Raw genomic sequence first — 143681 nt, 5'->3', positions numbered from 1 at the left:
TGGCAGAGCACTGCTCGTCAGCTCGCTCCACCTGCCCACTCAGCTGAGGTCTACTATATCCCTCAGTCACCAGGGCAGGCACGGCCCTGCCCTCAGTGGGCTGGGACCTCATCACCAGCAAGGAAGATGCCCCACAGGCTGGCCAGACTGGCAGTTCCTCAAAGGAGGCTTTCTCTTCCCAGGTGACGACCCTCACCACGGAAAGGGCCCACATCCCCACCCACAGGAGGCAGAGGGAACCAGCTCTCAGAACTGCAGAGAGGTGGTGGCCTGGCCTGGGTGTTTGGTGTTTCAGTAACAGTCAGTAAAGATGATACCTTGATCTCACTTGGGAGTTGACACAACTAGGTGTACATCTGGTGGCTGCTACAGCTTTGGCGGAAGTTACTCAATTCCCGAGAATCTCATTTTGTAAAATGTAGGTAAAGCACTTCCCTCTCTGAGATATTGAAGTGCTAATCATAAGGCAAGGGGACATAAAAGGACAACAGGAAAAGGCAGTTATTGGGTGTGAATGCCCGAGCTGCCAGGCTCTTGTTCACTAAGGATTATAAGAGGAAACTTTGAAGCTGTCCGTCTGTCCTCATATTGAACAATATGTTCCCCAAGTAGCAAGATTGTTTATCTAATGAAAATTTTCACAAATTTCAAAATAGCAGACCTGGGAATGGAGAGATGGCTCAGTGGTTAGGATCACTGGCTGCTCTTGCAGAGGGCCTACGTTTGGTTCCCAGCACCCATGTGGTGGCTCACACAGTCTGTATGCCCTCTACTGGCCTTGTGGGTACTACATGTATGTGGTGCTCAAACACACACGCACGCACGCATGCTCGCATGTGCACATAGCTGTATGAATATCTTTGCAGATAATTCCAAATACTTTTCTTTGCACAAGGTTACTAAGGATATTCTGCACAACTCAGGTTTTAGCTGTGCAGCCTGGAAAGGGTTAACTTTACTCTCTGCCATTGTTTCAGCGGCATCCATCTTATGGCCCCGTTTTTAATGTTATCTTAAAATGCATCGTGCGTGTGGCCCGTGGATGGATAGCTACCCTGACATCATAAACTTTTCCAAAAGAATGTCGTGGTATCATACATGAATGAGCCACCCATCTCTAATCACCCAGCACTGGAAGTTTCCTTAGCTTATTTGTGCGTGCCTTTGTGCAACAAATGCCTGTGGAATTCCTCCTGTGAGCAGCCATTATAAAAAGGGTTACAGGTAATTTCAAAGATAATTATCACCAGCAACAAAAATAGCCTGCCTGCTGCGGTGAGGGGTAGAAAGGCGTAGGGTAGGGCTGGGGGGTGTGGCTTGTCATGAGGGTGTAGACTTACTCCCCTGCACAACAAATAAACAAACAAACAAAATAAAACAAAACAAAAACAAGGTAGCATGGCAAGAGAATGAGGGAAAGTACGATGAGATGTCAGTGAAGCCCACGGCTTAGAGACAAAGAGAGAAGTCTTTCCTCATCCACAAATGTGTCCTCTTTGCACTGGGCACACTCTACTGTCATTTACTTAGACTCTTAAACAACAACAACAACAACAAAAACAAACAAACAAACAAAACCTTACCCCAGCGCTTTAAGGCTTCTAGGCAGGACATTTGTCTCTGGGTGTTTGAGGGCATGTTGGGGGTCTGAGGACCTCTTTTGCACGGGCAAGTAAATCCCTGGGAAATACTCATGAAAAAGCCAATAAGACAAGAAATATGGAGAAGCCTTTATTTTAAATCTATCCTGAAAAATTATACAAAGAAGATCTCGTTCAGCTTGTAATCTGTTTGACATTTGTTTGTTTCTAACTAGTCTGGTCTTCCTCAGAGAAATCTGGAAGAGGCTGGTTCCTATGTCGGGTCTGGCCTGGTGTCTGCAGCTGGCCGGCCCAACCTTGTTGTCATGCCAACATGGTGCTTTTTGTCCAACTGTTTCTAGATAAGGGTGATCTACTGCCCCCTATTTCAAGCCGCTTGCCGTACCTCTGACCCCGACCCAGTGACCTCCCCAAAGCAAGAACTGGGATGAGCTTTGGCCTGCTGGTTGCAGGCCCCACCCTACAACTGAAGAAGCTGACTGACCTGAAAAACAAATTCTTGTCAAAGCACTTACCTGCCAAGAGTAAATTGGGTTCCATTTGAGACTAGAAAGCAGGAGGGTAACGGATTGTGGAACCAAGCATCCTTATGCCGAGAGTCGGGAAGCCTGGAGCCATGAATTTATTTTCTTTGCCACTCAGGGGAGCCAGAGACTCATGAACACCATACTCAAGCTGCTAAAGAGGCAGGAGCGGAGAAGCAGTATTTCACGTTGGACTTAGTCACGGGCAATAAAAACCTAAGCAAAGACACCGAACAAAAGCAAGACGCAGAGGCAGAGGCAGGGCGGATCTCCGTGAGTTCGAGGCCAGCCTGGTCTACAGAGCGAGTTCCAGGACAGCTAGAGCTGTCTCGAAAAACCGAAACAAACAAACAAAAGCAAAATGCAACAATAATAGCAGCAGCAACAACAACAGCAAAAACAATGCAACAGGAAAGGCAAGGCATTAATACTTGTGCTCGGAGGCTGCAGGGAACACGAGGTTTAGCCTCAGCCTTGTCTGTCTAGGGGCTCAGGGCTCTGTCTCTCTCTGAGCCCATTTCTAGCTTGAGGCGTGCTCTGCTGGTTTCCTAATGCGCTTACAGCCTGGAAGGGAGGAGCAAGCAGGTGTCATCTGCTTCCCCTCGAGTCACTGGCCCATGCAGGAGTGTCACCCGGGGGACGTCAGGACTCAGTGAGGAGTGATGCCACGGACATAGAAAAGAATAAAGCCCAGTGTGGCTGAGGGAGGAACAATAGCATCCCGGGCCACTGCTGGGTACCAAGCCTGAGTTTTCAGATGACCCCTCAAGAGCCTTCATAGATAGATGGAGAGCCACGCCCTGCTGGACTCAAGAGTTTCTCTAAGGAGGACGGATAAGGGGTAGAGTGAAGTTTGAGCCCTGCAGCCCTTGCTTGGTCAAAAGGGGAGGGACAGAACGCTGATGAAGACCGCGCACAGCTGAGTGTGGGAAATGGGAGAAAATGTGTCTCTACTAGGCACATTTAAGCCACAGGTTCTGGACGGGTTAATTCAAGAGGATGTGGCATTTAGGTTCCGTTAGCGGCAGAGACTGGAGGCTGGCGCTGGGCAGCTTGTGGAGTCGAGATAGGACAGAGCTTCATAAGTCTGGGTGGGGTCGCCTCACTCTGGAGACAGCCCCACCATAACCTGGAGGCTTCTCTCAAATGATAAGTTCAGTGCCAGGAGACCAGGAGACTCATTAGCCATGGGGGAGGGGACTGCACGAGGGCGTGGCTACAGTCTAGTTACTCAGTCTCCCTGGTAAAGAGACCAAACTACTAACTTGTGGGGGGGGGGGGGAGGCGGGCGAGAGAGATTACGCAGAGTCCCATAAAGGCTTAGCAGGAGGAGCCAGAGTAGCCTGGAGAAAGTCACTCATTGTTGTTAGTGTTTGATTTCCGAGCTGTGAGCTAAAGGGCTCTGGAAAACCGAGGGACTGTGACAAGAAAGCTGGCGTTCCAGTTTCTCCTTGAGCCGAGGGGAATGTTCCAGGGCACCCGTGCAGTGGAAAATGAGATAACGGCGAGCCCGTGCAACCCAGAGACAGATGAAAGCTGCTGCCGGGGAGTCCTGGCCTCACTCATAAAAATTTAATCAATCTCTGACTTGACTCTGGTTCTTGCAGGACTGCAGCCTGGCTCCATGGTAATCGCTTTTATACTGTTTGTAAGCTTTAGCTTTCTTTTGATTTTTACCCAACAGTTTCGAAACGTCCACTGCTTCAGTTGTCATAGAAAGAACACGAGAAGGGGGGTTTAGTGAGTTTTATAAATTGTATAGAGTTGATGGCTTTGAGATGGCACCAAGTATCAGCCCCCACCCCCACCCTCATCCCCACCCCCCGACTGGCCTTGGCACAGGCACCTCTGTCAGTTTCCATGGAGAACAAAGTCGGTCAACAGTTCCCCGTTTAATGAGACTGTTACTTGAGATTGCAGTACGGATGTCTTGGATGGAGGCAGGAGGCAGGGTGCGGGTTAGGGTGAGCTCCTACCTAGGTTAGCGGCAGATCTGGGGCTTTGCAAGCATTTATCACTCCGCCCGACTGCGTTTCACAGCCACTGAGTGTCCACCAAGTGCCCGCTAAGTGCCAGCCACTGTTCTATGGGGCTGGCTCTCTAGCGGAAAACGGCGCAGACAAAGCACTTGACCTTGTGAATATTATAGAAAAAAAAAAAAGGAATAGCTTAGGATAAGTGCTGTGAAGAAACTCAAGTGGAAAAATAGAGGAGCTTGTGTGCGTGCGTGTGTGTGTGTGTGTGTGTGTGTGTGTGTGTGTGTGTGTGTGTGTGTGATCATCTGTGCACGCTCCTGCTTGAAATAAGTGCCAAATGAGGAAGCCAAGCCACTAGAGGGTCTTGAGCAGAAAGCTGACATGACGTACATGCTTGGCAAAAGCCATCTGATGCTGCATGAGGTATTTCTTTTCTTTTCTTTTCTTTTCTTCTCTCTCTCTTTTTTTTTAATATATATATTTTTTAGTTGTTTTTTGTTTTGAGGCAGGGTCTCTCTATGTAGAGCTGGCTGGTCTGGAACTCACCATGCAAACCAGGCTGGCCTGAAGAGCTTTGCCTCTGCCTCTGCCTCTGCCTCTCAGTGCTAGGATTAAAGGTGTGTGCCACCTGTGTGAGCCACCAGGCCCGGCTTGCTGAAGTCTTGGGGAGCGTGGGCTGATAGAAACACAATCTGATGGCTAGGGGCATGGGCTGGGGGAGTGGCATGAGGTCTTGAGTTCAAATCCTCAGCACTCACATTAAAAACAAACAAACAAACAAACACGTGTAGTGGCACGTGTCTGCAATCCCAGCAGGGGGGCAGGTAGAGGCAGGGGGATCCCTGGGGCTTGCTGATGGTCAAGTCCATCCAAGACCATGAGCTCTAGGTTCAGGGGGAGACCTTGTCTCAAAAGATGAGGCAGGAGCAACGGAGGAAGAGGTCTGCTGTTTGCCTCTGGCCTCCATGTGCATGCATGCACACATGCTTTATCTCACTTACTGTCCCATTGCCATGCTAAGATACTGTGACCAAGGCAACTTCTAGAAGAAACAGCGTGTTGAGGGATTACAGTTTCAGAGGGTTAGAGTCTGTGACCATCAAGGCAGGGAGCATGGTGGTGGTAGTGGGGGGGCCCTGGTGCTGGAGCAGTAGCCGAGGGCTTACTTTCTGATCCATAAGCAGGAAGCAGGGCATGATGGGAGGTGAGAGGAGGAGAAAGAGAACCCACTGAGAATGGTGTAGGCTTCTGAAATGTGAGCCTGCCCCCAGTTACACACTTCCTCGAACAAGGCCACATCTCCTTATCTTACCCAAGTGGTCCACCAACTGAGGACGGAGTATTCAAATGTATAAATCTGTGGGGGCCAGTCTCAAGCAAACACACACACACACACACACACACACACACACACACACACACACACAGGCACACACACACTGAGCTATAAATGTGAATCATATAATTTAAAATTTTTTAACGGCTGGGTGTGATGGTGTTATCACATGTCTTTAATCTCATTACTTGGGAGGCAGAGGGAGGCAGGTTTCTGTGACTTCAAGGCCAGCCTGGTCTACATAGTGAGTTCTAGGCCGGTCAATGCTATGTAGTGAGAGTTTGTCTCAAAAACAAAAACAAACAAAATAAAAATAAAAGTAAACATAAAAAAACATCTACCCTAAGCCCCCCACAAAACCTATTTCCTGTTAGTTACATTAAAAGGTAAAATAAATGTGAGAATAAGTATATTTGAGCTAACTTAGTATAGCTAAGTTGTTAACAGTTCAAAGCAGTATAGGTTATTATAGTGAGAGTTTGTGTCACAATATAAACACATGGCGTCATTGATACCTGTGCATTCTAGCCTTGTAGAGCATCGTAAGTGTCCTGAGTGGCCTTTGTATAGTACAGCTCCATGCTAAAGAGGGCCAGGGTGAAAACGAGGCCATCAGGGAGAATGCTCTGGAAGTACTTAGGGTGGCAAGGCTAGGCTAGGAGCAGAAGCAGTGTGGGGTGGGGAGGGCTGGCCCAGATGCAGGGCTCCTGCTCACATTGAGCGAGCATGGAGACCTCAGCAGGCAGCCACTCCAGCCCCACAGGACAGCCTCTTGGAAGAAAACACTCCCGATGCTGATCTGCTGGCTTAGCCAGTGCTTCAAACTGCCCTTACCACGTCTGCACCTACTGTCCAGGATGTGCCCCCAGCACCCAGGAGCCTCCCCAGCACCCAGTGACCTTTCCAGTACCCAGGAGCCTCTCAGAACCCAGGAGTCTCCCCAGGACCCAGGAGCCTCCCCAGGACCCAGGAGCCTCCCCAGTACTCAGGAACCTCCTCAGTACCCAGGAGTCTCACCAGGACCCAGGAGCCTCCCCAGGACACAGGAGCCTCCCCTGGACTCAGGAGCCTCCCCAGCACCCAGGAGCCTCCCCTGGACTCAGGAGCCTCCCCAGCACCCAGGAGCCTCCCCAGGACCCAGGAGCCTCCCCAGCACCCAGGAGCCTCCCCAGGACCCAGGAGCCTCCCCAGCACCCAGGAGCCTCCCCAGGACCCAGGAGCCTCCCCAGCACCCAGGAGCCTCCCCAGCACCCAGGAGCCTCCCCAGCACCCAGGAGCCTCCCCAAGACCCAGGACCCACCTAACATTTGGGAGACTAGACCCCGAGGTTTCCTTCCATAGGCACTCAGGAAACTACGTGAGCATCCAGAAGCCTCCTTCACTTCTGCACCCCAGTTTCTTACGCAGAACTTGGCTGCCCACCCTTATCAGCCTTCCTGCACGGGGTATCCTTGGTGCCCCACCCCAGGGAGCCCTATCTGTCCCTGGAAATAGAATTTTCTCTGTTCTTGGCTTCATAATGCACCATATTTGGAAAGGAGAGAGAGAAAAAAAAATCAACCAGGGACAGTTAAAGATGAGTCCCAAATGCCCTTTAAAACCACGCAGTAGAAGCCAGGCGGTGGTGGTAAACTCCTTTAATCCCAGCACTCCGGAGGTAGAGGCAGGAGGATTTCTGAGTTCAAGACCAACCTGGTGTACAGAGCAAGTTCCAGGAGCGCTAAGGTTATACGGAGAAACCCTGACTCAACAAACAAACAAACAAACAACAACAAAACAGACAGACACTGACGCAGTGGGACTTTAAGGCCTTAGACACTTTTGCCTCCACAGAACTTTCCTTCCACTACGCAAACAATAGCACCGAGAATAAATGCACACACGCATTCCCACGCGCATGGGCGGTATTGGCAAAAAGATGAATATATGAATAACATTTAAGTATTTCCTCCCCGATTTTAAGGGAACATAAAATAACGTCAGAAGCCGCTAAAAAGTATCGTGAGTCCCCCACCCCCACCCCAAACTGTTGGTTTAGTGGGGAATGTGATCCTCACCCCATCACAGAATTACTGTTCTATCCTTCCCAGTTGCTCCTCTCCCGAAATCAGTAAGGCGGACCCCTAAAGCCTTTATGACCAATAGAGGCATCTCCGTAGGCCTCTAAGACACGGCGGCGCTCATTATAATACGAAATACCATATTCTACAGTAGGCTGTGTGTCACCAGCAATGCCTGAGTCTGGCAAGTTTATATAGAGGCCAGCAGGTATCGCGGTCCGGTTTGAATGAGGAATGTCCCCCAGACGCTCAGGTATTTGGATGTACTGTCTCCAGCTGGTGATACTGTTCGGGAAGTGGCCTTGCCGGAGGAAGTGTGTCTCTGGCAATGGGCTTTGAGGATTTATAGCTTCGCCCCACTTCCATTTCGCTCTCTAATTTGTGCTTGTAGGTGAAGGTGCTCTCAGGGTTTCCTTCGCCAGCTGCCTGCTGTCGCGTGTCTCCCCAGTAATTATAAATCCTCTCTTAGAGATCAAACCCAAAGCCGCTTCCTTCTATAGGTTTCCTGGGCCGTGAGATTTTTATCACAGCAATAGAAAAGTGACTACTTTGCATCGATATGTAAAATCCTGACAATCGCGGGTCCTTTCCTCTTTCCTCTCGTGTACATAGTCCGCGCAGAGCCCTGCCAGGTGCCTGATAGCCTCAGGAGTCTCTGTTTCTTAGAGACCTGTCCCTTCATTTTTCCTAACTCTCTGAAAACCTGCCGACGTTGGAAAGCACACTTCCTTTTAAACTTGTGCATAACTGTGTGGCCTGCTTTCGGCAACGCAGAGCATGAGGGGGCGGGTTCCGTGTTACCTCATGGTGAGAGTCTTGGAGACAGTGTGCACACCGCTTTCTGCACTCTTTCCCTGCTGTGGCGCCAGTAGGTTACTGAGGATAGAGGCAGGAGCCTCTGTGTACGAGGATGGCAGAACAGCGCCTCCTGCTGGCATGAAAGGACAATTACAGGGCGAATGAGCCTGCTTGCGTCTTCTTAACCCTTTCCCTCCCTCCCTCCTTCAGGCCAGTCCGCAGCGGTTCCCATCTTGTGGATCGCGACCCCTGGGGTGGGTGGGGGGAGGTCGCATATCAGATACATGCATTACATAGCAGTAGCAAAATTATAGTTACGCAGTAGCAACGAAAATAATTTTATGGTGGTGGTGGTGGTGGGGATCACCACAACACAGGGAACTGTACTAAAGGGTCGCAGAGCCAGGAAGGTTGGGAACCGCTGCTTTGGAGCGACAGGAAATGATTTGAGCATTGAATGAGCTCAGAGACCGCACCACACGATGGCCTGAGGGAAAAGGTCCCGCAGGCTCCGGTGTCATGTCGGATTTTCAGTCTCTCCTGTGAGATGAATTTAATCTCCCTCTATTAATGAAATCTCAGCAAGAAGACGGAAGCAGCAACCGGGTCTCCTTAGCATAGCTGGTCTTCAGATAGATAAGAGGTCCCGAGAAAGCCTTTCCCTGTGTCTGCTCTCCTTGGGCAAAGTTCCTTTGATGTCCACTTCAGCCGGACTTTAGAGTGCTGCTTTCTGAGCCGCTACACTTTACCCGCATTTAGCCTGCGTGTCAGCCTTCCCCTCACTGGGTTCCCTGGCAAGGCAGCGTCACCCTCGCACCAGCCACGGTCCCCACCCACGTTATATTCAGCAGCTAGGCCTGGCCAGGAAGTCAATGTTGTCCTCCGGAAGAAGTAATCTGAAACCAGCGCAAAGAAGCAAACGCGAGGTCAAGACCCTTCGCAGATCCCACTCAAACTGGTTTTGCTTCCAAATTAAAAAAGGCTACAAGCCGGGCATGGTGGCGCACGCCTGTAATCCCAGCACTCGGGAGGCAGAGGCAGGTGGATCGCTGTGAGTTCGAGGCCAGCCTGGTCTACAAAGTGAGTCCAGGAGAGTCAAGGCTACACAGAGAGACCTTGTCTCGAAAAACCAAAAAAAAAAAAAAAAAAAAAAAAAAAAAAAAAAAAAAGGCTACGTTTGTGGACTCTATGAGGGAGGTGAAAATCAACGAGATCACAAAACTTCACACTGCAGAGTCAACGTACAACAGTTGCACACGAGCAGGCGGCTGTGGCCACCCTGTTGGAAAACGCACCTGGCTAATTATTAACATAACGCATTTGCACCCCTGCAGTTCTGCCTCCAGCCAGGCAACCCCAGCAAGCGCAGGGGACGTTGCAAAGGACCACAGCACGCAGTACTTTTTAAAGATCCTATTTTCTATAGAATTTCACAGCTGGATGATTCTCATAAGGAAAATTACTGAGCCCTGGATGCCCAAACTGAATAGAATCTTCAGAAGTGGGAATTGCGAGCATTTAATGTATGTTTCTCTTGTTCTGCCTGCCCTGACTTGAGGACTGCACACGTAACTGGGCTCCAGGCTTGCTGGGAGACATACTTTCAGGTATACAAGAAAATGTGCCAGTCCTAATTGAGATGGTGATGTTCAACTGTTTTATGTAAAATGCTGTTTCTCTCTATTCTAGTAGCCTTGGGTTATGCGTTGAGTTGTAATTCATTTGCGCCCTCACGAGTCAAACCAAGACTGAGAGAAAGAACGTTTAACTGGCGAGCTTGGAAGAGATCAATGAAGACAAGTCGCTCGCTTGACTTTGAACTGTCATTTCCTCAGATGGGGCAGCCCATAATACCAACTCATGATTCCCTCATTTCTGACAAAAATCACAAGAACTGGAAACTTTATATGTTTAAACCCCTATTCCGACGTTATATAAGCTAATTCTGCAGGCTTATGAAAACACCTTATGAAGCAGTAGAGATGGCTCTGCACGTAAAAGGCATTTGCTGCCCTCCCTAAGGACCCGGGGTTCAGTTCCCAGCACCCACAAGGCAGCTCACAACAGTCTGTAACTGCAGTTCCAGGGGGCCCGACACCCTCTTCTGGCCTCCATGGGCACTGCACTCACAAGGTGCACATACATGCCTGCAGGCAAAACACTCATTTACAAACTTCTGTTAAAGCACCCTGTGTTAGACACGTGCAGACTCGGAGACAAATTACGGCACTGAAACAGGAATACCACAGTGTGTGAGAGACACCTGCGAACACGACAGAGGCATGTACAGAGGGAGTGCACCACAGCCATAGAATTCCTCATACTATTTGCCTCACACTCTTTTTTTATGTCTGTGCTTTTATACAGAGAGGTAATTAATATAACAGCATACATGTGATACATAGCTAGATGTATTTATCGTCCATATCCAACAGTCTGGAGAGTATTGCGGAAAGATACTCAAAATATTAACTCAGTGGCGCCCCCTACTGGTGAGAATATCAATTACCCGAGCTCAAAGGCTCAAACATATCAAATGGAAAAACCCAGAAAAACAATTAATGCTTTGCATTGCATATCACTCTGAGTATACGATGAAATATCTACCACTGTGTCCTGTCCCACCTGGGCACGAATCATCCCTTTGTCCGACGTATGGACACCATATAGGCACACCCATCGTAGTGGCCTTGCACTGCCTGTGTCCAAGTAAAACATATTTTACTGTGAAATGTCCCCCAAAATCTCACAGTTTCCTTTCTCCTTTCCCATTCTTCCCATAACACTTTTCTCTGAGATGGTGTCTCACCATGAAGATCAGAGTTACCAGATAGCCCAGGGTGGCCTTGAACTTAAGACATCCCGACCTCAGACTCTTAGCGGGATTATAAACATATGCAGCCGAACCCAGCACACTAACAATTCTGTTAACAGTATGTCATTACACTCATTTTACTTTATTACTAGTTACGTTAATCTCTTCATTACATATTTTTTCATATATAATAAAATATATGAACAGCATACCACATGGGGTTCGTATTACTCATGGCTTTAGGTGCCTCTTGGGGGGCTTTGGACTGTATCCCCTGTGGATAAAGGACTACATGGCAAAGGACTTAAGCAACTTTATGAAGAAATAATATTTGATCTGGATATTATAAGAAGTCTGGACTTTTGCCAGGATCAAAAAAAAAAAAAAAAAAAGAAAGAAAAAAAGAAAGAAAGAAAGAATGAAAAAGAAAAAAAATCAAAGGTATCAATTTGAAAACCCTGCACTATTTTCTCCCATGGGTGAAAGGAAATGGCAAGTGTGTGGCCAAAGAGTCCTGGGTCCCCGGAGGAGCTTGCCAGGGACAAAAGAGGCAGAGCCGAAGGAGATGAGGAATTCGGCTTGCGATGCACGTCTTTCATCCCACAGGACGGAAAAGGAGGTGCCTCAGGAGAACAGGTGGATTTCTGGCTTATCTGAACTGTCCACAGCCATTTGTCTGATGCTAAGAGGAGCCCTTCAATCTATTAAAGCAAGAAAGATGAAGAAGCAATGCTCTTACCTCAGTGAGACAAGCCCTCACAATTTTAAAGGATTTAAATTTTTTATGTGTGCAGGCATTTTGCCTGCTTGTGTGTGCCACCATGTGGATGCAGTGCTCCAGGAGGCCAGAAGAGGGCAGCAGATATCCTGGAAGTGTAAGTCCAGATGGCTTTGAGCTGTCACATGGGGACTGGAAATAAACCCAGGTCCTCTGTGAGAGCAGCCAGTGCTCTAACCACTGAGCCACCTCTCCAGCTCCAAGCCCTCACCTTTTAAACAATTCATTTGTCGTCTTCCTGAATCTGCTATCAAATCCTTCCCTTTTCCCCTCTTTCCTCCCGGTATAGTATTAATTGTAGACATGTGATTAGATAAGCTTTGGATTTGATTTCCTTTCTACTTCAGGTATGATTTTATTCCAATCACTAGTGCCTAGAGTCACAACGAAGCAAACTGTCCAATCAAATGTTCCATTGAGCAGGATTGCACTTCCCGTGATTGACAGCCTTTTTTAGACCCGTCCTGCGCAGAGGTGGCAGACAATAGAAATCCCTAGCTACTTTATAGAAGAAAGAAAGTGAGAGCCATTCATGGCTTCAGAGAATCTGCGGCAGTAGGCACAGGGGGTTTCCAGGCAATCAAGACTGGGGCTCAGAAAGCCAAGGATTAACTTCAGATCACCCTGGGGAAAGATCCAGGGCCTTTTCTGCCAGCCCTGCAGGCTGTGTGACTACACAGGGGCTGTAGTACACACGGTCGGTCCTGTCACCCAGTGCAGGGTGGGTGCCCTGCAGGCTGTAGTACACACGGGCTGTAGTACACACGGTCGGTCCTGCCACCCAGTGCAGGGTGGGTGCCCTGCAGGCTGTAGTACACACGATTGCAGCGTCTATGCGCCTGCTTCTTGGCTGCCCAAGGGGATGGGTAGGGAACTTCTCAGCCTCTGCCTAAGGAGGAATTCTCTAAAGCAGCGAGGGAGCTCAGATTTTGCAGTGTCCAAAGAGAAAGCTAAATATGTGCTCTTGTGAGCCGCCCCTCTTCCGTTCTCCGGATATTGCTGGGCCTGGCTCCCGTCCCATCCTGAAAGCTTTGCCACGGGCTTCTCTTTCTTGCTAGAATTGTACTTGTGACATCACAGAGTGATGTTCAGGCTGTTTCTAGCACAGAGCTCCTAAAATCTTTGGCAATTCTAGAGTGGTAATTGGTTTTGAGAGCGCATTTGGCTGTAATGAAGCCGTTCTTGGTGGGCTCCTCCCAGCCTCGCGCCCCCCCCAAACCCCCCTCCCTGACAGCTTCAGGGTAAACCAGAACGTCGGAGGCTTGATGAAAGCTTAGGGCTTGCAGCCTCTTTCCATATTCTCTGATGAGGAGAGAGGGATGCAAGATGCTGCCAGCCATCGGTGGCCAATTATTTAATCAGCGACGCCTAAGGAGTGATTAAGGAACGCGCTGTGGAGAGCGTGCGCGTTGGCAAACACATCCACGGGTTGTGTGGACGCTGCTTGGATCAAGACGGAGTTGCCTGTGTCAACATTTATTAAACGAAGAAGGCCAACACATTTTTAAAAGAGGGCTTTTATGTACAGTTGCCTGGTGGTAACGATCACAACAGACCAGCAGCAACACAGGCTTGCATAAAAGCCACAGCATCCTTGCACACAAAAGCCCCCTGAGAGGGCTTCTCCATCTCGTGCCCGTTCGACCCCAGGCTGACATCAACCTTGTATGACGTACTGTGTCTGCAGCTTGTTAGAAAATACACGGCACGGGTGTGACGCCAGTGCGACAGTGGCGAGCACAGCCGCCTCCCAAGGTACCTTGTGTAGTCCTCATTTTTCTCCCTGAAGATTTCCCCTTGTCTCAGTGTCTTTGAATAGATTCCCGGCTCACCACAGCAGCTATATCCTCCGTGCGACGCCCTGTTATTCCCACCGCAGTGCTGTTACCAAATACATCCAGATGTTTTGTTTTTTGTTTTTCCTTTGCTTTGGTTTTAATTTCTTTGCATTTTCCTTGATGGACAGCCCGGAGGACATCATATGCTAACCCCCTGGGGACATTGTTTCTGTGCTCAGGGTCCCGGTGGACCTGGCTCTGTCGCCTCTGGAGGTTCATGATAAAGCAATAAGCGTGAGTGACTGCCTGCCTGAGTCCCCTGAGACACTCCAGCAAACTGTTGAGCCACAGGAGAGGCTCGTGGGAACCCTGGAATTACAGCCACAGCTAGACCCGAGGTGACCTGGGACTTAGGAATGTCATTAATGTAGGACCGAGCTGCCGTATGTATGGGCCCTGGTATTATAGGTCCAGGCAGGTGATGTCAGGGCTGACTGTTAAATACTCAGCTAGTGCCAGAGAGTTGGAGAAATGATGTTGGAATAGATATCAGATGTTTATTGCAAAGAGAAAACAGAACAAAGCAAAATCCTGCCGGGAGTTGCCTGGCCTGATGCTCTGCTCGGGACTTTAATGCTAATTACTGGCCTCCAAGCTCTAGGCTCCTGCTCAGACATTCTCACGTATCCCCGTGCTTCCTGTGTAAATCTTGCTTCACCTAATTTAAAGTGACTGGTTAATAAAAAAAAAATGCTGAAACTTGGGATTTGGCAAAAGAAAAGGAGTTCACAGGCTTGGAGCAGGGATGTGTTGTGGTCAATTTAATGGTGTGGCCTAATAAATGCTTATTATTAGGCTATAATTATCATGGCTGTCTTCTCGAGCCCGCTATCAATCAAATAAAGACACAGGCACCTGTGGTATTCTAGAACCAGCCCTTACGTGGGGCACGGCAGATATTAACCTTCTAAACTAACTTTCCCTCCCAGCTCCATCTCAGGCTACCTCCTACCCATAATCCCCAAATGCTTGGTAATGTTCTCCGTCTCCTCCACGCACGCTGACCCAGCCGCGTGCTCCTTTCCCACACTAACCCATGCCGCCCGTCTCTCTTCCCCTCCCTCCCTCTCCCCCTCGCGGTCTATTGACATCTTGGCATTACCAGCCCCCAACATACTCCCAACTCATTTTTTTTCTATCTGACATTCTCTTTTTACCTACCTGCTTCTCCCCTACCCCCCCCCCCCGGTCTTTTCCCTTAAAATAATTGTTTATTTTTCTTTATGGGCATTTATTTATATTTACTTATGGGTTTATGTGCACCACTTGCATGCAATTACCTGCAGAAGCCAGAAGAGGGCGCCAAATGCTCCGGAGCGGTAGCTACAGGCGGTTGTGAGCCACGGGAGTGGCTGCTGGGGTCTGACCTCAGGTCCTCCGGGAGAGTAGCAAATGCTCTGGACTGCTGGGACACCTCTCCAGCCCCGAACCCTTCTCTGTTCCCATTATCCGTCATAGTTTCTTTTTCTATTCTTTCATGGGTAATGTCAACCCTGCGTTCCATCTAGTCTTCTGCACGCTGCGGTCCAGTGCCGCTCTGATTCTTGAACACTTACACCCAGGTGACCCTCCCTCACTCCAAATGCGACACAGAGAGGCGGGATGTTTGAAGTGCACGAGCCCCTTTTCCTCCCATCTCTAGCCATTCATAGGCCAAGCTTCAGAAACACTCCTGGCTCCTCCTCCGTGACGTCATTGCTCTTTGTTCGGCTCCTTCGCGCTCCTTGTTGGCTCGGGCAGCTTCCAGGGCTGTTAGAATAGCCGTGGAGCATTCTCACGGCCATCTTCTGGACTTGCCCCTGGTGCGCTTTGCACTCTGCCTCTTGACGCCTTTGCTCTGGGATACTCTGATTAGCGTTACACTCTCGAAGCACTCTGTGTCAGTCAGCCTGCCCGACGCCATAACAAAATGCCCAAAAATGATCCACCTATGGAGGGGAAAGTCTTACTTTGGCTCATGGTGTTGGAAATTACAAGCCATGCTCCACCTGGCCTCACTGCTCAGTGCTGAGGCCATACACGACCTCAGGGCGTGGTGAAGCAAAAATCCTCATCCCAGGACCAGGATGCGAAAGTGGGAGGGGTCAGGGTTCCCCAGTCCCATTGGAGGCCATGGCCTCAGTGGTCTAACTTCCTTCCGGTAGGCTTGCACTAAACGTTCCACTTACATCTCTATGGTGCCACAAGCTGGGGACCGTACCTTAAGCACGTGGGTCTTTGGGGGACATTCCAGATCCAAATCACAGGGCTATAGGAGGTGGTAAAACGTTCTAACCTACATCGGAGGCCTCAGTCTCCTTGCTAGTGCCTAGTATGTCAAACGCTCAAACAGAAGGCGGCTGTTCTGTGTGCACTGTAGATACGATGTGTTGATTTCAGTCATTGGAAAATCCTTTAAATCCCACGCCTGGGATCTCTCTCCCTCACAGTCTCATCTCGCCTACAATCGCATCTCTATTTCAGAATTTCTCTTTGTTTTTGTCTTAACATTTCTACGTGTGCGTGTCTATGTATGTGCGTGTAATCGGAAGAGAAACTGCACGTTGGCTGTCTCCTTTCACCATGTAGGTCCAGGAGATCTACCTCAGAAAGCCAGGCTTGGTTGCAAGCACCATTGGGTGCTGACCCATCTCACCAGACCAGTTCCTTCTCTTTTTATTTATTATTGGCCCCCCACAACCTTCAATAAATTCCGGTGGCTTCCCAAAATAGACCTATATCATGTACCCCAAGATTTAGGTCTTTCCCTTTCCTTTTTCCTGTGTTCTTCTGAAGATAGATGTTACTGCCCAAAGCAGTCAAACGGAGGCTAGAAAACTCCGCAAGACCCCAAACGCACAGCAATTTGATTTAAGCAAGAGCCTTCCAGCATCTGCTTGGCTTAACGCTTAGCAAATGCTATTTCTGAAAATGATGTTTTCGCTTGTGTACAACTATTATGCCACAGCTATTTTATTGTTATTGAAGTTGAGAAATTATGAAGAAAATACACTGTTAGAAGGGGGGAAAAAGAAAATGAAGCAAGCTTTGGCTTGAGTTTCTTCAATGAAAATAAATGATGCCTGTGTCCCTCGGCCAAGTGTTTGTCTTGTGGATGAATAAATGGCCGTCATGTCCCTGTGGCCACCATCTCTGTGGGCCGAGTTGCTTGCTTACTGCTTCTCTGGCTGGGATGTAGGATCTCCCCAGGCTTGTTGGTGTCCCCTCACAGTACTGTCACCTCTTAGGACCAGCAGTGCTTTTCAGACATGATTAGTTGCAAGCACACCAATCTGCTAATAAAGCTTAAACATCTCTCTTTCTTCACTGGCATTAATGTCTTGCTCATTTGCCTCTGCCAGTCTAGATGCTCCCCGCATGCTATGACCTCGGTTCTAACTCCACTCTCACCCCAACACTATCCTGGAAGGTCTGGAGGCTTCTTTCTTCTAAGGTCACCCAGAGCTGTTCAAATCACCTGCTCTGCTTTGTTCGACCATCATCTGTGTGGTTACTGGGTAAATAGTTCAGAAACAAGGGACATTGTCTGCTGTTCTATCTTCCTAAGTGTTTTCCAGTCCCTGACAGCTACAGCCCCAATCTTGTTTTATGCCCCTCCCCCCCCCCATTTTATTTAGCCCGGTATCCTCTCAGAGAGAAAATACTCTTAAGCTGTACTGTTAGGTTATTTTTGTTTTTACACCAGGGATGATATCCAGGGCTTAACATGCATCCACTATGCAAGGGCGATCCCTCTGAGCTCTCAATCCAGTCCCTGGACAGTAAACGCCCATATGAGGAAGGCTGGACTCCAGGCTGGTGCTGCTGGAAGGTGGTTTAGTCCTTAGGAGGTAGAAAGAAGTTAGGTAACTCCCTCAGTCTATCAGTCTGCCTGCCTGTCTATCCATCAGTCTGCCTGCCTGCCTGCCTGTTGTCTACCTGGCCTGACTGTCTGTCCGTCTGTCTGTCTGCCTGCCTATCTACCTACCTGTCTGCCTGCCTGTCTGTCCATCAGCCTGCCTGCCTGTTGTCTACCTGGCCTGACTGTCTGTCTATCTGTCTGTCTGCCAGCCTGTCTGTCTATCTATCCCTTTCCTGCCACGGCTCCACCACATGTTCTTTCCATGTGAAACAGGGCCCAGTGAGTTATGGACTGTGGCCGCAACAAACTGAGCCTGGTATATGAGGAGCTCTCAGAGCACCGCCACGTGCCAGCGGATGCTGTGACGTCATCCCTCTCATGTATTCGTGTCCATTATAATCTTTCATTTTTCTCTACCAACTCATCCTTCTGGCAGACACCCATTTTAATTAATTGCTTCATTGGTCCCCTTCTGTGCTCTCTCTCTCTTAGCGCCAGCCAGTATCCACTCACAAGTACAATTGTTCTGACCTTCGTCACACGGTCACAGTGACTCCTTCCCCAGTGGCAACGCTTGCCCCATTAAAGAGCACAGTTGTCATCACAGGCAGTTCTGGCGTCTGGTGTTAGACCCTCCTGAGACTTGTCTTACTGATCTAGAGGGTAAGAGTGTGAGATAGAAAGACTGAAAGTTCCCACCCAGCCTGGGACACATACACAGTAAGACTCCATCTCAAAGGAAAAGTAGAAAAAAAGAATAGTCAGGTATTTTGTTTGCTTGTTTGTTTTTTGAGACAGGGTTTCTCTGTGTAGCCTTGGCTGTCCTGGAACTCACTTTGTAGACCAGGCAGGTCTCGAACTCACAGTGATCCACCTGCCTCTGTCTCCCAAGTGCTGGGATTAAAGGCGTGTGCCACTACAACCTGGCTAAGAATCTCTCTCTCTCCCTCCCTCTCTCTCTCTCTCTCTCTCTCTCTCTCTCTAAGGTTAGATGAAATACTAACTGCCAGAATGCTTATCAACGGCATGTATTTATCATATGAATTAGGTTTTCCCCCCTCATGCATTGTTTTTTCATTCTGTTACTGTGCCACGGGCATCATCTGTGACTTCATCACATTGTGAAGTAGTTATTCATTACTTCTCTGAGACAGGCGGCAATTAGGATGCAAGACAGGCACCGAGAGCTACCATCACCCCACGGTGGGGTGATGGTAGCTGTGTCCTTGCTGGCAGCCAACACAGCATCTCCAATGGCCCCAGGGTCCTTCCCGGAAGGTCGGCCTCCTCGGCGACCTAGCCAGCTTCACTCCGATGTCCCTCATGCGCTCACTCAGCTCCTGTCTCTGAGTGGTTACAGTTTCCAGCTTTCAGGCCACCACGTGCCTGGCCCCCTCTCTTTGGGAGACCTGCCAGAGACTGTGCCTTCCCCACCCTACTCAACGGCTTCCCTTCTCCCTCACTCTTCCCCCTCATTCTGTTCCCAGTTTCTCAGAGGATGTGTGCTCATACACGCTCATGTCCCTCTGTGTGCCTGCGTCAGTCTGATACACCAGGAAGGAGCTCCCCACTTCCACTGTCACGTCACAGGAGAGCATGGCAGGTCCTCCACGGAGGAGAGCCTGGAGCATTCCTTCCTGAGTGTGTTATCTGTGGAAGTGTGAAGACATTTCCCACTAATTTTTGCTTGGCTGACTTAGTCACGATCCTATATCCACGAGGAGCTAATGTAAAATGACATTAGCTACGGCATCAAGTAAATGCATCCAACACCCCAATTCCTCCTGCTGCTCCTGCACGGAGCATGGATCTCTGGTCTTTCTAGCCATGCAGGTAAGGAGGGGGGTCCTGCCTCTGGAAGAGAGAGCATCACGGCCAGGTGGGATCATCTAGTTCTGACGAGAAGTCCGAGGAGGTGGCCTACGTGTGGACAGTCACCTTTACACTTGTGGGGCATCAGGAGAAGAGAAAACCAGGTGTCAAATGTCTTGGGCTTTCCAGGGCTTGCTTGGGATGCTTCTAGAGGTGAGAAGGTGACCGAGCTGTGTTTCGAGGCTCTTGGTTCAGAGTCGGTAGTCTGTGAGAATCCTTTGGTGAAACCTGTCTGGGTGAAGGCCCTGGGTTCCTGTTTGGTTGGCCAGAATGCCTCTGCCTATGGTCTGGGGATAGCGTTGGAAGAGAAGTGGGGTCTTGGCCACGTCCTTTTAGAATGTCCAAGTGCTTCGCATGTGCCCTTGCCATGGTCTGTGCTCCCAGGATGCTTTGCTATGTCTCTTGTCTTTCCTGTCTTTCTTCCTCGTTGCCTAAAGATCCTCTTACAGCCTTGATGGTTAAGGTGTTCAGTGGAACGGTGACTCCTGTTACCCAACCGGAAGTGCAGATTCGGCGCTGAGGGATGGCTCACCAGCGGTTCAGGTATCATATAACGGGCCTGACTTGATACTCTGAAGCCCCAAAGAAATGCTTCTCACCTTCAGGTACCAGGCTGGAGTTGAGTTTGGGAAATCCTTCAGATCTCTCAAATCTCAGAAAGCCACTTCCTGGGGTGGGGCAAGAATGGCGGTCCCGGAAACTGGGGCTTTCTAATTTATACCAGGCCGGAAACGGAAGCCTGGAGGGACAGGCAGGAATCTGAGCCTGTCCAGCGGCCCTTGCCAGACAGGAATAGGAGGCCGGAGGGCCCGTTCGGAGTCGCAGGCAGCAGGCTGGAGGGAGCCTGGCCAGAACCCTTTCCCCCAGTCTGTCACATGGCTTTTGCTGCTACACGGGTGCCACACCTCTGCCTGGGACTAGCTCTCCCCTTTCTCTCAGCACAGACACTTACTAGTTTGCCTTTTTTTCTTTTTCCTTTAAAAAATTTTTTAATTAATTTATTAATATTACATCTCAATGGTTATCCCATCCCTTGTATCCTCCCATTCCTCCCTCCCTCCCATTTTCCCCCTACTCCCCTCCCCTATGACTGTGGGGGACCTCCTCCCCCTGTATATGCTCATAGGGTATCAAGTCTCTTCTTGGTAGCCTGCAATCCTTCCTCTGAGTGCCACCAGGTCTCCCCCTCCAGGGTCCATGGTCAAATATGAGGCATCAGAATATGTGTGAAAGTCATACCCGACTCTCCACTCAACTGTGGAGAATGTCCTGTCCATTGGCTAGATCTGGGTAGGGGTTTGAAGTTTACGGCCTGTATTGTCCTTGGCTGGTGCCATAGTTTGAGCAGGACTCCTGGGCGCTAGTTCGCCTTTGAGACGTTACACAATCAGTCCCAATGGGCTTGATAGATGTCATATATTGCCATGTGTTCTTCCAGAGTGTTCCTGCCATCCTGCCAAAGCATCCATCACATGGTAGGTTATGGACATTCTGTCTCCCTACCTGGGCTAGGGAGTCCTGGGCTCAGTTCTAAGGATTGTCTCAGACCCGTGCGCAAGGCCCAGCAGCCAAAAGTACAGGATCATTTGGACAAAGAGTGTTGCTTTATGAGCCTGGTGTTGCTCTAAGATCGAAAACCACCCACAGAGAAGCTAATTAGGCAGTTGGCTACCGATGACGTTAGGAATATGTGCTTATGTTATTTTCCTCAGGTATTTATACAGATAAATTTTTAAGTTACTTACATTTTTAATTACTTTAAACCCCACCAGCCCGTCCAATCTTGTTTCTATCGGGTCCTTGTCAGGGGATAGCGCGTGCCTCTCACCCTGTCCTCCAACAAGGAAAGTTGGACAACCCTGGAAGCCAGCAGGGGGGTGACAACTCAGGTAAAGGGGACGGAATGCCACAGAACTAGAGCTCTGGCCCACTCTTCCTCTTGTTACTATCTTGGAGTGTCTGAGACTTGTTTGTCCACCGTGAAAAACAGTCCCCTCACAGTGGGTGTTACAGGCAAGCGTCACCGTGTGCCTGTTAGTACCACTGTGAGTGGGCTTGCTCTGAGAGTCTTACTTACTAGGATGGGAAGAGGGCCCTGAGGAAGTCTATCTTTTTTTAAAAAATATTTTATTAATTTATTCATATTACATCTCAATTGTTGTCCCATCCCTTGTATCCTCCCATTCCTCCCTCCCTCCCATTTTCCCCTTACTCCCCTCCCCTATGACTGTGACTGAGGGGGACCTCTTCCCCCTGTATATGCTCATAGGGTACCAAGTCTCTTCTTGGTAGCCTGCTATCCTTCCTCTGAGTGTTGCCGGGCCTCCCCATCCGGGAGACGTGGTCAAATATGGGGCGCCAGAGTTCATGTGAAAGTCAGACCCCAAGGTCTATCTATCTTATGACCGGCTGAAAAGCACGGAGCTGTGTGCTGTGTCCTCTGTCATTGTCCTCTGTGGAGACGGAAAAGGCAGGCAAGTCACCACGTAAAGAATGTGCTATTGTCCTTACGACCCCATTTCCCACACTTGTCCTGGAATACAACAATGTTGTATGTGTCCTGATGAAGAATTTCAATTTAAAAAAAAAACGTGTATTTTAGCTGGGCATGATGGCGCATGCCTTTAGTCCCAGCACTCAGGAGGCAGGGGCAGGTGGATCGCTGTGAGTTCGAGGCTAGCCTGGTCTACAAAGTGAGTCTAGGCTAGCCAAGGCTATACAGAGAAACCCTGTCTCGACAAAATCCCTCCAAAATATGTGTATTTTGTTGATTTTAATTATGCGCACGTGTGAGCCTGTGTGTACATGCAAGTGCCGGTGCCTGGGGAGGCCAGAGGCCTCGGATCCTCCTGGTGTTGGAGTTACAGGTGGGTTTGAAGTAACAGATGTTGGTTTGGGGTACAGAACTTGAGTCCCCCGGGAGAGTAGGGCATGCTCCTAAACACTGAGCTTCCCCTCCAGGCTCTCAGGATCAACTGTGACGAAAAGTCTGATCCATTAAGCTCAGCCAAGGAGAAGCCTCAGCTGAGTCACGTGGCCACTAGACTCTTCTCCCGGCTTTCATTTTGACTGTATTGTGCGATGTCTTAACACAGGAAAGGGGGTATTTTCTGGGGCAAAGCTAGCTGACTTTGGACATGGAAAACCATCTACAGGTTTTGGGGTTTCCCAAGACAGGCCAAGGAATCAAAGCTGCTAACCAAAAATTTGGCGCGGGGGTGGGGTGGGGTGGGGGATGGGATCTAGCCCTGGTCCTCGTTAATCAAGAGACTGGCGTTAGTCAGCAAGCGTTGGGCTGCAGACCCACGGGGACTAAGACACAGTCGAAGACCTTATGAATAGGTCGGCTCTGAGGGTCCTTCTTCTTGTGATTGGGAAAGAATGCCCAGTGAGTCCATTTGTCCTAGGGTCAGCATCACTGACTGGCAACCCTGACTCTCCAGACCGCCACCGGCTAAGCTCAAGCCAGGGGTGTTCACTCGATCCTACTCACGTCTCCTTGGAGACGCAAGAGAAAACCTGTGTTTCTGGGAAAGGACCCTCTAATTCTACTCTTGTAATTGTTTCCCTCTGTAGTCTGGTGCAGTGCAACTGGGTGGGTAAGCTCCTGGGTCCTTCATGGTTCTGTGCTGGAAGGGCCTCTCTGCCTTTGCAGCTTTTCCATACCGCTCTACTCTGTATTTTTAATTGCTCCGTTTTCATCAGGTATCTTGAATAAAAGTATACCCCTATTCCATCATGATGACATTTATATTTCACTCAAAATTACATTTATAAAAAATTAGCTTTACACTAACATCTATAAAGAGAGCAAAACTCCAGGCCCAAGCTGTCGATCAGATTCCATTTAAAAAGAGGATATTAAGTAAATTAGTTGAGCTGATTAAAAACACCTTCATCAAAGTAGAACATCGGTGCCAACGATATTAAGACTTGAATTATCGATTTTGCTTTTTATTAAAAAAAAAAAACCAATATAGTCCATTAGCAGGGAAGGAAAATGATGCCTAACTCTTCACTTTGGGGACAGTAAGTGGAGTGAGTGATCTGCTACTGGGGGTTGGGTTAGGAAGAGCTGGGAAGGGAAGGGAAGGGCACGAGAGTGTCAGGGGGGCAAAGGGGAGATCCTGGGGTCAGCTGCCCAGAGGAGGGCGCGGTCGGTCCGGGCGGGCAGCAGGACCAGCTCGGTCCGCGGCCGCCGCGAGCGCACACCGGGGCGCTCCCGCTCCCAGCCGCCAGAGGGCGCAGCCCGAGCCGGCGCGGCGCCGGGAAGGAGGAGGGGAGCGCGAGAAGGGTCAGGCGCGCAGGGCGTCCGCGCAGCTCGGCTCCGGGAAGGGCGCGCAGCCTCCGCCTCCGGGATGCGGCCGCCCGCGCTGCTGGCGCTGCTCGGCTGCTCTGCGGGTAAGTAGCGAGCGGCCGGGGCGCGGCGCGGGGACGGGAGGGGGCCCGGAGCCGCAGGCCGCCCCCGCGCGGTTCCGGGCTGCCGCCCGTCCCGTCCCGCCCCGTCCCGGCCGCAGCGCCCTCTAGCGGCGCCACCCCCGGCCCGCGCCCTCCCCGTCTCCACCTCCTTCCGCCGGGGCACGCGGGCGGCTGGGGAGGGCGCGGTCGGGTAGGGAGCCGGCGCCGCGCAACTGCTAGAAACTTTGCGAGAGGCCGCGCCGTGCCCGCCCCTCGGGCGCCCTGCCCTGCACACCTCGCGCCCCGCTATGTGCACCCCGCCCCGTGCGTCCCCGGCGCCCCTCCGAGTGCTCCACGCGCCCCTCTGAGTGCGAGCCGCGCTTCGCCGTGTACACCCCGTACCCCACCCTGTCTATCCTGCGCCCCACTACCTGCGAGCTACGGTCCGCCCCGCTCTGCGCCCCGTTATGTTCACTCCGTGCACTCCGCCGTGCGCACCCTCTACTTGTGCACACTCTGTGCCCAGCCGTGTACCCCACTCTCCACCTCGTGGCCCGGTGCCCCACAGCCGTGCACTCATGTGTTCCACAGTGTGCAACCCATTCCCGTAGATGTGCACTCCCTCACCTCACCTTGTGCACCCCCGACACGCCTCACCGTGTGCAGCCGTGTGTGCACCCCTCCCTCCACCTTGTATATCCTCCTACGCCTGGCCCTGATGCTCCTGTTGTGCACAAACTGCGCCTGGCCATGGGCACCCCCTTCCCATAATCCCGCCCAACCCCCATTCACTCTGGATCTCCAGCTGTGCTTGACTCCTGTCCCACTATGTGACCCTTCATGTCCCCAGTAAAGCACACACCATTCTGCCTTGAGTACCTCACGCACCCCACCGTGTGCCCCTTGTGACCCGTCCCAGCCTTACACAACCCTCGTGTAGCCATTAGCATCCATGGTGCCCACTGTGTCCCTTGTGCCACCCCCATTCTGTACCCTCAGCTTGTGCAATATCCCGGTGCCCCTTGTGACCCGTCCCAGCCTTACACAACCCTCGTGTAGCCATTAGCATCCATGGTGCCCACTGTGTCCCTTGTGCCACCCCCATTCTGTACCCTCAGCTTGTGCAATATCCCGGGGATTTCTTCCGTCCCGCACTGTTTCCCGGGAACCTACAAACTTGACCTTCCTTGCATCTCCCTGATGCAGCTGGGTGAGGCGGGGGGGGGGGGGGTGGGGGGGTGGGGGGGGGTGGGGGGGTGGGGGGGTGGGGAGGTGGGGGGGGGCAGGGTAGGGTGGGGGGGCAGGACGGGGGGGGGGACCGTGGACATGGAGTCCTGCTGAAACTTGGGGCCTCAGGGAGGACTCCCTGAGAAAAACCAGAGAACTGGTGGTCTCAGGCAGCCCAGCCGCCCACGCCTTTCTTTCTATTTTCCTGAAGCCGTTTCTTGTCCCTTTCAGCGAAGATGCTGTGAGAAAAAGTTAAAAAGTCATTGATGACTTTTTTTTTTTATGATATTTGTTCAAGTTTGAAAGGATGGTTTAAAAAAGTATGACTCTTTTCAGCTTGTCACAATACTCTCCTCTAACCCTGACTTGCCTGTGTTTCCTGCCTCTGGAAAGGCAGAATTCGGGCGTTTTAGAAATGGCAGAATGGTGCGTGCAGTTCAGGGAAAGACAGTCTCTGAGAGCCTTGGCAGCTCGTTTTTATTTGGATTTATGCTTTCCGAACGGGGACGTTTTTTTGTTTTGCCTCTGTGTATCCCTGGCGTTTCTTCAGGTGCTCACGAAGTGTGAGAAAATCGAGTGAGATTAGCTCATAATTAATTGCTCACTCACATGATTAATTTGGCAACACTGTAATTTAAAATGTTAGGGCACCTTGGACCAGGAAGATGGCAACTGATCATGAGGAATTCGGTCAGAGATCGTGGGTTGAAGAAAGCACTGTGGGGCCCTGCGAGAAAGGCAGGCCAGAGGGCTGGGCCATTGAGGCTGCTTCCCCTCCCTTGCCTTAGCGCCCGGAGGTTTTGCAAATAATCAACTGTGTGGGTGGTGGCTGAAATTGGCATTCTATTTGTAGCACTGCATTTAATAATAATATTTGTATATTATAGAGGCAGCCTATAGGCTGAAAAGCACATTAGTATTTTTGTAGCTACTTTTTAATACCCTACTTTGATTTGATGCTACAGGAAAGGGCGTTCGAGATGAACTAAAATGCTAACACATTTTTAGAGATGTCTCTGAACCAGGCAAAGCTGGTAGATAAGCACGGTACTGAAATCCCTTTAAAGGTCCCTGTGAGAAAGCCGGGCATGATGGCGCATGCCTTTAATCCCAGCACTCGGGAGGCAGAGGCTGGTGGTCACTGTGAGTTCGAGGCCAGCCTGGTCTACAAAGCGGGTCCAGGACAGCCAAGGTTACACAGAGAGACCCTGTCTCGAAAAACCAAAAAAAAAAAAAAAAGTTCCTGTGAGAACCGGCAGAGATGGTTCAGTGGCTAAGAGCGCTGGCTGCTCTTGCAGGGAACCTGGATTCAGGTCCCACCACCCATGTGACAGTTCACAGCCCTCTGTAACTCCTGTTCCAGGGGGATCTGACGCCCTCTCCCGACCGCCACAGGACATACTACATGCAGGCACATTATTCATATATATATGTATATAAAAACAAATCAGCCCTCATAAATCCAAGTCCCTGTGAGACGCTTGGGTCTTGGGAAGCGGCTTCTGTCCGCCGGCCAGGAGCGAGCCGTCTTTCTTTCAAGCCTGTTGTTTACTGTTCTGTACTGGGATATGAGGGGAGGGACGCTGAAGTGTCTGAAGATGTGGCCCCCACTTGGAATTCTGTTGAAAGAGAAAATGTGAACATGAGTCTCGAGTCCCTGACTAATCTTTAAAATGTAGAAGTACCTTACCTATATGTCCCATAAGAGTTTCCTCACAAACCAGCACCCCACCCCCTCTCCTTTGGAAGAAAGTCAGTATAGAAATTTAATTTTAAACCTGTGTGTACGCAGACGGGATTCATGGCAGCTTCAGTTCTAGTGTTGTAAATGAGCTCCGGAGGGAGGTTTACAGCCCCTTGGTTACCTTCCATTAGTTCTGTGGCTTTTAGTGGCTTTCAACCTTATTGTTTTATATAAAGCTCTAGGCACGGCTTTGATAAGACCCCTGAAATTCTGCTCTCTTGTAGAGCTTTAACACACTGACTCCGCCATAGAAGGGAGTGCTCTCTGCCGTGCAGCTTTGCCTTTTTTCCTAACCAGGCTCTTTTGGATTCTATGGGGTTTAAAAGGATAGGTGGTGGGGTAATGGTGACATCATTAGGAGATGTTCCTCGGTGTCCTGCAAGTTGGGGTGGCCAATGGGGACGCTCATTTAAAGTGGCTGGTGCATCTGGGGTACACCTGGGGCTTGTTTCGATGTGTGTGTCTGATGGCTGGAGCCCTGAAGGCCACGTTGTGGCCATGAGAATACCAAGAAAATGGAGAGCAGGAGGGAGGGAGGGAGGGAGGGAGAGAGAGAGAGAGAGAGAGAGAGAGAGAGAGAGAGAGAGAGAGAGAGAGAGCGAGCGCAGCAGCAGCAACCTGGGTGCCAGACGGATGCGGAGTACCACGCCAACCGTGTCTGTCACCTACTTCCAGCCGTGTCTGTGCAGCCAAACCCTGTCTTAATTGATGCCTCTCTGGAGAAGATCATTCGAACCAATGGTAGAATAATAGCTATTAGCTTTTATCTTTCATGTCCACGTCTCTGCTCTAAAAGAGCCGAGACTGTATTTCTTAGCATCTGCCAAATTGGCATGATTTCTTTTCCTCTTCTTCTTCTTCTTCTTCTTCTTCTTCTTCTTCTTCTTCTTCTTCTTCTTCTTCTTCTTCTTCTTCTTCTTCGCCAAGTCTTGCTCAGATTCTTTTCCTTGCCTCGAGTCAGAAGTTTTGAGACAGAAAGAGTCAAACTTCAGCGCTTTGCGTGTGGTTTTTTTTTGTTGTTATTTGTTTGTTTGCTTTGGTTTTGCAGATTCCTTTTTTTTTTTGTTTCCTAAGCCACTTTGGATATTGCTGGCAGTGGTTTTGATTCCAGGTAGGCTTGTTGTCATTTGGCACCTACTCAGCAAGTTGTCGTAAAGTGCTTGGCCATGGACTTGACCCCTGTGGTCTTTGCCTGTGGCCCACAAAGGCCTTCCCCAAGCCACTGCAGAGGAAGCCACATTCAATAGTGGAGGGACCCATTTGAATTGCTAGATAGAGGTGATTTCAAAATCCTTAAGAAGACCATTATGTGGAAAGGCTCACTGGAGTTTCCTCACTCCATAGGTACGTTTTGAGGCCCTACTGTGTGTTGGGTACTGAGGTGGAGATGGCTGCGCAGGAGGGACGGTGACACTGGGTCACCAGAGCCTAACTGCTCCTGATGAGGGTGCACTGCAGGGAGAAGATCTGTGCCTCCCGTCTGGCCTGGTGAGGCAGTCCTCAACAGAATAACGCTCATAAATGGTGGGAGATGTTCTTGGATGCCACCGGGTCACCTGTGTGGCGCCCAGAGCTAACCCTGCCACCTTTTAATATAGTTTAATATGTGGTGACCCCCCCACCATAAAATTAAATTTGCTGCTACTTCATGACTGTGGTTTTGCTGCGGTTAGGAATCGTAGTGTAAGTATCTGTGTTTCCTGATGGTCTTAGGGGACCCCCAAGGGGGTCGTGACCCACATTTGGAGATCTACTGACGGGAAAGCGTCTTAGAAGGAACAGGACAGCTCTGTCCTGCCATCAGACAGTTTAGTGACTAGGCTCCGAACGTCAGCAATGTTGAGATTTGAGAAGCCTCAGGGTGGGTCAGCGAAGGCTTCCTGGAGGAAATGGAAGTGCTGTATACTCAGCCCTGAGAGGAGGGAGAAACCAGGTCATTGGAAGCAAGCCTGCCCGTGGGAAGACAGTGGGGGTGGAGGAGAAAAGGACAGCAGCGGGGGGGGGGGGGGGGGAGTGTGAGAAACAGCTGGCCAGGTGAGGCAGGCGCTGCTTATCAGGTCAGGGATTTGTGGGTGGCCTTGCTGGAGAGCTGTGGAGACTTGCCTGTCACCTTCTGAAGCTTGTTCTGGCTGTCCTGTGAGACAGGGATTAGAGGGGGTCATGCAGACTTGGGGGAAATAATTAGCACAGAAACACATAGTGACATACGGATATGAAGATGCCATAAGGAAACACATTACTTTGTATGGTAATTTTTAAAAAGGTATTTTTTAAAAATGAGAGAAGCTTCTAGGCTCCATGATTGACTGGGGCAGTGGGCTGAGAGAGGATTGGGGTAAGAATGAGCTGTTTTATTCATCTCTCATTTTTTTAACCTGGGCATTAAACTCCAGGGCATTGGGGAGATGGCTCAGTGGTTAGGAACACTTGATGTTCTTCCTGAGGACCAGAGTGTGGTTCTCAGCACCCACACCAGGCAGCTCACTACCGCCTGTAACTCCAGCCACAAGGGATCTGATGCTGTCTTCTGGCTTCTTTGGGCATCTGCACAGACAGGCAGACAGGCAGACAGGCAGACAGGCAGGCAGGTAGACAGACATGCACACATCCACGCGCGCGCACGCACGCACGCACGCACACACACACACACACACACAGATCTTGGTGCAAGCTTGGCACGCATATGCACTCTACTCTGAAATACAGATTTCTTTAGGACGGTGGCCACAGTCTAATGTCTGGGCACTGATGTAGGCATGCAGAGGCGGGCCAAGATTAAGTTAACTTTTAAAAATTATGGTGAAATATGTGCAGTAGAAAATTTACAAATACGAGTTGAGGTATCCAGTTCTGTGGGGTTAAATAAGTTGACCTTTAATCTTGAGGGGTGTAGAGGTGGGGGTGTTCTGGACAAGTTGAGTTTAAGGTACATGTTCAGCCTTTGGGTCAGGAGCTCAGAAGGGCACGCTCAGGGAGGGGGCCTTGAGGAGGAGGAAGAGCTCAGAAGGGCACGCCCACGGAGGGGACCTTGAGGAGGAGGAGGAGGTCAGAAGGGTATGCTTGTTAAGGGGGATCTTGAAGGGGAGGAGCTCAGAAGGGCACGCCCACTGAGGGGGCCTTGAGGAGGAGGAGGAGGAGCTCAGAAGGGCACGCCCACTGAGGGGGCCTTGAGGAGGAGGAGGAGGAGCTCGGAAGGGCACGCCCACTGAGGGGGACCTTGAGGGGGAGGAGCTCAGAAGGGCACGCCCACTGAGGGGGACCTTGAGGGGGAGGAGCTCAGAAGGGCACGCCCACGGAGGGGGGGCCGTGAGGGGGAGGAGCTCAGAAGGACACGCCCACTGACAGGGAACCGGGCAGGGTGGCGGGTGGCGGGGTTTATTTTTGTACGTGGTATGCTCAGTAGGTTTTAATTTTCATTTTGGTTTTTACTTTATTTTTGTTTGTGTTTTTGATTTTTTGTTTTTTACTTTTGAAGGTTTGACAAAATAATTTATACTTTACTAGCAATGTATGCATGCTGGGGACATTATGACATTTGAGGAAGAAAGCAGTCTATGACATTTGAGGAAGAAATCAGTCTTTGTAAATATGAAACTGGGTTTAGGAAGAAAAAGAGTGTAAGTCTCATTAGAGGAGATTTGCATATATCAGGTGTGACAGTGCCTGTTCCTCCCAGGGGTGTGGCTTATCTTTATCTGTAGTAGAATAGCATCTTCTAGGAAAGCGAAAAGGAGATCTATTGCTGCTGCGTTATTGCTTGCTGTGAGAAGCTCAAGGCTACTCGTACGTCATGTTGAATTTATCTTCTGCAGCTCCTCGAGGGTGGTTATGCAGGAGTTTGTATGTCGTTCACGAAATGAACGAAGGACAATGTCATTAGGGGAATAGCCTCGTAGCTCCCCTGTGTTCTTGGGTAGCTGTCCCGCGTGTCATCTCTACACCCCCACATACCTATGCTTGCTAACATGTAGATTCTGGTAACTTACGCTGTGTGACTGCAATGCGCAGTATGCGGCCGGGTTGAAGAAAAGGCATCGTATTCAGCTCCCGGCTCTTGAAGTCGGACAGTGGTGGTGGATGCTGTGGGCTGGCCGCAGGGCATGCAGGCGCCTACGGGAGAAGCAGCACATGGGGTTGGTTGCCTGAAAGAGGAGTCACCATCCTTTTTTAGGCGTGCGCCCGGTGACCTGATCATCTCCCACTACACCCCACCAACCTCCAGCACGTCTGTACAAACCAGAAGTTTTATGTCAACTTGACCCAAACTAGGGTTATTTGGGAAGAGAGAACCACAGTTGAGAAAATGCCTCCACCAGACGGGCTTGTGAGCAAGCCTGTGGTGCATTTGGTTTTTTTGTTTCTTTGTTTGTTTTTGTTTTTTGTTTTTTGATTTTTGTTTTTTGTTTTTTTTGGTATTGAACTCACAGCGATCCGCCTGCCTGGCGCATTTGTTTTTTGATGGGTGACTGATGTGGCAGGGCCCAGATCATTGTGGGTGATGTCACCCTGGGCACGTGGTCCTTAGCGAGCCATGAGGAAGTAGCCAGAGAACAGTGTTCCTCCACAGCCTCCACGTCAGCTCCGGTCCTCAGGTGCCTGGCTTGATTGAGTTCCTTTCTTGGCTTCTGTGGAGGATGGGCCACTAGCTGGACGCTGAAATAAACCCTTTTCTTTTGGTCAGAGCAACAGACACCCCATCAGGACAGCAACTGTGCCTCTAGTGCAGTGACCTTTGGGGCCAACCCTCTAAAATCTCCCTACCAGGCTTCTAACTCTGTGTCAGATGAGGTTTGTGGAGGTGTGTGTTTTTAACAAGGTGCCAGGGCATCTGTGTGCACAGCCAGGTGTGCGGACCTCTTTCTGGCCTATCCTAGGCTCAGTACCAAATGCGACGATTGCCGGGTGGTTTTCACACACATCCGTAAAACGCAAAGATGTCTCCGAACTGCCTTGCCTTTAAGACGAGCCTGTGTGATTGTTTTGGTTGGGTTTTGCTTTTCAAGACAGGGTTTTTTACTTGTCAAGATAGTCCTGGCTGTTCTGGAACTCACACTGTGGAACAGGCTGGCCTCGAACTCACAGAGATCTGCCTGCCTCTGCCTCCCGAGTGCTGGGATTAAGGGAGTGCGCCACTTAGGCAAGGGAGTAGAAACTTCAGAACTCAGACCACACAGTTTTCCCCTGGTTCTAGCATGGCGACTTGTGGAGGAGAAGGTTTGGTTTCCAGGTAACAGTCCATTATGAAGGGAGTCAGGGCAGGATCTGGAGGCAGGAACCGGAGGCAGGAGCTGGTACAGAGGCCATGGGGGTGGGATGGGGGTGGGGTGCAGCTTACCGGTTTGCTCCTCATACAAGCCAGGACCATCTGCCCATGGGAGGCTCCGCTCGCACTGGGCTGGGCCTTCCCCATCCGTCACTAATCAAGCTCATCTGGAGGAGGTGTTTTCTCTCACTTGAGGTTTCCTCTTCCCAGATGACTCCAGCCCGTGTGTCCAGCAGACAGACATGTAACCTGCGTGTGTAATTTGACCGGTTTTCATTTCCGTCTGAAGGGACTCTCATGATAAAAACCAAACTAGAGCAAAAACTTTCAGAGCAAACCCAGGCTGAGTGGGACTGATGCGGGCTTTCAGACTCTGCGTTTTCTTGCAGTGGATAAGCTGCCCAACAGTTAATCGTTTTAAATTTTAATTTTAATTTTAAAAAGTAAGCCCGGCAGTTAATTCAACAATAACGATCACAATGTAAAGGAATTGCACAAAGAGCTGATTTCCTGGTGCTTGCACATTTGCTTTGGGTTTTCCTTCAGTCTGTCTTGGAGAGGGCTGTGTGAGCAGGGGTTTTTTTGACTCGGTTTCCGACCACAGACCATCCTTATAAAGATAGATTTTTGAACCTCTCCTCCAAACTGAGTTGAAATTTTCTGTGTTTTTCCCCCCATCTTGAATGACTTCTTTAGTTACGATGTAAATCCGAGGAGCAAATTCTCTGTCTTTGTAAATGTGTGTGGCTGCTCCTGTTTCTGTCCCATGATTCTCCAGCCCACAGGGTCTCTGGGCCAGGCTGTCTTTCAGCCTTGCCTTATGCTACTTTTTATAATCAGGCCATGCTGGGGCTCAGGTCTGCTCTGTGATGACGCCTTTCTTTTGTCAACCTTAAGGACACCAGTCCTTTACACAACACCTTAAATGATTTCTTGACGGGTGCTGGAGAGGTGGCTCAGTGGTTAACAGCACTTACTGCTCTTGCAGAGGACTCGAGTTCAAGTCTCAGCACCACATCCAGAGTCCCACAATCGCCTGTAACATCAGCTCAACGGGTTCTGATGCCCTCTGCCCTCTTCTGGTCTCCTTGGACAGTGCACTCCTGTGCGTGCGCGCGCGTGTGTGTGTGTGTGTTGTGCACATGTGTGTTGTATGTGTGGTGTGTGTGGTGTGCACGTGTGTGTGGTGTGTGTGTGGCATGTGTGTGTATGGCATGTGTGTGGGGTGCATGTGTGTGTGGTATGTATATGTGTATGTAAGTGTGTGTGTGGTGTGCACATGTGTGTATGTGTGGTACGTGTATGGTGTGCACGTGTGTGTGGTGTGTGTGCGTGTGCATGTGCGTGTGTGTAGAGAGACCCTTGCCATACTCACTATACTTTATATCTGGTGGGCAGGCTTGTGGCTTCGGTCCCCTTGCACTATGGAGACAGACCCCAGCAGTGTCGGGTCTATGACGTCATGCTGTGCTCTTCCACTGTTCCGCAGAGAGAGCAGTTTTTGGAGTCACACTAATTTGTTGAATGTCCAGGGGCTGAGTTACATCCATCACCCCTGCTCGGCCCTTGGACTTCTGTTCTTCCTGCCGGCCATCCAGGGCTCTCCTGTGCATCTGCCTCTAAGGCTGAGGCGTCTGTTCCCTCAGCCTGACAACCTAAGATGCTGGCTTGCGATCCCTCCACCCCAACTGAGGCCCAGATATATTTTTGTACCGGTAACTTCCTAGCTGGCCCGTGTGTGCCCGTTTTTGTCCCCCAATAAGCTGTTTCACACACTGTCTCAAGAAGTCCATCTAGGGAGCCCAGCCCCATTGCAACCTCAAGATCCTCAAAATGCCTTCCTACCCACGGGAGAGCTAGGTTCTTAAGGAATCCCTTCCCCGTAAGTCCTGCCTCCAGGTACCCACCAGCAACTTCACTTGTCCCAGTCACTAACCCCCAGGTGTCCCTGCTCCATCAACTCCACCCTGCCAGGTTTGCCCACCCCAGCCATCCCTCCAGGTGTCCCCATCCCATCAAGCCCCCTGTGGGTTCCCCTCAGGTGCTCCCACGCCACTCTGCAAGTTCCTAAGCAGCTCATTCCCCAGCATAGATGACTTCAGTCCAGTCACCATGTGTCCCCAACAAAGCAACTTACGCCTACCGATTACCCCCCCCTCGCAGTTGTCCCAACTGTTGTCACCCCCCCTCCCTCAGGTGTCCCTGCCCAGCCTCTCTCTTCTGTACTTTATAGCATCCTGTGGGCGTCCACGCCCTGGGCATCCTGGCCTGTACAGTACAGGATGTGGAAAGTCTGTTTCTGGGCCTGCAAGCCCCGTCTGGTGCATGGACTCTAGTGGGGAGAGCCATCTCCGCGTTAGCATAGCGTGGGACAGGCAGACCGAGTGGCTATTGCCTTGGGAACAAGTGAAAGTCTGAGTGAGGAAGATGCCTGCTGACACCTGCAGCAAGCCACGCCCACTGCAGCATCACACTTGACCAGTGGCTCGGTCCTCAGTCACTCCCGGGCTGGCTGCACTGTGGAGTGGTAGGCTTTGGCAGTGCTGGCTGGCGCTGCTTCTCAGTGTGTGGTCAACTGTTGAGGCAGGGGATGGGTCTGTCCAGGGAGGATGAGGGAGAGGCCGGCTCCATGCCTGTGGCCTGTCTCTGGGCAGAGTCCACTGAGCTGGGGCAGTGTGTTTGCCTCTCTCCCCTCAGCTGGAGTGGGTTACCTTCAGAGCATTAGTTAGCACCCAACAGAAACAAACTGGCCTTGAGCTCTGGTCCTGGAGTGGAAGGCCCCCTCCTGGGACCTGCAGTGAAATCCAAAAAGCTCAGGGAAGCGGACAGGGCCACCCCCACTCCCTCCTGAGGGCAGAGCTGCCAGGGGAAAGAAAATGTTTGGTAAGTAGGTCACAGGAAAGAAAAGAAGAAAGCCCAAGTCTATTCTCCCACCGGGCCTTAGAAGGAAAAAAAAAAACCTACTGTGTTGGTGACTGTGAGATTGCATGCTGCCCTCTGATCACCGACAGACTGCTCTGTCCTGGTTAGCAGCAGAAACTCCACTGTTGCCCTAGCTCTTTTGCGTTGTTTTGGAGACAGGGCCTATCCAGCCCAAGCTGGCCTCGAACTCACGATCTCCCTGCCTTCATCTCCCGAGTGCTAGGATTCAGGTGTGTGCCATGTCCAGCATTACACTAGCTTTTCTCTGTGCGGAGCTGGGCCCTGGAGGCTTAACCGGCGGGGGTCTCCTTAATTCTGAGCTCCTTTGGTGCGAGTGCAGAGCATGTTAGTATTTTCTTGTGGTTTTCAACTTCCTTTGGTTTCTCTGATGGATAGGATCGGGAGGGTCTTCTGTCCACTCAGGGTACCGGGGAAGCCAGGCGGTCAGCAGTCATGCGCCGTTCACTCCGTCAGTTTTCTTACATATGAGGGCTTTATCCAGCCATAAATCCGCATCCCAGCCTTCTTGTAAAACTCTCTTTCCGTTGTAGGTGTGCTCACACATTCGCCGGCTTGAATTATTGAAAGTTAGTGTGGAAAAGGCCTGCCGTGTATCGCCTGCCCTGATTTGCACTGTAAATAGAGTTTCTTGTCTCGGTTCACCAGAATTCATGTTGAAAATAGAAAATGCCTTTTAAGCAGCAGTTTGGTGCATCAACGCACGATTTACCTTGGAATATTTCTCCGACTGCACATTAAGGCTCTCAGGCCAGATTTTCAGAATTATTTTCCCCTGCCAAGCCTAGAAAACCAGCATGAGATGAAACAGGAAACACCGAGCCCCAGGTGTTGGTCGCTCCTGGAGCCCCTTTTGCCGGGGAGGGCATGAATTTCCCCCTCTCCTCTCTCCCCTTCCCCTCTCTCTGAAGTTGCCAGACCTTAATATTAAAATCAAAATGAAGTCAACCATGAACATTAAAAATATGGAACGCTCCCGTGGACATGAAGCCTTGCCGGCAATTTAAGGAAACCCATGTAAATACAGCATATTCCACATGCAGTGCCAACCTCATCATCTTATACTGAATTATTCAACCTCTGTTTATATTTGTATTTTATATATTCTGCTTGCTCCTCTGATTAGCATACCCTGAATCTGCAGTGCGTCAAAATACTGGAATTAGGAAAGAAAAAAACAAAAGCAAGCCCACTAAGCTGGCTCCTCCCACCTTGTGAAAATGAAAGTCTTGGTCCTACATAGAGAAACCCTGTCTTGAAAATTTTTTAAAAATTTTAAAAAATTAAATAAAAACAGAAAATAAATCGAGACCTAATTTAAGACAAAAGCTGGAAGTTTTAGATATTGAAAAATTGTCTTTGCTTGATAATAGAAAGTTAACATTTGTTCGAGTTGCTGAAGGAAATGGGCAATCATTTTAAACTTTATTTAAACCCCTTTTCACACTCTTTTAACCCATTTACACCTTTCTTTCATCATCCTTTTCCAGGAAACTTGGGTTCTACTGAGTGTACAAATGACTCATCAATTTATGATTTGATTTATTAGGTGCCTATAAAACACGTTTGGTGCCTTCACGATTCTGTTTGCTCCATTTAGATTATAGAAACCTCATGATAAGAAAGGGTTGGAACGTCACGGACATCCTCGTGGTGTTGCTTTAAATATTATGTCGTTTCTGCTGTGGGAAAAAAAGACTTTGATTTCACAGCAGAGCGACGGAGATGAAGACAGGCTTCTTATTCCTAAAGGAGTTTTAAGAAGTCTAGATCTGTGTATATTATGGGATGAGCTTGAAGCCAGTGAATGTTAAGGCTCGTCTGCATGAAGACATGGAGCCTTAAGCTCATGGTGTGTGTGTGTGTGTGTGTGTGTGTGTGTGTGTGTGTGTGTGTGTCGGTCTGAGGGGCTTGCTTGGTTTCTTGGCAATGCATTCCTTCATGTGTGTCTCTTCTTTAAACATTGGCACTGGCAAATATTAGCTGTCCTTTTAGGAGGCGCTCTGCATCGGTGCCTAATAGAACCAGGGCAGGAAACAAAACAAAACAAAAAAAAGCCTTAAAAATTCCATCGGACCTGCTAAGCTTAGAAAGTTATTTTATTTGATGAAAGGGGAAATTATAACCCAGTGAGTGACCTTTGGTTATCTGGGTCTGAATAAGAACCGACTGGGACGGAGGGATTGTTTTCTTCCAGTGCTGGGGACTGGGCCGAGGCGTACAGTCTGCCACTGAGCTGTGTCCGCAGCGAGATGCGTCACACTGCTAGCCACGCAGCAGAAAACCCAGGAGACAAATTCACAGAAGAAAACAGGTTCATTCAAAGCCCATTCTAAAGAAGAGGGTGGCCACACTTGTTACAGTTATTTTTAGGTAACTGTGCTTGTGTCTCTTAGTTTCTCTCTTAACCTGGCTATCACACAAACAATTGAGACTCTCTTATATTTGTTTATAAGGCTTTACAACACAACCTTGAGCAGTTTAAGTCTGTTCTTAACCCTCTTATGTCATCCTGACTCCGTCTTTGCTAAAATCCCCAAGTCACTTGCTTTATAGTTCTTTCTTTGCTCCAGCTGAATCTTATTCATCTCTCGGCACCTCTGCCTGCGGCTGAGTCCCCTACTTACTCCTCTAACTCTTCCTCCCCAGGCTGCCAGGAAGTCCCGCCCTGTTCTCTCCCCTACTCAGTGATTGGTTGTAGCCTGCTTTATGGACACAACAGGGGGACAATTGAGGAGCAGTGTTCACACGACACCGAGACAGAAATCAGAATGTAAACTACACAGTAACCTAATGCCTACACACTCTCAACCTCAGATCTCCCTCTAGGTGTCCTAGCGGGCAGAGAGCTTTTACGGGACTGAAAGGCGGCGTCATGATTAGACAACGGGCTGGTCAGGACCTTCTGTCTTCTCTCCATTTCTCTGGCAGGGGGAACTTCACCATGGAGACGATTAGGGAGAGGGAAGGTAAAAGAAGAAGAAGGAGAAGAGGATTTTAAAAAAAGATTAGTTTTATTTTATGCATAGGAGTGTTTACTTGCATGTGTGTATGTATGTGCTCTGTGTGCATGCAGTTCCCAAAGTGGCCAGAAGAGGGAGACAGATCCCCTGGAACTGGAGCTACAGAGGCTTATGAATGGCTGGCCATGTGGGTGCTGGGAGCTGAACCTGGGTCCTCTGTCCTCTGCATGAGCAGCCCGTGCTCTTAACTGCTAAGCCATCTTTCTCCTCCTCCCCCTCCTTCTTCTCCTTCTTTTCTTTCTTTCTCTCTTTCCTTCTTTTCTTTCTTGAGACAGGGTCTCACTATGTAGAATTCGCTATATAGATCACATAGACATTTTACAGAGACCCACTCTATTTTTCCTCCCAGAGCTGAGCTTAAAGCTATATGCCACCATACTCCCAGCACAGGACAGTTATAGATAAACTCCTGCTATAGCCCGAGCAGTTTTTATAGTCTGAGTTCTCAGCATGTTTAGTTTTCAGAATCCCGTGGTGCCAAGTGATGTTAATACACGACCACACATGATGTCTGTTTGTTTCTTCGCTGGTGTTAGAGATTAAACCCATAACCCTGTATAGGTGAAGCGTACACACTCCCACTGTAGCCACATTTACTAAATAATTCTGCCTTTGATATCTCCTTGAGAGTTTAATTAATTAATTTGTTAAAATATTTAACCTTTTTAAAATTGTGTGTCTATATGTGGGTTTCTGCATATGCGAGTGTGGGTGCCAGTGGGGACCAGAAGAGGGCGCCAGATACCCTGAAGCTGGAGTTACAGGCGATTAGGAGCCACCTGACATGGGTCTTAGGAGTCACGCTCTTAGGTGCTGAGCCGTCTCTCCAGTTCCCTCCTTGAGTGTGCCAGTCTCTTGAGAAAAAAATGAAATAAAACAAACCCAGAAGATTGAGTGGAAACAGGATTTAAATGGTGTTTGGGTTAAATCTCTGCTTTCTTCTTAGAATATGGTGATTTGGGCCTTGATGTACATACATAATACATAAATACATACATACATACATACATACATACATACGTGTGTGTTTGCTCATGTGCATGCATACGTCTGGTGGCCTGACTGAACTGCCCTCTGTAGTCTCAGGCATTTGAATACTTGGGCCCCTGCTGCTGCCAGTGTTTGAGATGTTTAGGAGGTGTGGCCTTGTTGGGGAAGTGTGTCCCTAGAGGTGGGCTCTAAGCGTCTTTGAACGCCCACCGCTTGAGTTCCCTGCCTGTTCTGCTTGTGGTTCAAGACCTGCGTCCTCAGCTTCCTGCTGCAGCCACGGGGTGGGCCGATTCTCCGGCACGATGAGTCTCACTCCTCGGGGACCACAAGGCCCAAATAAACCCGCCATGGTGTCTATCAGAGCAACAGGGAAGCACCCAATACCACCGTGTGCCGGTGTGTGAGTGTGCACAGGGGCATGCGTGTGTGCGAAGCGTGAAAGCACAGATCGTAGCATGATGAGAATAAGCTGGGAGTGGGCACTGAACTCTCTCCTACAGGATTTGATAGGTGCTGCCTGGTGTGTAGCCTTTCGGGGAGGAGACCCGGTTGCCAGCAGTGAAGACATCATTCATTCATTCATTCATTCATTCATTTGTTCTTGTTGAGCTACTTCTGTGTGCTACTTGTATCTTGTTTAGTCAATAGCACCGTAGTCCTGCCTGTGTAGAGCTTGTAGTAAGAGTCTATTAGTAATGGTCCCAGATGCGCATTTTCAGTCGGTGCTGAGTTCTCTAGTGAGCAGTGGGGATGTAGGGGGACGGGGGTGTGTGTGTGTGTGGGGGGGAGGCCTGAAGTGGCTGTGGGGGCGGATCCCAGGACCGCATACACTGTCCACTCTTGTCTGAGTGTCACAGGCTCAGGTCCCTTTGGCTCATGTTTCGGCCCTGCTTTCTGAAATGCCAGTTCTGGAACCGATCAAACCTCGTTAGCTGTTTACTTTCTAGTGTGACCGTGTCTTAGAGTTCTCCCCCTGAGCAAATGTGAGTGGTCGATGTGAGGTAGTGGGTGTCTGGGGGGCGGGGGGAGGGATCTGAGAGTGGCGGGGTTGTCTCCTGCCTGCACAGTGGTGTTCCCCAAGGACCGTCCCCACGGTGCTGCTTAAGTACGCTATTGTCTTGGTGTTCCAGAACACTCTCTGCCATGTGTCTGCCCTGGCGCAGTGCCCACCTCCTCTGGGAATGAATGCTGCCTGGAGGGCCCGGGACACCCCACTCCCCGCTGCCTGGAGGGCCCGGGACACCCCACTCCCCGCTGCCTGGAGGGCCCGGGACACCCCACTCCCCGCTGCCTGGAGGGCCCGGGACACCCCACTCCCCGCTGCCTGGAGGGCCTGGGACACCCCACTCCCCGCCCGCTCTCCTTTCACTCCTTAGGAGACAGTTAATGGTTTTTTTTTTTTTTGTCGTTCCCCCCCCTCCCCTTCCTGATGTGGGGTTTGCATTTTGCTTCCTATTTTCAGTGTTGGGTTATATTGCTGCTGTTATTATTTTTAATGCTCAGCCTAAGTGTGCCTCTAAGGAGATCTTTGTCAATCCTTCCGACAGGAGGACGATTTTAATTCCCTCAGTCTCCTGCCCTGGCCTTTCTTGCATAGTCTCTCCACTGGCTCGTAAACAGCATCTGCGAGAGACAACCAGCGCCCCCTAGTGTTAGTCCTGTTGCCTGTGGGGCTTTGGCAGGGACAGCAGAGGCGGGAATTTGTGCTGGTCCCCCTGCATGCTCAGGAATGTTCCTATGCTAAGAAAGTGTCTAAATCAAGAATTTGCAGAGGTATTTTTCCTACATTTTTTGGTTGTTTATAGCGATTTAATTGCTGTGCTGAAGTTCTTTTTTTCCGCCTTTTCTGCTTGATATCCCGGGCTAACACAGAAAACCTTTAATATTTGCTTGCAGCAATGCAGCTGTTTAAAAAACGAGCAAAGTGTATCTCTTTAAAATGCCCCATTCTCCTCTTATTGTAAGCAGAATTGCTGAATGTGAGAATGAGTCCAGACTGCTAATTTTAATGTAAATATGTTTCTCTTTTTCCTCCTAGCTTTTGCTTTGGTGTCTGAAGAGATAAAAGAAAAAGTCAAGCCTCCTCAGGTACTGACTGTGACAGTCTAGCCTAACCATTCCCTGACAGGCTTTTAGATTTAGTGGGAAATGTAAACATTTTATCCTTAGCTGTTAACATTTTTCTTTTTTGCTGTTATATGAATTGAGATATTGTTCAATATCTGTTTGTGTATGTGTATATATGTGTGTGTGTGTGTGTGTACTTGTGTAAGTGTTGTGAGTGTGGAGGCCAGAGGTCAGCTTTGTATGTTGTTTGTTACTGTGTGTGTGCGCGCGTGTGCATGTGTATGCATATGGTGTATCTACGTAGTGTATGTGTGGGGACATGCACATGTGTGTGTTTGGGTGTATGTCCCATATCTGCACATGTGGAGGCCAGCAGAGGATGTCAGGTACCCTGCTCTGTCACTCTCTTCCTTATTTCCTTGAGACAGGGTCTCTCACTGAACTTGGGGTGGGCTGGCAGCCAGCAAGCCCCAGCAATCCTCCTGCCTCCACCCCTGACAGCTCTGAGGTTACAGGTGCCCATACCCACACCTGGCGCTTTACATGAGTGCTAGGGATTTGAACTCAGGTCCTCATGCTTGTGCAGCAAGCTTTTTCCCCACCGATCCATCTTCTCCAGCCCTAGCTCGCATTTGAATCAAGATCCTTCATTGGTCTGGGACTTGCTAGTTAGGTTAGGCTGTCTGGCCAACACGCCCCAGGGTTTTTGTTTTTGTTTTGTTTTGTTTTTTTAACATGGGTGCTGGAGATGGATTCAGATCCTCGTGTTTGTATGACAAGCACATTACCAACTGAGCCGTCTCTCTGGCTATCAATATAGGTTTTGAAGCCCAAATTTGGAATAAACTTGGGAATAAATTTGATTGCTTTTGTTGTTTGTAAATATGCGTGTGTGGTGTGTGCACACATGTGTGTGCATGTGTGTGTGTTCCTCTGTCACTCCCCACTGTATATATTCAGGCAGGGGCTCTCACTGGGCCCCATGCTCACCTCTGTAGCTCGTCTGGCTAGCCAGCTAGCCCTAGCACATTTTATCTTCGCCTTCCCACACCGCACCCCAGCTTCTATGAGCTCTGGGGAATCTCCGCTCGAATCTCCATGCTCAGACACAAAGGGCTTTGCCCGCTGAGCCACGTCCAGCCCAGACTTGCTTTGAAAACTATGCTTTCATAGTCCAGGTAGGTGGACTGCTTTCAGTCATGGTGGGAAAGGGCTTGCGTACAGAGATACATCGGTGAGGAGCCTGACTTGGTTAGCTTTGCTTGCTCAAGTCTCAGCGCACCTCACTCTTGGCTTCCTCTTCCAATCGCTGAGAGGATTCTTGTCATGGGGGTGAGAAGAGTCCAAAACCTGATTACTGTTGCTGTGAGGATGGCGCCACGAGGGAAGGCGTCCTGAGGACCAGGTGAGGGCCTCCACAGGCGACAGAGCTCCTGGATCCCTTGCAGACTCAGAACCTGAAGCCAGGCCTCCGGGCCAGGCAGGGGAGGTCATACGTTTCCAAAATCTGTGAGCCTTCCGTTTGCATCACTGTTGATGTTTGAGAATTTCATTCACCTACACCTACATCTATATCTATCTATGTCTGTCCGTCCATCTGTCTGTCCGTCTGTCCGCCTGTCTGTCTGTCTATCTATCTATCTATCTAATTATCTATTTCCACTTGAGCTTTGCAGGGGATCAGTTTAACAGGTGAGCAAGAGAACAATATTTAAAAATGCGACTCATTTTTGTTATGCTAATCGAGGCTCTGGTTGAGCTGACATCTTCCTCCACGATCCCTGTAAAAGTATTTTGAATAGAGTATTTCTTTTCTCAGCAGAGCATTATCTAACGGTGCTAGGAGATCCCTCCGAAGGGAAAATGATGCTAATAATTTCTTGTGAGGTTGAGACTCTTGGGGACTACTAAAAAGCATTTGGACACATTTTATTTAATTTGATCTTCTCAATGACGCTGCTATTGCTAGGGAAAAAAAATAGATATTCCCAGTTAAACAGAGGAGCTTAGCCTGAAAGCAGTTATGTGATTTTTTTTTAGCAAGGACACAGGATTATTGAAAGTTCAAGTTCAAATGTTCTGAATCCTGTGTTTCAGCCTGTGCGCCGTTTTAATTACAACGTGTGTGTTTGACAAGGATGAGGCTTGCTCGCAGAATTTAAAGCACTACACAAGGGTTATTAGCAGAGAATTAAAATTTTGCTCAATGTGTTTAGAAATTACACATACTTAGAAACTATTTTTAAGTTTTATTTTTATGTGTGTGTTTTACCCGTATATATTTTTCACCATGTGTGTGTAAGAACCCGTAGAGGCCAGAAGGTGGCGCCAGATCCCCTGGGCTGGAGTTACAGATGGTTGTGAGCTGCCGTGTGGATGCTGGGAACTGAAGTCCGGTCAGTTCGGACCAGCCTCTCCTGTCATCTTTATGCAAACAATTTACAAATGATGTATTACATTTTGAACCGTAACTGTTCAGCTCTGTGGGGCTTAAGAAAATGAAACCCAGGGAGAAAGGGTGATGCGGTCAGTGTGGGGCTGGATGGGCGTGCTAATGAGAGAGAGAGATTGCTTGTCGGACTAGCGGTCGGCATGCCACCGCGACAGTGAGCATGTTTTGGGTTAATATTGAGAATCCGTGGATCATAAAATAAACCCTGCACTTACCTCCTTCGAAAAACTAAACCTTTTCATGAGGGAAGCAGAAAGTAGGGTTTATAAAAATGTCCTGTCAATTCCTTCGTTTTTGCCCAATTTTCTTTCTCCAAGGGCAAATTCCTCAAGACTATTTCGGTTCTGTTTCAATTCACCCAACTCCACCTCTCCTCAGGAATTGTATGTTTACAGTTTACAAACTGAGCCGTTTGAAAACAGCTCATCGGGTCCTAGCTGTTGCGTCAGCCAGCGCCGCCACAGGGCTTAGTGTGGGACAGGAAGACACGTGATTCCGGTTCGTTTTTTTTCTCTGGTGCCACAAAGCTGTGTGGAGGGAGGTCCGGCGGCTGGCACACTGCTCTGCCCAGAACCCCTGCTGCGCAGTTTCCGCCTTTCACTTCGTTGGCTGTGACCGAGCTTGCACATAAATGTGCGTTTTCCTGACGGCCTCCAGGCTGGCGGCGTGTGGGGAGGAAGGAGCTAGGAAGACCCAAGCTCTAATCCTGGTTTTGTGGCCCATAACCGCTGAGCCCTGGGAAATTCATTTGTGTTTTCTCAGATAAAGGATCGTCTTGTTTGCAAACAGGGGGACATTAGCTGTAGTCGCCTCGGGTGCTGATCTTCCATCTAAACGCTGTTTTCCCACGGGCCACACAGAACAGCCAATGGCTTATTAATGTGGCTGTCAGATCCCCTGGGACTGGAGTTATAGACAGTTGTGAGCTGCCGTGTGGGTGCTGGGAACTGAACCGGGGTCCTTGGGAAGAGCCGCCTGTGCTCCTAACCTTGGAACCATCTTCCCAGCCCCGGTTCTGTGGCTTATTAAGGAGTGGGCACCGCAGACAGGGGACAGGAAGCAGTCACGGTGGCGGCCAGTGGAGTCCTGGTACCTGGCACACCTGCCCTGAGAGTGGGAGGGTCTCCCGGGATGCTAGCCCAGCTTGGAACAACGCCATGCCGGAAGCAGTAGGGTTTCCCAGTCTCACTAGATTCTTCCAAAGTTAATGGCTTCATTAGGATTCAGTGAGTGGCTGTTGGATCCTGGGGTCTGACAGATCAGCATCCGGCTGTGCCATCTTGGCTCCTCTTGAGGCAAGGACAGTTTCACAAAATGCAACCCACCCAGTCGGATCCCCGTCTCTATCTTGTCCCATGGTCCTTTTGACCCTTCCTATAGGATTTTCCTCTTGCGGCCTTTGCCTTAGCTTTTGAGCAGTTCCTAGTTTTGTTGGTAAAGGACCACAGCTCCATTCTGTATTTCAGCCTGTAAGAAAAAAAAATTTGAAGCATAGTGTTAGTATCTAATTGCTGTAATTATACTGTAGACCTGCCAAAGATGAAAAAAGAGCAATCAGGAAGAAAGTTTTTTCTTAGTCTGAAAAGAAGGTGCTAGAAATGGCAAGTTGAGTAGTTGACACTTTGTTCCTTGTCAGAGAATTTGCAAGTTTCCCTTGATTTTCTCAGGGTCAGAATCAACTTACCTACGTGCCTGTCTCTAGTTTTGTCCGACTTGGGCTCACCAGCCCGAGGTGCCCTCTTGTGCCCCAGTGTGCTGGTGACTATGTGTGTTCCCAGAACAGAATGCCTGAGGCTGGGTGATTTATAAAGAGCCGGCACTTATTTTTTACGGTTGTAGAGGAACCGTAGGCTGGGAAGTCTGAGGTTAGAGGCGTGGGGGCCTTTTTGGCTCGAGTCATTCCACAGCAGAAAGCAGAGGGCAAAGTAGTGTGTGACGCAGAGAGAAGGCCAAGCTTATCCATGACAGATCTGCTGTTGGTCATAAGGCCACCCCATTTCCCCCTGAAGCTTCCACGGCAACACTGTAGACTCGGGGTGGCCTCTCTGTCCTTCCTTCCTTCCTTTTCTCTTCTCCTTTCTTCTTTTCTTCCTTCCTTCTCTGTATATCCCTAGCCGTCCTAGAACTCACTCTGAAGACCAGGCTGGCCTCGAACTCGGAGATCCGCCTGCCCCTGCCTCCGAGTGCTGGGATGAAAGGCATGCGCCACCGTGCCCGGCTTGGGATAGTGTTTTCAGCACGTGCTTTGAGAGACATATTCAAGCCACAGCAGTTGCTATTATCTGTCCTCCTCCAAGGCTCTGGGGGACCTTAGAGGGGGCCTCTCAGTCAGAAAGTACTGGGTCAACACTCTTTATGACATAATATCTTAGTTACTTTTCTATTGCGGCAACAAAAACACCAGGATCCAGGCAACCTGTAAAGGAAATAATTTCATTTGGGGCTCACAGTTCCAGAGTTCATGACAATGGAGGCAGGGGTGTGGCAGCGACCAGGCGGGTGTGGTGGTGGAGCAGGGGTGTGCAGCGACCACGCAGGTGTGGTGGCGGAGCAGTCACTGCAAGCATTGGTGTCTGAGAGACACGTGGAAGGATTTTTGAAACCTCAAAGCCCTCTGCGGTGACACAGCTCTTCCAGTAAGGCTATGTCTCATAACCCTTCCCAGGAGTTCCACCAGCTGGCGAAGAAGCACTCACATAGATGAGCCTTTGTGTGTGTGTGTGTGTGTGTGTGTGTGTGTGTGTGTGTGTATGTGTGTGTTTCTCATGGAAACCACCACACTGGGTCTGAGCTCAGTAGCTGGGAGACCTTTTCATGGCGATAAGCCCTGCCAGTGTTCAGACTGCGCTTCAGTGTTGACAAGGTCTTTACAATTAACTTTCCCCAGGATGTAATTTTATATAGGAGGAGTAAGCTTTTAGCCCAAATAAACGGCTCTCCTAAGATCACGCACAGAGGACAAGGCTGGAGAGATGGCTCAGGGGTTGGACATACTATCTTCTCTTTCAGAGGACCTGGCTCTGATTCCCAGCACCCACACAGCAACTCACAACCATCTGTAACTCCAGTTGTAGGTGATCTGCTGCCCTCTTCTGGCCTTAGTGGGTACTGCACACACATGGTACACATACATACATGGAGGCACTCACACACATAAAATAAAAATAAAGCAATCTTAAAAGCACAGCCTTTTTGCAGAACTGCCAGAGCAATGCAGAAAATGCTATCTGAAGCCGGGCACAGTGGCGCACATCTTTCATGGTCTCATCTTCTCCTCCTTCCATTCCAGCCTCCTTACTTCAGGGAAACATTTCGCTCTACCCTTATGCCCTGCCGCCATGTGTTCATCAAGATTGTTCATTGTACGCATAAGGTTACTGTATAATTCAAATGCTGATTTCTGTGTACTCCCCATATCTGGTTGTAATTCTTGTTCTGAAAATTTTCTGTCTCAATGCTGTGTAAACACTGCTCCCCAAGTATGCCAGTAAAGCAGCTTACAGCCAATCACTGAGCAGGGGACAGAATAGGGCGGGACTTCCTACCAGCCATGGGAGGAGGAGTTAGAGGAGGAAGTAGCGTATTCAGCCACAGGCAGAGGTCCAGGAAACATCAGGAGAGAGGAGCTGGAACAGGAAAACTACAAAGTGCAAGTATCTCTGGGATGTAAGCTGGGAGGAAACCAAATTAGCTTAGAGGGCTAAGAATAGAGTAATAACTGCTCAGTTATTGTGCTGTGAAGCTTATTATTAAACAAATATAAAAGATTCTCAATTATTTGTGTGATAGCTGGGATAAGAGAAACTAAGAAACAAACACAGTTTAATAAAAACACCTGTAACAACCGTGTTGTTAGTTCAGTCAGAGGATGGAATTGATCCTTGTCTCTTTCATTTTAAATTCAGGACTTGGAGCAAAGTAGTCTACCAAAGGAACATGACATAGGTAAGTAATGGACTTTTCTTATTTTTACACATGTGTGGTGTGTTTGCATGTGTATGGATGTGTGTTTGTTATGTGTGTGTGAGAGAGAGAGGGGGTGGAGAGGGAGAGGGAGGGAGAGAGAGGGAGGGAGGGAGGGAGAGAGAGAGAGAGAATCTAGTATCTTCCTTGCTTGTTCTTCGTTTTATGTACCCAAGGAGGATATCTCCCTGAACTATTAGCGGACCAATTTGGTAAGCCTAGTTGGCCATCTTGTCCCAGGCTTGAGTCTGGTTTTTATGTGGGTTCCAAGGACCCAAACTCAAGCCCCCAGGCTTACACAGCCAGCCCTGGACCCACTGAAGCGTCTCCCAACAGGGATGGGGTTTTTTTTGTTTTGTTTTGTTTTGTTTTGCTTTTTTGAAACAGGGTTTCTCTGTGTAGCCTTGGCTGTCCTGGACTCACTTTGTAGACCAGGCTGGCCTCGAACTCACAGCGATCCGCCTGCCTCTGCCTCTCGAGTGCTGGGATTAAGGGCGTGCTCCACCACGCCCGGCCCCCAGGGATGTTTTGTTAAAGACAGGATCTCACTATATACTTCTGGTTGGCCTTGAACTCACAAAGATCCAGCCGTTTCTGTCTCCTGAGTGCTGGGATTAAAAGTGTGCGCCGCTACCGCCCAATCCCAGCAAGAAACACAGCCTTAAAACCGTGCTCATGTATGTGTGTTTATGGTGTGTTATAGTCTAGCGAGGCAGATTTTCATTTTGATTGTACTTACGAGATATATTTTGTTGATTTTGTTGTTTTCGGCTAGTCTGAAGCTTGCCGGCGTGAAGACCTTGGGAGAGCACTTCCATATGGCTTCTGATCTGCATTAAGTGCTTTCTGTGCCATGCGTTTATTGCTCATTCCTGGAAGAGAAACCCTGTTGGTCATTTCGAGTCCTGAACATGCTTGCTGAAGGCAAACTGTAGGGAATAGAAAATAGCAGCCAAAGATGTACAGGGTCCGGTGGCTGGATGGCATGCCGAGGAGCTGTGGCGAGCTCTGGGCTCAGCGGCCGTGTGACTCGCATGAGGTGCGCTCAGGTCACATGCAGAACACATACCATAGTTCATACGTAGAGAACGGCAGGGGTGTAAACCTGCGCATGCGCACTCCTACCAGCAACAAACTAGATGAGTCTGGTTCCTTTCCGGGGTGGGTTGGGGGTCAAGGAGCATTTCGGTGATCTGTCATTCATTATCCAACGTCCCTTTTCCCTCAAATCCCAGGTAATTGTTCCATATACGTCCTGTGCCCAGGAGAGGCTCCCTCTTCTGGGAATGCCTTGACGCCTCAGGTTCCGCTTGGCCCTGATGCCCTTTGTAGTTTGGAGGCGGTTTAGCATGCTTGCTCATAATCCCACCTCTGACCTCAGCTGGGTGCCGGAGATCATTTTACACAACGCTTCCTGACTCCTGCGGGAGCGGACATGCTGCAGAGACAGGGCTGACTGTGGGCACCCCGGTGACCCCACTTCTTCCTCTGCGACTGTCCTCTGTGCACAAGCGCGCAGGAAGCTGCAGCCCCTCCGGGGACCTGCGGCAGATCCAGCTGTGACCCGGCCGCGACGCTGGCTCTCTGTAGCCGGTTCCGTGAACCCGGGTGGGCGTGGGCCTGGCTCCGCACTGGGCTCTGATGCTTCCGTGCTGCCCCTGCGCTCCTGGCTGTGAGCCGGTTACTCAAGGTGTTTGCATGCGTAGGTAATTGCGGTCCACGGAGAAGGAGGGCCATTATGATCTCAGCCACGTGAAAAAGCAAAGGACAAACACGTTTCACGTGAAGGAGATGTCTGAAAGGGGAAGATTTTTGCTTTCGCCTTTCTAGAACGATCTTTTCCCTGGAGGGAGGATAACTGGGTGCTTTGCTGAGCTGGCAGAGGCAGCAGGGCTGCTGGTGAGTGAGCGGCCGGGAGAGGCGGACTGTCGTAGCACAGGACCTGCCAGGGAATAATTTAGACTGATGAGCTGCCTTGCGGACTAATGCACAGAATGCATGCGTTCTCCACCCTCCAGCGTCAGAAGCGGAACGTGGCTGAGAGCACTGAAAGCTTTAAAGCCCTTACCCCAGCTATGCTCGCCATTCATGGCGTCGCTCACACTTTTAAGTGACATGCATGTAGGGTATATACTGGATAGTTGTGTTTGTTTGTTTGTGATTTTTGTTTTTGTGTTTTGTTTTGTTTTTTTTTGAGACAAGCGTTTTCTGTGTAGTCGTGGCTGTCCTGGACTGGCTTTGTAGACCAGGCTGGCCTCGAACTCACAGAGATCCACCTGCCTCTGCCTGCTAAGTGCTGGTATTAAAGGCATGAGCCACCACACCTGGCTTTTTTTCATTCCTCTTCCTCTTCCTCTTCCCCTTTCCCTCCTCCTCCCCCCCCCTCCTCCTCTTCTTTTCCTGGGTAGTTTTTATTGCAACATTTTACACAACTAGAGATAGCCAGAGAGAGGAAACATCAGTTGAGAATTGCTTTCATCAGACCAGCCTGGCGGCCATTTTCTTGACTGCCAACTGATGGAGGAGGCGCTGGCCCACTGTGGGCGGTGCCACACCTTGGCAGGTGGGCCTGAGCAAGCCGGAGAGAGCAAACTACCAGCGGCACACTCCTCTGCATCAGTTCCTGCCTCCAGGTTCCCGCCTGGCCTCCTCGGTGATGCACCATGACCCAAATACTCCCTTTCCTCCACAAGTTGGTGTTGGTCGCGTTGTTTATCACAGCAAGGTGACTCAGAATAGTAGTATCTGCATGATGTACACTTCTGCTTACATTTTCCACATTACTGATGTTTACGGTTTTTCCTTCCTTTTTTGTATTTTGGCAGTATTACAGCAGTCTACCTAGGAGATTCATCTAGAGGGTCTGGGTTTATATGTGCAGTCTTAGCTACTGTTTTAATCAATTAGTAGTAGTTAACTAGTCCAGGCTAGTAGGTTGTATTGCTTTTTAGTATATATATATATATATATATATATATATATATATATATATATATATATATATATATATATATATATATAGTCAGGCCACTTCCATTGTTTCTTTCTACATGCTTTCTTAAGGATGACTGAAAGAGTGGGATGTGGGTCTCTAGAAACATCCATCTTCAGAAGCAGGTCTCTAGAAACATGCAGCCTCTTCAATTTAGTTAAAATGTGGAAGCATATCCTTCAAGCTTATTCAATCCATTCCTTTGTCTTCAGTAGTTTAAAATAATTTATTTCATATGTTTTGAGTGTTTTGCCTACACCATGTGTGTGCAGTGCCCACAGAAGCCAGAAGAGGGCATCAGAATCCTTAGAGCTGGAGTTGCCGATGGCCAGGTGGGTGCTGGGTGCTGAACCCATGACCACTGCAAGACTAACAGGCGCTCTTAACCACTGAGCCAATCTCCCCAGCTCCTAGTCCATGCTTAACAAAACTCCATCTTTATACCAGTGGTTCTCAACCTGTGGGTCGTGACCCCTTTGGTTGCAGAACAACCCTGTCACAGGGGTCGCATATCAGATCTCCTGCACATCAGATACTTATGATTCATAACAGTAGCAAAATTACAGTTATGGGGCCAGGCATGGTGGCGCACACCTTTAGTGCCAGCACTCGGGAGGCAGAGGCAGGTGGATCACTGTGAGTTTGAGGCCAGCCTGGTCTACACAGTGAGTCCAGGACATCCAAGGCTACACAGAGAAACCTTGTCTTGAAAAAAACCATAAAAAAATTACAGTTATAAAGTAGCAATGAAATAATTTTGTGGTTGTGGTCACCACAACAGGAGAAACTGTATTAAAGGGTCACAGCATTAGGAAGGTTGAGAAACACTGACTTATATTAATGTTTCAGGTGAAATAGGTCAAAGATAATGTTTGGCCCGAGTCAGAAGACTCTCCTTTAAACCTTACCCCTGTGCTCAATGTATGGAGCCAGGAAGCAAGCTTAAAATAGAATTTATACGTGAAGAGTCCCTATTCCTGTAGCCAAGAAAAGAATTTAGGTCATGTTCACTAAGTTGCTCAGAATTTTCTTTTAAAATTTTTATTGAGTTTTATTTCACCAAAGAGCATTTCTGATTATTTTTAGGCCCTAGGTGGCTCACCGTGACACTATCCATTGTGTGAACATTTGAACAAGTGAATAAAGGAATAGAACACTAGAAACAAATAGAACAGTAAAACAGCAGGATGCGATTAAAGTGTAATTAGCGTCCTAGAGCTGAGATGTTAAAGATGGGGCCTCTGGGTGGAGGAAGGTCGCCATTTCGACTTGCCATGAGCCTGGCTGGAGGCCACCAATGGCTGACATTTCACCGTACCCTTGTGCTGCCATCCTGGCTCTGTGCGCCTCTCTAGATGACAGTTTCAGAGCCTGTGCTTCTCTGACGTGTGACCTGAGCCACAGCCACATTGGTTCCGGGGCGGGGGGGGGGGGGGCCCGTCTTCCCCAGATAGCTGGAGGTTGCCCTTTGCTGGCTGTTGTAAAAGGCTGGCTGTGTTGGGTGGGTCCTGCAGGCAATGTGCTGTGTGACACTCTTCTGTGCAGTGCTTGCAGCCAGCCCCTGCTTCTGTGGAATAGCTGTGGCCGCTCGCCTGGAGATAACACCCAGTCCTGGCTAGGTGCCTTGTGAAGTACCATGAGGATTATAGCCTTGCTTATTTGAAAATCCTGTGACCTCCTGGGAGGTAGACAGTGTCGCTGTAAAAGGTCATTTGGAACATTCTGGAAGCGTTGCCTACTGGTTTGCTAAGGCTGCTGTGGTTTAGACAGAATGTGTTCTCTCAAAATCTACGTATTAAAGGCTTGGCAACCAGCCCGTGGCTCAATTAGGAAATTTATGATGCTTTGAAGAGGGGTGTAAAATTATAGTGTTAGCAGGGGCCTTTTCTAATACCTGCCCTAGACCTATAGATTTATTCAACAAGCTTTAAGCTCTATAACTGGGCAGACGGTCATCTGTTCTAACCCAGTTATGCTATGTCTGGCCGCCTCCCAGCCATGTGCACTTTTGCACCTCAGTCTTGCCTTCGCCTTCTGTTCTCTGTCCTCATGGTGAACTCCTCCTTCTCCTCTCATGGCCACCACTCCCCCGCCCTGTCTCTCTCCCCCTCTCCCTCCCTCTTCCTCCTCTCCCTCCCTCCCTCCCCCTCCCCTTCCCTCCCCCTCCCCTTCCCCTCCTCCTCCCCCTCTCCCTCACTGGGAAGTCCCGCCTTCCTATTTCCTCTGCCCAGTCATTGGCTGTCCAGCTTCTTTATTAACCAATCAGAGATAACTGGGGAGGATTGTTTAAATGACTTCCATGCTTTAACCAGATCTCAGGGCACAGAAACCAGACTCTGCATACACAGTGCACAAGACCATCCCCCCCAACAGAGGGGAGGAGCTAGGGGATGGGGCCACATCCTGGAAAGGAATACTGGGATCCTGGGCTCTTCCTGCCTTGCTTTGTTTCCTAGGCCTCCCTGAGGCCAATAGGCCCTGCCTGCCTTTGTCACCTTTGTGCCACTGTAGCCACAGTCCCTGGCAGGAACAGTTTACAGGAGGGGAGGCTTGTTTATCTGCGCTCCTGGTTTCCGAGCCCTTACGTCAGTCGCGCGGGGAAGGCTGAGGGACCATACAGTCTCCTCACTTCCCAGGTGCAGAATGGGAGGGCGCGGGGGCAGGGATGACTGGCAGAGGCTCCCTGGCATACGTGTTCCACAGCCTCCCACGGGAGCAGTGACAGCCAGGACCAAGCTTTCCGAGTGGCCTGTGAGGTTCAAATTCGAACCACAGTGGGCACCACACCCCACAGAGGATACACTGTGCCACAGTCCTAAAATAAAGGGCAGTCCAAGGAGACTTTCCCTTCAGACAAACTGACTGCGCCTGTCGTCCTTTGTCATCACAAAATGCTTGACTCAGAATCTTGGGGAGCAACATCCACGGTGACAAGCTGTCTTCAGGGTTGGTCCCTGAGGGCTGCGGGAGGCGAGTGGGGGGGGTGGAGGAGGGTGGGGGTGAGGGGGTGGGGAGATGGAGGGGGTGGGAGGGTGGGGGACGGGAGGGGTGAGGGGGTGTGGGTGAGGGGGTACAAGGGTGAGGGGGTGCAAGGGTGAGGGGGTGCAAGGGTGGGGGATGGGGGTGGGGGAGATCTTCTTCAGGCTCTTCCTTTGCTTGCAGATAACCGTTACTGTATTTCCACACCGACTTCGCCCTGCATGTCCAAGTGTCCAGTTAGTTTCCCCTTCTCTATGGGGACACTAGTCATACTGGGTTAGGAGCTCTGTAGTGACCATGATCTACCCTGATGACTCCAGAAGGCCCAGTTCTAAACAGGATTATGTTCTGAGGGTTAGAACTCAGCATATGCCTTTGGGGGGCACAGTTCACCGCACAGCGCAGTGTGGGGTTGTCTTGGGACTATCAGAAGGTCACTGGGTGGTGGGACGAAGGTAGAAGTGTGGTTTGTGATTAAAGCTTTGGTCTAGTGTGGTGAGCTTGTTTGCCGGACACTGCTGGGAGGGAAGTTTTGGCTGTTGCTTTAAAAGTAGAAAAAAAAATTGGCTCTGGAGTTATATAAATGAAAATTTCCAGGGTTGGTGGAATGACTTACTGGTTTAGAGCACGGGCTATTCTTGCCGAGGACCTGGGTTCAGTTCCCAGCACCCACCGAGCAACTCACAGCTGCTGTTAACTCTAGTTCTGGGGGATCTGACGCCCTCTTCTGGCCTCTGTGGGCACTGCATGCACGTGTGCACATACACACATGCAGGCAAAACACCAATACACTTCACTTTTTTTTTTTTAAAGTCAGGGTTTCTCTGTGTAGCCTTGGCTGTTCTGGAGTTCACTCTGTCGACCAGGCTGGCCTCAAACTCACAGAGATCTGCCTGCCTCTGCCTGCCTCTGCCTCCCCAGTGTTGGGGGAAGTACGTTGCCTCTCCTAGCTCACATAAACATTTTAACGGTGTAGAATTTCCCTTCAGCGTCTGTTGCTTGCTTGCCTTACACCTGTGCTCTTATACTGTCGTTCAAGCTTATTTTAATGAGAACTCTTTGTTTGTTTGTTTTAGACTTAAAAGAAATTGTGTTTGTCATCCAGAGTCAAAGTAATTCTTTTCATGCCAGGAGAGCAGAACAGTTGAAAAGAAACATTTTAAAACAGGCTGCAAATCTGACACAGGTACGTAGAGACATAGAGACGGCTGGGGGTATCTAGAGGTATTTATGTTTTCCTGAATCTATAGGAAATCGATTGTATTGAGGTAAGAATAACTTTTGGAACTCACTACTTTTTTAAATGTTGAATATTGCTGAAAATGTTCTTTCATAGTACGTATATATCTAATTATTAGGCTAATGTGATTGTGAGGGACTCCTGTGGCTTTGCCAGAACTATTAGAATAAAATGGAAGAAATAGTGTTTTAAATGAAATAAAGATAATTAACACGCAAACTTTTGGCAACAAGCTCTAAGGCGATTTTCACATTGAAATGACATTTTCATTAATCTTAATATAGTGTGCTCTCTCTGTCTCTCTGTCTCTGTCTCTGTCTCTTTCTCTGTCTCTCTCTGTCTCTTAATCTGTGTTTTTTAAAAGTTGGGTGCCATTAATTGAAACTTTGATCTGATTTATAGTGTACAGAAGGATTATGGAGAGAAAAAATATACACATATAGCTGCATATTAATGCAATTTGAAATTAGCGTGAGCTGAATCTCAAGGTGTCCTGAACAACACAGGTGGTTTGAAGGAGGAAGCTGGGCGTCTTGTAGCTCATTCCCCTTATCGGATGGTGACATAGTTTAAGCCTCCTAATGTACATGCATGTGTGTGTGTGTCTGTATGCCATGTTTTCCCCATACACAAACACCTATATTACATAAGCACAGTTAGAGATTAACAGTATCTAACAGCAAATTAGCTAGGTCAGGACATCGCAATGCAGTTGTCAGCCCGTTGCCGCGATGCTTTGCACGCAAACCAGGGGACCCTGCACGCAGGCACTGTAGTGTGACAGTTGTCAGCCCTGTCTGGTGTGGCTGGTAGTCACCAGTGGGTGAGCTGGAGAAAGGCCTGTTGGGAGTCCTGGCAGGGCACCGACATAGCCCGGCGTTTTACCGTATGTCTCCAAATAGCACACAGTTTTAAAGCCGACACTCATGTGTGATACTTTCCACGTGTTTTCAATCACAGTTGACCTGGGGCAGCTGAGACTGCGGGTAAGGCGGTCCGCTGTTCCGGCCATAGATGCTTTCTTACATTTCCCCCCCTTCCCCCACCTCCTTTGCTCTTTCTTCTCCTCTCCCCTTCCACCTTCTGCCGCCTTCCCTTCTCCTTCCTACTTCCTTCACCTCTCTTCGTTCTTCTCCTCCTCTTTCTATTTCTTCTCCTTTGGAAAAGTGTCTCACTGTGTACCCTGGCTGGCCGCCTCGGCTTGCACCAGGACGGCCTGACACTCACAGAGCTCTGCCTGCCTGTGCCTCCTGAGTGCTGGAATTAAAGGCGTGCACCGACATGGCTGGCAAACATGGTCTTCTTTACGAAGCCCAGAACACACACACACACACACACACCATTTGTCTTGGCCCTCAAGGCTGCCCACTTGGGCCAGTGTTCTCTCTTGCATATCTCCGTCTGTTCCACTAGAGGCGCTCCTGAGATGCAGTGCAGGGTGCCACAGGGAGAAGGGAACACCCTCTCTTGGGTCCAGGCGAACAGGAACTGCACGAACTCCCTCAGTCAGGCTTTGGAATTTCCCCAATCCTGTGTAGTTAGCAATGACCTCAGAGACACCGAGAGGGGATCCCCTAGGCCTGCGGGAGCCCCGGTGCACTTTTCCTTGTGTTCCTGCCTGCGTCCTGCTCTTAGAAATACTGTTTATTTTCTATTCTGTGTGTTTACTCCCACTCTTTTTACTCTTTCTCTTCATGTCCTGGTGTGTGTGTGTGTATGTGTGTATGTGTGTGTGTATGTGTGTGTATGTGTGTGTGTATGTGTGTATGTGTGTGTATGTGTGTGTGTATGTGTGTATGTGTGTGTATGTGTGTATGTGTATGTGTGTGTGTTCGTGTGTGTACGTGTGTGTGTTTGTGTGTGTGTGTTTGTGTATGTGTGTGTATGTGTATGTGTGTGTGTACGTGTGTGTGTGTGTTTGTGTATGTACACATCTGGCAGTCTCCCTGGCACTTTGGTGTAGTCAGTGCTTCTAGGGCGTGGCTTATGTTAATGATGAGACCTCTAGGTATCTGTCGATGGGAGGCTATAGAAATTATGTGTGTATGTGTGTGTGTGTTATATAAAGTGCTACATGCGCACGAACACAGAAGGGACTGCTTGGTCCTGGCTCTGCCTGTTTCTTTTGGGGCTTTGGCTGCTGGATAGTTAACATTGATTTTAGGGTCTGGGGAGGGCAGCCTGGGGCTTCCATAAAGCCAGACCCCACAGCTGTGATCAGGTACGGAGAGCGTGTGCCCCCTTTTGACTCTAGTAGTTTTGTTTTGTTTCTGGGAATTGAAACCTGCACAGTTGATGTGTGTGCTTTACGGCCAAGCTTCACTTCCAGCTCCTCTCATGAGAGGGAGTGGGTAAAGCAGAACCGTGGTGACCTTTCACAGTGCCTGGGTGTGCGTGCCTGGGTGTGTGTGTGCCTGGGTGTGCGTGCCAGGTGTGTGTGCTTGGGTGTGTGTGCCTGGGTGTGTGTGCGGGTGTATGTACTGGGTGTATGTGTCTGGGTGTGTATCCCTGGATGTGTGTGCCTGGGTGTGTGTGTCTGGGTGTGTGTGTCTGGGTGTATGTGTCTGGTGTGTGTGCCTGGATGTGTGTATGTATGTATATATATATATACATGAGCATGTATATATGTAAATGTGCGTGCGCATGTATAGGTAGGTGTGTGTATGCATAGATGTGTGTATGTGTGTGTATGTGTAGATGTGTGCGTATGTGTTTATATGTGTGTAGAGTGTAGGTTTGAGCCTGTGCATGTGTGTAGCCCAGAGGACAACCTTGTTGCAGTTCTTAGGCAATCTGAACCCCTCCTCCTTCCTTCCTTCCTCCCTCCCTCCCTCCCTCTTCTCTCCCTCCTTCTCTTCCTCCTTGTCCTTCTTCCCCCCTCCTTTCCCCCCTTCCCCTCTTTCCCTCCCTCCCTCTCTCTTTTATGAGACAGGCTCTCCACAGGCCTGGACCTCATCCAGTAGGCCCAAGAAGGCTGAATGGCTGTTGAGCCTCAGGATTCAGCCATGCCCGTCTTCCTCCCAGCCCTGGAGTTTTAGAGGCACCTTGCCACGCCCACCCTTCCTTTGGGTGCTATGAATCTGAAGTCAGGGCCTCCTGCCTGAATGACAAGCACTTTTATACAACTCTAGCTCCAGGGGGAATCTGATGCCCTCTTCTGGCCCCTGAGGGTAACTGCACTAGTGTGCACATCTCCACGTAGGCGCGCACATTGGTAGTGTAGCAGCGAGCACAGCTGCCTTTGGAGCCCTGGGATGGCAGGCAGGTGTCACCATGATTGGGTTCCCTGTATCAGCCGCACCCACAGCTGTCTGCTTCCTAGTCCTACTTCTGTCTGTGATGTTACTCGGTACAATTCATCTTTCTCTTCCACAGATGTTGAAGGCAGAGCACAGGTTGAATTTCGCTAAGTTTTAGTAGCTCAGAACCCAGCTGCATTTGTGTGACTTATCTTGAGCCCCCAGATTCATTCTTGCCTCTGAGTTGCTTTCTTTTCTGCTGTAATAGATGTTTCCTTTCTTTTAAAAGGCATTTTAAAAAAAATCATCTATTTTACTTAATGTGTATGAGTATTTTGTCTACACGTATGTCTGCGTACCACAACCACACCCTGCAGAGGCCAGAAACTGGAGTTACAGCCTGCCTGCTCCCCATGTGGGTGCCGGGAACTGAACCCTGTTCCTCTGGAACAGCAGCCAGTGTTTGTACTTGTGAGCCCTCTTTCCAGCCACAAATGAATATCTCCAGGGCACAGCTCAGTCACATCAGCTGGACTCCTGTTGGCAGCGAATCTCCAGAGCCCTTTTATCTCATAAAGCTAATACCGTGAATCTCTAAACAACAGCCCCCGCCACACACCCCTGGCCGCTGCCTTCCTTCTCTGTAGCCCCCAGCAAGCGCCATTTAACTCCTAGTCTCTGAGTGCCCTGCCACAGATGTCCTAGATTGAGGGGCTGGGGGAGGAGTCGTAAAGTAACCCCCGCTTATGGTACTAGCTTGTTTACTTATGTTTGTAAGGTTCTTCTGTTAAAAAAAAAAAAAAGCTGGGGGCTGGAGAGACAGCTCGGCTGAGCAGTTAAGGGCAGCGGCTGCTCTTCCAGAGGACCTGGGTTTTGGTCCCAGGACCCACATAGAGGCTCACAACCATCTGTGACTCCATCCTCAGGGGATCTGAGACCTACTCCTAGGCACTGCATGCATGCCAGTCATGGGTAGACAGACAGGCAAAGCACACATACACCCAAAAATAAAATGAAAAAAGAAAAAAAAGCCATGGCCGTCAGTAATTTTGTTCTGGTACTGTGTTGGACAGCTTGTTCTGGAACTCTGACTGGCATTCCACCAAGGCCTCTTCATGGTGCCTCTAGCCCTGGCGTATGTCTTCTGTCCTGCACCCAGAGTGCATCCAAGTGTGGCAGGACTCACCTGTGCTTTTCCGTGCCCCCCACCTCCACCCCCAGTACCTAGGTGGAATGCCAAATACAATATTAGAGACTGTGTTTCCGTTGGTCTGTTGTCTCCGCTTTTAAAGTTTAGAATTGCCTCCGTGTTTTTTTAAGCTCTTGGCTCTTCTTGCTCTTTGATTCTCCTTAGTTTTTAAAGTTTATATTTAATTTTTATTGTCTCTTCATTTACGTCCTCAGTGTTAGGAGATTCACTGCCACTAGGTGGCGATATTGGTTTTACATTTAGAGAGCCATGGGGTAGTAATGCCGTTAAGTACCCCCCTCCCCCGGGCTGCGTTTAATTTCTGCGTTAATAAATAGAACCCAAAGTGATAAAGAGGACCCTCGCCTCCTTCTAACTATAAGATCAATTGTTACTGTTACCCTCTGGAGCTCAGCTGTGAGTGCTAATGTATGGAGGCCGGATCTGAAGTGTCAGACTTAATTTGCTGGGGAGCGATGGCGTGTGCTGCGTGCCTTCGGCAGGTTCAAAAGTGGATTAGCAAGGAAGGCCTTTGTCCGTCAGGAGATTGCAGAGTTTGCAGCTATGCTTGGTCCTAGACCTTTTTCTTTCTTATTATGTATCCCTCATACCGGACTGAAACTTTGGTTTAATTCCATGAATGGCACTTCAGAGGTTTAAAAATAGTTGACAGCAAGCCCTGGGTCTGCAGTGCCTCGGGACTCTGAGAGCGCGGCTTGTAAAGCAGGAGCGCTCCCTAGTTGTAATCAGACTGGAAACCCGTACAAGGAATTGACATGTTTTGGGGGAAGTGTTGGCATCTCAGCCTGCCTGGGAAGAGGAAAAAGCTGTCAGTCTGGCGGCAACAGTGATGGGCGCTTGCAAGGACCACAGATGAGGGGCCTCAGTGCGACGGGGTGCTCCGGACTGCGACGCATGGGCTGGAGGTGCTCTCCCGGGACCCGAGCGTGAAGCCGTGAGCTCTGGAGATTCGCCTTCTGAGCGTGCTCCTGAAAGTTGCCTTGCCCCGCGAGGGGCAATCCGCAGTTAGCGTTTATCATTTGCATATTTATCTCATAGCTCAAAATATCAGTGCCTCCCACAGCAGCAACCCAGAACGGCTGTTTATTTATTCATCACTCCTGTCAGGTTGCACGCTGTTGTGAAGTGTGCCAAAAAATGAAGGCGCAAAAAATGGAATCGGTTCTGTAATTTGTGTCTGCTTCTGAAAGCCGCTGTCTCAGCGTTGGCGGCGTTACCGGGGCCTGCCTACCCTAACAGTGCTCAAACAGGGTCTTATTAAAACCACAAACTAAATCCGCCGCCTCCCGCCCCCCTTTTACAGCATGAATAAGAAACAGGCGCCTGTACGGTGACTCCGTGTGAATTTACTAGTGTGCCCCGAGTGGCTGCTGTAGGGCGAAACCGCTAGTCTTTCTTTTTTGGTTTTTCGAGACAGGGTTTCTCTGTGTAGCCTTGGCTGTCCTGGACTCACTTTGTAGACCAGGCTGGCCTCAGACTCACAGCAATCCACCTGTCTCTACCTCCCGAGTGCTGGGATTGTAGGTGTGTGCCACCACACCGGGCTGGAGCTACTATTCTTGCATTCTAGAATATTCCTGCTTGTATTGAAGCAGGTTCCCAGGGTCACAGAGAAACCTGGGGAAGCGATCTTCTAGTTCTCTGAGTTACTTTGAAGGCGGACAGTTGTGTGCTGTGCACTGTGGTCATTAGGAGGGGATTGGAAGTGCAGAACGCTCAGGTTACTGTGCCCATGTAGTGTGTGTGTGTGGGGGGGGCGACTGTGGCTTTCTTGGACCAGTGTTTATGTGAAGAGGAGCTTTGAGCCAACCCACAGGCTTATGAAAACCGTGATGTCCATGGAACCCGGTTTAAGAAGCATTGCCCTAGATAGCCAGTGAGCTGGTGGTGTTGGTATTGGAGACCATGCAGGGACAGGCTTCTGTGAAATTAGGTGACAGAGGGAGGCGAAATCACCTGGAGGGTGTGGAGGGAGTTAGAGCATCGTTCTGGAAGGCAACAGTGGGCTGCTTAGCGGGGTCTGGAGTTTGAACCCTTGTGGGGTACGGCAAGCACGTGCCGGGGCAAACTGGGGTCCTTTGAGGTTAGATTGGAGGGAGGAGAGCTCTGCGGCCATGGGTACTGTTGTTGATTGAGGAAGACAGGAGAATGCAGATTTTGAGGGGATGCCACCACTCCCCCCTTTTGCTCCCTGTTCTAGAGATGGAGAAGTGCTGTGAAGTGATACAACACACAGGCGCAGTTGAAGATCTAAGTGAGGGAAGGCCCCCCCCAAAGAAGCGTTTTCAAGCGCTTTCTTAATAAATCATGCTCTTGAGTTGATTTCTTTTAAAATGCCTGTTAGGTCCTCGGCTTCTGGCTGCCGATTGCGATTTGACTTTTGTGTTTTGAAGCCAGCACAGTTCCTTCTCCGAGGGATTGCCTGTGTGAGAATTCTTGTTCCTTACAGCTCTGTTGGGATATAAAGGAAAGCAGCCGTCTGAGCCTTGTTTTTTTGTTTCGCCCTCTGGAATATGGAATCCAGTTACCAGGTGTCCTGCCTACAGTGATGGAAACCGAAGGGGCTTCTGTGAGACGAAGTTGAAAGAACCAAGCAGAGGAGACAGAACAGCTAATGATGTCATGTTAGCACTTCCTGGTCCAGCAAGGGTCCAGGCCCCGTCCCAAAGATGCCACGATGAGAGCGTTGAGGATGTTTAGCACAGTGAAGAGGTTCTGTAGAGGGAAGGAAATTATTGCTGGCGGTCCTGGGAGGGGCCGGGAGGAGCAGGAGGACAAAGCTTAGAATGATGCTGCAGGCTAAAGACTGGGCTGAATGGCGGACGGGTTAGACTCCGTTTCTCAATCTAGCACTAGAGAAAACACTGCTGGCGAGGGAAGCTTCGTTTGCGTCGGGGCAGACTGTTGCACTCGGGCCCCAGCGGAGCTCCACTCCTACCATATACCTTCTAATTGTACCGCCTTCTGTGGTGGGGAGACTCTCCGCCTTATTTAAAACCTGACGGAGCCTTCGCCTTGCCAATAAGTTATTCCCTGTGCTTGGTCACAGGTTTAGAAATCACATTGTGACTCACGGTGGAGGCCCAGCAGCAACGGAGTCTTTGCATGACTGAGAAGCCATGCTGTGGTGCTGGTTGTCCGCTTTTGGCTGGCCAGCACCTGAGGTGTTCGTTGTGTGAGTCTGGAGAAACCCAGGGCTTGCTCAGTGTTCTTATTTGCTTTCTGTTGCTGTCATTAAATACCGTGACCAAAAACAACTTAGAAGACAGGCTTTCTTTGACTTGTGTTTCACAGTCTGTCACTGAGGGAAGTCGAGGCAGGAACTTTCAAGCAGGAACTTGCAGGAGAGCCCACGGAAGAACACAGGCTGCCTCATGCTCTGCCTCACACTCAGCCCGTTTTCTTATGCAGCCCAAGTCCACCTGCCTAGGATTGGTGCCGCCCACAATGGCCTGGGCTCTCCTACACTGATCAGCAATCAAGACCGTCTCTTACAGACAGGACAATAGCACAGTCTGCTCTGGCCAGTCCCTCCGCTGAGACTCCCTCAGAGGTCCCTAGGCTCTGTCACATTGGCAGCTAATGAGAAAGGCCATGAAGGAAACAGGTGGCAGATGTTCTGTTTTCCGGAGTGTGCAAGGCTCCACGTGATGCCCCACGGTCAGTGGGTGTGGAGTCAGGGACCTGAAAAAGTGGGTTGCTTCAGGGCTCTGGTCTCAGACTCAGCATCAGTGTCTGTGTCAGTGGAGCCAAGGGGTGGGGGGCAGGAGGGGGGGAGGGGAGGGGGGAACCAAGGGAAGAGTCAGCACATGCAGGTGAGCCCCTGAGAGCAGTGCCCCATGCAGATGGTGAGGTGATGTCAGCAGGGTTGCATGTCACTCGGGACGATGCCCTGCTCTGTGTCAGGGGCAACACGTGCTTCCAGATGGCTGGATTGCTACGTGGGTCTGTACCAGCATGACACCCCGAGAACGCAAGTAAGGACACTTCTAAGCACGCCTGGAAAGACATAACTGCGAAAGTTACAGTGGCGTTTGCAGCAAGCCTTGATATTGTAGGTTGCCCCAGTACCTGTGGATGTGAGCAGGAGACGAGATTTGACTGGACACGTGAGTGGATGAAGAAAGGAAAGATATGCTACTCTGAGCTAAGAAGCTGAGCTCGTGTTTGGGAAGGTGGTGTGTGATGGGGCCTGGGCTTGGCGGGGAGACAGTTGGCAGGGAGCGCAGTTGGAATCGGCTGATTTTTACTGTGCGTGCTTGGCCGTCCCTTTTGTTCCTAGGCCTTGTCACGCACCGTGTTCTGCCATTTGCAGGCACGAGCTCACTTCACCCCCCAGCCAGTCACGTGTTGCAGGTCTGCATGGCAGGCACATGGCGGTAGTGCGTGTCCGTTAGTAAGCAGCAGCCTCTCAGGCCATCCCTTTACTATGCCCTCGACTATGCCTTCACAGTGTAGGTCCTTGCTGGTCTCCTGAACATTCTGCTATGACATGCGAGCCTCAAGCGGACAGGAACACTGTGGCTCCTTTTGCAGCTCCTGATTATAATCCTCCAGTCATGCCTGGCGTGCGTTCCTTACTGTTCTGTGCTGTGACACGACACCACAAAACCAAAGCAACTTAGGAAAGAAAGAGGTTTTATGGGCGTATTGTCCCAGAGGGTTTGAATGAGTCCACGTTGGTGAGGAGGGCATGGCGGCAGGTGGCAAGCAGCAGGCATGGCGGCTGGAACAGCGAGCTGAGAACTCACATACGAAATACAAGTACAAAAGAGAGAAGGGAGGGAGGGGGAGGGAGAGGTGGGGGGAGGGAGGAAGGGGGAGGGAGGAAGGGAGAGGGAGGGGGAGGGAGGGGTTGGGGGAGGGAGGAAGGGGGAGGGAGGAAGGGGGAGGGAGGAAGGGGGGGCGGGAGACAGGGAGGGAGAGAGAGAGAGCACTGAGAGTGCTATAGAGATTTTGAAGCCTTAAAGCTGGCCTCTAGTGACATACTTCTTCCAGCAAGGCCAATCTAGACCCCCTCCTGCCCCTCCCACCCCCCCAACATCACTACCAACAACCGAGCCACCAAGGTTCGGACACATGAGCTCATGTGGGGACATTCTCAATGTCATTCAGACCGTTGCGCCTGGTGTGCAGACTGTAAAACCAGCAACAATACCTGCTGGTTACTAGGCTCTTGGCAGGCAGTGACTCAGCTGGTCCCCTGACTGTTGTGTTAGCTCATTTCAGGAAAGAACAGCCCACAGCTAGTTCAGGGAGCTTACTGAAAGTCACATGGCTCAGGAGAAAAAAAAAGGAAAAAGAAAAAGAAAAAAAGAAAAGACTAAGATTCAGAGGGAATACTTGGCCTCCAGAAATCAGGTCTTTAAACCAGGGTTTACTGCCTTTATGAGAAAATGATTAGTTAAAATATATATGTGCTATAAAAACATATTTAGTAGTTCGGTTCAAAGTACGTAGCTTATAAATAAAATTTATAATGCTGTAATACATTTTCTTTCTGGGAAAACAGTTAATGATTAAGACATGTATATGGAAAAGACATATATATATATACACACACATAGACATACTTGGGTTCTTGGAAAGGATATTAGCATAGTGTCACTCATAATAGTCTAACCTATAAACGATGCTGTATTTTAAAGGTTATAAATCTGTCTCATGTATGTTCCAAGAAACATATCATATATCCCTGTTATGACAATAAGTAAATACCTTACAGAAGGAGTTATAATAATAAGCAGATGTGATTTTTTAAAACTTTTATTCAAGACAAGGTTTCTCTGTGTAGCCCTGGCTATCCTGGAACTTGCTCTGTAGACCAGGCTGACCTTGAACTCACAGAGCTCTGCCTCTGCTTCCCGAGTGCTGAGATTATAGGCGTGCACCACCACACCCAGTGTGAATTTTTCGTTATAGTTTATTTGTTGGCCTAGCCCGAGGGCTACACGGGAGCTGGGCTTAGATTTCAGGCTCTTAGCATCTTCACCTAATTCCTGCAAGCGTCTAGGCATTTGGGTCTGTAGAGAGGGGCGGTGGGACCACAAAGTCTTGTTCTTCAAAGCTCAGCTCAATGATGTAAGGACAAATGATGTAAGGACAAAATACAATGGCTGAGGAATATCTGCGGATAAAGAGCGAGCGACCAAGGGCTGGGGAGGTGGCTCAGCATTTAGTAGCACTGGCTGCTCTTGCAGAGGACCTGGGTTCAGTTCCTGGCACCTATGTGGGAGCTCACAACCACCTGTAACTGTAGTTCTGGGGATCCAATGCCCTCTTCTGGCTTCTGAGGGCTCCTGTATATGTGTGGTGCACACACACACACACACACACACACACACACACACACCACACACAGGCTCACACATAGACAAATAAAGTATATATTTTGAAAGAAGAGATGAGCAGCAATTGAATTGAATCATTGGATTTTTTTTTCCAGACAGAGGCAGGGAAAGTTAAATTTGTGAAATGATTAAAATTATTTATAGCAATTTTAATATTCATCTGTTTTGATGTATATTCATATGCTAGCCTCTTCATTTGTCCCATTAATATCTCTAGACATAAAATCTTCATAGTTCCCTTCTATGTTAAAATTAGTAGTGTCGGGCTGGTCCCGGGCTCCGTGGGGCAGTGTTTTCTCAGCATATGCAGAGTCCTCACCGCACAAGAAACAGATGGACAAGTCACTTCTCAGCCGTGACTCTGGCATCAATGCCCCTTTCTGAGTGGAGACCACGGCTTGTACATGTCCTGGGACCCATTCACGAATCGGGCTGCCGGCTTTAAATTGCTTTGCTTTCACTACAAGCTGCTTTGACTACAAGCATGTGCCTTGCAAAAAAAAAAAAGGAGTTCAAAGGAAGTGCTGATGCAAAACCCAGGGGCTTCGGTTCAAACACAGGGATCACGGTGACGGGCGGAAAGGACTGTGCTCAGCCTTTGTGGTCCCCTCCCCTTTCATCTCCCCACGTTTGGTCAGCTTCTGCTGTGTCATTACGTCCCTGTGTGCACACAATTGCACAGCCTTTTAGATCTGGCTGTGGCTGGAAGCCAGGCGTCCTTAGGTGGTGGGAGCACCGCTACTGTCCCCAGCATAACTATTCCAAGGCAAAGCTGATGCAGCGTTTTCTTTTTCTTCTTGGCTTTTTATTTCCAGATTTTCTTCTGCTGTAGGCTCTGTTTCTTAACAATTAAACTTTATTATACAACCCAACTAGCTTGCACAAGAGGGAAAAAAGGTTAAAGGGGAAAAAAGAGTGAACCTTCCAGTATCCGTTCCACGGGACGGGTCCTTAGGTGTCACTCTGGCCTGCGTGCTGGTCCAGCCTGTTTGCTGATCCATGTGTGCTCAAGCCCGGTCTAAACCTGCTGCTGCTCTCTCCTCTCCGCTTGTCTGTGTCATGGGTGGAGGGTGGTCTCCTTCTCCCATTGAGGGGCGATTAGAAAAGCAGTAGTCCAGGTGGAGTCCCCAGGTCTGCTTCCTGAATTCCAGGGCCAGGGTGGCTCCACCCATTCTATCTCAAGGTATCCATGGTGTGTCCAAGGGTAAAGCCTGCCAAGATTGCTTTTACCTGTGACAAAGCTTACAGTCTTTCCCACATTCTGCCTCATTCCCCCTCCCTCCTCTTCCTCCTCCTCCCCCTCCACCTTATCTTCTTAGACTTGGTACTCACTCTGTGGCCCAGGCTTGAGTTGGTAGCACCCCTCAGCTTCTTGTAAGCTAGGCTTGCAGGCGTAAGCCGCCAGTGGCTGCCAGCAATGAACTTTCTCTTGTGTGCATGCGCGTGCATGTTTGTGTGTGCATATATGTATGCATGGGCATGTTTGTGGGTGTGTGTGCATGTATAAGTGTGTGCATGTGTTGTGTGAGTCTATGTGTGGGGTGTGCATGTGTGAGTGTGAGTTTGTGTGTGTGAGTCTGTGTGGGTGTGCATGTGTGAGCGTGAGTCTATGTGTGTGTGTGTGCGTGTGTGCGTGTGTGCGTGTGTTGTGTGAGTCTGTGTGGGGTGTGCATGTGTGAGTGTGTGCATGTGTTGTGTGAGTCTGTGAGTGTGCATTTATGGGTACACACAACTATGCGGGCCAGAGGAGGTCGTACTGTGTTCTGCCCCCTCTCTGCTCTACTCCCCTGAGGCAGGCTCTCTCACTGACCCTGGACCTTGCTGTTTCTTCTGCTGGGCTGGCTAGGCAGTGACCGAGATAGCCCTCCTGTCTCTGCCCAGCACATTGCTGGGGTCGGGCATGCACAGCCACTCTCGCTTTTATGTGTATGCGGGGGCTACAAGCTCAGGTCCTTGTGCTCGCTCAGGGAGCACTCTTACCCACTAAGCCATCTCCCAGCGCCTCTTCTTCCTCTTCCTCCTCCTCTTCCTCTTTCTAATTTTACTTTTCAGTGCAGGGGGATCAAGTCCAGGGCCTTGGCTATACTAGGCAAGCATTTTATCCCTCATCCGTATCTCTGGCTTTAACAAAAGCTCATTCCAATGGCTTATTAAAAGCTTTCTTTTAGTGGGTGTGGTGGCATACATGTTTAATCCCAGCACTCGAGAGGAGCTCTGTGAGTTCGAACCCAGCCTGGTCTACAGAGCAAGTTCTAGGTCTGCCACGGCTACAAAAAGAAATGCCCCCCCCCCCCAAAATCCCAAACCAAATCAACCAATCAAACAAACAACCTCCACACACACAAAAACCCCAACCAGCCAAAAAAGCCTTTTTCTTAAACAAATGCCCAATGTTTGTTTTGTATGTGAAGGTGCCATAGTGGTGACATAGCACCTTTAAAGGTGGCCTAAGTCTTGTAGTTATAGGTTAAATATAAACTATTTGATATAGAAAAATCTTATTGTGGCCTTTCAAAATAATTTCTTTTATTTATTATAATTGTGCCTGCCTCGTATGTGTGTGTGCTTGTGCATGTATGAGTGTGTGTGCATGTGTGTATGAGTGTGTGTGTGTGTGTATGAGTGTGAGTGCGTGTACATGTGAAAGTGTGTGTCTGCGTGTGTGGGGGTCAGAGGACAACTCTATGGAGTCAGTTCTCTCCTTCTACCTTTACGTGGGTCCTGGGGATTGAACTCCCGCCCGCCAGGCTTGAGCGGCAGTCACCTTTACCTGCTGAGCCCTTTCGTCAGCCCCTACTGTGACTTTTGATTATTTCAAAGTGGTGTATGTCTGAGGATGTTGCAAGAATAAAAGCACGAGGGCTTGTTGGCTAGATTAGACTAGAATTTCTTTATAATTAGGGTGAGCATGATGTCCTAGTCAGGATAGGTTCCTGAGTGTAACAGTGGAGGCTGCTTGTCTGGAGCACACACAGTCAGGGACTGTAATCCGCAAGACACGTTTGTTAAACACTCCTTAGAGATGCAGAGGCACAAAGCAAAGACAGAAACCTACCCCTTCCCTTAGTCACAGGTGGAAGCAGACAGGACACATGTCAAACAGGGTAGTGAGTGAAAAATCATGACACCAGGAGTAGGCTTAGTCCACTGTTAATCCATAGAATCTAATTCAGGAGAGGGTCCGACTTCTCTTTTTGCACTGATTAAATTCTTGTTGTGGGGGGCTAGAGAGATGGCTCAGTGGTTAAGAGTGCCGCCTGCTCTTCCAAAGGTCCTGAGTTCAATTCCCAGCAACCACGTGGTGGCTCATAACCATCTGTAATGTGATATGGCGCCCCCTTCTGGCTTGCAGGAGTACATGCAAGCAGAGCACTGTATACATAATAATAAATAAATAAATCTTAAGAAAAAATTCTTGTTGTGTTTGTAGTGTGGGGAAGTCATTCATAAGCTGGTGTTCAGCCTCTGCCAGTGAAGTGTTCTCGCTGGTGGCACGGAAGCTGCTGGTGTCATACGTGTCCTGCAACGGGGATGTGGGATACAGATTCACAAGTAAAACCCTGAGGAGCCCCCTGTTTCTCTCGCGGGCTTTGAATGAGGGTGGCTCCCACGGTTGCGTGCTTGGTCCCCAGTTGGTGGAGCTGTTAGGAAAGGATTAGGAGGTGTGGCCTTGTTGGAGGAGGAGTGTCGCTGAGGGTGGCTTTGAGGTTTCAAAAGGCCACTCCGTTCCCAACTCGCCTTTTCTGTGTCATGGTTTTGCCTCACGGTGTGAACTCTCACCTACTGCCTCGCTGTCACGCCTGCTGCCTCCAGTAACTCTCTCACCATGGCTGTGGACCCTCTGAAACTTGTAATCCCAAGTAAATTAAATTCTTCTTCTTCTCCTCTTCTTCCTCCTCCTCCTTCCCCTTCTTTTTTTCTTCTTTTCAAGACAGGGTTTCTCTGTGCAGCCTTGGCTGTCCTGGACTCATTCTGTAGACCAGGCTGGCCTCGAACTCACAGAGATCCAACTGCCTCTGCCTCCAGAGTGCTGGGATTAAAGGCGTGTGCCACCATGCTGGGCCTAAATACTTTCTTCTATAAATTGCCTTGGTCGTGGTGTCTTATCATAGCAATAGAAAAGCCAGAAGTTGGTACCAGGAGTGGGGGTTGAACCCACACAGATATGTCTATTGGGTACCGCAAGCCCAAACTGAGCATTTTCTTTTATAAGTTGCCTTGGTCATGGTATTATTATAGCAATAGAAAACTAAGATACTCCTCCATTAAAAACATGTCAGTAATCCTGTTGTGACTTTACTGAAGGCTTTGGAAGCCAATAGCTCATCATTTGGTCATTGCAAAACAAACATTACTTTCTGGTTACTTCAGTCCTTGCTCACATAGGAAGTTGTTTTATGATATCACACCAGTTTCTCCACTTAACAGAAAGATGTTTCTATTGTTACTGTACTTTAATCATAATATTAATAGCTACTTTGTGATTCATTAGCACTTGCTTCCTATCTCAAGATTTTAAGAGTATTTGCTGTAGTTTTTATGTAGTCCACATTAACATTTAAATATAATTATTTCAGTATTATACAATATTTGCATCATTAGTTTATAGATGTTTTGTCCTCATGTAATCCTTCATGAATATATATACACATATGTGTATTTACATTACAATTCTTCAAATGTGATGAAAGTTGGTGCAGAAGCCACAGCATCAAGGCCCTGAATTATTGATTTTGCTCTATCTTAGATAGCTGTCAGTTCAGCCTTTAGGCTTGCTTTTTTCTCAGCATGTCCACAGTGTTTGTCTGTCCAACTCTTGATTGTGTTTTTCGGATGTGTTCATGCAGAGTGGAACAAATACTACACAGAAGAAGGAAACGAGGGGAATTTGATATCCAGTGGCAACAATTTGTATTAAAAGACTTGGTGGTGTTTCTGTGGTGCAAAACACCTGTAGAGATATTTTTGGGTACTTTAAGCAAAAAGTTGGCCCGTGAGATAGGTGGCATCCTTTTGTCCCAACAGCGGGCTTCCCAGAACATGTTTTGCTTACATGTGTGTAAAGGCTGCTTTATTTTCTGTGCCCCTGAGTTGTTCCTGACGAGCCACCCTGGGGTCTTCTCTCCCTGGATACGTTTGCAGATCTTCAGTTTGCCCCACTGCGTGGGCCACACGCAGCACCCTGGGGGCCTGGGTGGGGGAGACGTCGGTTGAGTTCTGCTGAGAAACTGCGGTAGCCCCTGAAGGAAACTGGGAGCCAGGGATGCTAAGGGTAGCAAGCTGACTCTGAGACTGCAGCACCCTTTGGCGTTTTGGCGAGGGTTTTGTGTTCTTACTCTCCTCTTTGGCCATTGTGTTTTTAGGATCTCCCCCGAGTCCTTCTTCTCCATCAGTTGGCGAGGCAGGAGGGCGCTTGGACCATCCTTCCCTTGTTACCACAGTAAGTACCATTAACTCAGACTGTGTCGATCACTGGCATTGGGGCCTCCACACTCTCGCTCTCCTTAGTGAGGGTTTTCAAATTATTAAGAGGTTGTATGTAAAAAAAAAAAAGTAAAAAAAAAAAAAGAGGTTGTATATTTCCTGAGATGCTAAGTGAAATAAATATGAGTTTTATATTTTGTGGTTACTATATTAACTATATTTTTTTCCATGACAGGTTCTTAATCATAATTAGTTTTTGCTTACTTTCTTAAAAAAAAAAAAGGTTTATTTTAGTTTATGTATATGCGTGTTTGCCTGCTTGTGAGTATGTGCACCACCTGCATGCAGTACTCACAGAGGCCAGAAGAGGGCATTGGATTCCTCGGGAACTGGAATTACAGATGGTTGTGGGCTGCAATGCAGGTGCTAAGAACCGAACCCGGGTCCTCTGAAAGAGCAGCAGTGAGACTGCAGCACAGCCTAGCCACCCTGCCTTCTGTTTACCTGTCCCTATTTCCTAGAGCTGGGGTCAAGTCTTACTGCAAACCCCTCCCCCGCGCTATGCCATATACGTACCGCTAATCTGTGTTATAACCCATCTCTTCCCGCCAGCTTTTCTGTATCGTACAGCAAGAATTCAGCGTGGATTTTCTTCTGTGAAGAAGAGACAAGAATACACATCCCCAGGCTCCTAGAAGCACTCAGACGATACGACTCGTCTAAGGTGCGTGTGACCTCAAAACCATGTTTTGACTTTGGGGATGATAATTTAGAGAAAACGTAATTTTGATGAAGAAATATTTGAAATAATAACTTCACTTGGAAAGCTGTTTTATAAAATTCTCTGAGGTTTGAAGCTTACCGAGAACATGAAGTAAGCCATTTTATATAAAAAAAAGTATTGACAGCGCAAGGAAGTGAAAAACATCAACAGCAAGAACGACACCTTTTTAGAGTTAACAACCAGTTTTCCATAGCAATAAGTCAGTAGGCTGTCTTTCCTTGTTAGAAAAGGCACATATATAACAAACAGAAGTATTTTTATTTCTTTATGTTTTATTTGGTCTTATGTGTAGGAATGTTTTCCCCCAAGTGTATGTGTGTATGTGTGCACGTGTGTATGTGTTCATATGTGCACGTGTGTGCACATGTGTGTGTTATGTGTGACGAATGTCTTGGGGACATAGGCCATGTGTGCTTTTGCAGAAGCAGGAGCTAGGTAATTAATACTCATCAGTGGACTGGTTTTCCAAACACTGCGTAGTCCGTTACTGTAGTAAAAACCGCTGATACTGACGGGTTTTACGGGTTTTACGTGTTGGAAGGATCCACCGCGATTTCTGAGAAGCCACAGATGTAGCTGGACGGGAAGTCCACGAGGTGGGGGAGGGGTAGGAACCGTCCCCCCCCCCCCCCCCCCCCCCCCCCCGTCCTCCCAGAGGATGCTAGCGCGCAGGTGGTGGCCTTGTTGCTATGTTTTGTGTAACCCATTTGTAAGAGGCTTTTATGCTTCTTCTGACTTGTGGCAAACTCCAAAGTCTATTTTTTTTTCTTTTGAGTGTTGGGGTTTCAGCCTTTTTCCGAGCATCCATTTTTCCTGGAGACTATTGTCCCATCACCAATCGTTCTAATTCTGTAGGGGAGACAGTGACTCACAGTGAGTTTTTAATGAAAATTGGCATGACAAACGGAAAAGTTCAAAGCGAGTTCATGAGAAACAAACTCAGAGTGGGGGCAAAAGAAGAGGTTTGCTCTTCTTTTCTGAACTTCCATATGGAGGGGGGGGGCGGGAAGAAAAGCCTAAGATGTTTTATTTCTTTTGAAAGTAGTATGACGGAGTATAGATTACAGAATGTTGAGGTCAGTTCAAACCAGTGGGGCCTTTTCCCTCTACTGTTTGAGAACGGACACAGATAAGCCACATTAAAATAATACCCCCATCTGCCTAGGGGAATAGATCTTTTGATTCTGACAACACCCCCCCCCCCCATCTTCCAGCCATCCCTACAAAGCCAAATGCAGGGTCTTGTTCCGGGTGTTAAATGTGTTCGTTTGGTAGTTACTGGAGAAACTGATCCCGGTTCTAATGCCTCCTTAGCTGGGCTGTGCCCCTCCCCTAGCTTGTTTGGGCTCTTCCTTCCCACTCCTTAGCTTGCCTTTAGTGTCTGTGCGTCTGATGAGGCGTAGTAACTTTGATTTATTTTTTAATGGCAACGAGGCCTGGTGCTGGTTAAAAGTAATCCTAGTAGAATATCATCGGTTATTTTTCCGGTTTTATCTTTTTTATTGTTGTTCTGGTTCGGTATGAGGGAGAGGTGCAGTTCTTTCCCCCAGAGTCTCCGCTGACGCCTTCCTTAAAATAGTCTGGAACCTTGATAACAGTATTGGTAGACAACTAACTGCCTGTGCTTTACCACAGCTGCACGCTGTCGTTAGGAGGTAAGATACGGTGATGTGTTCTGGTTAATTTCCGTCCCCTCCATCGCACAAGCTGTGCCCCTGCTTGTTGTAGGCCTTGCTAAATACTGAGTGAGTGAACAAATGAAGAATGAATGAATGAATGAATGAATACGATTCTGGGAGGAACTTTTTACAGATTTATTTTAAACCTCTGTGGTCGAGGCTGGAGAGATGGCTGAGCGGTTAAGTGGCGGCTCTCGCAGAGGGCCTACATTTGAACCCCAGCCCACACACGTCGGCTCACAATCATCTGTAACTCCAGTTCCAGGAGTCTGACGCCCTCTTCTGGCCTCTGTGGGCACTGCATGCACATCTTGCACAGACAGGCAAAAACTCACTCACATAAAATAGAAATAAATAATGCTTTTATATACATATATATATATCTGCCGTTTCCTTTGCCTTCATATTCGTATGTGGAGTAGTCTATAAAAATACCACTTAGGTTGTCGAAAAGGGTAAAGGCACCTATAACCATGCTTGACTGTCTAAGTTTGAATGCCAGGGCCCACAGTGGTCTGCTGACTACCATATGTGCACACATGTACACACACACGCACACACACACACACACACACACAATCTAATGAAGCAATTTAAAATGAGAAAACTCATATATTTATGGCATACACAAAGATTTAGGCAATCAGACAATTTTTGAAAATTAAAAATATTCTTATATTTATGGTATAATGGTGGCTAGTATTTTCTTTTTTTTTTCTTCCTTTTTAAAATTTGTTTATTCACTTCACCTCCTAGTTGTAAGGTAGTATTTTTTTTAACTATAAGGATTGCGATAGATTTATTATCGTACTCATTAATTACATTTTTGTTTGGATTCTACAGAGATAACTTACGTTAACTTTGTCTTCCAAGATATTTAGTTGACTAATTCTGATGCTACAGCTTTGCTTTTTGCCTCCCATTAAATGGCTTTTCAAAAAATACTTCATCTTTTTCTTTAACAGGAATGGTTTTTAGGAAAGGCACTACATGACGAAGAATCAACGATCATTCACCATTATGCCTTCTCTGAGAACCCTACAGTCTTTAAGTATCCCGACTTTGCAGCTGGCTGGGCCCTCAGCATCCCACTTGTAAACAAGTAAGAATTCACTAGACGTTCTGTGCGTTGTTTTACTGGCTTTTTCCACTTAGGGCTCATTGGTTCTCAGATGAGTTTTTCAGCCAGAGGTGAGAGAGAGCTGGACAGGAGGGTCTTGCTTTCGCTCGGTCCTTTACCAAGCCCTGCAAATAAATCACTCTTCTTCTTCCTACTTCCATAGTTTCTGGCAAAATAAAGTGACTAATAAGTCATGAGACTAAGGGAGGCCACCAAAGGGCCAGGGAACAAGGCGGGCATCATGACCTTGTTTGCAACCTTGTACCTTTGATCACCAGTAAGAAAATAAAACAGTGACCTGCAGGGCTTGGAGAGGGTGCTGATGCAGATGCCTTGTGGGCCAGGTTCAGGTGAGCTCCTGAAGCCAGCCTGGGCAATTGTGCCTGACCGTGTGTGTGTGTGTGTGTGTGTGTGTGTGTGTGCGCGTGTTCATGTGTGCGTGTGTTCATGTGTGTGTGTGTGTGCATGTGTGTGTTCGTTGCTGCAGCAAGGCACCACACAGCTGTAAGGGGAGTGAAGGTGACTGAGTTCAGCTGGGTAGAAATATGGTTGTCTGTGGCTTTAAAGAACAAAAGCCCCAGTCATTTGGTTTTTACCAATAAAAGCTCAGGATCCAAATTCTGGGGTGAGATTCTGCTAGCTCAGAGAGGCAGAGAAAGGACCCAGCTAACCTTCCTACTCAGCTCACGTCCCAGAAGGAAAAAGCCAAAAATTAAAAGGCCCTTCTTCTCCACGCTGTCTAAAATGCCCCTCAATTTAGGCCCCTCCTTTCTGTTTAATCCCTGTCAGCAGCTTGCTTGCTCCGCCTCTTGACCTACCATTGACTTTATTTAGCTCTTGGGTTAAAGGTGTGTGCTAGGGCTGAGCCACTCCACAACTGGAAACTGGTGTTTGCAGTTCCCGATGGGACCAACTATCTAGCAACAGTTGTGCTCAGCTTTAATCCTGTCCCTTTTATCCTCTGGCATCTGGAAGGCTGGGAATCATCTGTGGCCTTTGTAGCATCAGACATGGAAGGGTGTCTCCCAGTTTTTCCCATCGCATGTCCTACTTCTAGGACTTGGGGGTCTTGTTTGTTTGTTTGTTTTTTGTTTTTCAAGACAGGGCTTCTCTGTGCAGCCTTGGCTGTCCTGGACTCCCTTTGTAGACCAGGCTGTCTTCGAACTCACAGAGATCCGCCTGCCTCTGCCTCCCGAGGTCTTGAAAGTGTTTGGGGCCACCACGGAGGAGCAGGTACTGTGTGAATTCACAGCTGTCCTGACACCTGCAGGACTCCATTCACATCTGGCAGTTTTGTACACTGTAACCATCCTCCATCCCAGGATAGACTCCACAGCTGCCCATGTAGGCAGGGGTGTGGCTCCACGGAGGGTGGGGGGGGTAGGAGGGGGTGGGGGTGTGTGAGTCATTAGCCAGCCTGCACAATATTAACTTAATTTTGAGTTTGTTGTCCCACAAGGTCAAGGAGTCCCATAAGAAAATAAAGCCACACACCTGTAACACATGTGCAGGGGCCATGTAGGCTCCCTGGTTGGTTCAGTCTGAGCAGCTGTGGGCCCAGGCTGGTTGGCTCTGTGGGTTTTCTTGTGTTGTCCTTGCCCCCTCTGGCTCCTGTAATCCCTCCTCTCCTGTCTTCCCTGGGATTCCCCAAACTCTGCCTAGTGTTTGACTGTGTGTCTCTGCATCTGTTTCCATCAGTTGCTGGGTGAAGCCTCTCTCATGACAGTTGGGCTAGATGCCAGGCTATGAATGTAGCAGAGTTTCATTGACGTTTTCCCCCATTCGTGTTTGATTCTATGATGGGTTTTTGGGCTGTCTAGGGTGGGCACTGTCAGGGTGGGCTCCCTCTCATGACATGGGCCTCAATTATGTTTTATAAGAAGTTTTGCATGTATGTGTGTTGTGTGTATATGAGTGTGTATGTACATGGTGCATGTGGGTATATGGAACCCATTTATGTGGGGGACAGCCAGGTGCACCTTCCACAGTGTCTGCCATCTTTTCTTCTGGCCAAGCTAAGCACAGCTCCTGCTGAGATAGGAGGGAACAAAGTTTTCATTGTGGGAGCTGGTTATGCAAGCTTCTTAGTCTGGCCTGCTATAACAAAATACCACAAACAAGGTTGTTTATAAGAACTGCGTGTGCTCAATTTTCTTATCAATTATATTTTATTATGAACTTATTAAATGAGCCTACCTCCCTAACAACCCGACTAACCCAAACAATCAGAAAAGGGTATTAAAAAACAGTACAATGAAATCTTAGGGATATCAGTCCCTGGCGTTGTCAGCAGGATTTCAGCAGACCAGCAATTCCACCAAAGTTGCTAGTAGATTCAATAATCTTTTATATATAATCTCCTCCCTTATTCCTCCCTTTTTCTCTAATGCTAGATAGGACAGAAAGATAAGAGAGAAAGAAGGATAGAAGAAAGAAATCCCTAAATAAAACTTTTAGTAACTTATAACTAACTCCTCTAGGCAAAAATGAACATTGATAGCCCACCAAAACCAGCCATTTTACCTATTGGGAATGGGGGCATTGTTCTCTCAAAATTACTTTTTGCTGTTTAGGAAAAAAAATATTTTGGGTACCCTTAGAAAAATAAGATATTGGCCAAACGCTGGAAAAGCTAGCTGCATCTGTTTTTGTCCAGTCTCTCTAGGACCAATCCTTTTGGCTAGCCCTTTTTTTTAAAGTTGAAATGCATGCAGTTTCTTGAGGAAACAGTAACTGAAGCGGTCCTTGATGTTGAATCACCCGGGTTATCTGCTTTGTCTTCATAATTATCTGTTTATTGCTCTGAAAATAAGCAAACTTTTACGTATGTATGTGTGTGTGTAAGATGTACACATTATCTAAAGATAAACATCTGTCCATTTTTGAGCAGCGTAAACCATCAATCATATACATCTGTTTGAGCTGTAATATCCAAGCTGTATGAAAGAATATCATGTTATAAGAACCAGGTATCCCCTAGCTTTCCCTTGCTTATGAATGCATTCATGTTTTAGGTACCAAGAGGTCTTTCCTGGTCAGATCTAATCTTTATAAGTTTTGTCGGCAACCATATTTTTCCACTCCCTGTAGAAAGATAGGCATATCCCCGGCCCCATCTCAAAACAGGTTTCCAGTCCATGGTGGAGAAATCTTTATAGTAAACTGGTTGACCTAATTCCTCAGTTTTTTTTCTATAACCCAATGTCTCTCAGCTGCTGTTGTCCCTTCATCACCAACATCAAGAAAATTTAAAGTCAACAAAGCATTACTTAATCTGTCCCTGGGGGTCTTTGCCTTTCCCTTTTGTTTAATAAGCATCTCTCTTAAGGTATGATTAGCTCTTCCAACAACTGCCTGCCCTGTTGGATTGTGTGGCATACCAATAATGTGCTTAATATTATAAAATGTAAAAAATGTCTTCATCTTAAGGGACACATATGCAGGAGCATTGCCAGTCTTAAGTTGTGCAGGTATTCCCATAATTGCCATTATTTCCAATAAGTGAGTAATTACACAATCAGCCTTTTCAGAACTTAGGGCCGTTGCCCATCTAAATCCTGACTAGGTGTCGATACTATGATGTACATATTTTAGTTTTCCCAATTCTGCAAAATGAAACACACCCATCTGCCAGATTTCATTCTTTTTTGTGCCCCTAGGGTTAACTCCAGCAGGTAATGGGATTTGATTATACAAAGAACACGTAGGACACCTATTAATCATTTCCCTGGCTTGTTGCCAAGTAATAGAGAATCTCTTCTTCAAACCCTTACCATTAACATGACGTTTTCCATGAAATTCTGAGGCTTTGAGCACATTTCCTATTAACAATTGGTCAATTTCCTCATTTCCTTGTGCCAGTGGACCTGGTAAACCTGTATGGAATCGAGTATGAGTAATATACAAGGGACAGTTTCTGCTTTGGATGACCTGTTGCAGTTCTATGAACAATGTAGTTAATTCAGAGTTATCAGGAGTAAATTCAGCAGCTTCTATATGCAGAACAACCCTTTCTGCATACTGAGAGTCAGTAATTATATCAAGAGATTCAGGAAAATCCAACAGTACCATAAGGATTGCATGTAATTCTGATTTTTGAATGGAGGTAAATGGGCTTTTGATCACCTTAGTCGCTTTATCAAACTTCTAACCAGCCACACCCAACTTATTTGCATCAGTATAGAAGGTGGGTGCCCCTGGTATCGGTGGGTGCCCCTGGGTGCCTCTTTACAATGCTTGGAAGGATCCAATCAGTTCTTTTTATAAACTGTGTATGTTTGCTTTTCGGATAGTTGTTATTACTGTCTCCCAAGCAGTTACTACAAGATCTTTGCCAATCTTCATTAATTACCCATAATGACATAATCTCAGAATTAGTAAGGGACACTACAATTTCCACTGGGTCTGTCCCTGACAGTTGACACAATCTTATTCTTCCCTTTGTAATCAATTCAGACATCTTTTTTTCTATGTATGTCTTTACTTTTGTACTTTTTTTTATTTGCTGAGAATATCCATTCCATGATCCTGTCTTCCCTTTGCATAAGGAGCCCAGTAGGCGAATGTTTTGAAGGCAAAATAACCAGAATGCAACCAAGTTTAGGATCAGTTCTATCCACATAGGCCTTTTGCAGTTTTTGTTCTGCCAGAATTAACCCCTCCTCTGCTTCAGCGGTTAGACACCTTGGATTGTTTAAATCCGAATCCCCTTGTAACATTTGAACTAAGTTATTTAACTCATAGGTAGCTAGTCCAATTGTAGGCCTTAACCAGTTAATGTCTCCCATTAATTTTTGAAAGTCATTTAGTGTTTGTAATCGATCTCTACGGATCTGTACCTTTTATGGTCTAATTATTTGTTCAGTTATCTTGTAGCCTAAATAGGTCATTGAATCTCTGTATTTTTTCTACAGCAATCTGTAATCCCCAACATGGCAGAATTCTTTGTATTTCTTTAAACATTTTTTTCTAAAGTCTCTGAATCAGCATCAGCCAACAGAATGTCATCCCTATAATGATAAATGATAGACTGAGGAAACTGCCTGCAAATTATTTCCGATGGTCGTAGCATGAAATTTTGGCATAAAGTGAGGCTATTCAACATTCCCTGTGGAAGTACCTTCCAATGGTATCTCTTCATTGGACCACTACTGTTCAGTGTAGGCATTGAAAAAGCAAACCTTTCCCTATCCTTCTCATGCAAAGGTATTGTAAAAAAAAAAAAAACAATCTTTTAAATAAATTACTATTATGGGCCAAGACTTAGGTAACAGGGAAGGTAAAGGAATTCTAGGCTGCAAATGACCCATTGGTTGGATTACCTTATTTACTGCTCTCAAATCCGTTATCATCCTCCAGCTGCTTTTTTTTTTTTTTTACCACAAACACAGGGGAATTCCAGGGGCTGGTGGACTCTTCTATATGCTGAGCCTCCAGCTGCTCTTACTAAATGATGAAGCGCCTGCAATTTTTCCTTTGTTAAGGGCCACTGCTCTTGCCACACAGGGCTGTTTGAAATCCATTTTAGGGGCAAGGCTGTTGGTACATCAGCAGTGGCCCCTCTTATAAATTTGGAAACTCAATACCTGTCTGATTTTGGGCAATGGGCACAGCTTGCGGTTGCTCCTGATTATTCATTGTAATATCTCCCCCAGAAGCATGTACCATTTTGCCCCTAGCTTCATTGTTTGTCTCTGTAATTGCAGGGATATTAATCTGAGCACCCCATTGTTGTAGGAGTTCCCTTCCCCATAGGTTTATGGGTATGTCAGCCACATAGGGTCTCAGCTTCCCTGTCTGCCCTTCTGGTCCCACACACTTAAACCACCAGACGCTTTGTTGTATTTGGGATAATTTACCAATTCCTATAATTTCTATATTAACTTTCTGAAGTGGCCAGTTTGGATTCCAGTACTTGTTTGAAATAATTGTGATATCGGCACTGATATTGACCAGACCTTGTAATTCCACACCATTCACTTGTATTATTAATTTAGGACTCTGATCATTAACTATTGTTTGCCAGAACACACATTTCTCTGTACTTCCAAATGCACCTATCCATTCTACTGGAGCAGCTTTGCCCTTAACGTAAGGAAACAGCAATAGCTAAGCAATTCTATCCCCTGCGTTAACTTGCATCTTCCTTTTTACACATGCCATGATTTTTATTTCCTCTTTACAATCCCCATCTATAATACCAGGATGCACAATAAGACCCCGAGAAGTCAATCCACTTCTTCCCAGAATTATTCCCACTGTCCCTGGAAGCAAAGGGCCATAAACATCTTTACTTAATTTGTAACACTCAATCTGTGGAGATAATGTAATAGATATATTTGAGGCCAGATCCAAGGCTGCACTGCCTTCAGTATCATGCATTAGATCAGTAATATCTAATTCCCGTTTTCCTGTGATTCCGTTATTTCTGGACTGGCCAGGGAAATCCGGCTAGAATTGTTGGTGGGGCCCCGAGCAGATGGGCCCCTCGATATTACCTTGTACATCACTTTTAGATTGGCAATTCCTAGCCCAATGTTTCCCTTCCCCACATAGGCTACAGCACCCTGGAAGTCTGGGCACCTCACAGCCATCATGGCCAGATGTTGCTTGTTCTGCCCTGTGAGTACCATTTACGCCACATTGAGTGCACCTGTTATTCTGAGGTCTGGAACTTTTAACCTCACAGTTTCTTTGTACATGACCAATTCTACCAGAATTAAAGTCCCGGGTATTATGATATCTGGGACCTCTGGCCATAGCTTGTCCTACAGTATTATTTTGGCGTTCTGGAAAGCTAATATTAACTGTTTCTCTTACCCATTCACCTAATGGAGCTCCTCTTTCCTTTAAGGGTCTAATTGCCCTCTTACATTCCGTGTTAGCGTTCTCATGTGTCATAATGAGTTTCAGTGCCTGTTTGGTGTCAGCGTCTGCTATTGCTCTATCTAGTGCTGATCCCAATCTCTGCAAAAATTCTGTGACGGCTTCCCCAGGCCCTTGAAATATCTTAGTAAAGGGAACTGCTATCTTACCAGGCTCCTCCACCATGTCCCAAGCTCTTAAGGCTGCAACATGACATTGTTCGATCACTGTATCATCATATTGGACTTGTTGTCTTAAGTCAGCACATCGCCCTTCACCAAGTAATTGCTCTTTGCTAATATTTATGTCCCGTCTCCTATTTTCCTGTTCTGTTCTCTCTGCCTCCTGTCGCCACCATGATAACCACTGCAGCTGTTGTGCAGCTTCTAATACCACTGAAACCAAACATTTCCAGTCTTGGGGAACAAGTCCATGTTGTGTGGCCCAGTTACCCAGCGTTGGTTTAACGAAAGTGGGATGTAGCCCACATCTGATGCTAGATTCCTCAAAGTGTTTTAGATCTAGCACATCTATTGAACTACGTGCCATTTCGTCATAACCCTCGGCTCCATTTTGAGCAGGCACACGTTTTACAGTAACTAGAAAAGCTGATGGTGACTGTGTGACCTCGGAGGGTTCCGCTGATGGGAACGTTTTTCTCTGAAGACCGTTTTGGTACCTCCTCCCCAGCCTCGCATTTCTGTCCGCCCCCTTCCACGTGCTGGCGTTCTGACCACAATAATGGCAAACACTCGCTCTCAGTTACCAGGTGTTTCTCTCTCACCAACAGCACCTTTTGTCTTCCAGGTGCTTCAGCCTCTACCTTTACATTTTCCAGTTGTGCTGCCACACAACAAACAAACAAAAATTCTCTCTGGGTATAAAGCAGGAAAGCACTTTGCAACAGCAGCTGAGATTTTGCTGACACCCTGAAAGAGCATTGCTATATCCTGAAAACCCTGCAATGTTAGAAGCTAAGTTGCCCATGATGCCCAAAGCATGTTGGGTGCCACCTGTAGGCTCAATTTTTTAAAATCATTTATATTTTATTATGAACTTATTAAACGAGCCTACCTCCCTAACAACTCAACTAACCCAAACAATCAGAAAAGGATATTAAAAAACACTACAATGAAGCTTTAGGGCTATCAGTCCCTGGCGCTGTCAGCAGGATTTCAGCAGACCAGCAATTCCACTAAAGTTGCTGCTGGAGCCAGGAGCAGCAGCTGGAACCTCAAGCCTCAGCTGGAGTCCAAAGCCTTGAAACTTTCCCTGGAGCAGTGCTCTTTAGGAGCCTCTTGAAGTGCAGGGATGAGCAGCCAAAAACCAAGTCCCAACCAAAAGCCTCCTTTCCTGTTTTGGGCATATATATATATATGTATCTCCTCTTAGTCTGTTCAAAGATGTTTTTCACCAAGCTCTCCCATGAAGTAGTTTGACTTCTTTTGTCACGTTACAAACCCCTTTATGATGGCTACCGGCACCCCCCCCCCGCCCCGCCCAACACACACACAAGACCTCCCGCCTCCTGAGAGGAGTTGTATATACTCAACACAGAATATAAGGGGGCACAGATACTCGTCAGAAGCTGCAGTGAACCCGATCTTTGACCTGGAGTGGCCAGCATGTCCCCTGTAACACTGGAAAGGTAGAGAAGCCCAGCCCAGGTGACCTCGGCATTTGGAGTCCTGCTCCTTAGCACACTGAAGATTGACCAACAAGTGAGAGCTTTAGTTAATACCTTCTTCCTCCTTCCCTCCCTCTCTCCCTCTCCCCCCTCCTTTTATCCCCCTCCTTCTCTCCCTCCCCCCTCCATCCCTCCCTCCCCCTCCATCCCTCCCTCCCCTCTTCCTTCATCCCTCTCTCCTCCCGCCATCCCTCTCACCACACCCCCACCCCCGTCCCTCCCTCTCTTCCTCAATTTCTTCTGCCAGCAAAACCAATCAAGTTTAAAGAAAAAAATAGACTCCAGCACAGTAGCAAATTCAAAATCTGGTCTTTTAGACTATATCTGTCCCCCCTGCCCCTCAAGCAGACAAGGAATAAAAAGTAATAATAAACCTATATATCCCAAACAAGATTTATTAAGTAATAATAATAATAATAATAATTATTATTATTATTATTATAGCTCCCCCCCCGTGTGTGTGTGTGTGTGTGTGTGTGTGTGTGTGTGTGTTGTGATCACTCTCCAAAAGCTGCCAATAGTTTGAAAGCAACCTTAAAGAAAACAATGATTACCATAAATGTTGGAAGGCTGATATATCTCTTTATGATTTTGAATGCTATTCTGTGTCAGTAAATTCTTCCCTTATAAGCCCTGCAAAAATTTTTTGAGAGGATGGAGAGATGGCTCCGCGGTTAAGAGCACTCACTGCTCTTCCAGAGGACCCGGGTTTGGTTCCCTTCCCAGCACCCACATGGCATTTCCTAACCACGTGTGACTCTAGTTCCAAGGGGTTCAGCGCCATCTTCTGGCCCCCACGGGCACTGCATGCAAGTGATTCGCCGACCTTCATGCAGGCAAAGCAGTCACATAAATAAGTTTGCAAATTGGTTAAGACAAGGCGTTCTCCATTCTTCTCCCATACAATGTTGAGTAAATGTAGAGTAAGCCCTTTGTTAGAGACGGACGGAAGGCATAGGGACAGGAGCGGAGAATTCGCTTAGGGTTGCTCTTGGTCTCTGTTAGGCCACGAGGGGGTTTCCTTTGATGTGGTACCCTCCCACTCAGCGACCATGGCTGCGTTTGCTCTGATGGGCCAGGGAAGAGCAGCCGGGAAGGGTCCTTACGCTTAGTCTTGAAACCCAAAAAAGCGTTGCCCCATAAGGCTGGGTGTGGAGGACTGGATGAGGAGGGAGGGGAGCACTCCAGGGAGCACGTGGGGGCTCCAGATGCTGGCAGAACGCAGAGCCTCCCAGGCTAGGTAGGTGTGTGCGCCTCTAGTCTGTGTTCAAACAAACAAACAAAGAACCATGGGAGAATGTTTAAAAAAAAAAAAGTAACTTGAAAGAAAACTGGTATTTTCCTTCCAAACCCACATGCACTTAAAGTTTATGTTTTATTTTCTTCAGCTATTAGAAATGTTTGTGAATCTGTTATTCTTGTATGACAAACAAGCAAACAAATATCTCTGCTTTCTAGGCTCACCAAGAGACTGAAGAGTGAGCCCCTGAAATCTGACTTCACCATAGACTTAAAGCACGAGGTACGTCACAGTCCGGTCCGAGTAAGTCCTAGTGACTGAGACTCACGCCTTGTGTGGGGGTCAAGCTCAGTGGTCGCATGCCCCCACCCCCTGGCTCAAACAGCCATGACTGCTGCCCCCAGCCGTGCCCTCCCTCACGCACCCTCATGTCCTCCCCACTGAGACGACTTCACAGCACGGGGGGAGAAGAAGGGGGGCGGGGGGAGGGGCCGGGGAGGTTGAACGGCATGGTTCTAAGTAGAGGGGTCTGGAGGTGGACATTGGAAACATTGCTGGAGACGTCTCCGCATCGCTCGGTGCCTCCGCTCTTTTGTGTCTTCTGGACCTCGCGTCCGGGTAATTGCACCAGGAGTGTTGCTGATTCTGGAAGCTGATTTATGTCAGCGCGTGCGGCTCTAGCCGATGCTGTGTTATTTTACCAGCATGTTGTCTTTTTCTCTTTAAAATCTTTCTTTCTTTCTTCCTTCCTTCCTTCCTTCCTTCCTTCCTTCCTTCCTTTCCTTCTTTATTATTTTAAGTATTTTTCAATTGCTGATTTGGGAATCTCACATCACGCACCCTGATCATGGCACCTGCCAGTCTTCCTATGTCTGCCCGCCTCCCTCCTACTTCTTGTGTGACCTCCCCCCCCTACACACACACAAAAGGAAAAAAGCATATACTCACTGGAGCATGGTGAAATTCCTAGTGCTCCCCCTCCCCTACCCCAAGGATGAATCTTTCTTTCCTGCATCCACACCAGAAGCCAAGGATTGATTGATTTTTATTTTGTATGAATGTTTGCCTGCGTGTGTGCATGTGTATCATGGATGTGCAGTATCCACAGAGGCCAGTGGGCTGCAGTCCCAGGGCTGGGAGGCAGCCAGGCAGATTCTGGGAGCCTGCCTCCAGCAGGGCCACACCCCTAATCCTTCCCAAGCAGATCCACCAAGTGGTGACTTACCGTCCAAGCCCAGGAGCTGTAGGGAGCAGATGCATTCACAGCCGCACAGGTGTTTCCAGCAGTCACTGGAACCAGAGCCGAGCTCTTGTCCCTGTGTCGGTTTCTGTGCTGGCTTAGAGTGTGTGCTTCCTCAAACCACTCACTGTCATCTTCAGGATGTTTTTTTTATGTGTGACTATTGATTCACGGTTGCTTATTACTTATAAAAGATCAGTCTATGTGCCGTTACCATTTTAGTCCTGTTGAATATTAATATATGGACAGAACATTAATACTATTCTGTTGAATATTAATAAATGAAGATTAATATATTAGAGGTGTGTCCTGCTGTGCCCCCGTGGGACATTTCGTACATTTTATACTTACGGTTTTTGCTTTGCTCTTTCCCCTCTGCCACTCTTTTATCTTGGGATAGATTGCCCTCTACATCTGGGACAAAGGCGGAGGACCTCCCCTCACCCCTGTGCCTGCGTTTTGCACGGACGACGTTGACGCCCGCTGTGCCACCACGTTCCGTTCTTCTCTTCCGCTCTGCGTAAGTAAGAGAGCAACGTCCCGAGAACCACAGGGGCGCGCACGTACTGTGCATACAGCGCTTGCTTGTGGTGGACATAACATGGTCCTGGTAATTTACATATTTAAAAATAAATCAGCCTCTCTCCGAGCCAGGCTGCAGCCGTATGCCATGTGCCTTACAGGAAAGCACTGTTGCTGTTCGCATCTTCTGTGCTGAGATGAGAGATGCCTGGAGAGTCAGTGTCCCTGGACCCAAGGCCACCTGTTCTCTATCCACATCAGGCCACATAAGAGCTGGAGGGAAACAAAGGGGTCATTCAAGGGCAGGTGCAGCACACTGGGAGAAGGAAAGTGTCCCCCAAAGAGACTGGCTTAGAGAGTGCAGAGAGGGGTGCAGGGGTCAGTGGGCAGGGAGAGGAGGGGCAGGGGGCAACAAGCATATGTGTGCTGAGGAGAGCCTTTGTCCTGTCAGGTGTGCCCCATTCTCCCCCTACCTCCCTTTGTCTTTCCCCCTCTCTTATGTTCTTTTCTCCTCTCCCTCCCTCTGTCTGTCCCTCCCTGGCTCTCTTCCTCTCCCTCTTTTCCTTCTTCCCTCCCTCCCTCCTTCCCTCCCTCCCTCCCTCTCTTCCTTCCCTCCCTCCCTCCCTCTTCCTTCCTTCCCTCCCTCCTTTCTTCCCTCCCTCCCTCCTTTCCTCCCTCCCTCCCTCCCTCCCTTCTTTGTGGTGCAGCATTGCTCTCCTGGCTCCTGCTCACAACCATATTAGTCTTTTGCCAGCTTTGTGTTTAAAGAATAAGGAGGTAAGCATCGATGTAGCCTGAGGGTCCCCAGAGGTCCTGGAATGGAAAGGAGGACCCCAATTAACCCTCTAATTGCTCTGCTGTGGCTTGTTCAGATTAGGCAGCCAGGGAAGGGACGCTCTGCCCAGGGCCACTAGACGGGCATCCACCGTGCTCTGGGTGCTTGGAGAGTGAGGAAGGCGAGGCTGGCTTTAGCCTTTCACTGCAGGGCCTCTTCTGTTGCTGAGCCTACTGTCACACCCTGTGCTGATATGTGTGGTGACCAGGATTTTTCTACTTCTTAGAAACATGAGTGCGGGCATTTTCTGTGCCACCCCAAGGCCCGCCCACATGCCTGTCTCCACCACTCTCTCAGCAGGTGACCTTGCTTTTGATCTCACCTGGCACAAGTCAGACTCTTGTGGGATAGACACTTAGTTTCCACAGCACACTTAAGGTCTACTTCCACCATGGCCCTACATACACACACACACACACACACACACACACACACACACACTGTATATACTATACACTCATACACACATACACACATACACTAAACACACATTGCACATACTCATACACATGCACACACACTGCACACACTACATACACACTGCACACATGCTGCACACATACCACACACAGACTGAACAAACTACACACACACACACACACACACACACACACTGCGCACATGCTGCTCATAAACTGAACACAGTACATACACATTGTGCACACACACATTTTTCTAATACTATACACACACATGCACACATACACTAAACACACATTGCACATACTCATACACATGCACACACTGCACACACTACATATACACTGCACACATGCTGCACACATACCACACACAGACTGAACACACTACACACACACACACACACACACACACAACACACTCCACAGTGTGACAATAGAGGGGACCTGTAATGTTAGCAGTTCCCATTGGGCAAGCAGTCTTTCTAGACAAAACCTGTTTGCTGTGTGATGCTCTCAGTACCTTGAGTAATAAGACAGAGCTGGGGTCCGTCACCATGAAGCAACCCCAGCCTCAAAGCGGTGTCATCACCATGACTGTTATTACATGCTGAAGACATGTGAGAAGGGGTGTTACCATGTGTTTATTGTTGCTGTGACAAACTATGACCAGAAGAAAGTTGGGGAGCAGAGGATTTATTTGGCTTACCCATCCTGATAACGGTCCACCCCTGAAAGAAGTCAGGGCACAAACCTGGAGGCAGGAACATGGAGGTAGAAACTTGAGGCAAAAACTTGAAACAGGACCTTGGAGGCAGGACCTTGAGGCAGGAGCTGATGCTGAGGCCGCGGAGGGTGCTGCTTACTGCCTTGCTCCCCATAGCTTGCTCTTTCTTATAGAACCCAGGACCACCTGCCCAGAGATGACACCACCCACGGTGGACTGGACCCTCCCCCATTGATCTTTAATCAAGAGAGTGCACCACAGGCATGCCCACGGGCTGGTGTGATGGAGGCAGCTCCTTAACTAAGGCTCCGTCTTCCCTTGTGACTCTAATTTGTGTTAAGTTGACAAAAACTATAGCCAACAAGGGGATCAGAACACCCGCCTTCCGGCAGCAGCTGCAGGATGCATGGCCATCCAGTTTCCCATGCCTTCTTTCCGCCTGTGTGATCGCCCTCCCTCCAAGGGCTTGAAGCAGTCCTCTCTTTAGCAGAGGACAGAACGTCCATGGCCTAGACCCGAGTGGACAAGAAAGAGGTCATAGGTGACTTTCAGCACCGACTACGGCCAGACCCAGAGGCAGACATCTCTCCTTTGCATAAAAATCACTCTTTATTATTCTCTCTTTGTCAGAATCTCACCAGCTGAGAAAATGAATGGAGAGCAGCTAACATCTCTTAGTCACCTGCCACGTGCTTAGTAAGTTAGCAGTGATGGCAGCCTTCAGGTGCTACCAGTGCTGCCAGTCCTGGTTGCCAAGTGCCCAGATGGAGGTCCAGAGTGGTTAAGGGACTTGTTAATATGGCTCATTGTCTGCAGCTGCTGAGCAGGGATGCAGGCCCAGGGCTGAGCTGGGATGCAGGCTCAGGACTGAGCTGGGATGCAGGCAGGTTCAGGGATGAGCTGGGATGCAGGCCCAAGGCCCATCTGGGGTGCAGATCTAGAGCAGAGCTGGGCTGCAGGTCCAGGGCTGAGCTGGGATGCAGGTCCAGTGCTGGCTGGCTCCAGTGCCTACAGTGTCAGTTTCCCTACACATCTCCTTTCTTTCTAGAAACTACCTTGGAAATAGCTATCTATGGCATTGATTAATTTTACCTATAGATGTAAGATCTACTGTGGCCATGAAGTAATGCACACTCATAAGTGTGTGTAATTTTTTTCTTTCTCCGCTCACCCAACTTTTTAGGGAGCACCAGTGAAGAAGGAGGAGATTTTTGTTGCAGTGAAAACATGCAAGAAGTTTCACACTGAGAGAAGTATGTTTGGGGCTGTTCCTTTTCCTTGAACTCTCACTATTCCCCCATGTCTCTGAAACAGTGGCAGCCAGGAGCAAGTTCAAGATGGGAGAGTGTGGTAGTGGCTGCCGAAGGGAAGGTGGCTTTTCTCTGGGCCAGTCTAATCCCGAGATCACCCAGGGAAGGCGATGCTGAGGTGGGAGTGGTCACAGTTCTCCTAAACACTGTTGAGATCAGCCCCTTCAGCTGAAAGTGGGAAACACAGCTGTAGTCTGGGACATGGTGTGTGGGTGATGAAGGGCTTGCTCTGGGAAGGTCCTCACTGTTCAGAACCTACCAGAGGAGCTTCCAAGGTAACTCAGTCCCAGCAGAGAAAAACCTCTTTAATGCCTATTTCATATACACATATTGATAGTTTTAAAATGAAGATCCACAGGTCAGCTCATCGAGCAATGTATTGGAAAGGGGGGAAAGTGACCTTAGAGACGGTGGCCCGACTCGCAGAAACCCCAGGATACAGATTTCTGGTGTCTCGTTACAGAACATTGCTAATTATAGGGATAATGTTAAAAGAAAAGGCCCGTCCTAAATATAAACTGGCACCCTTCCTCTCCCTATGTCTCATTTGGACGGCACTTCTCGGGGGCTTAGAATCAGACATGGTCTAATTTTAGCACCTTTTTTCCCTTGTGAAGACTGATTGCACAGGGTGTGGCACATACACGGGGAGCTCGCTGGCACTGCTGCCGTGGCCGTGGGATTAGAATGTTGGGAAACGTGTGTATATTTTATGTGGTAATGCCACCCACATAGGCTATATTTAAGGGAGAAGACCTTTGTAAACCAAAAGAATATCCTTATTTGAATTTGTAATGTTACCTATGACATCATCACCAATTAAAACCCAGTAAAAGTGAATTAATCATATGTCTGTAGATTTGCCAGAATTTGTCATGTCAAATCCCAAATCCTGTTATATCTGACTGAGTAAATATATATATTTATTATACAAGGAGACCCACAGTTAAGAATTAATGAAGGGGTCTAAATAAGACTTATTTATCATAAATTTAACCTAAATTTAATATGTGGGAGGGCTTTTGGGGTTGATTTTGAAAAATATCATTGAGGAGCCAGAGAGGTTAAGAGCACTGGCTGCTCTTGCAGAGGACCTGGGTTCAGTTCCCAGCACCCACATGGCAGCCCACAGCTGTCACAGCTCCAGCCCCAGGGGCTCTGATGCCCTCTACTGGCCTCCATGGGCACTGCATGCACACTATGCACAGGCACATAAAAATAAAATTTAAAACATTTGGAAAAGAGTAGTAGAGAAATGCACCAGATTTTTCTTTTTCTTTTCTTTTTTTTCTGCTTTACATCAATTTAGTTGATCTTTAGGGTGCCCTCAGAATGAATAGTAAGAGGTGATAATGAAAGTTTTGCCTTAAAGCATATTTTTCTGATAATAATGGAACGAATGGAAACATTTAAAGTTCCCCTTGCTGCATCTTTCACAATTACAGAAGTAAATAAGTGCTGATTTTCTCTTAGGAATTTTGAATAATTTGCTTTTCTTATTTCTTTAAGTTTGAGATGATTTTTTTCCCCAGATATCCATGAAATGCCTTTATATTTGGATTTAGAGTTTACATTTATTTATTTATTTATTTATTTTTTACATTTTTCAAGACAGAGTTTCTCTGTGTGGCCCTGGCTGTCCTGGACTCGCTTTGTAGACCAGGCTGGCCTCGAACTCACAGAGATCCATCTGCCTCTGCCTCCCAAGTGCTGAGATTAAAGACGCGCGCCACCATTTTTAAAAATTACAAAACCGTAAACATTCGTCTCTGGATCTGAGGGGACTTGACACACGAGATGTAAGAGAAGTCTGAAAGTGTCTCGTGCGGGTTTCCGAAGCTAGTTTCAAACCTCTGTGCGTTGGTTTGTGAGGACAGCTACTTTTTAGAGACCTTGGTCTCCCTTTTTCTGGATGGGAGCAAAGCCTGCCCGGTCACGGGGTTTGCACAGTCCCCGTTGAAAGTCTAGTCTGGCATGGGAGAGATGACACAGAGGGTAAAAGCATGGCCTGCTCTCCCAGAGGGCCCTGCGTTGGCTTCCTAGCACCCACATCAGTCAACTCAGTCGCCTGCAACTCCAGGGGATCTGACACCTCTGGTACTCATGTGCCACCCACATGCCTACAGGCTGTATACATACATACAATTTAAAAAAGTTTTATCTAACCAACAGTGAGCCCAAAGACTGATCGGTTACCCTGTTGGTGGCAGACAGTGTCATAATGGCCAGTGTGTGTGTGTGTGTGTGTGTGTGTGTGTGTGTGTGTGTGTTTATGTATGAGAAAGCCATTCCCTCATCTGATCTTAAACGGACAATACCTGATGCTCTGACAGTAACTGTGGCACCCTTGATTTTGTAGAGAAGGCTGGGTAGAGTGACACACAGCCGACCCACATCACATGGCCTCTTATTACCAGAAGTGGGGAGGGGTCCTGCCTGCTACAGAACAGACTTAAACAGAAACCTCAAGACAATTTAATTAGAGCTTAAAAGAAAAAGCAGCTGGCCCGAACTGGGAGATGGCAAGGAGGCCATGGCATTTGAGTTGAGCCGGCATGGAGGTCAGCCTCATGCTGGGCAAAAAGCTCTGCCAGGGAGGGGGCTTTGGGAAAGCAGGGTGGGAGGGGTGTGGGGGAGGGGAGCCAGAAAGCACACAGGGCTCCATCCAGCATCTGGGAAAAGGAGAACAGTAAAGAAGGGAAAAGTCACACTTTAGGACAGTGGGCAGGCCCTACAGAGGCTTACAGGGAGGCCCGTAGTGACTGTACGGGGGCAGGGGTTCTGGGCAGGAATTACTCCTTATTAAAGGAATAATTATTCCTCCCAGCTTTCTAGCATGGCTGAAGATGACTCCGCCTTCCTGAGGGGTGGGGCCTTACCTGGCCTGTCTCTACCCAGAGGTGGATTCCACGATATATATACTTCTTTTATGTGTAGGAGCATTTGTGTGTGCACCATGCTCGCGCCACCTGCTGCTGGGGGAGGTTCCTGGGAGCTGGGCTGGTTGTGCTGGGCACTGAACCCAGACAAGAGCAGTGGGGCGCTGTGAACAGCTGAGCCAGCCGTCTGTCCAGCCCCAGGTAGACTCACGGCCTGCTGAGATAATAGCTGTCCCTTAGTGAGCCCCCAGCGCGACCAGGAGGCAGGATGGGTCTCTCCTGCTCTAGGCTGGCCACACACCTTGGACAGACTACAGACCTCGCCTGATGGCTTGTCTTCGCTCTTCACGTAGATGCGTGGCCACGCTCAAGGCCGGTTTGGAGTTGGACAGGAGCTGTACAAGCAGCCTTTTCCTTTTCAGTAGCGACGGGGAAGGACAGCGAGGAGCCCGCATGTGACCCACAGCACACCCTGGGTGGGGCCTGGTCAAGGTGATAGTGACAACAGACTCTGTGGACAAGGGAGTGCTGGTCCTTTTTTAAATCCCTGAAGGAACAAAGGCCAAATGACAATGAAGGGGAGGGAAAAAAACGGATAAGAAATCATATTTTTGAGAAAACGACAGTGGGGCCACGGTGTAATGTGCTTCATTCCGTGGAAGAGGATGAGGGCAGATGACTCGGTTATTTTCATGTCATCATGGTGAACTGAGAAGAAGATAAGTCTGAATATTGTAATGATTTCACGTGTATCCCTCACCACAAAAGAGCAGCAATACTACTCAGTTTGCCTGGATTCTGACAGAAATAGAATAGAAAGTTCTTAGAACATAGCAAAAAGTAATTTACTTTTTTTTTTAGCTCCCGGGAGTAGCTCAAGTTGACACCGTTCAAAGCCTGTGGGGAGGGGAAAGACCTCCGCTACTTTTTTTTCACTTTATTTTTTTAAATTAATTTATTTTACATCTCAATGGTTATCCCATCCCTTGTATCCTCCCATTCTTCCCTCCCTCCAGACCTCCGATACTTAATATGCATCTCAATGACTTTCTGTCGGGTTGTGAGGTCTCTGCTGTGTGATGTGAGCTGTCAGAAAGCCTTAAGTGTTTCTTTGCAGTTGGGCGAGTCTCATGGTCCTGGTAGGGTGTGGTGTGTCTTCTCTGGGCTCCCTCGGACTAAGAAGGTTCAGGAGACTTCATCAGCCGTTAGTTCTCTTTCACAGCTTCCCCTGGATCTTAGAAATAAACACTATTGCTTTCAGATTTCAAAACAAAACAAAGACAAAATCTGTCTGCTATCTTTACTGCTGTGGCCTTGTCCAGGGGAGACAAATCTGAGTGGCTGCACTAGTGTCATAGCTGCCATTGCTGATGAAAGACTTGCTTCCTCACAAAGCCAGGCTCTCTCTCCAGTGCCCAGAGATGGAAGGTCACACCAGTCAGCTGAGGTCGTTAAGTATTAACTGGCCGAGGGAAGTGTTGCCTGACTTTTACCTGCCTGTTGAGTGGCTGAGCGAGCCCCAGGTGTTGGTCTTGACAGGCAGGAGGGATGCCTCACAAGCTCAGGGACACTTAAGCACTCACGTGCGGCTCAGACACCACCGGGACTTCCCATTTTTGGTCACTGACTTGAGCTTGGAGAAAAAGGCCTACTCATCAGTCAATAGCAAATCCCTCAGAATTGGAACAGCCCTTCACTCTTGACTTTGTGGCATGTTCGAATTTGCACCTCATAAAATGTCCAAATGTCCCTTGAAACGAGACAGGTTTGCAAGTAAAGTCTCAGGGGTGAAGTGGGTCACTCTACTGTCCCTTACAGCGAGGTGTCTCCCAACGACCAGAAAGCCCTAAGGAAATTTATGCTGCCTGTGCAGCTGGGATTTCTTCTTTTTTATGCATAATAATTTTCGAAGAATAAACTTTTACTCTACTCCAATTTAAAATAATTCTATGGTAAACTTCCTTGAGAGAAGAACTCACTATTATATCCCATGGTGGACAGTTTGGATGTGCAGTGTCCCCCCACTGGCTCATGGTTTTTGAACCTGTGGCCTAGTTGAATAACACGAGCTCTATGCTCAGTGAGGGGCCTTTCCTCAGCAAATGAATAAACAAACAAATAAGTATGTAAGTAAGTAAATAAATAAAGGCAGAGAGTGATGGCTGAAGGCACCAAGCCCTCCTCTCGAGTCTGTGCAAAGGGTTGTACACACACACACATGTATGCACACATACCTCACACACTTGCAAACACACAAAATATGTCTTAAAATTATTTAATTTAACTTTATTTTATCTGTATGAGTGTTTTGCTGCATGTATGCATGTGCACCATATGAGCACCTGGTGTCCAAGGAGAGCAGAAGATGGCATCAGATCCCTTGTACCTAGAGCGACAGACAGTGTGAGCCACCATGTGGGTGCTGGGACCTGAATCCACAAGAGCAGCCTGTGCTCTAGCCACTGAGCCGTCTCTACAGCTTCCAAATAATATTTTTTTTAAATCCATTCATGGGTGAGTTAAAGGAAATACCATATTTTCCGGACCACAAGATTCACTCCCCCCCGCCCCCAAAAGTGGTCCAATTGCTGTTTTTACTGTTTTTCTTGTTTTACTGCTCTAAAAACTGGATGCATCTTATGGTCAGGTGCATCTTATAGTCCGAAAAATACGGTAACCTTTTGCAAGAAGAGAAATGACTCACAGTTCATCTGGGCAAATTATGAGACAGATGTTCGGTTGCACGGAGGTGAAATGGGTTTGCACACAAGGGGCTGTTGCAGTTATTTTACCAATACGGCCTAATAATGTTTATTATCAGGCCTATAATTATTATTGTGGAAGTATTTTCTAACCCACTAGCAGTCAATCAAGACACAGACAACTGCTATATTTTAAAATAGCCTTAGTCAACCTGGGGCAGGGCAGATGTCAATCCCCTGAACTAGCTCCCATAGTGGGAAGGTATCCCATATACTGCCCCAATCCCATGCCGTCTGCTTCTAATAATTTCTATCAAGCTACCTCTCATCCACAATCCCAAATACTTCATAATGTTCTTCATCTGAGCCAAATCTCCATCCACACCGGCCGTGTGCTTCTTCTCCACCTAACCCAAGGCCCAGGCTTCTTCCTCTTCTCCTCTGGTCTCTTTTCCTCCCAAGATTCCCTCTGTCTCCCAAGCCCGGGAACCTTAGCCACACCTATCCCATTTGCCCTGCCCAGTTGGACGGCCTTTTATTGGTCAAACTGGTTACATTCTTAGGCAAGGTACAAGTGAGGCACAGAGACTGCAAGCCCTAACTAGCATCAGAATACATCAGGCCAACCTCCAAGGAGGGGCTCATTGACTTGAAGGGGCGTGCCCAGTCTAATGCTCGCTGCTCCGGACAACACCGGCATCCCCTGGGGTGCAAGCACCAAGTCTTGGGGCACTGGGAAAGAGTGAGTGTTGCTTCTTCGCTGAGTTGAATTTTTTTGTTTCTTTTTGTGACATCCCCGTGATTTGTGCTGTGTTTTCAGTACCCGTTGTAAAAAAGACATGGGCAGCACAGGCGAGCCTCATTGAATACTACAGCGACTTTGCGGAAGATGCCATCCCCACTGTGGACTTGGGGATTCCCAATACAGACAGAGGTGAGTCTTCAGTGCTTACCGTCCCCTTGATTGAAAGTCCCCACCCTGTAACTCCAGCACGTCAGAGCAAGCCAAAGGTTTTTTATGTTAGTGTGTTTTCTCTCTCCTCTTCCACTGAGCCTCTTTACCTGCAGATGGACACTGGCGCTCACATGGGACTTTCAGTTACAGACAGATGCTCTGCATTCTTGCTGGGCCGTGCTGTACCTAGCATTGAGTGTATGGCATTTGAAATGTAGTTGAGTGGTAGGGTTTCCCCAAGTCCACTGTCCATCGTGGCTGCAATGGGAGGTGCCAAGTCATTCTGTCACTTACAGCTTGTGTCCTCCTGAGTGCCTGGCAGTTCTGCAGTGTTCAGATGCACAGCAAGCAATAGCATAGGTGCAGATTTTTATTAGAAAATTGTTGAGTGTTTTGCCGGATTTCTCTCGGAATGGAAGAGTTTACTAGTGGAAAACCTTTTAGTTTGGCTTGCTTTTGCGGATGAATTGATGTAGCCCAGGCTGGCCCTGAAGCTATGATCCTCCTGTCTCCACCTCCTAAGTGCTGGTATTATAGACACTGTCTTACCTAGCCCCTCGGTGGCTGTGACAAAACACCAGGAGCAGAAGCAACACAGAGAGAAGAGGGTTCATTTCAGCCGACACGAGAATTAGGCTAATTGTTAGGAAAATTTCAAGTTGCTTTTGTGCATATCAGCATTCAGGCTGTTCAATCACTCTAAAACTAGAAAAAAAAAATTAAATGAATGCTACATAGCGTAGAGCAAAACATACAGTTTTACAAGCTGACAGTTTTCTTCTTGCCTTCCCTAGGTCATTGTGGGAAAACATTTGCCATTTTGGAAAGATTTCTGAATCGCAGCCATGACAAAATAGCGTGGCTAGTCATTGTGGATGACGACACGTTAATCAGGTAAGAGTCCTTGTCATCCCTGGACCGGCTCTGCCATGCGAAGCCGAGGTGGAGATATGATGCCAGAACAGCAGGGAAGAGACGGTTTTAAGATCCTGAACACCCGGCACGCAAGGCAGGTCACGGCCCCACTGACTGCCATCGCCGAGGAGGAGGCACTGGCTGGAACCTGACACACTTGGTGTGAAAGTCAGGGGCTAAGGGTCTCAGGGGACCGAGGCTGTTGCAGGACATATTACTAGAAAAGAAGCAGGCAAGGCGGACAAGCGGTGGTGGCTCACGCCTATAATCCCTGCACTCTGGGAAGCAGAGACAGGCGGATCTCTGAGTTCGAGGCCAGCCTGGTCTACAGAGACAGTTCTAGGCCAGCCAGGGCTAGCTACACAGAGAAACCCTGTCTCAGAAAACAAACAACTACAAAATAGACAGACTTCTGAAAAACAACCCTGGCGTTACGTGTTCAGCCGAGTAGAAGCTTCTACACGCTAAAACAGAACCAGCTAAAGTGGTCAGCGGGAATGACAGTGGCAGTCATGTGGGGCCTCGCATGGCCTCTGGTCCCACTGGGCAGACTGGGATGCCGTAGCCAATGAGCGAGACCGTCCCAGAATTGATGGAGTTGACATCTTACTGTTAGTCATCGTACTGTTAGTCATTGTACCATTACAAGGTAATCACCACGGGTTCAAAGGGGACACCTGGAAGGAATGCTGAGTCCGAAATAATCGTGTAGATGTGAAAACTCTACATCAGGGATTTTAAAAGCCCTTTGAACCAGATTAACAGCAAATTAGACAGTGGGGAGATAATTTGAAAATTCAAGACGTGGCAATAACTACTAGCCAAAACCAACCAACCGAACAAAACACACAAACAAAAAAACCCCACAAGATAGAGGGGGGAACCTCTGAAACTGACAGTGTTGCATCAGTTCATAAAAATTAGAATTACTGGTCAACTTAGTCATACCATTATTATAATTAAAGCTACTATATATATTTAAAGAGTTATTTATCTTATTTTATATGTTTTGCCTGTATGTGTGTGCCATGTGGGTGCAATGCCCATGAAGAACAGAAGAGGGCGCCAGCTCTCCTAGAAGAAGTATGTATGGAGATGTATGTGAGCTGCCACGTGGGTGCTGGGAACTGAACCCTGGTCCTCTGCAAGAGCAGCCAGTGTTCTTAACTGCTGAGCCACTGCTCCAGCCCCCACTATGTAGACATCTTGCTTTCATGTCTCTTGGTTAAATATGTGGGATCAGAATGGCTGATTTTCAAGCTGAGGACTTTTTCTGCTCTTAGGAAATACATGCCAGAGTGGTTGGGGACGGGTATATTATATGTACTTTCAGGAGAATTAGCACACATTTTTCAGGAGAGTGAAAAAATATCCACATTATGTGTTTATGTTGATATATATATACACACACACACAAAGAGGAGAGACTGACTGAGACACAGGAATAGCTGGTAGGTCTGGGGAAAGGGTGTTTGGGCTTTCATCCTGTGTTTGTAACTCTTCTGTGATTATAAAACGCAATACCATAATAGGCCAGGATACAGCACCCTCTAGCCTTGGCAGGTGTTGGCGTTGCCGTGGTGAGATCTGCCACGCTGCCAGGCTGTCCTCGTCCAACTCAGGCAGTACGTGCTAGAGAGCATGGACGTGCTATTTGTTACATGTCTGAGATTCAGAAGTGCCTGAAATGGGAACGGACTGTTAAGTGAAGTGCTTTTCCTGGGCCAGACTCCCTTGGGTGGAATTGAAATCTATTTTCTTCACCCATGTTCCAACTCCTTAGTTAATGTGAAGGCGAAGGGGGTGATAATTATCAGACTCCATTTGCGGTCTGTGAGCCTCGCAGCAGTGTGTCGAAGATGGGAGCCATCCTGTGGTATAAGGAAAAAACCCAGAGGAATCTTAAATTACTTTAACCTTAAAATACTGAATGTTGTAGGTGGAATTGACAATTTTGCAATACAAGAAATTTTGCAAGAAGAGAAAAACAATTCTCTCTCCCCTTTTTTAATTTTAAGAATTTAAATTTTTAAAATTTTATGTCTGCGTGTCTGTTGCCTGCGTGTATGTATGTGCCCCACATGTGTGCAAGTGTCTGGAGAGGCCAGAAGAGGGCGCTGGATCCCCTGGAACTGGAGACACCAGCGCTTGTGTGGTTCCTGGATGCAGGGACCTGAACCTGGGTCCTTTGCAGGAGCAGCCAGGGCTTGGTTGCAGATCCACCTCTGGTTTTGTTTTTTTGGTTTTTGTTTTTGTTTTAAGCTCAGGTAGACCTGTTTTGCCCTAAACAGTTTGGAGGGTTTTGGTCTTTTCAAACTGTACCCCAGCCTGCAGTTTTTTTAGGTCTTCTATCACGGCCCCTCCACAGCGCACGCAGTCACCCTCCCGGGGCAGATTTATTTCTCAGACTGATTCTAGAAGACAGATTCCAAATTAGGGACTTAGAGTGTTTAACTGTCATGCCAAACAGAGCAGAACGTGGACAGGCAGTGTTTTATGCTCACCCAGAAACTGCCAACCTCAGCAAAGGCCTCCACACATTCTAAACCTATTTACAGCCTTACAATTTTTAACAGTCTTACAGCTTGTGAGCCCCTTGGAGCACAGGCTTATAGGGACCGGTTGCAGCTGCTTTTGCCTTGTCCTTATACAGTAAAGCTGCTTTCCTCACTCTTCCCCCCCACCCCTACCCCCGTCTTGCTAACCTGAGCTCACTGTGTAGACCAGGCTAGCCCCCAACTTTCAGAGCCTATCCCTACCTCACCACTGCTGGGACTAATTAAAAAATGTGCCCTCCCCACCCCCGTACATGGCTAGCTCAAAATGGTAGACTGCTTAAAGACAGGGGGCCCTTGCCTTTGCTACATCGGCCTGCATATTGGCTTTAAAAAGTGAATTTTATATTTTATTTCCCATGATCTGGCTTATTCACTTCTCTGCAGCTTGTGGGCGTTCCCAGTGACGTCTGGAGGCTGCCATTGTTGACACTGTACAGGGCAGGTGTGCCCTAAAGTACTCAGCAGATACATATGTCAACCGTAGCTCATGCCCTGCGGAGCCGTATTTAGAAAAAGACGGCATGATGGGAGGATTTGTGGGGACACCTTTCTCCTCATTTTCTTCCTACTTGCCAGCCCCAGCCTGACAGGAGACCCCCCAAGCCCACTTGTACCTCAGAAGCTCTTTTTGGCTATATAGAGTTAAAACAACCCTAGACCACGTGAGGAAAGGTGAGGTTTGAGTGACATTCACTTAGAAACAGTGTGGTAGAGCAGAGTTGCGGCGACCTGACCACCTTTACCCATTCACCTGCCACCATGCTGCCCCAGCGAGGGCCTGTGCCTGGCCGGCCGGAGTTCCGACACCTCTGACCTCTCACCTTCCCTTCTAATGTACAGCCTTCATATTCTGAAGGTTTTTTTTTTTAAAGCCATGTATTCTACACTTGAATTTCACCTCTTCATGATTTTTCCTGAAGCCCCGTTATAACAAGTCGAGTAAGCCTTGTCTTTACATCTCAGCATCTCCAGGCTCCGACACTTGCTTAGCTGCTATGACTCCGGCGATCCAGTGTTTCTGGGTGAGCGCTATGGCTACGGCCTGGGCACAGGCGGCGGCTACAGTTACGTCACAGGAGGAGGCGGGTAAGTGAGCTGACTGCTTTGTGGATGCTGCCTTCCACCTCTTGTCTCCCTGCAGCTCTGTTTATCCCGTGCAGGTGCTCAGAGCTGTTACAGGTAAAATGTGGCATGGTCACGTGACCTGTGCCCGAGCTCCTGCAAACTTTAAACCGGTTCCTGATCACTTCTAGTACCCATTGCCAGGTAAATGCTATGAGATGGAGCCGCAGCTGGCCTGGAGCTCCTCCCTCTGCCCCCGAGTGACGTGGGATCCAAGGGTGTGCCAGCATGCCTAGCTGGAGGTAGTTTTTATATTGCGTTCCTTCCGGGGCTGAGGTCTGTCTGGCACGGGGCCTCTCTTTAGATGGTGGTTGCTTCTACTATAGAAAAGCAAACTTTATGTTTTAGAAACATGAACAGAACTCATCGTAAAGATGATTTTATTCTATGAAAAAGTAGTACAAAGTTCAGGTCCAAGTACTTGGTTATGAATATCTCTGTAATAATGCTTGATGATAGACAGCCAATGATTTTGACTGCCTTTTTAGATGAAAAAAAATGCTTATAGATTTTAATTTCAGAAAAAAAATAAGTCATTAAAAATTTAAATTATCCAGTGCTTAATAAAGCACATTTGATGAGAGAAGTGCATTGAATCTTAGACTTAGACAATTAAATAATATTTGTGTAGGATTTATAGGTTTTTAAATAATAGCTAAAAATCAATCATTTTAAATGAAGCACCTGCCTGAACTCTACAGGAAAAGGTTTTAATTTGATTTTTTATGGGTAAATCAATCGTGCAGTTAATCTTTCCTGTTATTGCTGCAGTCTTCACTATCAGGTGTTAAGGAGGGTATTAACTGGTTATCAGCCACAGACACGTATGTTTACGGTGTGCCAAGAGGTATTTTATTTATATATATATATATATATATATATATATATATATATATATATATATATATATATATATAAAGTGTATGTGAGAGGCCAGGGTGTTCTGTTCCTGTTTTAGAGCACCTTGGTTCGGAATGGCTTGGGCTTCATCTCCATCTCCGTCGTCTTGGTGACACAATACTTGTGCCTCGGTTACTTTTAACACGGAGAGGTTTCTCTAGCGCGTGGTTTTAGAAGTCCACGAACATGGCCCTGACTTACGCCCAGCCCTGGTGGCAGCCTTCTGGGGACGTCACATGGAGGATGGCTTGGTGACAGGAACACGAGCCTGAGGGAGAAACCGCATTGAGGCAGGAAATGAGAGCGGGCGAGCCGAGGCGTCTGCCTTCCTGGTAACCCAGTAGCTAGCTGGAGTGTAATGCCCCCCGTTTGCCTAGGTCCATAACCCCCACCCACCCTGTGACTTCGGTCCTTCTAGCCTTATCAGTGTGCACCCAGCCTAATGAATCCATGCTGAACTTGTAATTCCTCAGAAACACTGTTCCCTCTCCTCCCTTAGCCTGGTCTCCGCTATGCATTCTGTATCCCCAGCTCCTTTGTCACCAGCTCCTATGTCACCAGCTCTCCTTGTGGACTTGCCATGGCTGCCATTTACCACTCCTTTTTGGCAGCAGCCCCGCCCAGCCCTGCAGTGGAGGCTGGATGGTTTTTTAATGCCCTCGCCCACCTCCCACGACAGGAAGTAGGTTACAGACGGTTCTCACCTCTGTAACAGCACCTGTGTCCTACTTCCTGCCACAGCCCCATGTTGTAGCAAAGCGACTCACTGCCTTTCAAGGTACAGAGCAGGAGCAAATAAAGAAGTGCATAAACACTGGCACTTAATTTCCGCGTAGAGGACACAACTCATGCAAGGCTCGGTTTGTAAAGTTCCTTCACCGGGAGAGATGGCTCAGTGGTTAAGAGCACTGTCTGCTCTTCTGGAGGTCCTGAGTTCAATTCCCGGCATCCACATGGTGGCTCACAACCACCTATACTGTGATCTGATGCCCTCTTCTGGCATGTAGGTGCTCTTATATACATAAAGTAAATAAACAAATGCTTTAAAAATTAAATAAATAAAGTCCCTTCACCGAGATTCAGAAGTAATTTCGTGAAATGAGTCGTTCAGCCTTTGACAGAAGGTCCAGGCAATATGATGTACCTTGTCCAGGGCTACTTAGGATTGTCTAATGATTTGGCTAAAGAATCAATGTTTTTGGTTTTTGGTGAGGCTGTTTGTTTGTTTGTTTTGTGTGTGTGTGTGTGTGTGTGTGTGTGTGTGTGTGTGTGTGTTTTGTTTGGTTTGGTTTTTGAGCCAGGGTTTCTCTGTATAACAGCCCTGCCTGTCCTGGAACTCGCTCTGTAGACCAGGCTGGCCTAGAACTCACAGAGATTCTCCTGCCTCTGCTTCCTGAGTACAGGGATTAAAGGCGTGCGCCACCACCGCCTGGCCTAGAATCATTTTTTTTTTTTTAATACAGCAGGTTAGGGGCTGGAGAGATGGCTCAGAGGTTAAGTGCACTGGCTGCTCTTCCAGAGGACCTAGTTCAGTTCCCAGCACCCACATGATTTCTTCCCAGCTGTTACTCCAGTGCTGGGGCATAAGATGACCTCTTCTGGCCTTATTGCACACTGCGCGCATGTCATACGCATCCGTACACGAGCGCAAGCAGTCACACATGCACATAAAGTAAAAATAACTAAGTTCAGGGAAAAAAAAATCTGTTCATGGACAGCCATTCTTTGATTTGTTTGTTTGTTTGTTTGTTTGTTTTAGTTTTTAGTTTTGCTTGTTTTTCTTTTTTCAAGGCAGGATTTCTCTGTGTAGCCTTGGCTATGCTGGACTCACAACTCACTTTATAGACCAGGCTGGCCCCGGAACTCGCACAGATCCTCCTGCCTCTGCCTCCCTGAGTGCTGGGATTACAGGTGTGCACCACCGAGCCTCTGCTCCTGGCTTATAAGAGCCATTGTTAAGTATTGAGATATAGAGAGACTTGAAAAATAACCTAGGAAGTATTAGAGTACATTGTGTCGTGACCTGAAAATTCTGTTTGCCCACCTACGTGTACACATGCCACAGGCACGCTCTGACAGACAGAACACGTGCAAGCAGTCACCTCGTGAAACACGGCTCTACAGAAACTGCCAAGAGCCACTTCCTGTCCTGTTCCTGGGGCGGGGCCATCAGAAGCATGGCTGTGCGGGCCTTCTGGGTTCCTGGGGAAGTAAAGCCTTTGCCCTGTTTTCGTCAGCTGTCTGTTTTAAACTTTTTTGCCTGAGCCTTCAAAGTTTAGGTGTTTGGAGTAAATGAGACGAGTGGCGTTGTTGTTGTTATTGTTGTTGTTGTTGTTGTTTTCCTTTCTGAGCCTGTTGGTTTATGTGCCTGACGTAGGTAGGAAGCTGTGCTCAGGATCTCACCTCCTCTTTGGCATCCTGGGAAGAACCGACCACCAGAATAGAGCCAGGAACCGCACAGACAGATCCCAAAGAGGCGGTGTGACCGTCTACCAGGCGTGGGTCTGACACACGTCATAGAGGTGGTGTGACCGTCCACCAGGCGTGGGTCTGACACACGTCATAGAGGCGGTGTGACTGTCCACCAGGCGTGAGTCTGACACATGTCATAGAGGCGGTGTGACCGTCCACCAGGCGTGGGTCTGACACATGTCATAGAGGCGGTGTGACCGTCCACCAGGCGTGGGTCTGACACATGTCATAGAGGCAGTGTGACCATCCACCAGGCCTGTGTCTGACACATGTCATAGAGGCGGTATGACCGTCCACCAGGCCTGTGTCTGACACACATCATAGAGGCAGTGTGACCGTCTACCAGGCGTGGGTCTGACACATGCCACGCTCATCTGCTCTGCACCTGTAGGGATCATCTGGGGCAGGGCTCAGCCTATTATTTAACTTTTATATATTATTCATTGAAGGAACTACCTCCTTTTGTCATAGTTTTTTGTTTGTTGGTTTGTTTTGGTTTTTTTTTGCGGGGGTGGTTTCAAGACAGGGTTTCTCTGTGTAGCCCTGGCTGCCTGGACTCACTCTGTAGACCTGGCTGGCCTTGAACTCACAAAGATCCTCAGGCCTCTGCCTCCTGAGTGCCCGGCTCTTGGCATAGATTTTTTAAAATATTAATTTTTATTTTACATGTGAGAGTATTTGTATGTGTACCATTGTATATTGTCTGCCCAAAGAGGCCAGAAGAGGGCATCAGATTCCCCCGGAACTGGAGATATATGTGGCCGTGAGCCCATGTTGGTGCTGGGAACTGAACTCAAGTCCTCTGTAAGAGCAGCAGGTGCTCTTAATTGCCAAGGCACCTCCCCAACCCCAATCCTAGCCCCGCCCCCAGCCCCGCCCCCAGCCCCGCCCCCAGCCCCGCCCCCAGCCTTGTATATTTAGAAGCTGGCGGATAGACAGCTCAGGTGTTCCTTCCCACCTTGTTGGGATTGGTCAGTCTCTCTATGGGTTGTGTTCACTTTATTCAGAAAGAACTTAATTTTACTAAAGCCTTCACGTACTGACGGAACATGAGTAAAGACTGCTCTGTGTGAGTCAGCTAGAGAGTAGTTCTCAACTTTCCTAATCCTGTGACCTTTTAATACAGTTCCTCATGTCATGGTTAACCCCCACCCATAAAGTAAAATTATATTGTTGCTACTTTATAACTGCAATTTTGCTACTGTAATGAATCGCAATGTAAATATCTTATTTTCGACCCCCCCCCCACAGGTTGAGACCCAAAAGTATAAAAGAATGACTGATAATTACCATGCTTGCATTTTATCTTCCCGTGAAGTCAGTCTTGCATTCTGTGAAGCTGGCAAAAGAAAGCAAGAAAGTGTTTTGTGGACACTCCTCCGTCACACAGGCTCCCCCCCACACACACCTCCCCTCCCCCACAACGAGCCGGGAGTCTGAGGGCTACTGCAGCTTGCTGACTGTGCTGGAGTTTGACGGGGACCTGAAAGTATGTGTCCCTGGGGTCTCACTGGTAGAATTCTAAGGACGGTCTTAGCAGGTTTTGAACTTGCAGGGGTGTGTGTGTGTGTGTGTGTGTGTGTGTGTGTGTGTAGTTGACAGGAACCATCCCCTCCCTGCCTTCTTTTTGTATGTTTATCTTTCCCCGGATCAGCTCCTAAAAGAGCTTCCGGTTCTGTCGTCGTTGAGCGGGTCTGGTCTTAGCAAGGCCCAGCAGCTGGTGTCCTGCATTTGGTCTCTGGTGTGTTCTTGTGCTCAGCAGACCCGTGCAGTGCAGAGTCGCCGTTTTTTTGAGTGTCTTCAAGCTCTTCCTCCTGCTCCTGCTAGATGGACTTGAGGAAGGCCTTTGCGAAGAAGCTTTTCATTTTTTTTTTTTTTTTTCTGTTGTGTGCCTACCATGTGTGTCTGTTGGACTGCTGGAAGATGTGCGGATGTTAGTTCAGCTGAGGTTATTTATGATGTAAAAGGGACGTTTGCTACTGTAGGACCAGAAAGGAAGCCAGAAACCCATCTCTTTTAAAAACAATGTATCATGGGAGAGTAGTTTTACCTTGAAGTCGTCAACCATAGAGAGCTGTTATTGCCAGGGATGGGCGCGTTCACTCCACCCACCAGTTCACCCCGCCCACCCATCCACTCCGCCCAACGCTGTCCTGGAGTCTCAATGCTGAGATACAGGCACACCTAGGGACTGGCTCCCTAGCACTCTTGCTTGAACAGACCGCCAGGAGCAGTAGCAGTCTCCGCTCAGACTCGGGCCCCCGATTGTCATAAAAAGCTGGAATTCAGCTGTTAAGGGAAGCTTGGGAAGGTTGACGCTTTGCTGCCTGAGGTGCTGGGGGAAGCATCGGAAGACCAGAGTGGGCAGAAGCTCCACTAGGGAGCACCCACACACGGGGTCAAAGGTGTCACAGCACTGTTCAAGACAAGTCACGGGCTGGGCGGTGGGGAGGCAGAGGCAGGTGGAGTTCCAGGACAGCCTGGTCTACACAGAGAAACCCCCATCCCAAGGGGTTGCAGGGAAGACAAGTGTAGCCACGCCTGCATTACTTCCTTTCTGTTGCTGTGATACAACACCGTGATACAAAGAAACTGGGAGAAAGGGGTTCATTTCATCTGATGGCTCCCCAGGCCACATGAAGGCAGGGCAGGGCAGGAACTGATGCAGAAGAGTGCTGCTTTACTGGCTTGTTCCTGGTGGGTGGCTTTCTTAGCCTGGACCATGTGCTTAGGGAGACACCACGCACAGTGGGCTGGCCTCTCCTGTACCAATTATTACTAGAGACAAGGCCCCACGGACTTGCCTATGGGCCAGATCAATAGAAGCATTTTCCCAAGTGAGGCTTCCTCCCTTCCTGATGATTCTAGTGTGTGTCAGGATGACCAAAAACCAACGCAGTACTATTAGAAAAATAGCATCACACAGTGCTTGTTTATAGGAGATACATATAAAATCGTCTGCTAGGTAGGCAAACATCTGTTAAGGTGATTTCGCTTTCCCACAAAGCACAAAACTATCCCCTCCAGTGTAGCCAGTGGCGGTGTGCCAGCGTCAGGCACGCGTGCCGATCTCAGGAGCACAGCCTCTGAGCCGTAGCCCTCCGTTCAGGTTAACCGGGCTGTGTGGCACCGCTCTCACTCCCACTCCTGTCTGCTTTCCCCAGCATGGTCTTCAGCAGGGAAGCCATCCGGAGGCTTCTCAACAGCAGCTGCCGATGCTACAGCAACGACGCTCCGGACGACATGGTCCTCGGCATGTGTTTCAGCGGGCTGGGGGTCCCCGTGACACACAGCCCCCTCTTCCATCAGGTGAGAGCATGTTTCTCTTCCCACCATGTTTCTTAAAGAACATTCTTAAGGAAGATGCTGGCAGGTTCGATGGGGGCGTGGGGAATGCTATTTTAATGTCTTTACACCATGTGTTGTGCCTGCTTGAATGTATTGTATCACGTGCCTGCCTGGTGCCCATAAGGGTCAGCAGAGAGCACCATATTCTAGGAAACAGGAGTTACAGACAGCTGTGAGCCGCCATGAGGGTGCTGGGAACTGAACTTGGGTCCTCAGGAAGAGCAGCCAGTGCTCTTAACTACTGCACAATCTCTCCAGCCCGTCCCTCTGAGCTTGCTTCCCTCCCTTTGATTCCTTCTCCCTCCCTCCCTCCCTCCCTCTCTCCCTTCTTTCCTTTAACAATAAGCAGCAGTCATAGCACAACAATATAGAAAGTTGAGCATAGCAGAGTTCACTATAGGAAAACAACTTGCACAAAGTGGAGAAAGTGTATAAAATGACGAGACGAAACTTGTGTCTGTGTCCAGGGAGCAGAGAGGCTAAGAATAGGCCTCTGTGTGAGGAAGCTCTGACTCCTGGGCCCCCCATGGGTGCTGTCACTCCTGGGGCCCCCGCTGAGTGCTCTTACTCCTGGGCCCCACTAGAAGCTGTCACTCCTGGTCCCGCTGGGTGCTGGGCACTCCTGGGCCCTACTGGAAGCTGTCACTCCTGGGGTCCCACTGCACTTTCACTCCTGAGCCCCCCGCTGGGCGCTCTCACTCCTGGGCCCCACTGAAGGCACACACGCACCTAGGTCTCTCGAGGTCTTTCCCTTTTAAGCCGCTGTCTTCTGCTATCTTTACGAGAACTCAGGAAGTGAGTTATTCCGTGTGCCTCCATCTCGGACTCTGTGTTATGATGTTTTATGTCACGGCGTTCCACTCGCAGGCAAAATACTTAAAGCTGTTTGTACGTAAGGGAAGTAACTTATCAAGATTAGATTCTTCTATAGCAGCCCCTTCCTCTTAGGATAAAATACATTCGTCCATAAAATGATGCGAGAGACAGAAAAACAGGGTAGTGCTGAAGTGACCGTCCTTTGAAGATAATTCAGAAACGGTTGTTTTTAGAGTTACGTGTTGTTCCTCATGGGTTGAAACTCTCGGTTTCTCTAGTTCCCGTGGTAAATAGGAACTCGTGTGAAGGTGCAGTGTGGCTAGAGCCTGAGCCCCCCACAGACACTGCTGCGTTCGCTGCCCTCGGCATCCTTAGGGCGTGACCTGCGTTTGTCTGAGGCCGGATCTCCGTGCTGTACTCATGCGTAGAGACTCTGAGGCAGCGCCCATGCCCCAGATCCCCAGTGTGAGAGAGAGAGAGATGGAGAGAGGCTGTGGGAGCGTCTGCAGCGGCAGCACTGGCCAGGCCTTCTGTTTCTGTGAGGGCGTACAACTGTGACGTCATAGGAATATGTGGATCACCCCTCCCCACAAGATCACCTTCTACTGATGGAGATGGTGGTACGCAGCGGTCAGCGAACTCGTGCCATAAAACACAAATATTAAACTGGACAGGAATTTGTAAGGATAATGATTCTAGGACTCTGGGCATCAAATAAAAACTAACAATAAAATGAGAAGCATTAATTAAAAAAAAACCACCCACCCGCCTGCTATATATATTTTTGAATATGAATAGTGTATTACAAATTGTTCACGTCCAAAGTCACTGCCGTGCTACCTGCTGCCTACCCTGACTTGCTTCCGGAGGACGTCGTTTTCACCTGTGTGTGTCTCACGGGGATAAGTGAAAGCTGTGGTTCCAGAGGAGATGGCTTGGGCAGGAAGAGACGGAGACGTGATCGTCAGCCTGGATAGTCAGTTGTGATGTGGCCACATCGCCACTGCCATGCCCATAGATCAGTGCGTCACCCACCGGCCGTCAGAGAAGCTAGCCTGCCGTTCCCCAGCAGAGGACTCAGGCTCTTTTCCCAGCACCCACGTGGGGGCTCCCCACCAGCTGTGACCCCAGTCGCAGGGCTCCGGGGATTTCTTCTGACCTCCGTGGGCACCAGGCCGGCATGTGGTGCACATATATACATGCAGGCAAGCACTCATACACACAAAATAAAAGAATCTAAAAGAGCGCATAACATACCATTTTAATTGCTGAGATAATTTTAGTTTTGGAAGCTAAATAAGGAACTATATAAAACAAATAGCTATATAAATTTATAGGCAAATTAAGGACATCGACAGAAACCAAACGTTTTGGTTCATGTGAACAAAATCATGTCTGGTTTCAATTTGCGTTTGAACACTGTAGCTTTTGTCCCTAGCTCTGTCCTTTTAAGGCCTGTCTAATCCTGCCTGGGCCGCGTTTTCTGGAAAGGATCTAAACGGTGACATTAAATAACATTAAGGCTTTTCAGCTCTTCTCAGGTTTAGTCCTTGTTTTCGTTTGCATGTCCAGACCAGAATTACAGCCTTTCCCTACAATAATCTCATGTTTTTTCTTTGAAAGCATCCTCTGGGTACACTGGAGCAGCAGGTAGCCTGGGCCCTGAGAGCGTCTTGTCCTCACTCTTGAACAACCCTATGTCTCAGAGGAGACCTGGGAAATAAGCCTTCTTCCTTTTTTTTTTTTCTTTCCCAGAAGTTATGTTACACACCACACACTGCTGGCTTAAATGAATCACGGAGGAAACCGTTTGTAATTATTACGATGCTTGAACAACCTCCGGGAAGCAAAGTATGAAACAGGCGTAGAGAGAGGTATTTGAGAAATTAAAGTCATTAAGAGAAATTACAGCCAACGAGAGGGGAACTGGAGGAACAGCAGTGGAAAATATATCCCTGCTCGCTTTCAGGTCCGCATAGTCACTATCAAACAATAAAGTGGAGCAATTGCAGTGTGAACCAACATTTGTCTTGGGCCAGTTGTTGGGACATGCATTGTAAATCCCAGCACTTAGGAGGCAGAGGCAGGCAGATCTCTGAGTTTAAGGCCATCCTGGTCTACATAGAAAGTTCCAGGCCAGCCTGGGCTGTGTAGAGAGATCCTGTCTCAAAAGGCAAAACACAACAAAATGTTATTCTGCAATAAAAATTTAAAAGATTTACCTTTATGTGCTGTGTGTAGGGCTGAGGGATGCCCCAGTGTGTGTGTTACCTTTATGTGCTGTGTTTAGGGTTGAGGGATGCCCCAGTGTGTGCGTAGGGGTGAGGGATGCCCCAGTGTGTTTGTAGGGGTGAGGGATACCCCAGTGTGTGTGATGCCCAGATGAGAATGTGCTCTGGCCCACTAGGCTGCGTGCTCTGAAAGCAAGAGTAGATTCCTAGTTGTCTGTGTCCCCAGAGCTTACCAGGAGCCTGACACACGCATGCGTGAACTGCATGAGAGCGTGAGGTTGCAGTTTGCAGTTCAGCGCTGGCGGAGGTTACTCTGTGTGCAAAATGCTGCTCTTTGGGGGTGCTGTGCATGTCCCCCGGCCCCCGGGTAAAGTGGAAAGGATGAGAATGGCTCAGAAAGGAGTCAGACATCTGCGCCCCAACATCTGGGCTCCTAACAGCACCTGATGCCAAAAAGACCTTCATCATGGGGCTCAGACAAGGAGGAAATGGTCTGCGTGGGGTCCCTCTTCCCCCCCCCCCCCCCCCGCCACTTTACAAAGGCTGTCTGAACCCACATGTATACCACAGGTCAGGAGTGAGGCTACTGGCCAGGTACCTTCTGACAAGTGTTTAAAACCACATGGGGCCCAGGGAGGGAAGCCCTCAGGCTAGGTGTGGAGCGCCTTCACCTAATGAGCCAGTCGCTTCTTAAAATTGGAAATAGGTTTTTACCATACAATATATTCCGAGTCCAGTTCCCTCCCTCAGTTCCTCCCAGATCCTCCCCACTGCATGCACCATCTCCACAAACCCACGCCCCTTTTCTATCTCTCATTAGAAATCACAGAGATCTAAAAACAAAAAACCACACACACACACACACACACACACACACACACACACACACACAAAGAAAAAGAAAAAGAAAAAAAAAAAGAAAGAAAGAAAATAAAGTGAAAAAAAAAAAACCAGACTGGGACAAGGTAAAAAAAACTGGAGAAAAAAAAAAAGAAAGAAAGAAAGAAAGAAAGAAACATATAGATGTAGACACATGTGAAATCCCATAAAGCCACAAAATCACAAACCATAGTATATAAGGGGAAAAAAAGATACTGTTAAAAAAAAAAAAGTCCAGACAAAGCCATAAGACAAAAACAAAACAAAAAAGCTGAACTTCTAAAAATGGTTATCTCTTGCTGAGCATGGAGCCTCCTCCCCTTAAGTGTGGTTTGAATCCTTGGTGAGACTCCTTGGGAGAAAACAAATTCTCCCTTTGTGAGCAGTTCAAGTGGACATGACTTCAGGGTGAGGGGTGGGGCTTGTGTCCACTTCCTGTGTCCATTTCCTGTGTCCACTTCCTGTGCTCACTTCCTGTCTTAGTGCGGGACCCAGCTGGCACAGACCTGTGCAGGCCCTGTGCGTGCTGCCTCCATCCCTGTCAGTTCACGTGTGTGTCGGTGCCGCTGTGTGTAGAAGGCCTCTTTTCCTTGGTGTCTTCCATCCCCACAGGATCCTACGATCTTTCTATCTCCTCTTCTACAGAGGTCTGTGACCCTGAGGGGAGGGATTTCATGGAGACATCTCAGTAGGGCTGAGCGTTCCAGCCTCTCTGCCCTGTGCAGTTGTGGGTCTCCATATTTGTTCCCATCTGCTGCAGGCCAGTGGGCACATCATTGGTTTGGGGTTTTGTTTGTTTCTTTGTTTGTTTTTGTTTATTTATTTATTTATTTATTTATTTATTTATTTATTTGAGACTTGGTTTCTCTGTGTAATAGAGCCCTGCCTGTCCTGGACTTGCTTTGTAGACCAGGCTGGCCTTGAACTCACAGAGATCAGCCTGCCACTGCCTCCTGAGTGCTAAGATTAAAGGTGTGCGCCACCACGCCCAGCCCCTAACTGATCATATTTTGGAGGTGGGGTGAGGTTGTGGTTTGAGACAGTGTTTCTCTGTACCTTGGCTGTCCTGGACTGGCTTTGTGGACCAAGAGAGATCCGCCCATCTCTGCCTTCCTGAGCGCTGGGATTACAGGCGTGCGCCACTGTGCCCCCCCCCACAGGCGTGCGCCACTGTGCCCCCCCCACAGGCGTGCGCCACTGTGCCCCGCCCCCCCACAGGCGTGCGCCACAGTGCCCCCCCCCCACAGGCGTGCGCCACTGTGCCCCCCCCACAGGCGTGCGCCACTGTGCCCCCCCCCACAGGCGTGCGCCACTGTGCCCCCCCCCACAGGCGTGCGCCACTGTGCCCCGCCCCCCCACAGGCGTGCGCCACTGTGCCCCGCCCCCCCCCCCAGTCATTCTTAATCACCAAGAAACCTTACGGTTTTTTTGTTTCTTCTTTCTTTGCTCTTCGTGCAGGCTCGGCCAGTAGACTACCCCAAGAGCTACCTCTCCCATCAGACTCCCATATCATTTCACAAACACTGGCACATTGACCCGGTGAAGGTGTATCTCACGTGGCTGGCACCCAGCGAGGGAGACAGAGCCGCACAGAAGACACAGAAAGATCCAAGAGAAGAATTGTAGAACTCAGTCTGGGAAGAGAGGAGCCGAGAGGTCCCCCTGTCCGCTGAGCTGTGGTCCAGCTGTTCGCGTATGCTGTGTGAGGTAGACACTTCCCAGCACACGTGGAAATACGGTCATTTTGGAGTCCCCATGGACTCATAGCGGGAAGTGGGGAAAATCGATTGATGTCGTTATTGTAACACAGTGATTCCTGTGCCTTCCCCCACCCCCAGGCCACGCTCCCCACCCCACACCACACCACTGTGACACCACAGCGTTGTGACTGTCACAGGAAATAAATGGTACCTGAAGTCCTTTTCTGTTTTCTTCATTGTAACAGGGACCCTAATACAGGAATATGGCTGGCTGCCATTCTATGTAAACACTGAGTCTTTTGACACGGATATTGCCAGTGGGGTGAACCGTTAAACCAGCGGTTCTCCACATGTGGGCCTGGACCCCTTTGGGAGTGGCAGGGGTCCCCTCTCGGGTACTTACAGTACCATTTCTAACAGTAGCATCATTACTGTTAGGACGTAGCAAGAAAATAACTTTATAGTGGTGGTGGTGGGGTGTCACCACATGAGGAAACTGTACTAAAGGTTCCCAGTGTTAGATTGAGAGCCACTGCTTTAAGCGGTCCTGTTGATGATGGAAATTAGTTCCCAGGAACTGGGTAGGAATAAGGCTGCTTCTTAAACAGAGCTCGGTAGGACATCCCCGCCTACACAATCACCGTTGCTCTGCTTTGCCCCATCTGCTGGCTGCATCCCTTAAACAGAGACTCACGACCTTCTGGTGACGCTTCTGCCCGTTTGAGGTGTCCATGGGTGCCATTCTCCCCGAAGCACTCGGTGCACAGTGTACACTGTCGCTAGAAGTCGCGGTGGTGGGTTGGCAGCTCTCTTCTGGGTCAGCAAACCCCCGGGGAGTCTGAGGAGTGGAGCTGCCTCTGGAGCTGGTGTGTTGCTCTTGATTTTCTCAAGAGTGTTACAGAGTAACTCAATCCTGGCTCAGGATGGATGCTTCCACTCTGGCAGCGGCAGGGAGGCCCCTCATGAAAGGACAGCACCGGGTCTGGCAATTTCTCTGGGCGTTTGAAGAATGAAATTTGAATCAAGTGTTTTTGAAGCAGCCCTCATTTTCAAATCCTACCTTTTATTATGTAGTAATTTAACAATTCAGTATTAATGTAAAAAAAATACTCTGTGTTAATGTTTAAAACGAGATGATTTTGTTATATAAAGGTGTTGGCACAGGATTTGACGCCAAGCTCTTAAGTTCGGATGTTATAATGCTCTCCCTTTTCTATCTCCACCCCCGCCCCCAATCTGCGGTTTGCTAACCTTGCTTATAGGGGCTTCTGAAACCCTATAGGGTTTAAAGACACCACCAAAAGCTCGCGCGTGGGTGGTTATTTTTGTAACACTGCGTATTCTTGTGGAGCTTACTTTTGACTCATGCTCAAGGTCACGCAATATTGATCATTCTTTGCCCAAATTAGTATCAGGGCTGGTGTATGGCGGTGCTAAGCCTGCTACTTCTGGTCTCTGGTGGGACACACTGGATTCAGTCTGTAAAAATTGATTTTGTGACTCAGAGGAGGACAGTCACACGAACGAAAAGGATCGCGAGGATTTCGGGGAAGTATGCAGATGGCGTCAGCATCGATGCCCCTATAGCCGCAGGTGTGGCTGCCTCTACTGTAGTTCTTACTCCCGGGGGACCTGATGGCTGTGCCTGTACAGCACAGGGGAGTCTTCAGTCCGTCTGTGGGTCCCCCCATCCCCCCACCCCCATCCCGCCCCCTCTGCTCATGAAGTATTTCGGCCAGAGAACAGAGTTTCATTGAGTAGGACTGAAGCCAGCATGCCAGGACTTAAAGACCCCCACCCCCTGCCCCTGCCGTCAACCTAGCTGTGAACAAAACATCTTCAGCTTACTTCTGATTTTGTATTTTATCTATTTGTTGAGGTGGGTGTGGGGAGGAGTACTCGGGGCAAGAACTGAGAAATTGGGGAACCCTGGCGGATCAGTAAAAACAATCAATGCAAACTAAACATCTTAGGAAAAGGTAAAAGAAGCTAACAGCACAGTGTATAAAGGTTTTGTGCTTTGACATGTAGCAAATGGCGGGCCCTATCTGAACACCAACTGAGAACTATATCCAAAACAAAACAAAAAGCAGACCAACCACAAAAAAACCAAAAACAACAACAACAACAACAACAACAAAAAACCCTTAATTTTTGAGCCTGGATTTTTCAGGGCACATACCATCGTTGCCTTCACTGTTCTTTTCCCCTTTAAGTAAGGATTTCTTTCACCAGTGGATATTTTTATCCTAAGGATTTAGCGCCAAGGATTTATGTGTGGAACTACCTGGCAGGTCATTTTTTACTTGTAAGCCATTTCTCAAGACCCAGCACATTGCCTGACTGGGTAGGATTCTTACATCTTACAGCTAAATCAGAAATCGAGACACAAAAATAACCTTTGTCGAATACTTGGGAACACAGTCGCGAGTCAGCCTGAGTGATGGCGCTGGGGGTGGGGGGGGGAGGGGGGGTGCTCTGCTCTGCGTGTCCTGACTGATTGGAGACATTTAGTGCCTGGGCATCCATCACGGTTATCGATGTGCACGGAGAACCTCACAGACTCACAGCACAGTAGGCATTTGTGAGAACTGTTTGCGATGCTTCCATCTGTAGAGGTATCATTTCTATGGAAGAAAATCGATTAACGCATCATTAAGTACAGGATGCCAGACTCACACTCAGGGGGTGGGGTGGGGGGGGAGGCTTCCCCATTCACTCTTTTGTTCCTGCCGTCTTTGACTGGCATGGGATGGTGCTATTACTTATGTCCTCTCGCCCTCTAAACAAGCCACCTGCAAAATGTGTTCTCCTCCTTTCTATAGAATAAAATAAAGGCTTTGTCTCTGGTATTCTTTGGCCTGTGTTGTCTCTTTAAAGGCTTGGATACTCCAAGCAGCGGACGGGATGGGTGGAGAGGTGTTCGGGACTAAGATGCATTGACAAAATGCTGACTCGAGGTATAATCCTGCTGTGAGGACCCAGGAGCCCAGCACTGGTGACAAAGCTGGACAGGGCTGGGGGAGGTTTACCGGTCCCTCTGCAGGGAGGAGTCAGAGGGCCTGTGCGAGAAGGTGATGAGGTTGGGGCAAAGAGCGGAAAGACTAAGGAAGCTGAAGTTTTGCTAGTGCCTAATGGAGGGTGTTATTGGCCAGAGGGACTAGCCACAAGGCTTTAGCATCTCTGCAATGGCTAGGATGACCTGGGGGAGACGGTGAAGGGAAGAGTCAGCCTAGGAAGAGGACTGACTGGTGTGTGTGTGTGTGTGTGTGTGTAGTACGTGCTGGGTGTCAGGGGCATGTGGTAAGGGAAGCTACAGCAGCTATTTCAAGAAGTGAATGTTCCGGCTTACTTAAGCTGCCAAGAGGGCCATTATGAAAGGACAGAAGTGACTGTGATTCCGTGGCTTGGAAGTCATCTGTGACCAGCCACACCCATTCCCACACAGTGAGACCAAATCAGGGGTAAGAACAAGTTGAAGTTGGAGACACCAGTAGTAAACACTCCCCCCCCCCCCACACACAGAGTTCTCTCTCACATAAACAGCCCTCTCTCTCTCTCACACACACACACACACATTTTCTCTCTCATATACACACAGAATTCTCTTTCACACACACACAGAGGGGGTGGGGGGTGGGGAAGGATTCTGAATTTAAGGGGAGGACAGTGGCTCGAGACAGAAGATGGGATTGGGTTTGTGGAGTTTGGCCTTCATGATGGAAGGTTCTGGAGAGTGTCTGTGTGGTGACAGTGTTCTGGTAGAGAGAAAGGTCCACTGCCCTGGCCCTTTCAGTGAGCAGAGCTGGACTTCATGGCTCTGACTGCTTAGGAGAACCTGCTGTAACGGAGGCAGACAGAGAGAGACTTACTGCTGTGAACACAAGCATGATTACTTTTGTCACGCTTGAGACCGGTCTCTGTTGTGTTTAATTGTGTACAGTGTGAGTTTGTGGAAAGCAGCCTCTTGAGTTACCGTAAGGAAAACTCCTTACACCATGCATAGCTTAGCTGAGACGTACAGACATGCGGTCAGCAGCCCGAGGGACCATGTCTGGCAAGTGCTGGAACTAGGTTTTAATTTTCCTTTTATGTGTACGAGTGTTTTGCCTACATGTATAACTGTATAATCACATGTGTGTCTGTGCCTCAGGAGGTCACAAAGAGAGGATCAGATCCCCTGGAACTGGAGTCACAGGTGGCTGTGAGCTGCCGCGTAGGCACTGGGAACAGAACCCGGGTCCTCTGCAAGAGCAGCTGGTGCTCTACCCACCGAGGCATCTCTCCGGGCACAGGGCTACATTTTTAACTCGGGTATCTTGTCTCTAGAGTTTGTGTGTTTAATTCCTCCTGCAGTCTACCAAGAACACGTAGACTGTCCAGACGGTGTCTAGTTCTAAGTGTTAGCTTATGGGGAGACCAGGAAGGGACCACGAGTTAGCCATACAGGAGCCTTGCAGACAAGAGATGACTGAGGAAAGTAGGGGTATTTGTCAAATGAGTTACAGCACTGATACATGCTGGCAGATTGAGATGGTAAGAAACAAGCTACTTTTTTGTTTGTTTGTTTGGTTTTGGTTTTTTGAGACAGGGGTTCTCTGTGTAGCCTTGGCTGTCCTAGACTTGCTTTGTAGACCAGGCTGGCCTCAAACTCACAGCGATCCGCCTGCCTCTGCCTCCCGAGTGCCACCACACTTGGCTAGAATATTAAACATTCATATTGCCACCATGGAAAGGAGGCGGGCAGTGGGGCACGTGCTTGTCCCACTTCTCAGTTTTCCTCAGGTGTATGCCTTAGTGAGCTCACATCGGTACACCTGGAGGCACGCACCTGAGCTCACATCGGTACACCTGGAGGCACGCACCTGAGCTCACATCGGTACACCTGGAGGCATGCACCTGAGCTCACATCGGCACACCAGGAGGGACGCACCTGAGCTCACATCGGTACACCAGGAGGGACGCACCTGAGCTCACATCAGTACACCTGGAGGCATGCACCTGAGCTCACATTGGTATACCAGGAGGCATGCACCTGAGCTCACATCGGCACACCAGGAGGGACGCACCTGAGCTCACATCAGTACACCTGGAGGCATGCACCTGAGCTCACATTGGTACACCTGGAGGCATGCACCTGAGCTCACATCGGCACACCAGGAGGGACGCACCTGAGCTCACATCGGTACACCAGGAGGGACGCACCTGAGCTCACATCAGTACACCTGGAGGCATGCACCTGAGCTCACATTGGTATACCAGGAGGCATGCACCTGAGCTCACATCGGCACACCAGGAGGGACGCACCTGAGCTCACATCAGTACACCTGGAGGCATGCACCTGAGCTCACATTGGTATACCAGGAGGCACGCACCTGAGCTCACATCGGTACACCTGGAGGGACGCACCTGAGCTCACATCAGTACACCTGGAGGCATGCACCTGAGCTCACATTGGTATACCAGGAGGCATGCACCTGAGCTCACATCGGCACACCAGGAGGGACGCACCTGAGCTCACATCAGTATACCTGGAGGCATGCACCTGAGCTCACATTGGTATACCAGGAGGCACGCACCTGAGCTCACATCGGTACACCTGGAGGGACGCACCTGAGCTCACATCAGTACACCTGGAGGCATGCACCTGAGCTCACATTGGTATACCAGGAGGCATGCACCTGAGCTCACATCGGCACACCAGGAGGCATGCACCTGAGCTCACATCAGTACACCTGGAGGCATGCACCTGAGCTCACATTGGTATACCAGGAGGCACACACCTGAGCTCACATCGGTACACCTGGAGGCATGCACCTGAGCTCACATCGGTACACCTGGAGGCATGCACCTGAGCTCACATTGGTATACCAGGAGGCACGCACCTGAGCTCACATCTGTACACCAGGAGGCACGTACCTGGGTGTTTGCAGTAGGCCAGAAGCTGTGTCTAGCTTATGTGTCTGTTTCTTAAAGAGTGGGTAAATAAATTATGGTGTATCTTTATGACATCTGCACCAGCTCATAGGAGTGACCTACAGGTACTGGGGACGTCACAACTAAGTCAAATTAATAAGCCAAAGAGTAAGACTTATATAAGATTTCAGTGATGTAATTTGAAGCCACAAAAATGGAAAAACGAACACAGTGATACAGGTATGTCTTTTTTTTTAAAAATGTAAAACAAAAAGTAGAGAAAATATAAACACAGAATTCAAGAAACTGGCTTCCTGCAGGGGAAAAAGGGGGGAGAAAAGCTAAGTAGGCCCTGAGAGGCATAAAGGGGGCCCAATGGTAATGCCATTTCTGGTTGTTAAATAGGTTGGTATCTACACTAGTTACTTTTCTGTTGCTGTGACTAAAACTCCACCACCAAAAGGGACTTGTAGAAAAAAAGAGTTTCTTTGGGTTTATGGTTCTAAAGGGAGAGCCCATAATGGTGTTTCTCATTTGGAACACCACAGTACATACACAAATGTTTGCCTTACAGATGCCTTCGCTACCGGCTAAGTGGGCATCTGCCAGGGATGCAGATAGGCTAACTGCAGGTCTTCCCCTCCCCCTCTGTCCTGCAAATCCAAATCCCTGGCTCTGTGGCTCTGCGGCACACCTGCCGCAGCTCTCCCTGGCTCTGCAGCACACCTGCCGCAGCTCTTCCCGGCTCTGCATGCAGTACGCCTGCTGCAGCTTTCCCTGTCTCTGCAGCACGCCTGCTGCAGCTCTTCCCAGCTCTGCGTCACATCTGCTGCAGCTCTCTCTGGCTCTGCATGCAGCACACCTGCTGTTGCTCTCCCTGGCTCTGCAGCACGCCTGCTGCAGCTCTCCCTGGCTCTGCTTGCAGCACGCCTGCTGCAGCTCTCCCCGGCTCTGCATGCAGCACACCTGCTACAGCTCTCCCTGGCTCTGCAGCACACCTGCTGCAGCTCTCCCTGGCTCTGCATGCAGCACACCTGCTGCAGCTCTCCCTGGCTCTGCATGCAGCACACCTGCTGCAGCTCTCCCTGGCTCTGCATGCAGCACGCCTGCTGCAGCTCTCCCTGGCTCTGCGGCACACCTCTCCCTTCCTTCCTGTTACCCCTCCCGTGCCCGTCTCCAGTGGATCACACAGATTGTCCCCTTTAGCCATCCTCCACCCCTACTCATGGCTTTAGCTCAGTCCCCAACCCCAGCAGGCGTTCCCTGGGAACCCGCTAGCGAAGCTTCTGTAGCCGGTTAATATCCGACAAAAGAGACTTCAAACCAAAACTAATCGGAAGAGACAGCCATCAGAGGCAAGCTCACCAAGAGGATACTGCAAGTCTTAGCATCTGTGCACCAAACACGAGGACAACACCCACATTCATAAAAGAAGTGGTACCCCTGGGGTGGTGAGGGACAGTGGGAGATTCAGGGCCCCACTCTTGCCAAAAGACAGGTCAACAAGACAAAATGTCAGCGTAAATACCAAGCCAGCCACACAACCCTTTGACCTACAATGATGTCCCACTTGCAAGTGAAGCTGGAGCAACGGGTGACACAAAGCATGCGTGGGTAACCAACCAGTGACCGTTTCGACTCCAAGGTTCACTCCACGGGACGGAACCCAGACCAGGGACCTGGAACTAGAAAGCCCAGGAACCTAGGCCAAAACCAGATACCACTGTTCTAAACAAACAAGTCACAGCAATAAAATGGACTCTTAGTGACACTCGGCTTGCTGTACTCACAGATCAGTGCTTGCTCAGCCACCGTCAGGGAAGCTGCCTCCTGCAGCAGCTGGGAACAAACACAGAGACCCACAGCCAGACATCGTGCAGAGAGCGAGAGGCCTTGAAACACTCAGCCCTAAATGGGGTGTCTCCATCAGAACCCTCCCCTGGGAACCTCGAGGAAGAGGAGGCAGAAAGTGTGCAGGAGCCGAAGGAGGCTGAGGGCAGCACGCACAGGGTCCTTGCGCACGGGTCTGTTCCAGCTGGGACCCTAGAGCTCACCTGAACTCATCTCCAATTGATAACCACTTGCAAATGAAAATGTGGTTTTATCCCAGGGGGTTTTTCCCACTGGGAAGATGCAGGCCGAGACGGCCAACAGGAAATGAACTCAATGGCATCTTCAGAGGCCCCTGCCTTGTCTTTGTCAATGTCAAAGATTTTTCCTTTAAAAAAAAAATTATCAAAAAAATTTTCTTGATTTTTTAATTTTTATTTTACTTTATTTATAATATTTTCCTCTCTTTTTGCTCTACAAGTCCTTTGCTTATATAGTATGGCTTCCAGTTTAGTGTTTCTATGGGATTCCTGGGTGTGGGAATCGGTGGGGCTGTGAGTCCCTGTCTGTTTCTTCTATCTTTTCTTGGACTCTTTTCCTTCTGTCTGTTTTGTCCTATTCCAAAGTGTTCGTGGTTGTCTGACCATATTTACATTATATTATAGAGTTATAACTCCTTCGAGGCCCATTTGTTTTCTGATGAGAGGCAGGAAGGGTGGATCTGGATGCGGGGAGCTGGGAGGAGGAGGAAGAGGAGGAGGAGGAGGAGGAGGAAGAGGAGGAGGAGGAGGAGGAGGAGGAGGAGGAGAGCAGCAATCAGGGTATATTATGTGAAAAGAAAAATCTGCTTTCAATAAGAGGAAAAGTACTGTATCAATGAATGGAAAACTACTTTTTATATCCACACTGAGCCGGTTAACTCATACAAACCAAAGTCATCTGAGAAGAAGACATCTCAACTGAGAACACGTTTCCCTCATAGTGACCCGCAGGCAAGTCTACAGAGCATTATCCTCGTTCACGATTGCTGCGGATGGAGCGACTCCTGGGGGGACGGTCCTGGGATACAGGCTGGGTGTCTCATAGGGGGACAGCCAGCGAGCCACACCCCTCCATGGTTTCTGCCTCAGTTCCCTCCAGTGATGGATGGTGATGTGGAAGTGCAAGCCAAATAAACTCTTCTCCAAGTTGTTTTTGATCTGTGTTTATTTATTAAGGCAACAAAGCCATGTTGGGGAATGTTCACAGGTTCCCAACAGGAATACACGGTTTTGTTGTACCGTGTAAAACCGAGGAGCTAGCATCTGCGTTACTTCCAGGACACGTCCCTGCCTTCACAGTTCCCAGATGCTGTCCTGGATACCCGCAGAAGCTCCTAAGTCTAGAATTTCTCTTAGTCCCACACGAACAGTGGGCAGCTTTTTCCTGCTCCTCTGTGGTGATGTAGAATGAATCCGGCAGGCCTTTGTTCTGATTTCTCCACAGACTCACAGACCAACGGGTACCACATCTGTCCTGCGTTATGAAAGCTTCTCCGCCGCAAGACCTCAAGATCCTCTCTCTAATTAAAATAAATCACCTGCTTTATCACTTTGTAAAAATCTTATCATTTAATTTAATCAGTATGAAATATATTCGCCTTTCAGTCGCAGGCTCAAAAAGCATAAGGAAATGCTGCTGCAGGACAGCTTTAAGACAGCAATATTTTATGGACGCCAAAGTTAACTGTGGCCCAGTTAACTTAATAAATATTTATTAAGTATTTATTACCTCCTTGATCCTAGAGGTGGGATAGTGTGAGTAAAAAAAGGGCACACTTTCTTCTGCTTTTGTTGAATTTATAATCTTGAATATAAATGGTAATTAAAACCTGCTTCATTGTAAAATATGTGATCACAAACTCTAGTGAGTATTGAGGCTTGGTTTGCGACTTAGAGAAACAGGTCAGCATGTGGAATGACCAAGGGAGCGAGTGGTCCAGGGGACAACAATACACACAGGCTCCTTAGTGGAAGATTTATAGCTTTCTTCATCAGCTAAATTCAGCTAGAATGCTCTCAGGCCAAACCTTGCGTGCCCTTTGTAACTTGTTTTCTTCCCTTCATCCATCAAGGACGCCTTGCATGTCGTTAAACAATCTGCAATAAAACCCACAACCCGTATTTCACTGTATGTTTAGAGCAAAGCCTCCTGGGCAGTTCTCTGCTGTTTGGAGTTTGGTTCTCACATGCTTGGTGGCACAGGGGAGGGCTTCTCAGCAAGCCGATCTCAGGTTCACCCGTGCTTCCGGGGCTTTCAGGCCCGATCTTGCTTGCAAATACTACCTTGAGATTCCCGTCTGACGGTAGTCAGAGTGGATATCTTTAAATAAACAAGCAAAACCGTGTGTTGGCACGAGTCGGGGTGGGGGCAGAGGAGCCCTCTTATGCTGCTTGCTGGAATATATAAATTAGTGTAGCCACTGTAGAAATGAGCATGGAGATTTCCCAATTCAAAAAAAAAGGGGAAAATATCCTGAAAATACAACTACCATATCAGGTAGCTATGCAACTCGTTGGGTGTGTATTAGGAGTCTTAGAGAGCACATCCCGAGATAACCACACCCCTGCGTTAATTGTAACACTGTTTACACTTACAATAGCCGAGACATGGAGCCAGTCCAGCTGTTCACCAAAACATAGACGGACACAAACAGTGTATACGCACACGATGGGGTTTTGCTCAGCCACAGAGAATGAGTCAGCGTCGGTTGTTGTGGGAAACGTTTTGCGCTTGACATCATCACGTCAGGCGAAATAAACCAGCGAGACAAATATCGTTTGTTTCCTCCCATATGTGGGGTCTAAAAACGGCGCACATATGCCAGAAAGTAGAAAAGCAGTTGTTTCCGGGGGGAGTGGGAGGTGGGGGACTGATGCGAGGGTGGAGGTGCAGCCAGGGGAAAGTGGAGAGGGAAATGAGAGAAAAATACATTGTTTTCTCTCATAGCGGGATTTCATTTCTTTAAATAAAGTATAAAAGTACAAATTATGAGAGTAGAAGGGGCTTTTTGGGGCCGGGGGGAAGGTGGTCAAGAGAACGTAATGGAAATGGATAGAGTCTGCTCAAAATCTCAACTTCTGCTCTCTTCGTCAGGCCAACCCAGAAAATTTGGGATCACCTTCCCATCTCAAGATTCATTTGCCAAGAAATTGCATCCATTCTTTCATGTGTGCACACAGATACCACAGTGTTCACGTGGAGGTCAGAGGACAGCTTACAGACTTTGTCCTTTTCTCCGGTCACGGGGCCCCCTGGTTTTGAACTCAGCTCCTCAAGCTTGGTTGCAAGCACCCACCTTTCCCTACTGAGCCACCTGGCCAGCCTGCCGACTCAGAATCCTCCATCCCATCTGCAAGTTCCTTTTACTATTTGATGGATTTACAGGTCTGAGAACTGGAGAGCCGGTATTCCGCCTCTCACACTGCATTAGTTCAAGGGTAGAGTCTGTGCGAGCCGAGGCAGCAGGAACTTAAGGCAGCGGGGACACCACTGCATCGTGGCTCACCTTCCCTTGTTCATTCAGTCTGAACCCCGGCCAGTTAAATGGTGACACTCATTTGTAGGGTGTGTCTCCTCAGCACTATTAGCTGAACCTGTAAAGCCAGTTGCCTTCAGTATGATGTCCAGAGGTTTGTCTCCATGGTGGTTCTAATTCCCACTGAGCTGCCATCACATACACACACACACCACAATCCTAGGCCCTTGTTGTTTAAACTTCTCTGGAAGTCAAAATGACTAGCGGGTACTTTTGTTAAACCCTCCCTCGAGCTCTGCCTATGTCATATGCTTATGTTGTAGGTGTGCCCAGTGCCCAGTGCCCAGTGCTTTCTCCCAGTCAGTTCCACATGTTTTACCATTTTTATCTTTTTATTTTTAGATTTATCTTAAGGTGTGTGTGTGTGTGTGTGTGTGTGTGTGTGTGTGTGTGTGTGTGTGTGTATTTATATGTACCTGAGTGTATGTGCCTAAAGAGGCCAGAAGAAGGCATGGGACCAAACTCTGGTCCTCTGGAAGAGCAGCACATGCTCTCAACCATAGAGCCATCTCTCCAGATCGAGTTCCGTGTATCTTACATACACCCTGGATGCTGCTGGCATCTTCCTCCTCCTCCTCCTCCTTCTGACACTGGTGCGTGTTTCCTCTCTTCTTGTCATTGCACAGATTTAAAAGCCACACGATAGAGACCATTACCACGTCTGTCACATCTCGCTTGTCAGCTTGTCTCTTCGCACACCCTCATCGGCTGTTAAGGTTCTCACACTTGGTTGTGGAAGGCAGAGCCACTCATAAGGAGCAGGAGGGGCCTCTTGACAGCGGAGTTTCACCATTCCGGTGCATTCAGACGCTAGGCTGGCTCTTTGGATTCACACTCCAGCCGCTCAGCACCCGCAGACTGGATCTGTTTGCGTGAAGTTCCAGCAGTTTTAAAGCCCTCATAAAAGCCGAGATGGCTTCGAGGAACAAATGCATGGGACTAGAAGTGATCATAATGAGTGATTTAACCCAGAAGCAGAAAGACCCACATGGCATTGCCATTTCTAAGAAGAGCCTCCTGTCTCAATATCATGTAAAAATTACTCCCCAATTATCTCTTGTTAATGAAGAAGCTGATTTAGCCAGTAACTGGGCAGAGGAGACAGAAGGTGGGACTTCAGATCGGGAGGAAGGTTTGGGATGGAGTAATTATTGAGCACCATTGTGTTCTAGGCTAACTAAATAGATACTAGTCTCTCTGTGTGGTTATTTGAGTACAAAGCTGGTTAAGGAGTAACCGCTGATTTATTAGAATGATTCAATATTAAATATTAATAATCATTTGAGTTTTGTTTTGTTTTATTTTTATTTATTTATTTATTTATTTATTTATTTATTTTGTTCAAAAGAACTTGCCAATCTTCTGTGGGCAGCAGAGTGTCCAGTATCAGATTACATAAGCCTGGGTGGATCTGGGGAGGTCTTGGCTTCCGGATGTGGAGGCTCCGGTTGGTGATTGGCTGTCCCATTGCAGGGTTTGCATCAAGGCAGCACGTCATGGAAAGAGCCCACAGGGAGCTAGACTTCTACGTCTGGGAGACACACGGGAGAAAGGGATGAGAGTCCCATGGTCTCCTTTGGAGGCACCCCTTTCCACCCTCCAATGACTTAAGGAAATAGGGTACACCACTTCACAGTGGCACCTCCCCCAACTCTAGGTTTGAAGGTTTCGGAAGACACTCAGACGTCAGCCTCCACACACGTGCCTGCATGTGCACACGCAGGCACACACAGATACACATACAAATGTGTAGGCTTTGATTTCTTTAAACCTAATTTATTTGGGGTTTCTTAATGCCTCTACCTCCCTTCCGACCCACTGACACCAGGTAGGAGAGGGAGGAGGTTAGTGGCGAGAAGGGGAGTAGTTCCTTTGGCTGCTTCCTGCTGTTTAGGGTCATCAGGTGCTTTGGGAGCCATACCAATCTCTGCCATCAGGATATTCAGCCAGCAACAGCAAGCGCAGCAGCAGCAGCCTTCGCTTCCTCCTCCTCTGACAGCCTTCTCCAAGCATTCTTGCAGCCCTCATTCCTCTCTCTCTCTCTCTCTCTCTCTCTCTCTCTCTCTCTCTCTCTCTCTCTCTCTCTCTCTCTCTCTCTCTCTCTCTCTCTCTCTCTCTCTCTCTCTCAGCTCTCATATTTTTCCAACTGTCAAAGACCACAATGCAGTTTCCTGGTGACAAAGATCACACAGCCTCTCCTGAAGCTGTTATCAGCTGTGGACAAACTGGAGCAGCCCCCATACCCAAGACCTGGGATTAAAACAACATGCTTACATAACATAATTAAGTTGTTTTTTTTTTTTAAAGAAACCAGAGCTCCCACAACACAAATATCCTTCAAGTGCTCAAGGGTGAGGATGAGCAATGTCCAAGTGGACCACTCCATAAAGCTCACTCTTGAGGGACAGGGAAGCACAGGGGCCAGAGACACCACTGCGACATCATAATAGGTCTCAGATAATTATCACTGTGACATCATACATAGGTCTCATATGATTTCTGGGGTCTATAGCTCCCCTGATGGGTGTTTCCTACCCTCGTGATAGATAAGCCTATTTGGATTAATTCTGAAGAGAGCTGTGTATCTGCTCTTTGCTGCAAATCCTTCAGCAGGATGGTAATCTCATCACCTTCTGGGCAGTTTGGACATTTACTACCAGAGCGTGTGTGATCACTGCTCCCTCGGCTCAGACTCTGATCACTGCTCCCTAACATCAGTCCCTGATCACGGCTCCCTAGCATCAGTCCCTGATCACAGCTCCCTAGCGTCAGTCCCTGATCACAGCTCCCTAGCATCAGTCCCTGATCACAGCTCCCTAGCATCAATCAGATCCTGATCATGGCTCCCTAGCATCAGTCCCTGATTTTACAGGCTGGTAGTTATGAAGTCTGGGGCCCATCTCCAATGACCTTCAAGCCTTCTAATATCCTGTGGCTACCCAATGCTTCTCCCCTCTGCCCCGCTGTTCCACAGGCACTTCTCCTCAGGGATAAGGGAGACTCCGAGACTGCGGCCTTCATGGAGTTATTGGAGGAACTCTTTATTACATTGGCCAAACATGGCCCGGCCTGGGATGTGTCTGCTCTACTTCCTTCATGACAGCCAACTTCAGGATTCTCCAGATGGCCCCAACACTTCGGCAGGGAGACAGCGGTTATAACCACACTGACTTCATTCTTTCCTGGTCAGCACATCATGTGTGTGCATGTTTCCAGCTCGCCTTTGTATTTAAAGATACAAAATATTTCACTGATTTTAAAGTTGTTTTAGCTGTGAAGTTGGTATCATTTCCACCCTTCTTCTCAAAACAGAGACCTAAGACCTTATATTAAACACAAATGCTAAAATAAATTTCAAAAGAAAAAAAAAAGGAAACGGCTCACATTAAGCCTATAGTTTATTTTGGATCTTTAATGTTGTTTGTGATGAAGTCTTGGGTGGCGGTAAGGTTTGTTGAACGGAGGGCACATTTGCCGTTACAGCCTGTGGTGCTTAGAGCTGGCTGCTCCGTGATAGGAGGATGGCTTGGAGGGTGAAATCACTCAGCATACAAGTGCAAGGACCAGAGTTCGAATCCACAGTACCCACATAAAGCAAGGCCTGGTGTCACTCAGATAAAGTACACTATTTGGGACAAGTGATGGAGTTTGGATGTGGACCACGGATTAACTAATCCAACTTGTTACATCTCCTGAATTTGATTCTGATTTTTTTTAATAGTCTCCTTAGAAAAGTACACAGCAGGCAAAATAACGCGCCAGTTCTTTCACACACAGCTGAGAGTGAACCACACACATACGCCGACAGCGCAATTGTTCGTGCAGACCCTTAAACACTTTAAAAATGTCTTCTTATAAGGTTTACTGAGGAGAATTACTTCAAACTTGTCAGTGTGATAAGGAGAGGACCCTGTGGCCTTCTGCTGTGTGCGCCCTGCTGGGTGAGCTGGGGCTGATCTAACTGGCTTAGGCTTATCTTGAGTCTGATTGCTGCACTGTGACTGAACGTGCCTTTAAATATAGATGCCAGATTGGGGAAAGCGATAGGGTGTGTTGACTTCCCTCCTCTGTTGGAGCAGGGAACCCTGCAGCTCATGGCTTCCTCGCAGTGTGCAATTTAATTTAGCTCCTAGTTCAGCTAGTCTATTTTGGATTCTCTTTTCCTTGGGCCACATCCAACCTCCTTTTTTCACATCTTTTAAACTCTCCTGCCTCCTGTTGAGACCTGTTTTTTAATGGGTTGTCTGAAACCGCTGGCTCATTTATTTGTGTGATATTTAACAACTATTTATATGATAGCCGTATATTTAGCATTTTGCAAGTTATGCTTTGATAGTTCATATAGTCGTAAAACTTACAATGAAAATGAACTAAAATTGCTGAATTACCGCCTTGATCTATCCAGGTGAATTACCATGGTGACCTGATAACCTACTGTCAGTCATTAAAAAACAAGCAAACAAACAAACAAACAAACAAACAGAAAACAGAACAGTACTTTTTACAGCCAGGGACTTTTAACTCATTACCTTTTTGTCTTAAATGCATGCCCCAAGCTCATTTTATCATATGTTGATTTATTTGTATGCATGTGTGTGGGTGCACATATGTGTGCGTGGCCATGAGTGTGCATGCACATGTGTGCGGGAGGCCTGCAGCTCATAGTATGTGTCTTTTATGATTGGACACCCCTTTATTTATTGAGGCAGAGTCTCTCGGAGAATCTCGGACTTGCCAGCGCTGGCTGGTGGGCTAGCCAGCTTGCTTCAGAGCTTGTCTATCTCTGCCTCTTTGGGTTAACCTTCCTCTTCGATTTGACTATAATCTGGAATCAACTTAAACCCAGGCAGCAGGGCAGGCCTTTGAGGGATTTTCTTGATTGGATGTTTGAGCTGGATAGATTTATCCTGACTCTGGGCCATGCTCTCTGGGGGCAGCCCACGTAGAAGGGCATAGCAAAAGGAAGCTTTTGTTCTTTGCCTGTTTGCCCTCACTCATGCTGGCAATCCCATCTGCCCTGCTGCTGAGGCACCCCTTCGTCTGTATTAGAACTACCATCTTTGGGATTCCAATGGAGACTGATGCCCAGCTGAGACGCCGAGCCTCATGGACCGAAGCAGCTTCCAGATTCTTATTTTCTTTAGGAGACAGCCCACATTGGGCTAGTGGGACCGCAGCCTGTGAGCTGCACTAGTAAGTCCATGTTCATGCTGTTGTTCACACTGTCAGCTCTGTTATGCTAGTGAACCCTAGCTAACACACCAGCTCAGCCTTTGTGTGGCTGTTGGGAGCTGCATTCTGTTCCTTGTGCTCAGTCAATTCACTTGTTACCTGCTATATGATCCCCCAGCGTCAGACTCTTAAGAGTTCCTTTCTTCAATAATTTCCTCTTCTTTCCTTTCTACTTTCCTTCCCTTCCTTCCTCCTTCCCTTCCTCCTTTCCTCCCTCCCTCCCTTCCATCCTCCCTTCCTTCTTCCCTCCCTCCCTTCCTTCCATCCTTCCTTCCTCACTCCCTTCCTTCCATCCTCCCTTCCTCCCTCCCTCCCTTCCTTCCATCCTTCCTTCCTCACTCCCTTCCTTCCATCCTTCCTTCCTCACTCCCTTCCTTCCATCCTTCCTTCCTTCCTCACTCCCTTCCTTCCATCCTTCCTTCCTCCCTCCCTCCCTTCCTTCCTTCCTTCCTTCCTCACTCCCTTCCTTCCATCCTCCCTCCCTCCCTCCCTCCCTCCCTCCCTTCCTTCCTTCCTTCCTTCCTTCCATCCTTCCTCACTCCCTTCCTTCCATCCTCCCTTCCTTCCTCCCTCCCTCCCTCCCTTCCTTCCTTCCTTCCTCACTCCCTTCCTTCCATCCTCCCTTCCTTCCTCCCTCCCTCCCTCCCTTCCTTCCTTCCTTCCTCACTCCCTTCCTTCCATCCTCCCTTCCTTCCTCCCTCCCTCCCTCCCTTCCTTCCTTCCTTCCTCACTCCCTTCCTTCCATCCTCCCTCCCTCCCTCCCTCCCTTCCTTCCTTCCTTCCTTCCTTCCATCCTTCCTCACTCCCTTCCTTCCATTCTCCCTCTGTAGAGGACGACCTATATGGCCAATGTTCAGCCATCTTGTCAGAGGATAGGTTCCTATTTCCCCAGCAGTCTGTTGTTACCAGAAACCAGCTGACCCTGTCGTGGTTCGGCAGGTAGACACCTGTTGTGGTTTATTGTCGGAGACGGTCATTCTAAGACCCCCGAGTTACTCCTTTCTGGCTATAAACTAGCGTTTCCAGTAAGACTACTGGTAAGATCAGATTAAAGGCCAGCTGCCTGCGAGCAGCAGTTCCAGGAACTTTTTCCTGACTAACTACATCTTTTACAACTTCCCTTTCTCTCTGGAATTTCTCCCTCTTCTGCGATTATAGCAGCTGTAAAGGTAGACACCTGCTGGAGCCTTGCACAGTTAGGTATCCATAGCAACCATTGCTTACGCAAATACCCATGCCTCTGTGCCTATATAAACTCTGTGAAAATTTTCAATAAACGGGGTTTGATCAGAATCCAGACTTGCCCCCTTATTTGTGTCTTATGTTCTGTCCCTATACAGGAAAATTCTCCTCCCGAGCGTTAGTCAAACCCTGGCGGGCCGAGGCATCCCTCTATCCCTTTCTTCCTTCCTTCCTCCCTTCTTTCTTTCCTTTCGTGTGTGTGTGTGTGTGTGTGTGTGTGTGTGTGTGTGTGTGTGTGTGTGTGACTAGAGCTGAACTTAGCGCTCCATGCAGGCTTGGCAAGTGCCCACCATTTAGCTATATTCTCAGTCTAATGCATAAAATTCTTGAAAACCATTTTATCATACTCTTGGCAAACACACACACACACACACACACACACACACACACACACACACACACACACAAATTAAGGTTTCCTAAAATTTTTACCTGACTTTGAGGCTTTAAATGTACAAATGTGAAAATCCCGAATTGGCTCATCACACTTATTGAATTTTTGAACATTATTGATGTTAAACAAGTATTTTATTGGCAATGCTGTTCAGTGGGTGCATCGAGCGCTATTTTATTCAATCTCACGTCTCCACAGAGGGGTATTATTATCGATCTTTTTGGAAAGGACTTTCTTGGCAACGCTGCTCAGTGGGCTCAGCGGTTTCTATCATTTGGTTTGTACTTAATCACTCACTTTTCCATTGCCAGCAACAAGATTTGGAGCAGATCTGCTGCCTGGCTCCCAGGGGTTTGTCCATGTTAAAGCTGCATAGCCACTCCTCACCATCTGTGAAGTTGGGTCCAGGGACCAAACGCTGCTGGTGCACACGTCCCCAGGAAAATGGACTGTCCACAGTGCTTATATATAGTCTATTCCAACCCTCTCTATGGCTTTAAATCATCTCCAGATTGTAAATAGTTATTCTGAGCTGTGCAGGGGGAGAAAATGACAAGAAGAAAATACATACTCAGTATAGGTGCGGTGTTTTTAATGCCTTTAGCACGGGCTGACACAGCTGAGCAGAGCGATGCTGCAGCACCTGTAGCTTCAGCACCATGTTCAGAAGATGATGCATAGGCAGGCACAGCTCCCTCCGGAGCGGAATCTTCTAAGCATCCTTAAGCCTCTCACAGTTTGAAGCTGCTGCTCTACGAGAGTGCTTCTCAGCCTGTGGGTCGACTGACTCTTACAGGGGTTCCCTAAGACCATCGGAAAACACATATTTACACCACGATTTTTAACAGAAGCAAAATTACAGTTCTGAAGTAGCAATGACAATAATGTTATTGTTGGGGGGTCACCACATTAGAGCTTTAGGGGGGTCCAAAAACCACTGCTCCAGAGGCTCAGAACCATAATCTTGTGGTGCAGGGCATAGATCTCATTTTTATTTTTAAATTTCATATATATACACATATATATTATATTTATTTCATATGTGTACATATATGTATTTATATGTGCATGCACACACAATATCTATCTATCTATCTATCTATCTATCTATCCATCCATCTATCATCTATCTGAATGAGTGTTTTGCCTGCATGTAGGTATACTGTATGTGTGCCTGGTGCCCTTAAGGGCCAGAAAGAGGGCATTGGACGCCCGGAACTGGAGTTACAGATGGTTGTGTCACCTGTGGGTACTGGGAACTGACCCCAGGTTCTCTGAAAGAGCAACAAATGCTCTTAGCCACCGAGCCATCTCTCCAGCCTTCATCACAAGTCTCTTAGCTACTAATGTCGACTAATGTCATCTTCAGAGGGATGACATGACGTCCCAGTGCAGGTGCACGGCTCCACAGCACTTAACCCAAACGTACTTCAAAACGGTGGAAATCCAGCTAGGAAATTTCTATTGGCATTTGGCAAAAACCCCAAAACCAGCCAACCAACCAACCAGCCAGCCAACCAACCAACCAAGCAGAACCCCCAGAAGCTGATTTTGAGGTCAAAGCTCTGTAGAAAGGTTGTGGAATCAGCCCCATCATCGGACGGCGAGACTTGACCCTCCTATAGCAGTTCAGAGATTTGTAGTGTCTTGAGATGCAGAAAGCTGTGGTTCACTGAGTCAAATGAGAAAGGCGTTCAACCAAGGGAGCTAGCTAAGGACACAGCGTCTAAGCCGCCCAGCACAACAGCATCCTCTGTGGGAGAGTAGGTTCAAACACAAGAGGGAGATGATGTTTCCTCTGTCTGCTCCTCCCTCTCCAATGCACTTTTAGGGAATTTATGTTAAAATACCAGTCAGTTTATAATTACTTTTTCAAAAACGTCACGTAAATAGGCTTTATTTCTCTAGTCTCTGTCTGTTTCCTGAACTCTTACTTGGAAGTTTGTCCTAATTGAGTTACCTGGAAAAAATAAAGCAAATGTAAAACTGTGAAGACCGCACGAAGTTCCCTGCTGTTGCCATAAGGCAGGCACGCCGTGGTATCTAACCCTTTAATTTATTTGCTAATGAAACCATACATATATTTTGAGATCTTAGATTATATGTTTTATTTACCCAGTCATTTTATTTTAGTTCTGAGGACTTATGCATGCTAAAAAAAAAAAGTGCTCTGCCCCCGAGCTATGTCCGTAGGCACCAATGCATTCATTTACAGTTATTTGGGGCTGGAGACATGGCTCAACAGTTAAGTGGATGCTCTTGTGGAGGACCCAGCTTTGATTCCCAGCACCCACATGGTGTCTTTCAGCCATTTGTAAATCCAATTCCAGGAGATCCAATTTCTTCTTCCAGCCTCTGCAGGTACTGCATGCACGCGGCACACATGCATGCACTCAGGCACACACACAACACAGTCAGGCATAAAATAAACAAATGAATGAGTCCTTTTCAACATGGTAATTATTTCCTCTAGACCCATAACTTTGGAGATAGTGTGACTTCTGTTTTACACAGACAAGGAACCTTGCTGTGGCTGGAACTCGGCGCCCTGTCAGAACGCAGGTACTGAAAGCCTGGCAGTCAGTGTGCTGTTGCTGTAAGGCAAAGTGTGGATTATAATTACCTTCGGGAGATAATTAGGTCTTGAAGGCAGGTCCTACAGGGACGACACTTAAGCCTTTGTAAGGGGTTCTCTGAGGACTGTGCAGCTGTCGCATCCTCAGGAGCTCAGCAGTGTGCATCCTGAGAGAGCGCTCTGCATGCCCCACTCTGACCTTTCAGATCTGTAATGCTGAGCTGCTTTTGTGTCTAAGCCAGTGGCCTGTGGCGCTTTACCGTAACAATCTGCACTGAGACAAACATCTTTTTTCTTCTGATAATGAAAATACAAGCTCACCATGGGAAAAAAATATATTCTGCTTTTCTGGATACCTTGGACATTTTCATACACACACACTCACGCACACATGCTCTCACATACAAGCACACATAAACATACACAAACAGGTACATATACAGAAATTCACATATGAAAACACACACATACAAACACAGTCACAAACACAAATATACACAAACACACAAACACAAGCACACACACAAACACAAGCACACACACATACAAACACACTCACACCAATATAAATATTTTAAACACTTTTTTAATTAAAAAAAAAGAGAGATCAATGACGAGTAAACACAAGGTCATACCCAGAACTTACAGAAAAATTCCTGCATGCCAAGAAGAAAACTGAGTGAAGGTTTCAAATAATGGCAAAGATATAAACAGGCCGGTTCCCAGAAGACAGAGGCTAAGTGATTGACAACTGCTCAGCCTTGCCAGTCTCCACAAAGATCCAAATCCGAGCAACACAGATACCACCACACCCGCAATAGTGAAACAGACACATCTGGTTTCCACAAGAAACCAGGAAACTGCTCAGTCCTGTGAAATGCAATGAAGCTCATCAAGACCCCTCGACTCTAAATGTTCTTGTAATGTCTGCTCGCTGCAATGTCATCAGATCTGGCTGGCTTCGGGCCTTTAACAGCTAGACAAGTGCGGCTTCCAGATGCGTGGACACAGTTGCTGGAGGAGGGGCCTACGGCCGAGACAGTGTTTCCTGTCTTCTTTCTCCCCCTAGACACCTGGGCAAAGATTGTTGTCATAATTTTAGCAGCTGAACATATTTGTTCAGTTGTCTGCTGAAGTCTCTTTGGAAGGCTGCTGTGTTCGCAGAACGCAGAAGCGACACATACGTGTCAGAAACCGGCCTCTCCCTCGCACACTCCCCTCTGCCCTGCAAACATCTGTTCGGCTCTCAGGTAAGGAGTTTTTAGTTTCTTTGCCATGTTGACTCAGAAGCCAGTAAATTCTGGGTGAATCGAACAGCCTTGTCAGTTCCCGCTACAATTCAGAGTAAACAAACAGAAAACACAAAACTGGCGCTGTCATCTCAGCCGTACTTGTTTGCAGTATGCAGGATTAAGGGGCCAGCGCATTGCAGAAATGCCAGCCTACACTGGTGGATGTAAGTATTTCAGGTGGGATTGTGAAGAAAGCTACTGAGTGTGGTGACCACAGGGAAACTGAATCACTATGGTAAGCCGCTGTGGCAAAGAGCCAATCATAGGATATGCTGAGTTTGGGGATATAATGGTAACGAAACATAAGTTTTTTGTTTTCCCCTCTGTGGTGGCTAATCTTGGTTGTCCCCTTGACACACCTGGAAAGAGGCAAACTTAGTTGAAGGCTTGCCTTGGCCTGTGGCACACCTGCCTCTTGACTGGTGATTGATGGAGGGCGGCTCAGCCCACTGTGGGCAGCACTGTTCCCTAGGCAAGTGGACCTGAGCATGTGTGGCAGGGAGGAGGCTCGTGAACAGTGTCCTCTGTGGCTTCTGCCTCGAGCCCCTACTTTGAGCTTCTGTGCTGGCTTCCCTCATTGACAGACATTTTCAGTGAGATACCACTTCTCCCCCCAAAGTTGCTTTTGGTCGTGGTGTTTATTGCAGCAGCAACAGATGAGTGAAGTGGAACGCCCTCCAAATATGTCAGTGCAAGAAAACGGACATGCGTGATTCTGAGTCTCAAAACTGTTGGAGTGACTGGACTGGGAATAGAATCCAAGTGACAGAAAGTACAGACAGAGCTGTGCAAAGTCAAGACAGACACAGATGAAAGGTAACCACCCGTACACACACACACACACACACACACACAGACACACACACACAGGCACACACACACACACACACACACACAGACACGAATGCATGCATGCCTCAGGAGCACTGATCCCCAGGTTTCTGCTTGGATAGCAAGGGGTGACTGGGCGGGGCTGGCTGGGATCTCTGTAAACTTCCCTCAGTGCCAACTGATGTCTCCTCCTACACCCAGACTTCTTTGCTTTCTACCTTTAAGATGACCTCCCTCCTGTGAAGAGGCTCGGTGTCCTGCTTCTGATGAGAGAAGCAGCTTAGACCAAGTCAAACTCAAGCCCAGAGGGGCAGATACCACATCTTGCAGCTTCAAATCTGGAATCTGGCATCTTGGCCTCATAATGGAAACTTCTAGGCTCCAAAGGGCTAAGGTCTGCCCCACCCCTCCAGGTGTGCCACCTACACAGCGGCTCATTGAGCATTATCATAGAACCACTCTTTGGGACTCAAGTCTATATTTTTCAGACATTTAAGCAGTTTCAAATTCTTACATCTTACCAGCAATACTAAATTAATCTCTCTTTATCTCTCTGTCTCTGTCTCTCTCTGTCTCTTTCTCTGTCTCTCTCTCTCTCTCTGTTTTTTGAGACAGGGTTTTTCTGTTGGGTTTTTTTTTCCAGTTTCTTTCTGCTCTCTCTTCCACAGTGATCCCTACAGTTTATATTCCCTTTCGGGCTGAGCATTGTGCGGTTCTAGGCTATTCTACAGATAGAAGCTTCTCGGACGATGGCTCAATGCTGCACTCATTAATGGGTGCAACCAACAGTCCTCAGGAGCTGGCGGAATACATTGTTCATTTTATGAGGCGTTTTTATGTTTTTAAATTTTTTATTAATTTATTCTTGTTACATCTCAATGGTTATCCCATCCCTTGTATCCTCCCATTCTTCCCTCCCTCCCATTTTCCCCTTATTCCCTTCCCCTATGACTGTTCCTGAGGGGGATTACCTCCCCCTGTATATGCTTATAGGGTATCAAGTCTCTTCTTGGTAACCTGCTGTCCTTCCTCTGAGTGCCACCAGGTCTCCCCCTCCAGGGGACATGGTCAAATATGAGACACCAGAGTTCATGTGAAAGTCATACCCCACTCTCCACTCAACTGTGGAGAATGTTCTGTCCATTGGCTAGATCTGGGTAGGGGTTTAAAGAAACAGAAAGACTCAAATGGTATATACTCACTTATATCTGCATATTAGCCCAAGGGGCATGTCCCATGAAAGCCTTCACTTACCAGGAAACTGGGACAGAGGGGAGGACATCCTATTGGGACTCTAGATGAGAGAAGCATGGGAGAATAGCAAAGTAGAAGGATCCAGAGGGTCCTAGAAACCTACAAGTGGAACATTATGATAGGCAGATTTGGGCACAGGGGTTCTGCTCAAACTAAGGCATCAGCCGAGGAGGCGTTTTTAGAAGCCCAGTTAGCTGCTGTCTTAGTCACGGGTCCACTGCTGTGAGGAGACACCGTGACCAAGGTGTTCAATTGGGGCTGGCTTATGGTTTCAGAGGTTTAGTCATGGCACAGGACTGTGGTGTGCAGGCAGATGTTGATTGGGAGAGAGAGAGAGACAGAGAGAGAGAGAGAGAGAGAGAGAGAGAGAGACAGAGAGAGACAGAGAGACAGAGAGACAGAGGCAGAGACAGAGAGACAGAGACAGAGGCAGAGACAGAGACAGAGACAGAGACAGAGACAGAGACAGAGGCAGAGACAGAGACAGAAACAGAGACAGAGACAGAGATACTGGGCCTGGAACGAAACCTTAAAGCCCAGTCCAGTGATGTAGTTCCTCCAACAAGGCCACACCTCCTAATCCTTCTCAAATAGCACCATTCCCTGGTGACGAAGCATTCAAACATATGAGCTTACGGGGGCATTCTTGTCCAAACCACCATAGCCACTCAACCTATCAAATGCTCCTCCCTTTTTTTTGAAGTTACTGACATTGCTATGTAAGCGCTTGCCTTTATTCCGTGCTGAGGTGATGGCTTAAGTGTGTAACACTCCACCAGCTTTAGGATTCTGGGGTTAAACCCAGTGGCTATGATTTATTATTCTTCCATCCACCATTTTACAATATCGCTGGATTTCATTTTATTTAGTATTTCTGTCATTACATCAGTGAAATAGATCTGTGATTTTAGAGAAATTCTGGCTTTATTAATGAATTTGGAAAATATTTTCTTTTTCCCAACCTCTGGCTATGTGTCTGTAACATCAACTGTTATGCATTTTGCTCTCAGATGCTGTGTGGAATCGCTGTGGAGGTGCCTTGTGCCTTGGGTTTTCTAAGCATGCAGCTCTCTCTTCCTTAAGGAACGGTGTGTTGTGCTTTATGGGTCTTCCTTCTGAAGAGAACTTGTGTTTTGCTATAGTTGAGTCAAGTGTTTTGTAAACTTTACTGAGACTAATGTAGGTAGTAGAGCTTTATTAACCTTTTCTCTGCTGGAACTCAACTCACTGAAATATGCAAACATCTATAAGCTAGAAGTGCCCAGTCTTTCAGTGCTATTCATCTTTATGGACTTTGAATCCATATCAGGGCAGCTGTGTCTCCCAACTGAATTGTTCCTTTTATGGATAACAAAGTCCTCCTCTTTTGAAATGTTTTTTTCCCCCCAGAATTTACTTTGTCAATATTAACATAGCAAAGGAGTTTTTTTCCTTGGTTCTGTTCAGAACGTTGTCCCGTTCCTTGCAAAGGTCTCCTTGCTTCGGTTGTCTTTCACTTAAATATCAAGTTAGCTTAGTTATAATCCTGTGTAACAGGATTGCTTAATTTTAATCTGTATTTTGCTTGGTTGTCTTTTTGATGATGATGATGATGATGGTGATGGTGGTGATGATGGTCATAATGGTGGTGATAATGATGATGGTGGTGATGATGATGGTGGTGGTGGTGGTGGTGATGATGGTGGTGGTGGTGGTGGTGATAATGGTAATGGTGGCGATGTGTATGTGCTATGTGTTGGGGGAAGTGAACACATGCCATGGAGCACATATAGAGATCAGAAGACAACTTTATGGAGTTGGGCCTCTGCTTCCTTTATCACGTGGGCTTTGAGGATCAAGTTCCTATCACCAATCTTGCATGGCAAGCACCCTGACCTGCTGAGCCATCTTGCTGTCCCAGGTTTTGTTGAACATTTTTAGTTGTGTTCCATTTCAGGTTAATTATTGATATTTTTCAGTCTGGGTCTCAGTTCTATTTGTCAGTTCTGATGTTTGCTATTTCTCTTGTGTTAGTAGAGCATTTTAATAGTCTACCTTAGCTTGATTTAATGGCTTTTGTTTGTTTGTCATGATTACTGTATCAGTTACAATATGCATTATTCATTTGTTACCATAGAACAAATTAATGCTTCACCTCTTCATGGCTGAGGTGAGAATCTCAAAAGAGAATAAATCCATTCAATACCTTCCACCCTTTGAGCTTTAGTTGCCACATATTTTATCTTTATACATTTTGACTGCTCTGTTATTGTGGTTGGTTTAAAAAGTCATTGGAGACTGAGCCAGGGAAACCATGAGTTTAAGCCCATCCTGGATTTCATAGTGATTGTCAGGCTAGTCTGAGCAATGTAGTAAGACCCAAAATTGGTCTCAAAATTGTATTTGTATTTGAAAATCATTGGCATCAAATCACAAAGGTTCATATGAGACTGGGAGTGGGGTGTGTGGCACATGGATAAAGTGCTTGTTTTACAAACATGAGCACACATGTAAAAACCAGATAGCTCACGTCTGTAGAGCAAATGATTAGAGGGGTGGATCTCAGGGGACTTGTTGGTTACTTTAATCAAATCAGTTTTACAGGGGAAGATACCTGCTGTGAACCTCTGGCCTCCAAATGCTGTTATAGGTGTGAGCTTCCCCCATCCACACATGGGTATAGAAAACACTCATTCACCAAAGGAAACTAAGTCCTTGTAAGGACAGAGTGAAAATATAGTGTATGTACACTTTTGGTAGGGATGCACAAGAAATAGTATGTTCATCATAAAAATGTCTGTAGTGGCCTTTGACATTTTTAAGAGTAGCCAGGCATGGTGGTGCACGCCTTAATCCCAGCATTCAGGAGGCAGAAGCAGGTGGATTTCTGTGAGTTCGAGGCCAGCCTGGTCTACAAAGCGAGTCCAGGACAGCCAAGGCTACACAGAGAAACACTGTCTTGAAAAAAAAAAGTCCCCTGTGAGAACCGGCAGCGATGGTTCAGTGGCTAAGAGTTGGAGAGAACTTTTTCTTGCGGAGGATCCAGGGTCTGTTCCCAGCACCTACATGGTAGCTCACAACCATCCCTAACTACAACTTGAGGTGCCAGACACACTCTTCTGGCCTCCTTGGGCACTGGGCTGATGTGTGGTGCACATACTTACACACAAGCAATAAATCTTTAAAAAAGAGAAAAATTTAGTGTCTGCTTAAATTGATGGGAAATGTAGACATTAGTTTAGAGGAATCACCCCACGGCATTGCTAAAACATATTATGTAAATTATAGAAATAGACAATTACAAAAACCATTCCCTGGCATGCATGTTACAACATGCACAACTTGACACAGTCTTCCATTTCCCACTGCACTGACAGATTCCCAGACAAACAATCTGTCAGATTCAAAGCCTGTGTCTAGAGTTGTAAGACACCAAGGGAAATCCCTATAGAGCTGAGCTCAAGAGATGTTTCTAAAAGGCTCCTGAGAGCTCATGTGCTGGCTTGGTCCTCTGGAATGAGATGAGACAGCAAATGGATTAAGCTCATGGGTTGAGTAACACTATGGTGGGTTTGCAGCTCAGTGGGGCTTAGAGGCAGAGGCTCAGAGGCTTTGCAAAGATGGACAAAGATGGGCTCTGCGCTTTGCTACTCCCTGTAAGCATCCGTACCTACTAACACTGCACAACACCAAGAGAGGAGGTATTTAATGTATAATTATGTAGCTGTGTGGCAGAATGGATGTGCCACTTGGCTTCATTGCCGTAGCCATTTCAGAGTATACACACTGTGAGTTTATGTAGGTTTTGTTGCGTAAACCTTAATAAAGATGAAAACGTTTAAGTAAAACTTAATTAAGCTTGAAAACCTAGAAATAATTTAATAAAATAATGGCACGACCTCAGGGCTGGAAACTATAGCATGTTGTTCAGGAATATCGGAAAAGAGTAAAAAGCATGAGTCATAATTTCAAATACCAAAGTCATCCTGTTTGGGCTGTAATGATCTCATGTTGGTTTACAGATTTCAGTAGCATCAAACTCCCAGAAGAGGGCCAAGGATGGTGCTGTTTGTTACAGCACTGGTCTAGGATGTACAAGGCTTTGACTTCCAACCCAGAATCATAACAAAACATGTACACACAAAGCCCAACCAAACCAAAGCCAACTATCCTAGAGGAGTGTGTGTGTGTGTGTGTGTGTGTGTGTGTGTGTGTGTGTGTGTGTGTGTTTACCAAGAGGCTGTAATATTCCTCTGCGTGTGACAGTCTTTTCCTTGAGAGACACAATACATGCACACACACACACACACACACACACACACTCACTCATCCCAGGTAGGGAGCCTAGGGCAGACCAAAATAAAAATTCCAACTAAATTCCAACTCAGGGCACCAATGCACTTTATTAGAGTTACTACAGGAGTATGGATGAGGGGTGACAAGAGCAGAAATGACTCAAAAACAGCCACATCACCAAAGCCTTCCCCAGCATGGGTGACAGCTCACAAAAACTGGAGCTTACCTTCAGCCTGCAGGGAGCTCCGTATGTTGGAGAGGGTCCTTTCCCAGTCGCTCAGGTGGTTTGACTCTCTTCCAGGCAGCTGGGCTGGTCTCTGCTTCTCTGACGCAGCTGGATTTTTTTTCTCAGGGAGCCACACCACCACCACCACCACCACCACCACCACCACCACCACCACCACCACCACACACCCCCTGCCCCCTCCCCCAGGTAATCTTTACTGTTTCTATTTTCTTGGGTGGGCCAGGGAGCTGAGTGAATCTGGTCAGTTTCAAGCACTTCCTGGGGCTATTTTGAGTTATTTAAAGCTCTTCCCTGCAGGATGAAATATTCCAATCTTGCAAGAATCAATTACACAATACCCTCAAAGGAAGAGCGCCTCTCCTGGCTAGCTTAGACACTTGATTCTGATGGGAAACTGTTGTGGAGTTTTCACCAGAGAAGGCTGCTTCGACACGGGTGTGTGCAGATAGAAAGTCTTTATTCGCTGCCTGGTGACTATACTGGGTGTTTGGGATCCCAGTGTAGCCCTGGGCCTTTCTTAGGGTGAGCTTTAAAATACAGAAACCATGTTTTGGGCTGATATACATCAGTTAACCAGAACGGTTAGGCAGAAGCAGAGAGACAGAAGCCAAAGAGCAAGGTTAGTACCTTTAGAGACTGTCCCAGAGCAATGGGCTTTGATGGGTTGGGCCTTTGTTTTCGTTGTGGCAGGTGATGCTGTCTACCTGCTGAGCTTTACAGCCTAATGGCACATCCATTGTGGAGTCGGGCGTGCAATGGTTTGGGCCCCCATTACAACCCCGTGTAGTGTAAGACACTAAGAACAGCCTTTAGAACCGCAAGGCACTGGGGTCCATGAACTGACATCTCTCAAGCAACTGAAGGCTTCCGTGAGCCACTCCGAGCGCGCAAAGAGGTCCCTCTTGTCCCTGTGAGCCACCGGCCCGACTGCAGCCTCGTGACAGACGTGATGTGGAGGACCCGGCTAAGCTGCCCTTCGGCTCTCTGTCCCCAAAAGTTGTCAGGTCACAACCGCTCGGTGGCAGCCCACGAGGCAGAGTCATCATCACCAGGATGCCTCCTGCAGTCCATCAGCAACGCAGGCTTCTAGCTGCGTGCTGTGAGTGTTCAAAGGGCTAACACACAGGTGGTAAGCGCTTGGTATCGTGAGTATCATGGGATCACAAGTTAAAACCGGAACTACGGTGATGGCTAAAACATTGACAGGCCAGCCTAAATGCTAGCAAGGCTGTGAAGCAACTACGTGGTTTTTGCAGCACGCTGCTTAGTGCGTGTGTCAGGGAAACATCCTCCTCGGCGAACCGTTTCGCACACTCTACTGAAGCAAACCAAACACGTACACCAGCATTCCGGGAGTGGGCTGGATTTTGTAGACAAAACCGCTGTCAGGAGTAAGCTTTTAGTCCATAGGCATGCCCGGTAGTCTGTGTGTTGCTTATGACTCCTAATAATAGAACACGTAGCTTGCAGAGCCTCAAGTGTTTGTCATCGGCTTTTTACAGAAAGTTTTCAGAGCCCCAAGTCTTCACTACATCCCCGAGACTCTCCTCAAGCTAGTGCCTTACAGTGGAGTGTTCAAGGGACTGAGAGGGGCTTTATTAAAGCAAGCCCAGCTGGAGGTAGCCCCAAATTCACTCCAGGAAGAGAATGGGTGCTTTGTGCCACAGCCGTCCAACACACCTCACAGCTGTTAAAAGGGAGCAAACAGCAGCTGCACATCTGGCGTGAGTAATTCTAACAGCTGTAATGAGCAGGGGAAGAGAAGACGCGAAATCTGGCTCATTTACATCGTTTGAGTATAGGTGAAAGTGACCCACACAAGTCACAACCATGAAAAAGGAAACTCGTGTCCACGCAACACATGCGCCTTGGGTGCTGGAATTGTTCCACGTCTCAACGTGCAACTCCAAGTAAGAGATGAAGTTCTGTGTTCTCTCTACATGGTATCATAAGGTCTTTCCTTCAGAAAATGTGCGTTTTAAAAAACATGAAAGACTGTACGCCTAGCAAACTGAAGAACGGCTTAGCAGGTCACACGTAAGGCCAGTTCCGAGGTCAGTTACCTGTCTTTTGTGAGATGAGCCTCATTTATGGTTTTGGCCCCCTGGAAGGTTTCAAGAACTGAAAAAAGACATCCTTTGGCCTTCCCTCAGATTCCTCATGTCTGGGCAC

General features: G+C 48.2%; 1 protein-coding gene across 2 annotated transcripts; it reads left to right on the top strand.

Moving 5' to 3' along the window:
• The first annotated feature begins 23685 nt into the window (after nucleotides 1-23685).
• B3GLCT (beta 3-glucosyltransferase) lies at nucleotides 23686-113064 on the top strand. 2 transcript variants are annotated; one of them, XM_084762489.1, is made up of 15 exons: nucleotides 23686-23840; nucleotides 41063-41112; nucleotides 47449-47488; nucleotides 54554-54663; nucleotides 70880-70956; nucleotides 71553-71664; nucleotides 74369-74505; nucleotides 84533-84596; nucleotides 85955-86074; nucleotides 89241-89310; nucleotides 95769-95882; nucleotides 96698-96797; nucleotides 100340-100462; nucleotides 107035-107179; nucleotides 112603-113064. In XM_084762489.1, the coding sequence occupies exons 1-15, from the start codon at nucleotides 23798-23800 to the stop codon at nucleotides 112768-112770; spliced, it is 1473 nt and encodes a 490-aa protein (XP_084618615.1). In that variant the 5' UTR covers nucleotides 23686-23797; the 3' UTR covers nucleotides 112771-113064. The 2 variants fall into 2 exon arrangements, with proteins under 2 accessions (XP_084618615.1, XP_084618616.1); XM_084762490.1 differs by lacking the exons at nucleotides 23686-23840; nucleotides 41063-41112 and adding an exon at nucleotides 46867-46905.
• Nucleotides 113065-143681: the final 30617 nt, after the last annotated feature.

Source organism: Acomys minous (genome assembly GCF_964271855.1).
Source record: "Acomys minous genome assembly, chromosome: 16".
Lineage (NCBI taxonomy): Eukaryota > Metazoa > Chordata > Mammalia > Rodentia > Muridae > Acomys > Acomys minous.
This window is presented reverse-complemented; position numbering and strand designations above follow the sequence as displayed.

What these genes read in the sequence shown, in the direction of transcription:
- B3GLCT (XM_084762489.1), top strand. Translation starts at nt 23,798, where the DNA reads ATGCGGCCGCCCGCGCTGCTGGCGCTGCTCGGCTGCTCTGCGG. An exon ending in AAAAAGTCAAGCCTCCTCAG is followed by an intron (nt 41,113 to 47,448) that starts GTACTGACTGTG and finishes TTTTAAATTCAG; the next exon opens with GACTTGGAGCAAAGTAGTCT. An exon ending in ACAGCCCCCTCTTCCATCAG is followed by an intron (nt 107,180 to 112,602) that starts GTGAGAGCATGT and finishes CTCTTCGTGCAG; the next exon opens with GCTCGGCCAGTAGACTACCC.